General features: G+C 46.4%; 1 protein-coding gene across 2 annotated transcripts; it reads left to right on the top strand.

Moving 5' to 3' along the window:
* Window positions 1–88,673: 88,673 nt before the first annotated feature.
* On the top strand, window positions 88,674–140,526 carry NGF (nerve growth factor). Of its 2 annotated transcripts, XM_036015155.1 has the most exons (4): window positions 119,584–119,587; window positions 128,033–128,039; window positions 130,138–130,261; window positions 138,831–140,526. In XM_036015155.1, the coding sequence occupies exon 4, from the start codon at window positions 138,843–138,845 to the stop codon at window positions 139,566–139,568; it is 726 nt and encodes a 241-aa protein (XP_035871048.1). In that variant the 5' UTR covers window positions 119,584–119,587; window positions 128,033–128,039; window positions 130,138–130,261; window positions 138,831–138,842; the 3' UTR covers window positions 139,569–140,526. The 2 variants fall into 2 exon arrangements, with proteins under 2 accessions (XP_028358655.1, XP_035871048.1); XM_028502854.2 differs by lacking the exons at window positions 119,584–119,587; window positions 128,033–128,039 and adding an exon at window positions 88,674–88,980.
* Window positions 140,527–144,179: the final 3,653 nt, after the last annotated feature.

Below are 144,179 nucleotides of genomic sequence, written 5' to 3'. Positions count from 1 at the left end.
CAGGGAAGAATGAGGCGATTTCACCTGAGCCGGTCACGAGTGTTGGGCAGATCAGACATAACAGTTGTTCACAGGACTGTGCCCACCCTATGGGTGGGTCATGGGCAAGTCTCCTTTTATTTTTTAAGGGTTTTATTTATTTTTTTGAGAGAGGGAAGGGGAGGAGAAATAGAGGAAGAGAAATATCAGTGTTTGGTTGCCTCTCATGTGCCCCATACTGGGGGCCTGGTCTGCAACCCAGGAATGTACCCTGACTAGGAATCAAACCCACGACCCTTTGGCTCACAGCTCAGCGCTCTGTCCCCTGAGCCACACCAGCCAGTGCAGCAAATCTCCTTTTAAAACACCCCAGAGATAATGCACAGGTGCCCCAAAGCTTGAGAATCACTGGCAAGGGAGGGGTATCATTAGCTCTTCGGGCAGGGGGGGACGTGGGCACAACACTGAACAACTCTCCGCAGAATCTCCGTCTTCGGAGACCCGCAGCCCACTGGTCACTGGCAGAGTGGGACTGTATTAAGCATGGTTCCGCCCTCCAGCCTTCCAGTGCAGGAGAGAAAGAATATTCTTCTAGCTACAAGGACATGTGCAAGATCTTGAGAGAGACTTGACCTTTCTTCCAGATGACTATTTTGGTCTCCAAGACACTTGCTTCACCAAGGTCAGTCCAAGGCCCCTGGCAAGTGAGCCCAGACCAAGAAGAGAAGGTGCGGCGGCCGACCCAGAAGAGGCGCTGTTCCTCCTGCGTGGGGAGTTGCCGCCCTGCCTGTGGCCTGTCGGATCACAAGGAGAAGACCTGTGAGTCCTTCCCCCTGGAAGAGACAGTCTACCCCCTGGTCTCAGGGCCAGCCTCCTTCACGGGCGATGGGGCCTCTGCAGGACGACTTGTGGGAGGAAGCGACACTTTCTGACTTCCTGTCGTGCTGGGGAGGGGGAGGGAGCAGCAGGCCTGGAAGTCCGCCCTGGGATCTGGAATCATGGGAACGTGCCCGACCAGCTCTGGGAGGCTTCCCAGTCCTGCTGGACGTGAGCTTCAGGGTCTTTGAAAGACCGAACGTGGCTCTAGACGCTTTGCTCCAGGCCCATTAATCCTGATGACAAGTTCCAAAACTGCAAAGGGATTGCCCTTTGCCAGATCGCATGTATCTATAGCCTGACAGTAACAGACTGAGTTTGGCTTTTCTTTGTATAATTGGCCCCTAAATATAGCTAATGCAAGAAAAAGAGAAGAGAAAAAGAAAGCAAAGTTTTGGCTTCCTTACCAGCTTAAAATTTATACCATGACATCGATTGCTTCCATTATCCAAAAAATGTCTGTTTGGAGAAGCCTTTCCTCTCTCTTTGCAGCCACCCCACCCCCTCCACGGTCTCCCCACACTGATCTGAGCAACAGTGAGCTCTGGAGGTCTGACTGCCCCTTCTGTCCCCACCAGGAGAGACCCTGGACAGGACCAAACCCAGGAGAAGCATGTCTATGGGCACTTCCAGACTCTGTTTATAGGGCCCATGAAAGTTCAGAAAGTGTAGATTACTATTTTCAGGGATATTAACTTTATCCTTAGCTTTCATTCTCCAAAGGAAGGGTTGATCCCTCACTTTCTGTCTTTAGGTTCCCTGTCTGATCTCCATTTCATTGAAGAAAGTAAGTTTTACTTGCATCTTTTAATGTGAACTAATAATTGATTGGTTTTTCTTTTCTTTCTGTATTGCTTGCCCATGTTTTTCTTCCTCAGAATGAAGGAGAACAATGCTTAAAGCAAAGGAAGAAACCTTCAGGTGTGGAGCTGCGGGCAGCACCACTGGGGTGAGGAATTACTGTGGTTGGGAGGAATACGAGAATGCTGGTGGATTACTGTAACTAAGGCCAAGATGGCAGTGACCTAGTCAAGGCAGAGATTTATTTCTTCCTCACAGAAGGTTCGAGCATGGGCAGCTAGGCCTGAGCTGGTCGTTCTCATTTCGGGGACTAAGGATCTTTTCATCTTACTGCTCTGCCCTCCTCAAAAGGGGCCTCCACCTTGTGGTCCAGAAAGCCTGTCCCAGCTCTGGCCACCACACCCACAGTCTGGCCACCACTTCCAGCAGGACCAGGGGACAGGAAGGAGCAGGCTGACCCGTGCTTTTCAGTGGCCCCAACTGGACGTTGAACAAGTTGTCTTCTCTCACCTTCTGTTCCGGACCCCTGTCAAAGGGTCACACCTAGCTACAAGGGAGTCTGGGAAATGGAGTCTTTAGTGGAGTAGCCATTTGTCCAAGCAATGCTCTGTTACCACAGGGGACACGAAGGACAGCTATTGGGGTGACAACTTGGAGATCTTCTAGCTGCCTTTCCATTCACACTCATGGAGTGACTGTTAACCCTGACCAAAGCCAGTTTTATATCTTTATAAAGAGTTTATCACCTTGGCTGGTGTAGCTTAGCTGGTTGGAGCTTCATCCATAAACTGAAAGGTCCAAGGTTCAATTCCCAGTCAGGACACGTGCCTAAATTGTGGATTTGTTCCCCGTTGGTGCTTGTACGAGAGGCAACCAATTGATGTTTCTCGCTCATATTGATGTCTCTCTCTCTCTCCCCCCCTTCCTGTCTCTCTAAAATCAATACACACATTAAACAAAAAGGAGTCTACCATCTGACCTTCAACCACGTCCATCTGCTCCATGGGCGGTCTGCACGGCCACTCCCACCACCCACGCCGCTGCCCAGTGGGGAGACCCGGGAGGTACGGTCGGTGCTTTGTCGCTCCCATTTCCCCCGGGTCCTGTTGCTTCTATTTCAAAATTACCTTCCTGTCTGGCCTCCCTCTCCCTCGGCACCACCCGTCTCAGGGCAGGGTTCCGACACTTCATCTCCTTCCCCCCGCTATTCATGTCTCCAGTAAGAACTTACTGAGCGCCTGTTTTATACAAGTCATCATGCAGCTGCCGGGGATGAAAAGGTAACCCTTGCCCCTCAGCGGCTCACAGGGCCACAGGGCACACAAAACCACACCACACCACGCATGCGTGGAACCAGATGGCGAGGCAGCAACCACTGAAACCTGTGCCGTCCTCGCCAGCCCGCCAGCCCACCTACTTTTAGTGCATTCTCCTCACTGCTCCAGAATCACAGGACTGAAAAGGGAGCCTGATTATGTCACTGTGTCAGCTCCCTCCAGCTCCCTACCCCCTTTTATAATTCATATAAAGGAGGCGGGGCTGAGACTCAAGGTTTTAACCGAGGAGATGGCGTGAGCACCTACCGACAGTAAGGCTGTGCCAGGGTGAGTGTGGGCCAGGGAACCAGCGCTGCAGAAGGCTCCTCCTCCTTTGAGCCCAAGCCCACGGCCCCTCTAAACCCCCGCTGCTCCGGCTGCTCTGAGTGCCTTCTGCCCTCCTAACATGCCGTGCTCTTTCTTGACCCTGTATTTTGCCCATGTTGGTCCCTGTGATGAGAAAGTTCTTACTCCTCTTGCGGTGAATTTTTTCTTTTTCTTCTTTCTGTTCCTCCTCTTCCTGATAGCTGACATTTATGAATAATTTCTACATTTCAGGCACTATTCCAAACACTCTATGTCATGTAAAAGCTTATGAGTCTCACAACGATACGGTAATAGTACTGTTATTATGTTCATCTCAGAAATGAGGAATGAAAGCCCAGAGAGGTTAAATAAATTGTTCCCGGTCACTCAGCTCAAATGTCACTTTCTTTGTGGAACCTTCCACACACCGAGGCGGAGTCAGTTCTTCTCCTCCGTGTTCCCCTACCACTCTGCACCCAGCTCTCTCCTCTGCCACACCGTGCAGTGAACCCTTTATTTGTGTGCCTCCCTCGCTCAGCACCGGTGACTCAGTCTCCAGGGCCCGGCACACACAGGGCACGAGGCAGGCTCGGAAACGCGCTGAAGGAGGGAGTAAACTGAGCAATGGCCCTCCTCCTCCGTGGCCCCCACTGCTCCTCGGCATCGGTGACTTCAATAACTCACCAGTCCTTTTTTATTTTTCAGTCTTCCTCTCGCCAGGGTAGCCTCGCCTGAAATGAGAGGAGGTGACCACCACTGTAATGTGAATCCAGGAGCTCCGAGAAGACATTCCTTAAAACTAAATTCCTACCTCCTGGCAGCCTAGAGGCTCACTGGCTAGAACAACAACGCTGCGATTTCAGGCTTTCACTGCCATGGGGATGCACATCTGTCTTACGTGCCCAGCACGGACGTTGCTACAGCGTGCATGTGTACACTTTTGGGTGGGTATTGATTGGCGTGGGCGCTTTGCCACGGGATTGGGGGAACTGGATGGGAGGGCACTGCAGGCCCCCTCGGAAAAAAAGTGCCAAAATGAGGAGAAGGGTGGAGGTGGGGTGGAGCGGGGCCAAGTGTCACCAGTCTGGAGCCAGGTGACGGGGAAGAGTGAGCTCATCGGATTGTCTTCCTCCCGCCTCCCATTCTCCCAGGGTCTGAGCCTCTCTCTGCCCAGCGCTGTCTTCATTATGGTCTTCAGAGCATCAGAAAGGGAGCTGGCCGCTGGCCGCTTTCACAGGGCCTAGAATTTCACCATGGCTCTTCCTGACCATGGCAGTCTCTCTCCCTTGGTTTTTAAAATATTTAACATGAGTAGCCAACAAGAATACTGTACTTACACAAAATAACATGCACGAGAGGCGATCTGGAGTTCTCATGAGTGCTCAGAAGTTCCTTCAAAGTAATGGTGAATGCTAGGCTTAATAGGATCTCTGCCCCTCAGTGTCCGACACAGTGCCTGGCCTGTGATGGCCTCGGCCTTGATTCCTTTGGACAAGCCAGCCTCATGGCCTGTCAATAAGAAAATAAGAAATGATGTAGAGCTGATCCATTTTTGAAGCTGGTACTACACATTCAGACAGACAGGCAGAGGCACACACGCCGCTGTGTGACTGGAGTCACTCTGAAACCACCGTCTTGCATCCTCATACTTAACACAATGAAGTGTCATAATCAAATTAAGTGTTTTCAGTGTTATAATCTCCATAGTGATCATTGTAAATGTAAATGCTCTTATCCAGAAGGTACAACATAACTGAATTAGATATTCCCTGATAATTGAACATTTAAGCTGTTTACATTTTTAAATAATTATAACTTTATAATAACATTATAATTATTGACTTTTGACTTTATATTATAAAAGATTTCAAACACATAAAAATAGAATACAGTAATGAACCCCTAAAAATTCATCACCTAGATTTAGCAATACATTTGCAATATTTGTACTTGTTTTTTCTAAGATGTTTAAAAATAAATTACAGACATTATGACATTTTATTCCTAAATACTTCAATTTATATCCCTAAAGAATAAAGACTTTTTTAAAATGTCAGTATCAGAATCACTTCTAACAAAACTGACATTTATTTCTTAAAATCATCTAATACACAGTCAATATTTAAAGTTTCCTATAGTCCCTAAAATGTCTTTTTACCCTTTTCTCAAACCTAAAGCCAAACAAGCACCAGGCACCACATTTTGTGGTTAGGGCTCTTGAGTTCCTTTTCAGCCAGAGTCTTCCCTCCATCCCCAACCTTTCTCTGTGCTACCAATTCGTTGAGAAAACTGGGTCAATTTTCAGTTAGAATTCTCTACCTTCTGGTTTCCTTCCTGGAACTGCCATTAAACACATTCTCCTTGTCCTTACCTCTAAATTAAAAGCTGGATCTAAATCGTATTTTTGGTAAAAAAAATTCTTCATAGGGAATCATATTTCAAATTACATCAGAATGTACATATGCAAACTGTTCCACTAAAGTGCTGATGAGATTAATTGGTCACTGAGTGTAAGTGGTGACAGCCTCATCTGCCTGTTTTAAAGCTGTATCCCCTGCTTTGCACCACAAATTGTTGGCGGGGTGATGTTCTAGCAGCCCGCAGACAGCCTGTCCCCCTTCCGTTCCCCCTGGTGATTTTAGCTCCATCACTGAGCGTCACCTAACTCAAATATATCACTCGGAGTTGCAAAATGTCAATTTCTGTTTCTGTGACTTCCTCTGTGTTTATGTTCTGGAATGCTATTGAGATGCTCTTCCTTCCCAATTTATTAATGGGTCTTCTGTAAAGAAGAACTTCCCCTTATTCACCAGGGCTATTCAGTGACCCAGGATTTCAGTAGATATCAGTGTGTAGCAAACCACCCCAGATAGTGGCGTGAAACGAGCATTTTGTGTTTGTGGATTCTGCGGGTGAGGCGTTCAGACAGGCACAGCGGGGATGACATCTTTCTGTTCTGGGATATCTGGACCTTCACTGGAAAGACGTGAAGGCTGGAAAGACTCAGCAACTAGATGCTTGGAAGGTCTGGGAGCTCCTTCAATCACAAGTTTCTCTTAACCCAGGAAGACCTGAACGCTGAGCTCAGCTGGGACTGTTAACCGGAGTTCCTGCATACAGACTAGCCACGCGGCTTGGGCTTCCTCACAGCATGGCGGCCTCAGGGGGACTGAACTCTTATTTAGATGGTCAGGGCTCCAGAATGTATGTCCGAGAAGACTTGGCTGAAGCCGAATTGCCTTTTATGACTTACCCTTACTGCAAAGCATCACTCTCATTCTAGTCTATTAGCCAAAGCAATCACTGGCCTGGCCCCACGAAAATACCCTTGCCTCCGAGTGCTGATGTTCTAATGGTGAGAGAGATTCAAGGGGAGGGATGTCGGTCTCACCTCTTGATCAAGGAGAGCACGAACATGTGTGACAGAAGACGCTGTGGCTACTTTGGGGCAATACAATCTCCCACAACCCAAGATACAGTTCGTACAGGAAAAGACAATAAATGTCTTTTATTTTAATGAAATGTCTTTCCATACATTTCATTATTAACACTCAGAGTAAGAAACCAGTGTAACAGACATCTTAAATGGTGACGAGTGTTTTCTGAGAGGTGAGTGTGAGGTGCTCTCATTTTTTACTAACATTCTTAATACACTGGATGTTTTAAAGAAAACAGCCCATGTGGTTTATTCTATTCTTTCTGATATACAAAGAGCCCCTGTGTGCCGTGGGAACCCCCCAGGCTGGCTTCAGTGTCCTTTTGCTAGCCCGCCCTTCACCTTGGATAGCTCCACTGCGTTCTGCCGTAACAGGATGGGCCAGGCTCACGCTGCACATTCCTGCCTGCCTCACTCCTGGGGCTGGCCATTCCTCCTAGAGACTCCAGTTCCTTTTCATGAAGAATGATATTGGGAAACCAAATCTGGACACTAAAGCTGGTCATGAATACAGGACTGGTGTTGCCTCCTGTGCTTTCTAGTGGGCAAAGCGACGGAGCTTAAATTCTTTTAAAAAACAAAAGAATGCAGTATGTATATGTGTATCCTTAAAAGTCTGTTGTGCTAATATATATAACTCAAATTTAAATATAGGATTTTAAATATTATAGAATTTTAAATATAGGATTTAAATATTGTAGGATTCTTAATATCTTTCATTTTATATTTTGTCTTTTCTCTTATGCTATCTTGCAATATAGATCTTACACTTAGAAAAAAAAAGGTCCAAAATGATGCTAATATCACTTCTTACAATAGGGCACAATTAAAAATAAAGTGTAAGATTTCTTTGAAGTTTCTGTTGTTGATATGCTCACTTTATTTATTTTTAAATTGTGTCCTTAGAATAAACCACATTAAGCTTATATAAATGGGCATGTATAGCAAATGTACAGCTTTCGTGGCACTTACAATCATGGAGGTGAGGGAAACTCAATCTAAATAAGCAAATCATATAGTTAAACAAAGAGGAGGGTAGGGAGGGTGTGTAGGCGCAGGGGGAGGCCGGCAGGGGTCAGGTGTTGGGAGGATGCACATCGGAGAGAAGACGGCCGGGAAAGGCCTCACTGGGAACGTGCACTGTGTAAAGACATGCGGGAGGTTCGGGCAGCCCTCCTTCCTACTGGAAAACAGGGTCACACATTCAACAAGCATGGACCACTAGGTCAGGTGCTCTGGATACAAACGTGGGCAAGATCTTATGTTCTCTGCCTCCGGAAAACTCACCATTCTGATGGGGAGAAAAAATATCAAACAATCACAAAAATAAATGTAAAAGTATAACTGTAACATGTGCTAAAATGGAATACATGGTTTTATGACAGCACGTAAGAGACGGATTCTGACCCAGAGTCAGGGAAGACTTCGTTGAGCTGAGATAGGACGAACAGTCAGTGAGCACAGGGGACGGACGGAAGGCCACCTCTCTAGACAGGCTTGACCACAGCGGCCATCGCTGGGAGGGAGCAGACAGAGAAAGGCTGGTGGGCAGGAGTCAGGGTAAATGTGGGGGTTCGAGAAACAGATGAGCACACTGTCGATGTGCAAGGCTTGTTTTTGCTTTTGTCTTTAGTGTGGGATTTTTAAATTTGTCTCTTTTCTACCCATGGGTAGGCTTCTCCAGTGAGGAGTCAGACTTCGGAAAGTCACGAGAGGGGCTTTATTATCTCTGACATAAGAGCTTATTGTGGCAGAATTATGGAGGCCGAAGCCACCCAGGACACCAGGACTTAACTTTCCAGGTGGGGCGTGGTGAGGAGGAGCGAGGGCTGATGGAAGGTGGTTGATTGTAAATTTGTAAGATAGGGAGAGGGTGGTTATGTACCCGGGGTGTTAGCCTTGTTGCAAACCTGCTTTTCATTTGTTTATAAGAGTGGGAGTTCAATGAAGAGTAGAGGAGCTTTGCCATGTGGGTGACAGGGGCCCGGCCCCGGGCTTAGTGTCCTCTGAGTTTCCTGGGGGACAGGGGTGATTTGCCAGCCAGCTCCTGTGTGCCTCACGTTATTTAATATCAATACAAATATTATACTGTAACATACAACCTCATTAACTGAAGCAAAAAGAACCGTATTTTATGAGTAGTAACTGTTTGCCCAATTCTTTAGTTATTTTTACATATGTTTCACTGTTTTCTAACTTCTATTTTAATGCTTTATTCACGTGAAGTTGCAGATCTCAAGTGTGTAAAATCGATGAAAGTGGGACTGTGGGGGTGGGGTGGGTTGAGGAGGGTGGTTCCTGATCCCCATCCCTTTGCCCATCTCCTTGCCCTAGTCATGACCTCTGGGCGCCCACACGAGACCTATGGCCCTGCCAAACACAATCGGAAAACTCCAGATCGAAGGGATCCTTTCTATCACCTTACAAAGCTGCCGGGTGACCTGCTGTACAAAATTCATTCACCTTACCTACAGCCACACTGAAACTCAACTCCCTTCTAAAGTGACTTCTACCAAGATCTCCCGTATTTTCCAGAACGGCTCTCTGTCCATTTAACTGGGGACTCACTGAGGTTCCTTGCCAGCTCCCACGGGGGCAGACTTGCTCATCAGCCAGCCGATCCCCCAAACTGGCTTATAACCATGATCCCATGGTCCTCGCCTCCCATCTGCTGCTGGGGGCGGGGGGCGGGGCAGCCAACCAGGCCCGGCAGGAAGAGTCTATGAAAGACTCAGATGAGCCGAAGTGACGACAGCCTGTCCTCTGCAGAGCACTCTCCCCATCTTTCATGGGGCTGAGCTTCTTTTAAAGTTCTGTAAACTGTGAAATACCGACAGGAATGAAAATACTTCTTGGCCATAGAAATGCAAATTATGTCTCCCGGAGATGCCCTTGATTGATTCATTTGTAAATTCACTTCAGACTCTTCATGGTCTGCATATGTGTGCACTTTTTGAATTTGCTTTTAATTCTGTTGTTGCCTCCTATTGGTTCCTTATTTAATGACTTAAAAAATCGTTGACATGTATTTAATTTATGTATGAGAATTTTTATTTTTAGCCTAGAAATGTATCTTTTAGCGGGCAGTAACTATTAACTATAGTAACTGTCCAATGGCCCACTATTAGAGTAGCGGAGGGCTGCAGAAGCCTGCTCCTTTGTGGCCCGGAACGAGGAGAGAGCAACGGAACTCTTTGTCGCTGGGAGGAATCACTTGGTTTTCTCCCTCTACCCTCAACCCTCTCTTCACTTGGTAGAAAGTCACTTCCAGTCCCTGTTGAGTCCTCTAGGGGCCTCTCTATCTCACGGTCTAGGCCCTGCCTGCTACATCCCTGCCTCCCAACCTTACTGCCGTTCATGCATGTGCACACAGGCGAGGTCAGACAAGCCTGGGCATGGTCAGCGACTGTGCAACTGACCATCGGAAGTCCATTTCCAGGGACCCTGAAAGTCCCTCGGGACCATCCAAACCAAGGGTAGAAATAAAAAGGCATAATGAACATCACCTAACCCCCCCAAAAAAGAGTGTTCATCTCGGCTGCAAGGGCATTTGAGAGGAGAATCCTGTCACTCAGACCCTTTTCCGAATCCAGCTTCCATCAGGTTAATGTCTGAGTCCAGGAAGAGCGGAGGAGCTGCACGTGGAGCCCCAATGAGCAGTCGAACCTGCAACCCTGGGGCTTGGGGGCAGAAGCGGCATCGCCCACAGAGAGCCACCGGGAAGGCACAAGGCACGGGTCTCCTCCTCACCTCTGACCCTGCCAGTGTGGTTCCTGGGGCCCCTCTGCTGCTGATGGGAGTGCCCGTGGAGCAGCAGCCCGGCCCAGAAGGGCACTGTTTGTTGCCCTGAGAATCGCCATGGTGACTCCAGGACTTGAACTCTGTATGTGGATGCACTAGGCCAGTGAAACTGAATTATTACTATAATTACGACCACAACCCACTGTCTGCTCAGACCTAGAAACATTTTTTTCATTCAATAACAGTTTGGGTTTTATTTGTTTTAAAGTGCTTAATGACACATTAGTCACCAGATATAGACTGATACTGAACCAAATATGCTTCCACGTGGCTTATTTATACCTGGTGATCCTAGCTCTGCCCTGCTCACCATGGCTCCCTTCAATGTTTTTGGTAAAAAAAAATCCCTATACTCATTCATTCCATTTATTGCAAAGGGACAGAGACCTAGTTCACAGGTACTTAAGCAAAAGTAACTTAAATAGCTGGTCAGGGAGCAGAGGTGGGAGGGGACAGGCACTCTGGCTCACCTGGATCAAATGATGTCATCAGCTCCACCTCTCCCTACGCACCACTCAGTTAAGGTTTTCTCCGTACAGACTTTACTCTTGGGAAAGATCTGCCTTCACGGTGATCAAAGAGGCTCTTGGCAGCTCAGGGCTTTAAAGGGCTCCTCACACCACTGATCTCAGAAGAGAGATCTTACCTCCTAGAATACAAGCATCTTTCCAAATCCTGATTGGTCCTGCTTGATTACATGCCCACCCATGACCAGTCAGTGAATCCCTTAGGTAAGGTACTCTGATTGGCCAGCTGGGTCATGTGCCCTCCCACACTTCTATAGAAAAGGAAGGGCCATGTGATTGACAGCCCCTTTGGAACTTTGCAAACACTTTTTCCTGGGTCCACAGCCTGAATGCCCCAGTCCCTCAGGACTCTGTCCCTGGGGAGCATGGATTCTGTAGCCAAACTGCTTTGCCTTAAATTTTAGCTCCACACTTACTAGCTGTGTGACCTTTGGGCAAATTACTCTTGAGATTCGATTTTCTCATCTGCAAAACTAGGATAATAATAGTACCTACTTCATAGGATGATTGAGAGGATTAACTGAGGTTATATGTGTAAAACAGGGTCTGGCACGCAGTAAGAGTAAGTCTTACGTGTTAACCACTGTTACTATTACCACACCTCGAGGACCAGCAAAGCTTGACCGAGAACCTGACGTCCATGTATTTGAAAGAAGACTCACAAGAAAAAAAGCAGCATAGTTCATACCATGGTACAAACCTGTGAATGCATGTTTCTCAGAAAGAACATCTCGTAGCCACTTTTACCAGGAGATCCACAAGGCATGTCCCACTGCCGCACAGTTAAGGGTCATTAAATACACTGTGTTCTGGTCAGAAAGTTGGGGTGTCGGACCTCAAAGAGGATCTATTCTCATTAACTGAAGATTAATGGCATTTTCCACATTCACAGAAGTACAGCTCAGCATTCTAAAAGGGCTTCCATGCATCCATCCCTCATCCCGATTAGTCACGGCGCTTAAAAGTCCAAGCCAGACAAGCATCCTTTGTGGACTTCTACGTGATAGCGCTTCCTGTTAGAGTTTGGTACGACTGTGTCGGCTTTGAGATACATAAACCCAATTAAAGCGTGTCTGGCTTTTTGGAAAGCAGAGGGGAGATAAGGCCCCTGAGAGCAGCTTTCTCATTTCACGCTCTTTACCAGACCGCTTGACTTGCGGCCACTTCATTCCTAGTGGTCAGACCCTGGGTCATGGGGTGGGTGACCTGCGTGAGGTTACACAGCCCCGCTGGAGATGGGAAGCGAGCTAATTTGAAAACCCAAACTACACAGACATGGGCATGTGCCTCTACCCAGGGCCCATTTCTTCGGGGATATGTTTGGGGAGTAAGAAGTCCTTAAGAGGGCATTCGAGGGGACCAGCTCAGTGTGCCCGTCCATTTCCATTTTCTGCAGTGAAACCGTGAGAAGCATCCATATTCAGAAATAGAAAACGAATGAGCTATTTTGGTAACATCCCCTACAACCAAATGCCACTCAGACCTTCAAATATCTGACCACACCACAAGTCTCCTTGACTTTTCATGAAAATGTAGTAAGAACTTCACAGAGTTTCTTCTTTAGGGAGGTGTGTAAAAATCAAGAATGTCTCACTTCCCGAGCATCTACTATGTGAGCAGCCAATCTGAGATGCTCCGTATCTTGTCCCACAATCAGTACTTGACCCCATGAGACAGAGAGACAGAGGACCCGGCTGTCCCGGCCTCTCGGTGCTTGAGTCTTCCCGGGCTGGGTCCCAGACGTGTGGCCGAGTGACCAAGCCCCCGGAACTTCTAGCTCCTACACTTTGAACCACAACAGCCACGTGGAGCAGAGCAGAGCAGAGCTGCCCCTCCTGATGGCAGATGGCAGATCTGTGAACAAAGTGAATTTTATTGTCGTTTTAATCTACTTGATTTGGGGTAGTCTGTTGCATAGCCATAGATAATAAGAAAAGGACCATAAAAAATATTTGCTTTACTTATAAGGTCGTTGTGAACAGTGAGAGAATGTACATGAAAATACTCGGTGAACTTGAAAGTGCTGTGCACACACACACAGTTATTGCAGGAAGACTCAGGTAACGCCCACGCATATCTGTCTCCATATGATAGTGTCAAGCTCTATCCCTGTATGAGCTGAGTTTCTGGATCTGCACTTGACTAGGGCTTCTAGAGGCTCCTCGTAGAGAGAAAAGTGAGGACAGGCCAAAACAGATTCATAGACAGTACAGTATACTCTAAACATTTTATAATGAAGGAATCAATAGTTTTATTAAAAATGTGACTGGGATATCCACAGTACGATCAAAGGAATTATGAGAAGGGAATTCCCAGAGCACCACAGGTGACAGCACCTCATGCTGACCCACGTTTACGTGGGGTCGGTGACTGTGTCTCCGAGACTGTACAAGCTCATTTGGAAATACCATCGGAAATCCACAGCGGAAGCCATTGTGAACGTGAGTTCTGGACAACGGGGCCACGCCTGGGGCAGGCCCGGAACTGGACCCTGGGCCTAGCACAGCCAGGCCCAATGCTCTGCTCTGCTGGCCCTCAGTGGCTGTGTGGCCGCTCGGGAATTGTGTGTCCCTGGAACAGCACCTGCTTCCTCAGACTCGCCAATGACCCAGAGAGCTGTCCTCCTTTGCTGCCCAGAGTCTAGGGAGCTGAAAAAGGCCTTTTTCCTTTCTTGTCTTTCTCTCTTTCTCCTTCCGGGCCTCAAAGGTTCCTCTCAGGGCCATTTAGTCTCTCCTACTATAAACAACAGCAGCAACCAGAACAATGAACATCTTCCCAGTGAATTACAGTTTGCAGAGCGTTTTCAGGGACATTGTCTCATCTGAGCCTTACAGCAAATGAATCATTATTATTCCAACGTAGTTACTGGTATGATTTCAAGTTCACATGGGAGGAACAACGCTCTTAATGGTGAACGATTTGTCCGAGACTGAAAACCAGTGAGTGGCAGAGCCAGACAAAGACGCAGGTGCTCTGAGTCGGACTTCCATCTCCTGTCCACTCTGTCAGGCTGGGCCCCTGCGGGTGGACAGAGCGGCACCTCCTCGTACACAAGCAATTATCGCGATGATTGTTGTCATCGTTCCCTCCATGTGCCTTCATATTCTCTTCCATGGAATAATTTTGTATTTATGGATTAGGGTTATGTAATGGGAACTTGCTGGGAATTAGTGTATGTTTCAAACCTCAGTTTACCCATTCATTCTAGCTCTTCTATGTTTAAAATGTAGTAATTACACATTAATAACTAGAATTGCGGTAATAATAAACAACGCAACTGGATAGTATTGGGCATTTAACAGTTTATAAGGTTCTCTACCATAGGTTAATTCATCTGAATTTCACAATGGCCCAGTAAAGTTAAGTAAAGTACATAGTGTCCTATTTTATAGAACAAGTTCCTGAACCTCACAGAGGTTAAATGCCTGGTCTGAGTAGCTCAGAGATGCTACTGCCACATAATTTGTTGTATATGTTGTCCAGACAACGGACGTGGCGTATGTGGAGTGGGAGAGCCCACTGCTGATTCTGTGTCCCCGGGTAGTGCTTCTGCACCCAGATCATGCCCGAGAACCACCTGGGGAGCTTGTGCAAACCCAGGTTCCTAGGTGCGGCCATCCTGATTCAGCAGGCCTGAGATGGGGCCCACGCATTTGCATTTCTAACAAGCTTCCGGCTCATGTTGCTACTTCCTGTCTGTGGACAATCCTTTGAGTAGGGCTGAGAAGGTGACTCAACCCTCAAATTTTACTTCCACCATCTCTAAAGGGGGTCAACAGTATGACCTTCCTCGGGGTAATAATGAAGCAATGTGCGTAAAAGCCTTATTTAAACTACTGATGGCTATTAATGTTGTTCTTATTATCCACATCTTATAATGTATAGTACAAAATACACTTGAAAGCTGAAAAAAATTATATCAAAAACCTTCTTCCACAGCACTCAGGGGTGCTATTTACATAATATTCTATGGACCTGGTGTCCTTGGACTTGTGCAACATGGCCGTGTTGGCTGAACTAGAACCTGCTCCACGAATTTCCATCTGGGGCTGCATTCTGAATTCAATCCCAGCTAGGGACCCTGGCCTCACCAGTGCTACAGGGCATATCAGCACAGCTGGTTTCCACGTTTCCCCACACGGGAGCACTGACGAGGGGTGGGCAGGAAGAGGGCAGAGAGAGGAACCAGGAACCCCTGTCCTCGCCCGCTGCCATCATGGGCTTCTCTTTTCTCACCAGTGTTGGTCAAACAGCCAGACCGACGGGCAGATTTTTCTTCCCTTGCTTCCTCCAGTACTGGAGTCACTGGAGACTCGGCCGTGCCAACAGCCGTCAGCGAGCAGGAGAGGGAGCCAGGGCAAAGGGCCCTTCAAACCACATGTTGGTTCATCAGCCTCTGAGTGAGAGGAAATCTGCCCCATGGGGTTCATTTATTCCTCAGCTTTGGAGCCAGCGTCGGGTCTAAATCCGGCTCTGTCACGGGTTCGAAACAGGGATTTTTGTGAGTTGCTCCTTGAGATGCAGTGTCTTTGCTCTTAAAGAAGATTAATGAACACCCCATCGTGCCGAGTACTCTGTAAGTGGCAGCGATGATTATTATTAATATTAATAGTCCTCCAACAAAGATTTATTGTACATGTCCTATGTGCCAGACACGATGTTAGGCACTGACAGTACAGAGATAAATATGACATCACAGCTGTCCTGGAGACCCCCCCAGGGCAGGAGGCGGCCGTCAACACAGCACGCGGCACGGGGCTGTCGTCAGCACACGGGCAGGGTGGAGGCGGGTTCCCCTCCGCAGCCAGCAGCCTCCTGATCCCTCAGCCCTCCCCTTCCCTGGGCCTTCCCAGTCCTGAGAAAGCCAGTGCAGGTGGCCGTCCTTTGAAGGATGGCCCTGAATGGTGTCCCAGGTCAAGACTCTCAGCGTCCCCGATCCGCTGCCTGACCGAGCTGCCGCCAGCCCAAATGGACATCCACAGGGGGGAATTTACACTATGCGCTCGGCATGCTGTGTCCACACAAGGCATTTCATTCAGGTTTGGAAAGTTACAGGCTGACGCAGTTCTGGAGGTTTGTTTGACTTTTTTTTCAACTGTTTGATTTCTTTCCTTTTAGGATCTGTGCCCTAGTTGTTCTGGGAAACTTGTGACCTCTCTGTGTTTTTAATTAGAAGATGTCATTTTTCCATGGCAACCTATCTTGATGTCCTAAATAGAGAATCTGTAAAATCAGTTTCCCTGCGAAGGGCCAAGCAATTGGAACAGGAGGCCGCCGAGGAACGCCGGTGCCTGGGGCTGGTGGCTGCACCAGTGTGGAAGGTGCCCTGGGCTGAGGATCACCACCGGGACTCCCGCTGCAGTAGACCAGCACCGCAGCGGGCCCCACCAGGATCTCTGTTGGTTTGGGCTCACAAAGCCAAGTTCTTGGCAGTTGGGGGCTGGGGGAGTTTGCCCTCTCTGACGGCATGGGAACAGAACCATGTTAGCCGTGGATTATGGTCTCTCCAGGGCCAATAGCCCACAGGTAGTAACAGAAGCCAGGAAAATATTGATGGGAAACAGTTGAAACCAACCCAAGCTCCATGGTGGCCGAATCCAAAATGACCTTCTCACTCCAGCATCTCACCTCCTAATGAGCATCTTCAGGAAATGATGAGGGAAGCAGAGAAATTATGCACCACACTTTGCATGTCAGCACCGAGAAAACAGTAGTTAAATTCTTTGGCAAAGAAGTGATCGGTTGCAAAAACGATGCCCTGAATTTTGTAATTCTGTAATTTTGTCATTCTTTTTTCGATAAAAGCATCGTTGTCATTCAGCAAGGCAGGCATGTTGATAAACAAAAGTCACCGTGACCATGGCGACTATACTGATGCATTTGTGAATGAAATGCTAGAATGAACTGCCGAATCCTTCCTCCACACTTGATCTGGAGAGGAGGGCACCGTGAGAAACCCTGAAGGACCCATTCATTCAGCGTACACATTACCGAAACCCACTTTACTGGTGTGGAGGCCCCAGTAAAAACAGTTAACACCCACTGACTGCTTTTTAAAAAATCCTTACCTGAGGATATATTTATTGATTTTAGAGAGGAAGGGAGGAGGGAGAGAAAGAGAGACAGACAGACATCAATGTGAGAGAGAAACATCGATCAGTTGCCCCCTGCATGCGGTCTGATCCAGGATCGAACCCACAACCTTTTGGTGTATGGGACGATGCTCCAACCAACTGAGCCACCCATCCAGGGCTATTGACTGCTTATTATTTTCAGGAACTGTTCAAGGGCTGTATATGCGCTAATTAAGGACTCATAATTATAATATCAATAACTTTCTTACTGACTGCTTATTATGTGCTAAGGACTGTAACAGGAGTCTTCAAGTCTAACTAAATTTATATGCACTTTTGTTTTCCCCGCTGTGTAAATAAAAATACCCGAGGCACAGAGCGGTTGGGTGCCTTTCCCAAGGTCAGAGTCTGGATGTGAAACCAGGCGGTCTTGGCTCCAGTGTGTCTGTACTTGTAACGGCTATAAATATTACTTCTTCCTGCTCCATGTAAGAAAGCTTCTGGAGTCAGGAAAGCATATTTGACCGACTGAGCTCACTCCTGCCTCAGGGTCTTGCATTGACTGTTCCCTCTGCCTGGACTGCCCTTCCCTACATCTTCGCTCCACCGGCTGCTTCTCACCTTTCAGGACTCAGCTCAAATGCTTGCAAATGCTTTCCCCGTCCCCCATCCCAAACCTAGGTCATGTCATCTCATTTTCTTGTTTTTGTTCTTTGACAGTGCTTTTCCCTGCTGGGAATTGCCTTGTTTCTTTACCTGTTGATTCTCCCCTTGACCGGAATGTACGCCCCCCTGTGGGGAAGAGAGACCTCCTCTCAGTCACCGCTGCACCCCTTACAGGCAGGGCATTTCCTGGCACACAGTCGGGCACTCAATAACCAGTTGCTGAATACACGAGTGAAGCACAGTGATATTGGATTTTGTCTTGAGCACCAGTTATACTGACAGCAGCATCAGCTATAACAGCTTCAGCAACGTCAGGAATTCTAACAGGTACCGACGACGTAGTGTTTATTATGAGGCACATGCTGTGCAATAAGTATTTGTCATCGATCCCCTTGCAGTAGATACTATTATGTCTCCATTTGACAGAAGAGGAAACCGAGACCTAGGGAGGGTGTGTGATGCTTGTGTCTGCACAAGGCTGAGAAACCCTCAGGGCTACACTTACACACCTACAACGAAAAACGTGAAGTCAGTACTAGTGGAGCAAAGGGGGCAGCCTGTCAGCGCACACCATGGTGAGTCCCTAAGCCTCCTGGGGCCTCCTTCCCTTCTCGGTTCACACGGGAAAGTTGAAGTTTCATAGTTAAGGTGTCACAGGGTCCAGACCCGCAGCATGATACAGTGGACAGGACCCAGGCACAGGCTTTAGAACACCGGGGTTTAAACTCTGACACTGGCCTCGGCAGGCTGTGTGACCCGGGGCAGCCTCTCGAGCTCTTTAAGCCTCAGTTTCCCCACCCGTGGAACAGAGTAAGGGGCCCAAGCTGCCTGCTCTGCGCCGTGACTGGTGTATAGTCAGCACTCAACGGGTATGCCTCTGCCTCCTCCAGCCCTTCGCTCCAGCTCATTCAGGATTTATCCCCCCAAAAGATCCTGCCATTTCTGGATGTCGGAATTCCGTGTCCCTAAATTAAGCCAAAACTCTATAGGTCACCTGTGGCCAGGTGGCTGTCTTTGACCTTGTTAGAGAAAGGATGCTCAGGAAGTAAGGGGCTGGGGGAAGACCAGGACAAAGGTTTCAAGGAAGAAAATAGAAACGTTTTGATGGGGAGAATGTGTGGGAGGAGAGAATATTGCAGGGGCCACATAACAAGAGCCCCGCTGAGGGGAAAAACGGTGTCAGCCACCGAGGACATGGTGTTTCCTTTGCTGCATTCGGAGAAGGCACCCCTGGCAGTGAGTCACATTGTCCAGCTCACCTAGAACCTGCAGGCTTCTCGTCCTCTTCCCAAGCCTGTGAGCAGATGGACACCTCAGAGCCCACGTGGGCCCTAGGGTCCAGTGCGGGGGCAGGCCAGCCTCACCTGGAAAGTGCCCCTGACCTGAGGCACAGGTGGGGCAGGCAAGAGGATCCAGCCCAGCACCACCCCCACTGCTACACACCACCACGATCGGCTGCTTTTCAGCTTCTGAAACACCTTTCAACCCTCTTTAGTTCAGGAGGCTTTCCTGGGTGGTGGAAGTGTGAAGTCCAAAGGTAATATAAGAGGATCCCAGAATACTGGGAGCCATTCAGGGTGCACTGAGGCCTGAGGGCTTATGGCAGCTCTGGGGAGGAGCCAGGGAAGGGTGACTTTGAAGACGGAGCAGAGTTTTCAGGTCGGACTGTGGGCAACAGAGTAGGAGGGTAGACAGAGATAGCTGGAGCAAAGAACGAGAATGAAAACAGAGAGCAAGGGCAGAACCGAGGGATATTTAGAAGAGAAACCAGTAGGCACTGGTGGTTGTTGGGTACAGAAGTAAAAGGAAGAAGAGAGCCAAAGATGGTTCACAGTGTGCCAAACACATGGAAACGATCAGCAGAGAGCTGGGTACATGTGTGTGGCAGAGACTGACCTTTGCTTACATAACAGCCATCCCTACAGCCCACCTTCCTCCTGCTAGCACCCCAACTTATTCAGCCATAGGGGGCAATTCCTTCATATTAGAAGGGTGTGGGCCTAAGCTCTATGAATGAATGATAAATTGGCCTAAATAAGTCACACTGACCTTGGCCACTTAAGTCAAATCACGGGCAAGTGACTCATTCATTTTGACTCATGACACATAATGAGGTAAAAAAAAAAAAAAAGAAAAGAAACATAATGAGGGGCTTCCCTTGATGAAGCAAAAAATGAGTTGACTGGGGAAATAGCCCTTTGCCCATTTCTTCTTCTTCCTGCCTGGAGGTGGGCACAGACCCCATGTCCCACACGTCCCCTTGCAGAAGCCACCACATGGCCATGAGATAAGAGCATGACAGCAAGGCCTGTGCACTGAGGATGGGGGAGCAGAGAGTGACAGCCTAGTCCCCGATGGCATCTGTGAGCATTTGAATAAATAATAGCATCTACTATCTCTGAACTTCTTGCTAAGGAAGAGAGAATGTTCTGTTAGTTTAAGGGATTTTGCTCTCTTTAGGATAAGATATATTAGGGTAATAAGTTGTCTCCAAAAGTGATGGGGGAGACCTGATAGGTATTTACTTCTTGTTCCTGAGAGGTCCAGGCTGGATGTGGCAGGCTGACAGCAGTGGAAAGCCAAGGACAGGAGCTAATGGCAGCTCTGCTCTTTTCAGTATGTCACTGCTAAGGTTGCTCCGGGCACACCATCCCCATCAGCCAGGAGGGAAGAGGACAAAGATGCCCTTTTGGGAGGTTTTGTAGGACAGCCCTGCAAATGGCACAGGTCACTTCCACTCACATTCCATGGGACAGAACTGAGTCATATGGCTACATCTAAATGCCAGGGAACCTGAGAAATGCAGGGTAACTGGGAAACCATGTTCTGGCTCCTATATATGGAAGGCTGTAAGTTGAACTTCATTGATGTTTTTACTTGCAACTAAAAGAATTTCTAACAAATCAAAAGGGTCTGGAGCTTAGGGAACAGCTTTTGGTAGGTTAAACAGTTTTTCCTTGACTGTATTACTTATATTTCCTTGACTGTATTCCTTACTATGCATGTCGGTAGATGCATGTAAGTAATACATATCAGTGAAACCGATGGAGTGGATGGCATCACCGAGGAAGACTGTAGAGAGTGAGAAGAGAGAGGCACAGAGATCGAGCCCTTTAACTTGTTCACCGGACCCAGCTAATCGAGAGGAAGTCCTCTTTACTGTCTGTGAAGGAGTGACTGAACCCCTCAGGGGCCTGGAGGGACGTGCTTTAGGTTGAGGAGACCATGGCTCAGAAGTAAGAATGAGCCTATGGATCAAAGTTGCGAGTCTATGGGTCAAGGTTGCCCATGTAGTTTTGTTTTGTGGGGCTTCTGGATATCAAATCAAGCAGGGCTGCCTCTGTCTCTGTCTTCTTTCTCCAAGGCACTGACTTCCACAGACAGCTGGAAAAAAGCCTTGAGCAAGATGCACTAACCGTCCTCTTCTCTACTGAGGCTACTTTATGTGGACGCCTAGCAACCTAGATCCTGAGATAACTTGATGTGGGGATGCTGCCAGTGCAATCGTGTTTCTTCCCCCCTTCCTTCCCAGACTAGGAGGCTGCGGAGGGGGAAACTCTGGCTTCCCCGGGTTTAACGCTACAAAGCCATTAGAAAGGCAATCGAGGCACGCACTGGAACTCCCCGCCGCCAGGAGTCTACCTTTGCATTTGAATTTTCCTGGGAGGGTGTCCCTGTTAGGCGGTGGTCTTTCCTGATACCTTTAGTGACTCCATAGAGAAGGTGCTGTTGATCCCTGGAACCTGAGTGGACACAGCCTGTGAGACTCAAGGGTCTTTGAATATATAGTCAGGGTAGACAATCAGGTGTCCCCCATCCAACCAGCTAACTGTGTCTTCCAACATCCTCTCCTCAAAGCTCCCAATCACAGTGCCTGAGCAAAAGAGAACACTCAACAGAGGCTTGGTCTGGAAACTTGGGGATGTAGGCACCAATTGGCTCGAGTCCTATCTATTACTATCCAAATAAACTGACAAGGGTGGCAACCGTGTTGTATGCATCTCACTGCACCCCCACTCTGCCGTACTCTGCGAGACAAGGAGAATCATCACTAGCATGCATGCCATTCTTACTTGGTGCCAAGCATCATGTCCGCATTTCACCAGTGGTGTCCTGTTTAATTTTCATCAGAACTTTATCAGGTAACTTGTAGTATTGTCACCTTCTTACAGAAGAGGAAACTGAAGCTAAAAGACGGTGCCCAAGTCACAGTTCACAAATGCAGGAGGTAGGATTCAAGCCCAGAGGTCTGAGTAACCCTACACCATCCAGTGATAACCCTTGTATGGATTTAAAAAGCCAGGTAGAGCACCTGAGCACCTCGCCGGCATCCAGTAAATGCTCAATAAATGGCTGTTTTCATCGTGTCATCGTTCCTTCTTCACAGGTGCACACAGTGTAATCGTCTTATCAGACTGCACAGTGGGCCTCACACTGCGGGCTGCCTTGTGCCTTGTGTGACTGCGAAGAAGCTCTCCAAGATGGTGCCTTTGTTAGGAAATGTGGGGGTTTCGTGACACGACAACTGAGGTCTCGGTGACAGGCAAGGTCTGGGAGACCTGGCCCAGAGAATGGAAAGGTCCCAGCAGTCCACCTCTTGGTGTTCTAATTTATAAGACTTCGCTTACCAGTAGTATTTTTCAGTCACCTAGAGAGCAATGTAGAATTGAATAGATCCATTGTTATTCTGCTAATTTTTCCTTAATAAGACTTATTTTTCCAATGTAAAAGTATTATAAAGCTTGGAAAACGCAATGAAGTAAGAAGAGGAAAACATCAACGTAATTCAGTAGATGCTCCCATTAACATCCTGTGTTCTAATGGACATTTTATTCATATTTTTATTTGTTTGCTTTGTTGATAACATGAGAGACCCTTGAATTCCCATGTACTGGAGTCACTGAGTTTTTCAAGTCTGGTCCCTTTGGCTTGGACACAGAAGGCCTTGCTACTGGCCGATTCGGAGGCCCCGGGTCTCCAGGGTGCAGTTAGACAGGTCCTGACCGGGCAGTGGTCAGCGGGGCCCCTCTGGGCACAGTGACAGAGGCCCTGCTATCTCAGGGAACAGTGCTCAGCTCAGAGCCAATACTCTATGCAAGGGTCGACCCGGTCCAGGAGGAAGTTTGCCTGGGCCCGGTTCCCACCCTGTGGTCACATCACGGTGACGCAGCAGGAAGCCGGCCTCCCCAGAGCCCAGGTCTCCCACAGGAAAGGGCTGTGGGAGGTTCTGCCCAGGCGGCAGCGCCGTGCGCACTGGGCTTGCAGCCGCCTTCCCACCCCGCGGGGCTTGTTCACTGGCGGGCCAGCCGGCCTCCCTGCTGCGCTGCGGCCGTTCCTCCACCCAATTCTGGTGCTTGCAGTGATGCCTGCGGTGGTGCCTGGCCCCAAGGGACTTCCACGGGGATCACGGTCCAAGCAGGCACAGTGAGATACCTCCTTTTGGCTGTCACATACTAAGCAATGATTGAGCAGAGGACATTTATTTTCCTGTGGGGGGAAAAATCCTTTAAAGCCTTGGACCTGTTCTGCTTGAGTGGCTTCTGGTGGCCACTGAGAAGAGGGGAGGTCCCCACATTCCTCTTCTCTCCACATGGAATTCTCTTTTTTGTAGAGATGAAGAACTCTGCCGTGCTATCCTGCTGGTGTCTCTTCTCTTTTCCTCAGTTGATGTCTACACCAATGCTGAGCTCCCCTCCAAGGCTCTCTCCCTCAGGACCCCTCTGCTAGAGGGAACTGAGCAAAGCAGCGGGAGTCCAAACACCTGCCAGCAGCTGCAGGTTGGCCACACCCCTGCTCGGCAGCCCACAAAGCGCCCTACCTCCCAGAGCCCCGCACTTCCTGCAAAGTTTATTCTCTTCATTGGACAATTTTTTAATTGACATCCCTTGCAGCTGTCAGCCCAAGAGCAAGCAACGCTCATTCTAGCGATCCTTGGGTATGGCAAGATCCTAAGACATTTTCTGAGGCCCCTGTCATTGCGGGGGCACATGCAGTTTATTTACTCAAATTCCTGGAAGACTGGTAATCAGTGTGTGTACCTTTAGAGACCAGAATGGTGGACAACCAGAACCAGACATGGAGCGCTCACCCAGATCTTTGTGCTTTGTTTTGAGGTTGAGGTTGTGGACTGCATCAGGAGAACGCCAGCAGGGCTGAAGTGACACACCCCAGGCCTGTCCCGGGCACCCCAGGAAGACCTGCCATCCGCACAGGGCAATGGCTGTGCGCGAGGAAGCCCACTGCTCTACTAAGCACCATCGTTTTGCCCCACAGACTCACCGGCCTTCTGTTACTCAGAACCTTTTCTTGAGTCCCGATGGCGCTGGCCAGTTCGTCTCTTGCTGCTGCCACGCCCAGCTGCCTGGTGGCACGTTGTTTCCTTCGAGGCCCAGCCGGCCCTGTCTAATGGTGTTTAGCCTGTGCTAAATGTACCTCACCACGGGGCACAGTGGTGGTAGGACAGTGAGGTCACATCTTGGCCACTGGGTCAGCTCAAAACTCAAGCTGTCCGTGAAAATGAAAGTGGTTTGGGGGCTAAGCCTGGGAAACCGCTGTCCCATAGCCCCAGGGCATGGTTTAAAGTGTGGGGTTTCATTCTGGTGAGGCCCTGGGCAGGCCAGCCCCAAAGGGTCCACTGTGGCATATCAAGTATTTGGAATTAAAGTTACTTAAGAAGCTGCCAGGGCAAGAAGAATACTCTGACCTCACTGTCTCTCTGTCCTCCTAAAAGCAGGAGATAAATGTCCTGTGTGAAAGGTATCCTCAATGTACCTGGGCGCTAATGAAACAGATATCCTATCACCCGAGTTAGGGCATTCAGGGCAAGAAGCATTAACATTCTGCTTCTGGGAAGATAGAATAGATGCTTTTTTCTCTAGTCCTCTTGCTGGGTCCAACTAAAACCTGGATATTACGTGTAAAACAAGCAAGAGTCTGAAAGGTGGAGAGAAGGGGCAGACTGGCACGGACCTCCAGATCCAAAGAGTGACCCCAAGGTGAGTTCCCAGGTTTTCTTTGTGCCCTACATGTCCTGGGCTAGGTGCTAGCGTGGCCAGCACCACAGAAATGCCAGTGAGTCGGACATAAAAATTCCCGACAGGAGCCTGTTCTCTCTAGCCAGAGCGCCAGGAGAGGAGCAGCCTCACAAGATGAAAAGCTTTTAGACAAAAGTCCTTCTACTCCAGTCAGACTCCAGCACCAGCCAAGATGGAGTGGGGAGCCCCACAAGGCTGTCACGAGGTGCCCCACCGTACCCCACCTGCTGTCCAGGCGGCAGCAGAGGAGGCCGAGTAGGGAGCTGGGACTTTCATCCCCGCTGGTCACATTGCGAGAGAGGAATTAATTGAAAATAAGTAACCTTAGTCCCCACACCACTAATCTACAAAAGAGAAGAAAAAAGTAAACCCCAAAAAAGTGAAGGAAGGAAAGAGTAAATATAGGACAGAAATCAAAGAAGTTGGAAACAGACAAACAGAGAGAAGGAATGAAATGAAGCTAGTCGAGTGCTTTTCCGCAAAGCTAGTTCTTTGAAAAGATGAGTAAAATCGGCAAACCTCTAGCAGGACTGACACGGATTGTCAATATCAGGAATAGAACATGGGCTGTCACTGCAGACCCTGCACACATCCAGAGGGCAATAAAGGAACATTACAAACAATCCTACATATGCAAATTTAATAACGTAGGTGAAATGGACCAATTCCTCAAAGAATGTAAACTAACAAAGGTCACCCAATGTGAATGGCATAGCTAACCGAAATAAAATTCATTATTTAAAAATCTCCCCCAAAGAGAAATCTCCTCATCCAGATGGTTTCACGAGAGAATTCTATCAATTGTGTAAAAAAGAATGAACACCAACTCTACAGAATATCTTACAGAAAACAGAAGTAGAAGGCAGACTTCTCATTCATTTCATGAGGTCGGCATTATCATGACACTAAAACCAGACACTGACAGTACAAAAAGGAAAACTACAGACCAAACGGACCTCATGAATTCAGAGGCAAAAGATCAGCAAGTAGACTTTAACAATATGTATAAAGAATTATAGTCTAAGACTAAGTGGGGTTTGTTCCAGAGATGAAAGGCTAGCTCCTAATTTGAAAATCAATCAACATCAGCTACCTCATTAACAGGCTAAAGAAAAATCACACGATCATCCTAACTGGTGGTGAAAAAGCACTCGACAATATTCGACACCCATTCATGAACAAACCCGTGAGAAAGCTAGGGAGACAGGGGGACCTCCTCATCTCGATAATGAGCATTCACAAAAATAAATCTACAGCTAACATAGTTCTTAATGTTGAAAGACCAGATGCTCTCCCTGTAAGATCAGGAACAAGGCAAGGTTATCTTCTATCACCACTTTTATACAATATATTTCTGGAAGTTTTAGCTAGTGCAGTAGGCAATGCAGGGAATAAATGGCATAAAGATCAGAAGGAGGGAGGGAGGGAGGGAGGAAGGAAGGAAGGAAGGAAAGAAAAAAAGAGAATATTGTCCTTCTTTGCAGATTACATGATTGTCTGTGAAGAAAATTTTAAGGAACCAACAAAAAAAAACCTCCTAGGGAACAAATACATAGGTCCAGCAAAGTTACAGGCTACAAATAAGCACACAAAAATTAACTGTATTTCTGCATATTAAGAATGAACACATAAATACTAAAATTAAAAACTCCATACTATTTATAACCACTCAATAAAAATGAAGTACTTAGGTGTAACTAACAAACATGTACATGACTTGTGTGCTGAAAACTACAAGATGCTGATCAGAGAAAATAAAAATAAATAGAGAGACACAGTGTGTTCACAAATTGGAAGACCCAACTTAGTAAAGAGGTCAGTCTCTCCAAACTGATACACCAATTTAATGCAATTCATATTCAATTCCCTGCCAGACTTCTTGTAGATCTGTACAAGATTATTCTAAAAGTCATTTGGGGATGCAAAGGAACTGGGATAGCTAAAACAATTTTTAAAAAGAAGGGTGAAATGTGAGGACCCATCAGCCCAAATTCATGACGCATTATTCAGGTGGAACAGTCCATGTCGTGTGGCGGCGGTGGAGGGGCAGGCACATAGGTCGATGGAAAACATAAAGAACCAAGAGTCCTGGCCGGTGAGGCTCAGCTGGTTGGAGCGTCGTCCTGTAACCCAAAGGTTGCAGGTTCTATTCCTGGTCAGGGCACACACGTCTGTTGAGGGTTTGGTCTTCCATCTGGGCACTCCCTGGCCTGGGCACACACAGGAATAAGTACTTTCTATTTAAATCTTTCATAGAGATTTGATTTGTTTACTGGTTTTTCCCCAGTGACAAATTTTACTCTACAGAGTTTTAGCCTCAGACCTAGTAGGGACTTAACAAATGCTCACTGTTACTATTTGGCATTCTTTGTAAAAAAAAAAAAAGTGAGACTATTTGGTCGCCACAAAGACAGAGTATAAACTGTAGGCTGAAAGTACCCAGCTTGAGCAGTGAGAGATGGGTGAGGTGCGGGAGGCCTTTGACACACGTCATGCTGTACCTCACGGTGGTGACCTGGCCTCCAGGGTGTGAGGCTGGCCCTCTCCCACGGTAATCTCCCCGGACTCCCGTATTTCTGTGAACTTTCCCGTTCCGAGAACACCTGCATTTGGGGTCACTAATTATATGCAACAGGAATGTTTCCCCCAATACTTCCAGACCTGCCGACCTGCAAAAGACCGCTGGTGCCAGAAGTCCTCATTTAATCAGCAAATAGCGCTGTGGGACCGGCAGCCTCTCGCTCACAGGAGGATGGCTGGGAACAAGTCCACAGCGGGCACTCTCTTGAGTCTGAGTTGTGGAAAAAAATCCTGAGAAATCCCTTTGGAAAGAATGGGAAAGAATTCACATAAAAAGTTTTATTGCTTATGACAGACTTCTACTGCTGACATAAATTTCCTTACAAACTAGACTAATGTTATAACTATGCCATGTAAATACACACACACACACACGCCCTGACATACGAGTTGACTCGGCTGCATTTATAGTGTCCTCCCCAGAAGAAAATATTGATTTCTGTCTAGACATCTTTAAATGCAAATGGAAAAACAATTTCAGGAGTTAAGTTTTTAAAGACTGTCCTGTTCTGAGGTGGACTCTCAGTCCCTCCCTATTTCATTCTGGATAATTCTTCTACTCTCATAAACTAGAGCACATATTTATATTTTATTTTATCCACAGATGTGCAACTCTTTAATCTACAAGAATGTTAATTGCTACCCCTCCTTCAAAGACATCCCTCACAAGATGCTCAAGCTATCTTATATTGATTACATCATTTGTTTTTCCAATATTCCTGGGAGCAGATTTTTTTAAAGGGCCAACAAAGTAAGAAAAAGGCTTACCCTCCCCATATTACAGCTGAGGAAACTGCCAGATACAGGGAAGGAAATGGACTCCCAGCCACCCATCAATGTACTGATTCATCAATTATTTGACAGTCCCTGCCCTCTAGAGGCTACAGTCGCAGCAACTGTCTGGGTTCCTCTTCCTTGGAGTTCCTTGTCTTATGGGGAAGTCAGGTTGTTACTTTCCAAATGCAAATCCAATCATGCCACATTTTTGCTTAAATTTCTTCTGGCATTTTTAGCACATCTCAGGATAAAGACTAAAATCTGTACCTTGTCGACATGCTCACGTGGCCTTAGCCCAGACCCACGGATAGTGACCTTATGTAATTTCCATCCACACTCCCACCAGAGCCTCAGGTCTCTCACCCAAGAGGCTTTTATTCATTTTTTAAGGGTATTTTATTTCATTTCAGTTTTTATTTTTATTGACGTTTTAAAGGCGTACAGTTCAAAGTTTTAAAGGCACACAGTTGAAACAGTTGATATTTCTAATAATCTTGTTACAAAGAGTAACAGCCCTCTTTTCTCAACCACTTTTAAGACCTCGGTGGAACCTTTTTTTCCTGACCTCCTCACCTCTCCGACTGCATTCTGGATGGCGTGTCTCCGTTTGTCAGCGGGAAGCACTGTCTGCGACATCACACAGAGGAGCGTGAGGATGTAGTTTCATTCACAGCGCCCCGCCGCCATTCCAGACTGTATGACTTCTCATTCTAAATCCAGATTTCATAATCAAAAGCAGATTATATGTGCTACAAATTGTATCATAAAGTTATACTTACTTGTTCTTGATTCAGAAAAATCTGAGTAGAAAGCTTAGCTCAGGGGTCGAAAAGAAAAGACATTAACTGGATTTTTTCACTAGAAGGAATTTCAGGGATCAGTTCTTCCACTCTTTTAACTTCAGACATTTAGATACGTAGGTTCAAGGTCAAATGGAGAACAGCCAGGGGACTAGCAGGCAGTTCTCAGTCCACTCCCAGGGCTCTCTAGCGTATGTCAGGCTGCAAACAAGCTCTCAGCTAAGTTGAATCTAGGGCTGATGACTGAGTGTCAGGAAGTTTAAACTGTTTGCCCGAAGGTACCCTACCGGGCAATCCTGGGCAGGAGCAGCTGGAATGGAACGTGAGCCCGGCTCTGGCTCTGAGCTCAATACTCTCCCTTTCAATTCACATCACACTGCTTCTGGGTTTGTCAGACCACAACGGTTACTGATTCTCGGAGCCTAAAACTATGTGCCCTGCTGTCAGCCTCATAGACCCGTTGTAAGAATTACGTAAATATAGATGTGAGCGCTGTGCCTGGAAAGAATGCCTGACATGTGGCAGGCACCCTGTAAACGTCAGCTGCCATCAGAGTCACCCCTGCTCTCAGTCCCTTCCCCACCGCTGACAGCCCTCCCTTTTTTCTTGGTCCTGACCAGTAGTCTTCTTTGCTTTGCTTGCCCCCATGAAAGTGGGCAAGGTTTCCTCGTGAAAGGTTTCCACCAGAGAGCTTCCTTGCCTTTGTCCACTCAGAGTTCAACGTTTATCCTCTCGTCTAATCTTCTTCATTTTTTTCACACCTGCCTTCCATTTGGAATTGGCCACAAGTGGCCCTAGAATTGTCCCATTTGGGTTCCACTGCCTGGGGTGTTCCTCATCACATCTCCCCACACCCACTGTTCCGTTCCCACCTCAAGCCAGTCCCGCCCAAGAAGCCCTACCCATACCAGGCGAACGCTCTTCCCATCCACAGGAAGAAAAGAATCTGAGCGCCACTGCCCCCGGCAGGTTCACCCGCCCTTCACCACCCTCTCGGGGTCTACAGCTCCCCAGTCTCAGCTTCCTCATCTGTGAAGTGAGGGCACTGGACAGCCTAGAGCTCAAATTCTTGGATTTAATTAGCACTTTTGTTTCGTTTCAGATATCTGATCCTTTTCAGCTGAGAACCTGGGGTTGCTGCACGCCCCCACAGGAACGGCCAAAGGCTGCCGAGCCCTTATTGGTAGAAGACACTGTGTATACAGCCATATGACACCATGGGGAAGACCACAGCAAATTAAGACCGTTCTTTCTTCATCATTCTGAGACTATCCATTTTTGGCGGGAAGAGTAACTAAACACCTGCACACCTTTACACCCACCCCCTGTGATGAAATCAGCAAAGCAAAACTGTTGGCAAGAAGTGGATCTTTAGAGCTGATTTCTCTTCTTTTCCCCACCTCTCCCTTCTCGCCCTCCTCTAGGTAGAGTGACAGCTTCTCAGTACTTGAAATTCTGCTATATCCTGCCTCCTTAAATGAAATTTTCTACTCTTGTTATTATTTCAAATACTCTCTTGCCCAATAAAGGGCAAAAAAAAAAAAGAAGAAGGAATTAAAGAAAACATGAAGGAAGAGGAAAGAGAAATGAAATATTAGATTAGCATCCAAACTATGTTAGTCCCTTCACTAGTCACTCAATACATGCTATTCAATTTCATAATGATGACAGTGCTGCAAGGTCACTGCTATTATCACTGTTCATATCTGAGAAAATGGAGGCTCACGGGGATTAGATTGTCCATTGTTATTGTCCATTGTCATATTGGTCCAGTTAGGCTTTCGTCAGATTCTGCTTGACTCCACAGCCTGTCCTTCATTTCCCCTTTGTGCTATTGGTTCTCCATGGCTGCTAAACAAATCACCACCAAAACTCAGTTGCTGAGAACAGCAAATCTTTTTTGTCTCACAAGTTCTATGAGCCAAGACTGTGGGTGCAGCTTGGCTGGGTGCCTCTGACTCAGAGCTCCTCAGGTGTCAGCTAGGGACTGTCAGCATTTCCAGGGTCGCTCAGGTGGCTGCTGGAGGGCCTTGGCTTCTTGCTGACGACTGGCTGGAGACTTAAGTTTCTTGCCAAGAGGCCTCTCCCTAGGGCAGCGGCTTCCCTCAGGGTGAGTAATGAAGAGAGTGAGTGAGGACACCCAGGATGGAAGCCACAGTCTTTTTATAACCTAATCTTGAAAACGACACCCCATCACTTCTGCTGTATTCTGTTTCTTAGAAGGGACTCAATAATCCAGCCTGCACTCCAGGGGGGGATGACACAGGACTGTGCATACCGGGAGGCAGTGCCCTCCTGGAGACTTTGTAGAAATCCTCTTTGTGAGCTCATTCTTATGTCCTAAAGTGTTCTTTGCTTCACAAAACTATTTATATTTAAACCACCCCTCAGGTAAAACTAGCACTCTACCTGTTTTTAGCAACTTTCATGAACTTTTTTACGCTCTAAATTTTCAGGAAGGAATTTCAGAGACATTTTTACACATATAAATGCTAAAATGCTGTCTTCATACTGGCTAGAATGTGTAAAATATAATAATAAGATAAAACCAAATGACAGGAATAAACAGCATTGTTACATTTATATAAGCCCTATTTTGCAAAGATTTCTATAGTGTTACAATCTGGTTAAGAAGTATCTTAGTGACCACCTGCCCATGTGTGTCCCCTCATAAGTGATATTTCATTAATTTTCTGAACGAGCCAGGATCACTTACTAACTATACACTAGGAGTAGAGTCCTTTACTCTGGTGCACACGCAGTGAGTAAAGCTTTGTGTACCCCCACCCCAAGTTTTAGAATCCAGTGCACTAGGCTGGAATGCCAGAATCGCATAGGGCCTATCAGGGAAAGGCATACACCTGCCTCTTGAAGCCACTTAGACAGGCCCTGCGGTCCCAGAGGCCAAGCTTCAGCAGTCTGCTCTCCTAGGAGTCCTTGCGCCGGTGCTCTTGTCTGAAAATAGGTATAACAGTGCCCACCCGCCCAACAGGACAACTACAAGGAAAGGCAGCATAGCTGAGTGGTTTAGGCACACGATTGCAAAGCCAGGCTGCTTGAGTTCAGTTCTTGGCTCTACCACTTGCTGAGGAAAGCCCTTAATGTCTTTGCTTCAGTTTTCCCATCTGAAAAGTGCACAGAATGATGGCACCTACTTCCCAGGGCTGCTGGAAAGAGTGAGCGGGTTACTATGTACAAAAACACTTAGAACAGTAGTTGGTACTCGGTGTTAAACGCATGGGGATAAATGAAGACATTTGTGTTAAGCCCTTTGCGTAGCACCTGGCATAAAGCAAGGAAAAAACTAAATTATTCTCCATTTTTAAACCTTTTATTTCTTTATCTGTCAAGTAGAGAACTAAAGCTTGTCTTAGAGAGTTCTTAAGATAATAACACAAAGTAAAATAAAGCACCGAACGGTGTGTCATACCAGGATAAACATGAGATTGAGGTTTATATCACCCTGCTGCTGTGTCCAATAAGGACTTGCTGAGGGATAGCTACTGTGATTGTGAATGCTCACCAGCCATTTTCGAGTACCAATACATGAGGTTGGGAATGCCAGACAGCTCCGTGCAAAGCCTCTCTCAAGCCAAGAAGCCATTCTCTCAGCCCCACGTGAGCGCTGTGCTCTGGGACTCCTACAAGACGCTCCTTTCAGCCTGGGTAGCATGTGCTGTAGCTCCTCGGGGGCTGTCTGTGCCCAGGGACTTCTGAGTCTGAGAAGGGTTTCTTCTGGTTTCTGCTTGGTATTTTAATTGGCACATTAAGTTTCTTATCTACTTGTCTTTTGTGTTTTTAATAATACCCCTTTGTGGTTGTAGGCGGAGCGCAGAAAGCATGTTTCAGAACGAGCGAGTGGGGAGAAATGCCACAGACACGCTGAGAGCCTGTCGCTCGGGGTTCATCCGGTTCCAGGCTCAGGGAGCTGGCTGTCCACCCTGGGAGCAGTTTCCAGAAGGCCAGGCGCACAGGCGGATGAGGAGGGGAGGCTCAGGGCACCCAAAGGACGCACCAAAATTCTCTTGTTCTGCTTTCTCAAGGACCACCACTGGGCCTCATCCTCTCCTGAGAGCTCTGCTCAAGAACGTTTAATGTCTTGGACCTCTCCTTCAAGGCCAACAGGGATAGTTCATAGGTAGTACCAGCTCGGGTAGAAAAGAATGCATTTCTCAAAAACATAACCCTGTCTGTGACCCTGCTAATGATAGCCACAAACCAAGGGGAAAGAAAAGCATCCAAAAGCCAGTTCTGGGAAGTAGATCGGCCCCTGACCTCCTCCCCAGAGCCAGGGACTGGACTATCAGACTAAAGGCAAACAGCAAAACAGGACAGTGGGGAGACGCCATCTCATGACTAATTGGCCTCAGGAACACAGAATAAAAGAAAATAGACAAACAACACTCTGAGCTTTGAAAATAAATACTACTAGGACCATGCATTACTCACAGGATTTTATTTTTATTAGAAATACCAACCGCAGTGACTGTCACCAGCCCGCCCTAATGTCCAGCTCGTTAGCGATGCATTGTCTCTGACGATCTTCGACTGCAGTTGAAATTCTACCCATTCTGGGTCTCTTTTTCATGTTTGTACCTGGAGGCTTTGGAAAAGTCTTGTCAGAGTTCCCTTGGCAATACTTTTATGTATCTTAAATCAAGTACATTTCACGGAAGTCCTAACTTTCATCACCTTTGAAATAGTATTAGCTTGGCTTCAGATTCCTTAGTTGGAGAATCTCAGTGGTAAAGGGTAAGTTCCTGGTATCTGTTATCAGCTCCCTGTTCAGGGATTAGTCGTGTTTTTTCATGTGGGATAGAAACATATCCGGAAAATTCTCCTGAGCTTGACTTGTTGAAATTTGACATTTGTCCTATCACTCAGTTATGGCTGAGCTCCCAGAAAGCTTTCCTGGCACCTCTCTGATGGCTGTCTGCCCCTCCACCTCCAATTCACACACTCAGCCCCAGCCCCAGTCTTTCCTTTACCTAAGGAAGCAAAGCTCATAACAAAATACAGATTAGAGATGAACATTCTGTCTCTAAAGACTATCTCAAATTTGTGTGGCTGGAGGCTGTTAGCCCCAGAGAGGTCAAAAGGTCAGATATTTGTGTGTTTTTTTTCCTATCCTGGCTGGGTAGGGTTTACAACTGCCTCCCTCATCCTACCTCCTGGCTACCCCCCACAGCCCAGAGACTCAGCTTCCCTCAGTGTCAGCTTGTCCTACTGGCTTCTGGGAGTATCTTTCTAGGGAGCACGTGCTGTCCCCAGTGTTGCTGAAACAGGAACATTGCCCTCTTACTGAAAAGCTCCACAGCCACATATAGGAATTTCAGGCTAGAATCACTAGAAAAGTCTTGCACGTGTGAGTCCTTGTGTGAGATATTTGCAACTTGCAATAATCCTAGCCAATAGTCAATTTCAGTTCATGTTGGCATCCTTGCTCTACTACCATTGGGTGTGTGTTCTTCCTTTGTGAATAACCAACTGGGTTGTGTCTGGTAGTGTGCTGGTAAAGGTACAAGAACTAGCTCTTCAAGGATTGAAAAAAGTGCTTCTTTGTAGCATTGGCCGATGTCCTTGGTATAAAGATTCCCAGCATGGTTGATTTCAAGATACCAAAGTCACCGAATAAGGACTTGGAAAGAAAGGCATACCAGCAAAGGGGGATGGGGAAGACCAGGAGAGGTTTAGAGAGTAAGCAGTTTTGGAGCTTCAGTCTAGAAAGATGAGTGGATATTTTCTGGATGGGTTCAGACATAGGGAAGAAGGCAAGAAGCAAGTATTTCTGGCCAAGGGCAAACAGCTTCGGCCGCCATCTGTGTAAATGCACCCTGTGTGCGCGTGCACGGTGAGTGTGGTGTGTGTGGCGTGGATGCACTGGGGAAAAGATGCTCTCACACAGGTCGTCCGAGGCTCTAGCAGTGAGCCTTCATCACCCAGCTGACTCCCTGGACTTAACATAACGTCTATAGTCTCCCCCCAAGGCTATTAGTTCCAAACTGGGAAGAAGGACTCCTTGCAAAAGAGAGAGCTGTTTCAAAGAATTCTTTGGGTATAACAGTCGGTATCATAGTGAAATAGGCATGACTCTAGGAGCCAACATCAATACATTATTATTACAGGCAATGGCCACACAACAGTGCAAAGCCAAGCCAAGGAAAAGGGGATTTCAGGCCGAGAGGCTGTTAAAGGTCATGCTGCGATTTGGTCTACATAGGAAGTGGAGAAAGTTTAAAGGGGAAGAGTGATGCATTGATTTGCGTCAAAATAAGAGCTCTGTATAACAAGGACTATTTCAGAGCAGTCTAATTACCAACTGTCTCCATCACATTAGCTGCATTTCCTTCGTTGCAACCAAAGGCAATTCAAAGTATTGCTTCAAGGCAAGAAGTTCATTATTCTGGACCTGGGCACCGGCAGGTCTCATCTCTCTCAAAGAAACTGTCAGATATCGATCGAGTGGCATCTCGGTCCATGCATGATAGCATGTTGCTCTGAGATTGCTGGCACAGAACCCCAGGGCTCGACATGCCTTCCTCTCACTTGCTGTCGCTGGCTTCTCCAGGAAGAAAAGAACAAAGGATGTAATCTGTAGAGACTTCTTATCAGCTCCTCTCCCACCTGTTTCTTGATCTGTAGGGTTTGCAGATTCCCGGAGACTCCATTTCTCTGGCTTTCTCTTTCATGAGGACTTTATCTTCTAGCTTCTGTAATTCACTTAACTACAGTTTGTATGATTTAACTATGTTTAAACAGAATTTAACATAACTAGATACAAAAGTACTATAAATATAACTAATTTCACTATATTTTATAATATGGGCATGTTCTACAGGCCTTCGGGTAATGGGGACTTTAAAAATGAACCTGAGAAAAGTCACCACAAATCAGGAGCACAAATTGAATTTCTTCTTTATGTTCCCTCTCTCTCTTTTTTTAAAACGAACTTGCTATGTTTTTTTAAACTATGGGAAAAAATGCTAATTTTCTTGCACGGGAAACTTTAACGTTCCAATTACAGTGAACAGTAAAAATAGTTTCCTAGTGGGAATACATTAAGGATATTGAACTAAGAGCCCACTGGTAATACCAACTATCAACTGAAAGTATATGGATAATGATTAAGACAGAAAAGTTCTAATAAGAGGAAGAAGTAAGAATTTGGAAGTCATTTATTACCTGTCATCATTTTGTTGCCTGCTCCTAGTGGCCAGCGTGGGTCTTTCCATGTTATTTAAATAACATTATACCAAAATAAACGTGAGATTAAGGCTTATGTCATCCTGCTGTTGCTTTCAACAGACAGCTTTTAAAGGCAATTTCCCCTTTAGTTACTAAGTAGATGCTCAGAAAATATCTGGTAGCCAAGTATGCCCATTATGAGACATCACTTCCCTAGCACAGTGAAGAGTATTTTGTTGTAAAGAAAAAATACATTATTACAATTTATATTAGGTGAATACACGTTTAAATGCCAAAAACATTGGTTCAAAAGGAGTGTCTGGATAAATGGAAGGCAGCCCCTACTAAAACCCCAGTCTCTGAGAACTGGTCTTTTTATGGGATCATCCTTGTCATCTAGTTTTGATCGCTTTAAGCCAAGACCCATCCCAAAAGCAGGAGAAGGAAGACGGGGCTGAAGCCGTTCTCTAGAGCTCTGAGCTCCGGGGCTAAGCCTTCTCCCATTGCCATGGTGGCCCAGGGCTCATCTCTCCACATGTCAACTGACCTGGGGGAACGGTAGGACCATGTCATAAGAGAGTCTTTGGGACACAGTGCTCACACAGAGAGGACCATGTGGTGCAGCGGGACGGACACAGAACGTCACAGAGGGCAGCCTCCTACCAGCCGAGTGAGCTGGCAGGCCATTTAACCTCTCTGAACCTGTTTCCTCGTCTGTAAATAGAGCTAACGGCTGCTTCAAGAATTGAACTGAAGAGGGATCTACCGTGTCTGGCACAGAGTGGACCCCAGTCAATGGTGGCTCTCATCATGCCTCAAACTACTGAAAACCTTCCCCACCATGGAGTTTCTCGTTATCCCCTCCCAGCAATTTTTAACCCTCCACCCAAAGGATAGAGAAGTGGCTGGCATTGCCTCTCCTGGCATCGCCTCTCCTGGCATCACCACAAGCAATCCAACTGCAGATTATTTTGGGTAGGGCTGGTAGAGAGCAGCCTCCCAAATGGGACCTGGAGCAACTGTGAGGGAGCTCTGAAGGAGCTGGCCTCTCTGAGGTCAAAGGTTACATGCTGACGCCAGAATAGCTTTCAGTGGACATGTGCTCAGCAACATCAAAAAGGTCCAGGTCCACTCGGGGTGGTGAACACACAGTACAATGTACAGGTGGTGTGTTGGGGAATTGTGCGCCTAAAACCTATATAATTCTGTTAACCTGTGTCACCCCAATACATTCAATAAAAAGGGGGATGAAAGGTCCAGGTCCCATGCTCTGAGAGGACAGGCAGCCCCGCCTCTGCCAACAAAAGGCAAAAACATCCTGTAACTTCCCACCCCTGGGCTGGGATGCAGAATGCCCGAGCTGTCCAAAACCACCTCTGCTACACCCCATGTGTCTGTCCGTCTGTCCGCCTGCCGTGTTTGTTTTCAGTGTCTCAGCAGATTGAATCTGGGTTCATGCTGCGTATTGTGCTTGGCAAGAGGAAGTGTTTTAATAGCCTTTCTTGACTGGAGCTATCTCTATGCTGGTGAGTTCAGTTACTTTGAATAACATAAGTGTTGCCCCAGGTTTTTGCATAATCGTCACAGAAGACTTCAACTTTAAATCTGGGTTTTCTCCCTTAGGAAACACTCATGAAAATAACCACATCTGAAGTGTTTCCTACAGGTTCCCAGGGCTCTGACCAACTCCTGGACAAACCATGCATGTCAAAACATACTTGATGACCTATCTGAGCTATGATCTGCGGAGCTGAACTTGATAGAGCATCCCTGCCCCTCCTGTTAACCTTCCTCTGCATGTGTTTGTGATTTACACTCAGTCCACAGAGCATGTGTTCACCCACTCAGATGGAGTGAGGCTAAATTTATTCACTCATTCACAAGTATTTTGTTGCATCCCGTTTGTTACAAACACTTTATAAGCACCGAGGATACAAACGTGAATGGTCCCAACTCTTTCTGAAGGAGTCACTGTTTATTAGAAGAGGCTGTATTCAGAACATGTCAAGGATCCAAATGAGAAGATAAGTCAAGTCTATGGGGACTGGAAATCAGGAAAGACTTCACGGAAGAAGGGACCCTTTTTCAGGGTCAAGACTCCAAAAAGTCTTTACTGATTTCCAATCCCTACAGAATGAACTACTCCCCTCGTGATTTTAAGATTTTCCTTAAATAATAATGAATCAATGATAATCAATCACACTGTAACAACTTTTCTAGCTTGAATTATCACATAGATTATTAGAATGACTTTAAATGCACCAGACTGAACAGTCAATGGTTTTATGAAATGTGTTCATCTCTTACGTCAGCAAAAGGAATTCTGCTTTGAAGTATGACAACCCCAACAGTTCTAGCTGAGTCTGTGAATGGCCCACGAGATCAAACCCTTGGAACAGAGGCATTTGGGAGCAAGCAATGCCTGAAATTATGCCCATTGTTTATAGCTCATCTCTTTTCCATAGTGAAAGTGAAAATGTTGACTTTTTAAAAGGTTGGAGCTTCACATGAGCTACCCGATAACAAAGGCGAGGAGGAAATGGAAGAACCTGAGTGAATACCAAGCTTTGGCAGTTAGTATGATCCCCAATAGTTCCCATACCTCCACCTCCCAGTGATGCTGTCTGACCCTCCCCTGGTAGATTCCCTTTTGTTCACCATGAGCTTTCATCCTATTTAAGGTATAACTATCCCCGTGGATGTCTTTTATATGTTGTGTGAATAAATTTATCAGAGTCTTCTCGAGTCTCGTAGCACCATGGGTGAGAAAGGGAATGCTGCTTCAGTGGAAATTGGGGAGGAAGAGTGAATGAGATAAAGGTTCAGGGCACCCCATGTTTTTTACTTGTAATTTGTTCAAGGCCAGCCGTGGTCACAGTTTAGAAAAAACAAAAATTTACAGGTGAGAATCTCAATATCTGAGATTCTAATGAGCTGTAAGACAGGCAAATTTAATAGTTTCGATAATCAGGACTAAGACACCTCACCCTTATTCCCTGCCTCAGCTTGTAGTCACATGAGACTTTCTGGTCCAGAACCAATCAGATTGCAGTAGGTGCCCAGTGACACAGCTGGATGTCAGCTGCCCCCATGGCACTCTGAAAAAAACTGCTGCCATCACAGTTCCTCAACAAGGACATTCAGAGTTATATTTTACTTTTAACTTTCCCCAGTTTTATTATAACACTATACTTCTTGTTCTTAGATCCCATTGTTGTGCAAAGCATCTCATGTCTCATTCCCCACCCACCAGCCAGTGTGGACTTGCCAGGAAGGAGATGAGTCAGTTTTTCAAAGGCCCAGTACAGTCACCAAAGACACCTTCCATTCCTACCTGGGCAGAACATTTGAGCCTGCACACATTCACTCAAAAGTGTGGCATACTGGACTTGCCCCATGACAGATAGCAGAACAGTGTCAGACATAATTCTGGTTTCACTGTATTTATAATTACACTGGAGAGGCAAGATACAAATGCATAAAAGGTCGGGTCACAGTTGTAGAAGACTAATTCTCCAAAGAGAACTACAGTAGGTCAGGAGCAGGAGCAATTCCTATAGCTGGAGTCCCATTGAGGGAAGGGACCACAGCTGGCTGTTTCATTGTTGTATCCCAAGAGTCTATCACACAGTGGGTGCTCAGTAAGTATTTGTTGAACAAATCAGTAGATAGATACATGGATGGATGGATGGATGGATGGATGGGTGGACAGACGGACAGGTGTATGGGTAGATGGATGATGGATAGATTGCTACTGTGAAATGCTCCATGAAAGAGGTAGTTTTTGAGGTTAGCTAGGTTTATACATAGGAGGGGAGGGAAAATCAGAAAAATTTCCTCTCCTAAAGCTCCCCAGAACATTCAGCAGGATTGGGATGCCACCAAAATAGAGTATGCATTCAAATATCCTCAGCCGTCCTGAGCCCTGAGCAATGCTATAACCTGTATCACCAACAGTGGTTAGTCAGAACAGGCTCGGGCTAGAATCCCAAAAGAGAAAGTGGAAAATAGACAGCAGAAAGAAAGCTCTTTCCCTAAACACCTCAGTTCTAGTAGGGGTGCCTCTTCCAGCAGCCATTCACCCATCTACAGGGAAGGCTCACAGAGGGCCAGACTACCATGACTGCCTGTGTTAATGGTAACACTAAAGGAATAGCACAGCAATCTTGAGAAAAAAAGAACAAAATCAGAGGAATCATGCTCCCTGGTAGCAAACTATACTACAAGGCCATAGTAATCAAAACAGCATGGTACTGGCATAAAAACAGATTCATAGATCAATGGAACAGAATAAAGAGCCTGGAAATAAACCCACAGATTTATAGTCAATTAATATTTGACAAAGGAGACAAGAACATACAATGGGGTAAATCTAGTTTATTCAATAAGTGGTGTTGGGAAAATGGGACAGATATGTGCAAAAAATGGAACTAGACCACCTTCTTACACCATACATAAGAATAAATTCAAAATGAATGAAAGACTTAAGTGTTAGACTCAAAACCATAACAATCCTAGAAGGCAGTAAAATCTCAGACATTTCTCATAGCCATATTTTTTTCTAATATGTCTCCTTGAGCAAAGGAAGCAAAAGAAAAAATAAACAAATGGGACTACATCAAACTAAAATGTTTTTGCAAAGCAAAGGACACCATCAACAAAATGAAAAGACAACACACTGAATAGAACATACTCACCAATGATACACCAGATAAGTGCTTAATATCCAAAATTTATAAAGAACTTATAAAACTCAACACCAAAAACACAATCTAATTTAAAAATGGACAAAGGACCTGAATAAACAACTCTCCAAAGAGGAAATAGAGGTAGCCAATGACATATGAAAAGATGCTCAAAATTATTAATCATCAGAGAAATGCAAATTAAAACCACAATGAGATATCATCTTATACCTGTCAGATGGCTATCATCCATAAATCAACAAACTGCAAGTGTTGACAAAGATGTGGAGAAAAGGGAAAACTTGTGCACACTGTTGGTAGGAATGCAGACTGGTGCAGCCATTATGGAAAACAGTATGGAGTTTCCTCAAAAAATTAAAAATGGAACTGTCTTATGACCCAGCAATTCCACTTCTGGAAATATATCTGAGGAAACTCAAAACACAAATTCAAAATAATATATGTACCCCAATGTTTATTGTAGCGTTATTTATAACCGTCAAGATTTGGAAGCAGCCCAGGTGTCTATCAGTAAATGTGTGGATAAAAAAACTGTGGTACATTTACACAGTGAAATACTACTTGGACATAAAAAGAAAATCTTACCTTTTGTGACAACATGGATGAACCTGGAGGGTATTGTGTTAGGTGAAATAAGGCAGTTAGAGTAACACAATAATAACCATATGATTTCACTTATATGTGGAATCTAATGAACAAAATAAACTAACAAACAAAATAGAAACAGACTCAAAGATACAGAGAACAGACTGACAGCTGTCAATGGGGAGGGGGTTGGGGGTCAAAGCAAAAAAGGTAAAGGGATTAAGGAAAAAAAATAAGCTCATAGATACAGACAACAGTGTTGTGATTAGCAGAGGGAAAGGGAGGCGGGAGAAGGTAGAAGTAGGTAAAGGAGGGATAAATGGTGAAGGAAGAAGACTTGACTTGGGGTGGTGAATACACAATACAATATACAGATGATGTGTTATATGTTATAGAACTGGACACCTAAGCCTATATAATTTTATTAACCAATGCCACCCCAATAAATTCAATAAAAATAAAACATTTTTAAAAAACTTAAAAACAATAAAGGAACCAGAGTCTACTTGTATCAATTATGGGTTGGGTCCAAAGGTCAGTGTGAAAATGAGGATGCAACAGGTTATGATTTCCCCATCCCTTTCTCCTGGATCCTACAAGATTTGGCTTCCAATCTGAACCCTGACTTTCCCCTAAGCTGCGCCACTTGATTCGTCTGCTGAGGTTCTCAATACCAAACTACTTAATACATCTAATCACTGACCACAGTACCAGGCTCATAGCAATATCCATCCTGCTATATGCTTTTATGGCCTATGGAGGCAGCAAGAGCTACTCAAACTGTAGGCAGCAACTCTGTCCTCCTTTGTAATCCCAGCAACTAGCCTGACACATAGTAAGTACTCAGCCTACGTTTGTTAAACGAAGGAGGAAGGCATCTCTGGTTTCACAGTGCAAGTCAGACCTCTGCTAGCCTTTCTCTGCCCTCAGCATTCGTGTAATTAACTGAACGGCTGCCATTACTCCAGTCTGGTCACCTACTACCGTGATGGAGGTCTTACTTTTCTCTTGTGTATCTCATCTATCTTAAATCCTGCCCTGGGACCCAAGTCTATTTTCTATTTATTTCCTGGATGGCAAGTATCTGAATTTCTTAAATATCGCCTTCTGAAGATTACCTTTGGCCTCCATCACGCATAAGTATTTGTTGAATGAATGAGTGGATGGATGATTGGATGGGTAGATAGATGGATGGATGAATGGATGAATGGATGTTTCACGCCTCATAGCTCCCAGGTCCATTATTCCCTCTGTCATGAATTCTCCTTGCTCATCTCAACAGTCACCTCCCTTTGGAAGCCTACCCAGGTCTGCCACTCTTGTATAATGTACATATTCCTCCCTCAGGTTCCCATGCCCCTTGGGCGCATCTCTACCTAGCACTACCTATTGAGTTGTACTGCAATCACAGACCCAGTCATCTGTTCTCCACACTCAGCTGGGAACAAATGGAGATCGGAGAATATGTGTTCTTCTCTGTATCTTCATCATCTATAATGGTATCTAACAGAGAGCATTCAATAAAAGTTTGTTTAAAAACATGAGTGAATAAATGAGTGAGTGAATGCCTTCTACCCGCTGGATGGCCTGAGTTGAAAGCTGTTTTTGCTTTCTGCCCTGGATGCCCAATGCTGCCTCTCACACTGACTATTTCCTTCTGTCAGTCCCTGTAGTTCAAGTTCCTCTCCCTTCCACCCTCCCACCATGAGTGTTTGCCTTGCCCTGCTATGAGTTTTTACTATCATGTCCCATCATGGGACACTTTGTTGAACATGGTGGAGTCACACAGATGCACATTTCACATTTATATATTCAACTACATGCTCTCAGCACTACTTGTGGTTTTAGAATTTAATGATACACATTTTTCATACAATTTGGCTCCTAACTATACGCCATTTCTTCATTTGGCACAAAGAAACACTCATATGTTCCAACACTAAAGGGAAAACTGTTAGGTTTATTTAAAGATGTCAGACTCTGTTCTGTACATTATGGACAATTTAAGGGATTTTTCCAAGGATAAATTTTGTCTATAAAAGATTGTTACCTTGTGCTCTGACTTTATTGTATTCTTTTAAAATTTTATCTGTACAGTTCCGTATGTATCTCCAAGACAAGGATTCATTTTTAAACATAATCATAATACTATCATTTGTTTGCTTTGGAGTATAGACAAAGAAATCTAATGGTAATTCTTGATATTATCAAATGTCATTGAATGTCCCATATTTTTTTTAATTTTTATATATATTTTTAAAACTTGAGGATTGAACTGGAATCTAAATGAAGTCCATACCTTGCGATTAGTTCACAGATCTCTTAAATGTCTTTTATTTTATAGGTAACTCCTTCATGGCTTTTTAAAAATTGCACTTTATTGTTGTTTTGTTGTTGTATAAGCCGCACTGTTGAACTTATCCAGACTGTTTCCTACAATCTGGATTTTGCCCACCACATCTTCTGGTCTTCTTTAACATGTTGCCCTGTTCCCTGTATATCCTTTAAATTGGTAGTTAAATAGAGGAACTTGGTTAGATTCAGATCTTAATTTTTCCCCCAAAACTACTTTGTAGGAGTTGTGTGTTTCTGTCAGGTGGTGCAACACGCCTGGTTGTCCCCTTTTAGGTTTTGCACTTTGGTGAAATTCCAATCCCATCATAACTTCTTCATGTGTTAACTGGGATACTTCCGGAAGGCAAACTTTTCCTCATTTAATATTTATTCATTTTAAGCCGCAGTTTGTTTAAAATAAGAAATAAATACTTGATTTTTATTTTGTTTTTATTTGCAATGGTTCTCTAACATTGAGAGGTGATTAAAAAGAATTCTAAATATCTTATGAACACACGAACTAACACACACTTGATGCATTTTATTCGGTCGTGGTTATTATCCTCCCTGACGCCCAAATCGTTCTCTCTTCACCCAAAGGGAGATTGCTTCATCGTCTCCCAAGCCTTGGACGTGACCCCAAGAGCGGCTGAGAGCTATATTTGATTTTGCTATGACAAGGCATTTCAGCATTGCGTTGGACATTTCCATAATATTGCCGTAATAGCTGACTGAAAATAGCTTAAGATCTTTCTTAGTTTTTTATTCATTTGCTTGTCTTGGGGTACACACTATTAAGGATGTATAGTTAAATCACTGTGTTTTGAAGTCACTTGTAAAGTTCCAACCAAAGATGCATCATTAGATTCATCTCTTTTATTTTGTTTTTGTTTTTAGAGACTGTTTTTAAATTTTTAATTTTGGTTTATAATTATGTAACATATTTACAAGGTCACTAGGTCAAATTTACACAAGAAAATAAAATTTTAAAAATCTAGCTTCTCTCCCTCTTCCCTAATTCCTCCCTTTCAATAAGCAAAATTTAAAAGTTTTATGACAATCTTCCAAATTTTAATTTAATCATATATGTATATGTACACATGTATGTGTGTGTTTGTGTATCCTCAAAGTGGGATAGTATATACACTTTTGTTCATGATGCCTTTTGATACTTAACAGTATGTCCTGGAGATCACGCCACTGTAGTATAGGAGTGTATGGAGAGGGGCTCCATTCCCTTACACAGATGCAGAGTGCTCCATTAATGGACACAGCATACTGTACTCATCCAGTGCCCTAGCAATGGATATTAGCTGGGGGCTGTTTCAGCTTTTTGATATTACTAATAGTGCTACAATGGATGGCTTTGTGCCATGTATCTTTTCATAGTTTAGCAGGTGTATCTTTGGGAAAATTTCCTAGAAGCAGATTGCCAGAATAAAGGCAAATGTATAAATAACTTCACTAGGTATTGCCAAATTCGCCTCCACAGGGGTCAACATTTTATATTTCCACCAGCAGTTGTTGAGCATGCCTGATTCCCCAGAGTTTTGTCAACAGATTTTGTTATCAAAATTGAATTTTTGCCAATCTGATAGATGAGACATGGTATCCCAATGTGCTTTAATTTTCATTTCCCTTATCATAAGTAGGGCTGAGCATTTTCATAAAAGCTACTTCTACCATTTTTGTTCAACAGTCTATATCTCTAGCCCATTTTTCTATAGGGTTGTTGGCTTCTTTTCTTCTCTATTCCTATAATTTTAAAATATACATGTATACAATATTATAAATATTAGCCATTAGTTTGTGATGAAGGTTGCAAATATTTCTCCTAGCTTGTCTCATGTCTTTTACTTCATTGGTAATGCATTTTTCCATGTGGAATTTAAAAACTATGCCATCACATTGGTCAGTGTTTTCCCTTAATCATATTTAGATTAGATTTACATGACACTCAGATTATAGAGGAGCTCAACCATTTCCTTTCGTACTGGTGTTTGTATGACCCATTTGGGATGTATCCTAGTGCACAGTGCAAGAGATGCATCTAATTGTATCACTTCCACACGATTATTCAATCATTCTAACACAACTTTTTAAAAAATTTTCTTTCTCCCTGATGATTTGAGATGTGTTGCCTTTATTAAATGGCTACATGCCATTGGACCTATTTTTTAATTTTTTCTATTGTTCTAACAGTCTGTCTACACATGTACTAACATAAATCTATTTTAAATACAAAGGCTGTATAGTATGTTTTAGTTCCCAGTGTGTCAAATGTAACTCAATACTCTTCATTTTCAGGGTTATCTGGTCTATTCATGCTTATTTGTTATGCCAATGGAAATTTATAATTTTATAACAAACTGGCAAGGTCTAGAAAATAACCTGATGACATCTTATTGGGATTGCATTGCATGTATAAATCAACTTAGAACTGATAGCTTTATAAAATCGAGTCTATCTGAGAACATGGTACAGCTTCTGTTTGTTCAGGTCTGTACTTAGGATTTTCCCTCCTAGTATCTAGAATTCCACACCCAGCAAAAATATCTTTCAGAAATGAAGATAAAATAAAGCTTAAAAACATCTCAGAATTTCATTACCAGTAGATATGTATTATTATAATAAAGTTTTTAAAAGTTCTCCAGATAAAAGGAAAATAATAACAACAGAAATGTAAATTTTGTCCAAGGAATAATTATCACAAGAATATAGAAATAGTTTTCTGGTTTTAAAATCTAAAAGGTAATAGAAGATTAAAGATAAATTAGCAGCCCTGGCTGGCATAGCTCAGTGGATTGAGCACGGGCTGCGAACCAAAGTGTCGCAGGTTCGATTCCCAGCTAGGGTACATTCCTGGGTTGCAGGACATAACCCCCAGCAAGCCCACATTGATGTTCCTCTCTCTCTCTCTATCTCCCTCCCTTCCCTCTCTAAAAATAAATAAATAAAATCTATTTAAAAAAAGATAAATTAGCAATGTGTTATAGTGTTCATAACATATGAAGAAATAAAATGTATCATAATAACATGAAGGAAAGGGGTGGAAGGAAAGTACACGATGGTGAGATCTTTATAATACACGTGAAGAGGTATACTGTTTGAAGGTCAGCTGTGACAAGTGAAAGATGTGTATTGTAAACCTTAGGGCAACCTCTAAAATAATGAGACTAAGAAATATAGCTAGTAAGTCTAAAGCTAAAGCTAAAAATACTTGCTTAGTTAAAAACAAACAGGAAAAGGATAAAGAGCTGGTAGAAAAATAGGGAACAAATAGCAAGATGGTAGTTTAAGCCCAACTACATTGGTAATTAGGTTAAATGTCATGGTCCAAGCACTTCAATTAAAATACAGAAATTATTAGATGTGACTAAAAAACAAAGCAAGATCCATCTATGTGTGATCTACAAATTACTCATTTACATATAGAGACTCTGATAAGTTAAAAGTAAGAGGATAGGAAAAAGCATACTATGCAAACATCAAATGAAAGAAAGCTGAAGTAGGTTTAATAATATACACGTTTGATTCAGAAAAAGGAATAATGCCAGGTATGAAGATGGAGATCTATATTGGTAAAGGGATCAGTTTATCAAGGGAACATACGGACTGCAGTAATCATTTCACTATGTATGTATACCAAATCACGTTGTACACCTTAAACATATACAATTTTCATTTTATAATACTATTACAGAAAAAAGGAGACATACAATTAAATATATGCATATCTCACAACAGAAAATACAAAAAACATGAAACAAAACCTGGTAAAACTGAAAGTAGAAATAGGCATCCCTGCTTAAAGTTGGAGACGTCCAAGTTCGTCTCTCAGTAATCGATAGAACAAGTAGACAGACCAACCTAACTGATGTTTATAGAACACACCACCCAACCAGAGCAGAACTTTTTCCAGTCACATAGAACATCGCCTTCAGGGGCGTCCAACTTTTGGCCTCTCTGGGCCACACTGGAAGAGTAAGAGATGTCTTGGGCCACACATTAAATACACAAATACTGACAAAAACTGATGAGCGAAAAAAGGTTTGAAGTCAATTTATGATTTTGTGTCAGGCCGCATTCACAGCCATCCTGGGCTGCATGTGGCCCACAGACTGCGGGTTGGACACCCCTGGCTCTGGGCCCAAAAATTAGTCTCAGTAAGTTCAAGAGGATTGAAATCACATGAAGCATAGTTTCTCACTACAGCAGAAGTAAACAAAAAATTAATAGCAGAGAGTTAGCTGGGAAATCCCCAAATATTGAGAAATTAAACCACACAGTTAAAAATACACCAGGGGTCAGAAAAGAAATCACAGGAGATTTAGAAAATATTTTGAACGGAAATGAAAATAAAATCATGACATATCAAAAATTATGTTATGCTACTAAACAATGCTTAGATGGAAATATGTAGCACTGAGCAGTTATATGAGTAAAAAGTTCTTAAGTCAATTCCCTAAACTTCCACCTTAGGAAGCAAGAGAAATAAAAGCAAATCAAACTTGAAGTAAGCTGAAGGAAACAAATAACAAAGAGTTAAAACTGATAAAATTAAAAATAGATGAATGATAGAGAAAAGGCTAAGAAACCAGTAGCTGCTTTTCCCATTCCCTCCTCCCTTTGTTATCAAGCTTCAGCTCCAACCTTCAAAACAGTCAACTTTTTAACTTTGGGGACGAGGGGACATTCTATATATGTGACTATGTACAAGTAGATCGTTCCACAAGGTGACTACAGCACTCAAGGTCCCTGTGACCAGAGGGGCAGAAGAAGTGGCAGTGGCAGCAGTAGCGATGGTGGCCCTGCACTGGGCTCTCACACTGTGCCAGGCACTGTGATAAGCCCTTTAGATGCATTATCCCATTTGATCTTCAAAATAACCATTTCGGATGAATACCATTCTTTCCTCCTTTTACACACAAGGGAACTGAGCCCCACAGAGTGTAAGTATAATAACATGTCCAACGTCACTCCACTGGTCCGCAGGTCTGGCCAACTCCCCCGTCTGTGCTCCTAACGATGGACTTATCTCACAATGTGCCTGGAATGCTGTTTACACACTTACCTCTGTCCGTGTCACACAATGATCTGAAACCAATATTTTCTACTCCAACCTGACCCTTGCAATAAAGCTTGGGAGGTTATGACACCATAGATCCAAACGGTTAGCGCATCTTAGCCTACATTGAAGTTCCCTGAATTAACCCTCCCCTGGCCGACTAGGAAAATACACATGAGGTCTCTCTGTGTGTTAGAGGTTGTGTGCTCTGAAAGCAGCTGCTGAGACAGAACTTAGGGTGGAAATGCTGTGGCAGCTGTGAAAGGAAGGGAGAGGAGGTGGGACTGGGCAGGGGGACCAGTCAAACCACAGTGTAGACCCAAGAAAGCCTTGGCCAGTCTGGGGTGGGAGGTGGCTCTGGGGCGATATTGCCCAGCAGAGTGGCCCACCTTTGGCAGAAATGGTCATGCCTCTATGTTCCCACCTCACTCAGTCACTGGATGAGGATTTCCCCACCCAGGAAAGGTGGGATGTTGAGCGAGACAGCTCTGCAGCAGATGCATCCTCCTGTGGTCAGCACCTTCAGGCTCCCTGCTGACTTCGTTCTGCGGCTGGGCAGCAAGTTCTCCCTTGAGGTGTACCTCTGGGCATGCACCCTGCCTGAGGCACTGCGCTGTCACTAAGTTGTCCCAAGTCCTCCCAAGAGTTCTTGTTTTTAAAAGCATGTAACATTATTTTGATGGACATATTGATACTTGAAAAGGTCATTAAAGTGCAGAAAATGTTGTCTTAAAAACCCTGACTTCATGATTTAAAACAAAAACCATTTAGACCCTGGCCGGGTAGCTCAGAGCATCATCCTGATAGCCAAGTTTGCGGGTTTGACCTTGGTCAGGGGGCATACACGAAATTACCAATGAATGCATCCATAAGTGGGAAAACAAATTGAAATCTCTCTCTCTCTTTCTCCCCTTGTCTGTCATTCTCTAAAATCCATACATTAAAAAAAAAAACATGTAGCACAATGTCGATGTTTCACTTGTAACGAAGTGCTGCTGAAGGATAGTAAACCCGGCTCCTTTACCAGCGTCATTCGCTTGTTCGTCTGAAGTGCACCAGTTACTCTCCTGACCAGTGATGACGGGGAAACAAGTACAACGTGGTCAAAAGAAATGAACAACGAGAAAGGAAAGCTTCTATCCTCCGGGAGCCTACATTTTATCTCGTGAGGACAAGGGAATCAAGTGGCAATGAGACAGTGTGCGCCTGCTCCAGGGAGAGTGGGAGGAGGAGAAAGGCTTGGTGACGCCTGAGCTGGGGCCTGAGGAGGAGGAATCCTGGGATTCATGTGGGAAAGGGTCGCAGGATGCCCCCACAGCAGAAGGGGAGGCGTAAGCAAAGTCGGAAGTGCGAGGAGGTGAGTGTGAGGACTGGAGGATGGGCCTGGCAGAGTGAGGGTTGAGGTGGGAGAAAGAAGTCGCAAAGCTCAGTTATTCAGGGTCGTGAGCAGCCCTGAACACCACACTGAGGAGGCAGGAGGAATCGCTGATGGCTCGGGACAGGCCAAGGCAGATCCATTCCTATGACTGGACAACTCAGTGCATCTGTCCTGGGCTGACAGTGTCCCATCAGGTCTTTGACTTGGGTGTTGTCTCCACATATGTTTCAGGACTCTTCAGTTGTTGTTTCCATGTCATTTCCGACTACAGCTTTTAAAAACACGCTCTCCCATCCCGGCGTTAAGCAAGATGGGAAGATCAGGCCATATCAGCAGCAGCAAGACCTTGAGCTGAATGAGCAGATGATGTCGGTCCTCCAGTGGAAACACCCTTATCCTGTGAGCGGCAGGTGAAGGAGCCCACACATTGGGCACATCCTCCCGTTTCGACCTCCGGTTTCGACCCAGGGCTGAAGAGGGACGGCAGCCTTATTGTTTCACGTTCTCTCCAGTCACCGTTTTCTCTCGCAGCTTCCACTCCATCTACCTGGCCGCTTTCAATGGGACTACCTACAAACACTTAATTTTGACATGACCCCTTAGAAATCGAAGAGAAATCACTTAACTCAATCAACTGCAAGAAAATCTGCCTCTGAATCAGACAGCTGATTTACATATGGTAAGGAAAACAGGAATTAGCAAATATTTTCTGAACTTGTAAAATGTTTTAAGACACTCTGATGAGTCAGTGTTTAATCCTTTCTCCCATAAATAGGATGAAAGATCTTTGCCATATTTTCTGTTAAGTAAATATATTTTAAGCCGGTTTCAATTTTCTTTCCAGCCGCCACAGTGAATGGACGCGGCAGCTGGAATGAAGGAGAGCACATCACACCTCGACTCCGAATTTCCTGCCTTTTGTCTCCGTGAATCATAGCCTTGATGTTGTTTAAATAGTGCTCTGTATATTTAATTTCCTCTTTCTCTTCACAAAGACCAAACAATTTTTTAGAATGACCCCATCTTTCACAGCGGGTTGTAAAAGTGTTCTTGATCTGCAATTGAACTGGTCTCTTATTTAAACATATAAATATATTTAGGCATTTTAATCCACTGTCATTTATTTTACTGGTTAATGGCTTGGGCAGAAACGTATTTGTGCACACTTTATCCATGTCATGTGCTTTGTATTCAAAGATAACACCGCTGAAGTGACTGCTAACATGTGTGCACAGATGGTCAGGCAGAGAACATGCATTGTCCGGGGTACACGTACTCAAAGCCTGCTCTTTGCTGTCTGCAGACTGTGTCATTTGTGACTCTCCTCGGCATCTCAGATCCTCCCCAAAGTCAAAGGTACATGAAGTTAGAAGGACATTTAGATATTATTTAACCCAACTACGCAGATGAAGCAGGCACCCAACGTTCTCTAGCCCCTGCTTGTAACTTTCAGTGACAATACAGTCACCTCTTCGAAAAGGTAGCCCCTTTCATTGTCCCTCATCCTAAGTATTAGAAAGTTCTTCCTTTCATGGAGTCAAAGTTTTCCCTCATCTAACTTCCACCCAGACCTACACAGGGTACATTCAGGGAAGTCTTCAGGAGCCAGTTCTTACACCTTCTCTTTTGTCTTCTCAAAGTGAAAGTTTCTTGTTTCCTTCTCTATCTCGGTAACTACCTGTCAACCAACAGCAGTTTGTCCATTTTCTCTTCAGTGTAGTTCTTAAAACTCCTCACGTGGCCTGACCAGTGCAGTGACACAGGGAAGGATCCCCTTCCTTCCTCTATGTGGTCTTACTAGTAACTTATCAGTGTTGGCAGCCAAGTTGTACTCTTAACTTGTAACTAACTTGTACTTCCAAGTTTTACATACTTTCATAAGCAGTTAAGTCATATCTATATCACCCAGTATTTGTCCATCTGACTATTGGAACCAAAATTTAAAACTTGGGCCCTGGCTGGGTGGCTGAGATGGTTGGAACATTGTCCCATACACCAAAAGGTTGCAGGTTGGATCCTGGTTGAGACGTGTATGAGAGGTAACCAATTATGTTTCTCTCTCAATTGATGTCTCTTACCCTCCCTCTTCCTCTCTCTCTCTAAAATCAACAAACATATGCTTGGGTGAGGATTTGGAAATAATAATAATAAAATGTATGACTTTGCTTTTTAAATCCCATCTTGTTTCCCCCTCCCTTTTACTGTTCTAGAGTTATTTTTGCCAATTTTGTCAAAAACTGTATTAGTTCTCTCTTCCAGCTTGGTTTCACCTGAGAAGTTGACAAACATACCCTTTACATCTTCATTTAAACCACGGCAAAACCATTGCGTGTAGGGCGGGGCTCCATGAGGAACTCCTCAACATGCCATTAAAGACCCCTCAAATTTGTGCCAATTCATTAGCCAACAATGCCCAGTTATCCCTGGCATAATTTCTGTCCTGTTCAAAAAGATAACTTGAGAAACTTCATCAAATGCCTTATGCAAATTACGCTATGCCTAAACAGCACCTTCTTCACCCACTATTTAATAATCCAGTCAAGAGTGGATTAGATGTACTTCCTACGGCTTCAGTGGCAAACTATACTTATACTTGTCATAGCAATTAATATGTTGCATTGAATCACTTATTTACATATATTTCTGTCCCAATTAGATGGTAGGTTCTTATGTGCCAGGGTCTAACGCTTTATTCCCTAACACTTACTGGTGTACCCTATCAGTAAGAGGTATTTAATAGATGCTGGTTAAATTAATAAATAAAGGAAGAGAGGTATGGTGCACTACAATAAAAGAAACAGTTTGGAGAATACATTGAGTTGAGGTGTCTGCAGGTGCATGGAGTCAATTTCCACATTAGTAGGCTTTACACACAGGTTTGCAATTCAGGAGAAAGAGTTGGCCTGACAACATAGATTTTAGAATAATCAGGGTAAAAAGGAAAATGAAGCAGAGTGAAGAACCACAGGCTGACCCGGGTGTTGGAAGAAGCGTCTGTATATGTTGCAGGAGAAGACACAATTGAGTGGCCAGAGGAAATGCTGGGAAGGAAGCAAATGGAAACAGTACGTATTGATGGTTCTCACAAAGGTGGACTGTGGAGGGAAGGAGAGAGACCAAAGCTAGACAGGGCAGGAACTCAAGAAACTTCTTTGCTTCTTTTACAGAATAGACTTGACTTGCACATGGTTATAGGCTGTGGGGGAAGGGAGCCAATTGAGAGGGGGAAAAGTCGGAATGTACAGAAGAGAAAGAGGATAACTAAGCAAGAATAGCACCCAAGAATAGACAGGAGGTGGGAGGGGGTTCAAAGAAAATAGAAGACCTCTGTTCCTCACCATCTCTTATCCTTAATGACAAAGATAGCAGGGCACCCACCGGTGTATGTACCCACCAGCTGGTTCATAACTGCTGAGACCATTTTCTAGGGTGGGAAGAAGAAAGAATAGTGTGAAAAGAGGTTGGTAGGTGTGGGGTAGCATGTTGATATGCTCCCTATTTCTGTGGCATAGACAATGAGGACATCTTCTGAGAGGGAATAGTGCAGGGTTGCGTAAGGAGCTTGTAAGGCACAGTTGAGGGTGAATCCAGAAAAACCAAGCCAGAATCAAAATAAAGACAACTGGTGGAAGCAAGACAGGAGCTTATTATTCAAAATTCAACATGTATTCTAGGTGCTGAAGGTACAGCAGAGAACAAAACCGACATTCTCCGTGCCTTCATGAAGCCTACATTTTAGTGGAAGAGACAATCATATAAACAAATATGGACAATTTCGATAGCTACGTGTTATAAAAGAAGTAGCAGGGGGTGTGACAGACATTGACCAGGACATGGAAGAGAATACTATTGGGATATAGAGTGGTCAGGAAAACTGTCACTGAAAATGTAACATCTGAGTTAAATCCAGGAGCTGGGGGAAGGGCCGTGATGTTCTGATTAATTGGTTCACACAAAAAAAGTGGGAGAAAAGACCTGATTTGTAGTTTTGCTCTGGTTTTCATAGCGTAAACACACCACAGCCAATTTTCAAATACCAACGTGGTGACATCACTGGATTAAGAGTGAGAGAGAAAGGTGCATGTTTGCCTGTGGTGAGCCTGTAGGAGCCTTTTCCAGCACAGCATTAGGAGAACGTTTCAGATGAAAGGAGAGCATGTGAAAAGGCACTGTGGCAGGAAAGAGCTCAGGGTGACTGGGGACAGGAACTGGGACAGGAGGAGGGTAGACAAGCAGAGAAGCTGGCAAAGGCCAGATTTTCCATGGTAGGAGTCAGCTCTTATTCTAAATGATATGGGACAAGATCTGATTTACATTGTTGACGCGTGCCCACCTGCCTGCAGTGAGCACGGAACATTGTGGATGGTTCATCAAAGCACAGGAAAAAACATACACAGGGACAACCAGGTCCTGTGGGAGAATCGGGACAGAATGGCCACTCCTCACGTAGGGGGCACCTTGGCCACCCTCTCCTGGAGGGCACCATGGCCACTCCCTCTCATGGGGAGTGCCTGGTCCCCCTGCACAAGCAGGGTTTTATTCTTGAATACCAATACAGTTTGCAAATTACAAGTAGCTAGCTTTTGAAAGGTGCTGGCAGATTTCCTACTGGGATCCTAAGCCAGAGATTTGGGGGTTTTATCATTTAAAAAGACTACAGGACTTAAAGCTTAGCTCTGTTTCCTGCTCATAACTTCATATTCTAATTAAAGAGCATCCTCCAGCAAGCAGATTTCACAGGGCCTTTCATACTCTGTGTCTTAGGCCTGATTACCCCAGGAGTCTGCCATTTCTGGTCTGGACTGTACCGCCCCTGCTACTTCCAATGAGCCTGAGTTGGGCAGAGGAGACAAAGGTAGCTGGGAGACTTGGATTTCTCAAGGACTCAGGCACTGGCAAAATTGGCGACTGATGTCAATCACCCTGTTATTTCCACAGCCTCTCAAGTCTTGTCCCTGTCATTCTTTTGTGAACGCATCTGTCTTAGGGTCATTCTCTATCCAAGAGAATTGTTACCTGTCATTGACTGCCATTCAAGCATGAAAAGGAATGAGGCATATGAACAGGCAGTGTTCATGCCAGGGAAATAAGTTTTGTCTCCTTCGTGGCTCCTGGTCCAGAGGTCTTTCACTCAGCTTAAGTCACAGGGGGCTACAGCTTCCTGAGACTAGGCAGGGCAGTCCTCAACACGTTGTAAGAAAGATTATTCTTATTGTTTTGTGAAGAATGAATTAAGAGCAAGAATAGAAGCAGATAGCCAGGTAAGGGTTACTGAAGTTGTCCCAGCAAGAATTAGGATTGGAGCAGTGGAAACAAAAGAAGTAGATAGATTAGTAGATATTTTGGAAGCAGGAGGTAGGACTTATTGATAGATTGGATGTGACAGTTCAGGGCAGGGAACACTCAGAGTGATTCCTAGGCTATTATCTTGACCAACTGCAGGTGCCTAATGACAATTATTGAGATGGCGAAGAGTGAAGGAAAACTAGATTTGAGTTTGGGAAATTAATTGGAGATGCTTAGTAGGCATCCAAATGAAAATGTTAAGTAAGCATGTGGCTATAAGAATCTGGAATTGAGAAAAAAGATTGGGAACAGAGATTTAAATCTGAGTATCATTCACATCAGATGACCATTGAATGAGTGATTGGTTGGGATTAAGTAGAGAATGTATTGATAGGGAAGAGATTAGCCCCTGAACAACTCACGCATTTAGTGGTCAGATGGAGAAGAAGAATTCAGCCAAGAGACCAGACAAAGTGACCAATGAAGTAAGAGAGAAATGGGCCATGGAGCTGTCCAGAGCCTGGAGGAGCAAATCCTTTAAGATGAAGGAAATAGCCAACTGTGTTGAATGGTTCTGAAAAGCCAAGTTACATGAAGGCAGAGAAGTGCCCACTGGCTGAAGTGGCATGGAGGTCATGGGTGGCCTTGACGAGAGACATTTCAGGCCCTGGTGACACAGAATAAACTAGCATGACACCAGCAACTCTGACAGGGCAAAGCAGAAGCTCACTTAGCCTGCTCCATCCCAGAGTTAGTTCCCGCCCTGGAGAAGTCGGTGCAATACCAGGGGAAGGAAGCAGGAGGCTAACTGTCTCTTAGCACCCAGGAAACAATGGTGTGTTCTAGTAAGCCAAGCAGCCTCTCTGGTCCTCATCAGTAAAGTTAGATGCTCTGCAATTCTATTTATTTATTTACTCATTCAGCAAATAAGTATCAAGCAGTCCTTCTACACCAGGCCTGAGTAAGAAAAAGACCCAGTCTCTGCTTTTGAAGAACTGTCTCTAATTCATTGTCTTAGGTCATCAGCTTATGTGTGATGTGGCTCACCTCCCCAGCAAGAACGTAGGACCTTTAAAGCTGTATCCTTCTCATCTGGGTGTCCCCAGGGCCTAGAACGATGCCTAACACATACTGGGCACTTAATAGTGAGGTCATGAATATGTTGTTGTACTATTAAAAACAATATTTACCACTTTCTGATTCACGTATAAATCTTGTCTCTACCATTCATTATTTGGGCAAGTTACTTAACGTCTCTGTGCCCCAGTTTCCTTAACTATAGTATCAATATCATAATGTATTATAAAAATTATAGGGGGTGCCTAACATATAATAAGCTATTATTATAACGTGCATATGGTAGAAAATTCAGAAAACTCAGAATTGCTGAAGAAGTGAACTAAATCGCTCGTGACAACAACTAGAAACAACCATTGTCAATATTTTGGTGAACATCCTTCTCAGGCTTCTCTTTGCATGATGCAAAGAGTTACCTTGTGAACACGAATGGGTCAACAAGCAGTTGTACGCAATGGTTCTTTGATTGGGAATATTGTGTAGAGTTCTTGATATTATGTCTTTTATTTTCCCTTCATGCAAAATAAAGTGAAATTATGTTTATGCTATTGTGTGTTAATAAAATGTCTATATTAAAAACTACCAGCATTAAAAAAAAGCCCTGGCTTGGTGGCTCGGTTGGCTGGAGCATCATCCCACACACCAAAGGCTGCAGGTTGGAACCCTGACTGGGACACGTACGGAAGGCAACTGATTGATATCTCTCTCACATTGATCTTTTTCTCTCTCTGTCTTCCTTCCTCTCTCTCTAAAATCAATGAACATATCCTCAGGTGAGGATTTTTTTTTAAAGCTACCAGTTATTTAAGTCTTTGAAGTTGACTCCTAAGAATTTTATATATGTTATCTTTACTGCCTTGTCACAATGACACTTAGTGGCAGGTATTACCCCCATTTTATTGATGAGGAAAATGAGGGGCAGAGGAGGTCCCTCATCTGGACCCAGATCTGTATGACCCAAAGCCCATGTTCAAGAGTTTGTCTAAGAAGTGTTAAGATACAGACTTTTGTGAGGCGTAATACAACAGCTCCTGCCATCCGCTTTCTTATTTCACCTCAAGTACGGTAATGATGGCATCGCCTTCCAAGTTGTGTGCATTTCTCCAGATCTGCACGTGTTGCAGGGAAAAATAAGCAAAGTAGAATAGCCTTAGCATTCATGGTGGGCTATGTGTTTTTGATGTCCTGTAAGAATAATATAAGGTCATGTTCAACTTGTGAAGTAAGGAGAGTTGGTAGCAAAGCTTGAAAAGGGGGAAGCATCTAAATTAAACAGTATTTCATAAAAAACAGAACTTTTACCCAGCAAGAACTTTCAGTATACAAACCCTTCAGAAGAACCTCTAGGAAGTTAACCCAAGACTTCTTGGGAAGCAAAGGTAATAAAATTGGTAAGTCAAGCAGCTAGGTTAAAGTTCTTAAGACAGAAATCGCTGAATACCCAGCCTGATTGACTGGCTCAAAGAGGGTGAAACAGGCAAAAGACAACAACACAGTTTTCAGACTGTGACTGTTTAAACAGCATAAAGCCCTATAGTATAAGAAGAACTACGACAGGAACTTCATAACTTGTTGGAAGAGTCCTACATCACCAGCATTTGATTGCTGGGCTATCTTTCTCAAAACTGAGCAGAAGCCATGTGATTAGCTTTTGTCAATTTCTTCCTTCAGGGTAGAAGATATATTCAGTTTGAGTATGGCTTCTAAATTATTTAAAGAAATTAAAGATAACACCTTCTTAGTGGCCCTAATCCACGAAGCACATTAGGCACTTTTTCAAGTCAGAGCTAAAAGAAAAAGAAAAAGGAATGTCTTTCTTGGGTCTGCGGATGAAGAAGGAAATAGCTCAGGCTGCCTGTTCTCCTGTCCTCTCAGATCTGATCTCAGCGCAGGCCAGGATCAGCTGCCGGCACTTTCCCCTTCAGGACGGATGTGATGGGCGACAAACGAGGTGCTAATGGCCTCCCTGGACTACAGTTTAGATGCACGTGGGTCTTTGCCAAGGCTCTTTTCCAGGGAGAACCGAAGCCACAGAACTGGGTCTTGGTGTATTGTCTGAATAGAGTGGGTGCAACACCAACTGCAGTAACACAGGCCACGAGCAGGCTCCAGCATCTTCTGGTGCCCTCACCGACTCTATCTGTCAGAAACGGGCCTGCTCCTCATGAGGCCTTTGCCACCATGGCTGTTACAGGAATTAGAGACTTGGTCAGCTCTGACTTGATTGCTTTAGCTGATAAAAGACATTGATATTCAAGAATTAAGCGATTTGTGTGGGCAAGTGGTGCAGAGCATTACAAAGCTGTCTGCATTTTTCTGGCATCCTGAACTAACATGAATTCAAATGCTAACCCTAAACATACTCTAACATTCACTCCACCTTTTCTCCATGGGCAATATCCAAAATATTGCGCAAGGAATTCTTCACAATGAAGATGTTCTCAGTGGAGTCTCCTTCTGTCGATACTGTAGGTAAAAATATTACACTCCCTCATTACCTCTTCGTGCAGGTGTAAAGAGAGCCCTATGCACCAGAGGGCCATGTGGAATTCCCCACCTTGGTAACCAAAAGCACAGCGTTGGTTTCTAGAGACACCAAGCGTGTTGCTAACTTGGCTTGGTGATGTTAAAACCCCCAGCTAAAATCAGACCTTGTCTCGGTCAACACTAGCACCAGGCCTCTCTGAAGCTATGGGATATCTTGCTTTTTCCTGGGAGGCGCTGGCATCTTAGAAGGTCTGGATGGTTTCCTTGCCTCCATCTCACTGAACGCAGTGGCTGTGTCAACTTCAGGGTGGTTGCAGGACGGCCGTTATAAAGTCAGGGCTCCATGCCTGCTGGGTCTAGTCCCTTTGAGGGGGAACTGACCATCAAAGTCTTTCATTTAACAGCAAGTTTTCCCAGAAACCTTCTCCTGGCAAGACTGTGGCCAGAACTGGGTCACATGGCCATATGAACTTGGGTTACAAGTGAGCCAGTCACTTGTAAGGGGAATGCAAACGTCCTTGGTGTTTGGGGGCCATTGGAATTTTCAGGGCATTTCTTTCCTTCATTACTCACACACTTACTTTATATTTTTAAAACCCTTAAAGTTGGAAAGACTTAATTATCCATGGCTCAGGCTGTGGTGGATAATTGATTATAAGAGAGAAGTACGGTAAAATGATAGCACAGAGTCTCCTGAGAGTGCAGGGAGGAATAGGAGACGAAGGACGGGTGGAGGAGGGGCTGGCCTCAGGCAGGGAGGAGGCCAGGAGGAGCAGACAGCGCCCAGTCTAGGGAGGTGACTAGCCACCATTGCACCCCTTGGTCACTGAGTGGGGGGCTGCCGACTGTACATTTTCAGCCACGTTTACTTCCACAGGCACAAGATTTTTTGCTTTCGAGGCTGCTGCCAAGTCTGCCAGAAGATACGGCTGAAAAACTACAGTCTTGCCCTGAGTGCCAGCCTTTCTAGTTGGGCTTTTCCTATCGAGGCTGGACCTCGTAAAACATGCTCTGCAAAGCATATTTAGTTTCCTCTTTGGATCGTGCCTTCTTCACCAGTCACAGCCACCTCGTGACAAGCTGTGGCTCTGCTTTGGACCAAGTGTCCCAGAGTTTAGGCACAGGCTTGTGGGGTAAGATAAACTAAAAAAGCTAGGAATGCACCCTCTATACTTATCAAGGTTCTACTAAGGAACAATCTCTCTTCCAAGGCATGTATTAATTACAAAAGGAAAAACAGTGACTTTGCAGCAGAAAAGCACTTTACCAATTAATCAAGGTTAACGTTACCAGTTACAGGACTTACTGACTTCATGTACTTCCCGATATGACAAACTCAGAAAGGCACATTACTTCTCTGGTGTCCATACCAAAAATGCTTACCACAATGTAAGCGTGAGAAAACATCAGACCAACTCAAATCGAAACATATTCAACAAAAACTGACCAGTAGTCTTTAATGTTTGAGGCTCTTCAAACATCCTTTGACAGGCAGACGCTCAAATGAACTGGGGTCCATCAAACCATGGAATACCCAGCAAGAAAAATGAATGAACAATGGATAAATGCCAGCAACTTGGATGGGTCTCAAGGGAATTATGCTCAGTGGAAAAAACCAGTCTCCAGAGGTTCTGTACTGTAAGATGCTACTTATATGGCATTCTTGAAAAGAGAAAACTATGGACATAGAAGACACATTCATGGTTGCCAGGGGTTAGGAAGTAGAGAGGAAGGGAGGCAGCTGTGGTTCCTACCTTGTGTACCATGAAGGGTCCCTGTGAGGGAACTGTTCTTTGGTGGTGGTTGTACGAATCCACATGTGATAAAGTTGCATAGAAACACATACACACACGCGCACATAAAGGAGTCCATATAAAATTGGTGAAATCTTTGAAGTTCATGGATTGTATCAATGTCAACTTCCTGCTCGTGCTTTTGTGCTCTAGTTATGCAAGATGTTGCCACCGAGGGAAACCACCTGCAGGGCACAGGGGCCTCTCTGTATTGTTTCTCACAGCTGCATGCGACTCTACAATGATCTCAAAGTAAGAAGTTTCTTAAAAATATGTTTAGGTTGCAAAAGTCAAGGAAAGATTTAGGAACACCCCAGGTTAGAAGAGACTTAGAATTTATATAACTAGATTCAATATGGGATCCTGGGCTGGATACTCAATCAGAGAAAAGGACGTTAGTGGACTAAAGCTTGTAGCTGTGTTCATACCAAAGTTCATTTCTTAGTGTTGACTGTTGTATTATTGCTAATAAGATAGCGACATTAGGGAGAGCTAGGTGAAAAGAACTCTCTGTACTTTGGGGGGCAACTTTTTAATATATTTAAAATAATTTTAAAAATTTAAAGTAATTTTAAAATTTCAAAGTAAAATTACTTTAAAAGTTCTATAAGGAAAAATTTCTTCTATCCTAACTAACCCAAAATCTGATAACTGCCTTTAAACATAAATTAGAAAGGCAGCAAATTAGAGTAAGCAAAATAGAAAACAAAGGGCATATGTAATCTCTTACTATTCTTACCCACGGGTTTCTTCCAGATTAGGACCACGTTTGGCAGCTATAATACAAACTCCCAGCGTTCAGATATCACAGCACTACTCCTTTTTGATCATACGAGCCTCTACAACTCACTTGGTTAAATTTGCCTGGCCCGACACTCGTTGCTTAGAGGCGCTCAGCCCATGGCTGACTGTCATGTGACCAAGCCATCTCTTGCCCCCTCACCTGCTGTTCATGGGGGAGACCAAAGCTGGGCTAGGGGCCGCTCTGACTGGTTCCGAGGAGCCCCTCTGGGCTGTCTCTAGTGTAGAGGAGTGACCCAGCCTAATCCAACATGTTTTGCAACCTGATTGGTTGAAATGGGATTGATTTCTCACCTACGGTCTCAGAGTTGCATGCTCAAGGGCAGAGGCCTGAGACAAGGCCACCAGGCTCCACCCAGCCCTGTGCACTACACAGCCACATTCTCCAGGCTCAGCTTCCACTCATCTTCTTCGGTCAAGGCAACTAAACGAGCCAGGTCTTGTTGTGTGGGGCCTTTTTTCCCTTCCTTTAAATAAGTATTTTTCCAAGGGTGGAATTCAGAGGAGAGGTCACTTTTTCTGCATGGGAATCTGTCTGCTTTCTTTTTATGGTCATGTCTATATCCAGAAGGCCCCAGGTCCAGCACACCATTCGCAGTCCAGTAGAGCTCCCCTGAGCGCGCGTCCCTGTGTTCCCTCTCGGTCTCATCACGTAAGACCTCATTCAGAGGCCACACCCTGCTTGTCCCCTTCAGTCCCTGGCTTCTCTGCTCCAGTGGAACAGGATAGGCCTTGAGTTTCTTCTGTGGGTTCTTATCTGTGCAGCTCTGGTCCCAGGCTGGACTAGTCTGTTTCTCATCCATCTAACTGCAGAGGTTATAGCGGGACGGACAGAAGTTTGGACATAGCGGTCTGGGAAAACTTCGCCCATAAACCTGATTTGATACATCTGTTCCACTGGCAGCAGGAGGACCACCAGGCATCCAGCTGGCTCCTTGCCTCTTCTAAGAGGCTCAGTCCAATGGGGCGCTCCCTAATATTCTTCACTCTGGTAGAAGCAAGTGTCCTGCTCAAGTGAGCTAGGCATGTTGTGAGTCCTGGGCCACCACGAGCAGTCTCCCAGCCCAGCAGGTGCACAGGGAGACCCAGACATCCAGCAAGGAAAGTAAGACCAGACAAGCAGGTCGTGCCCACCCTTACTTCTCTCAGAACAGCATTCACCTAGAAAGAGAAAACTAAGCCCCCACTTTCATCTGCCTGGTTCTGCCAGGTGAGCCAATAGAGCATAAAGCTAAGTTCCTCATGTCCAGACCCCTGAGTCAATATGTATGTTATTATACAGGAAATCAACCTGGAACTTCGGGTACTTCAAAGCTGTCTGGCACCCACGACATTAAAGCAAACCTGTCCCTCCATCTCCTCCTCACCGGTATGAACCCCTCACCTGCTAGAATGTTAAGGAAATGTACTGCACTGATATCTCAGGGTGAGTGGCTGCCCAGGACTCTGGCCACGAGGGAAACAGTCCAGGGCAGAGAAGGATATGGATGCTATTTTGGGCCTCATCAAGGGTCTCTGTCACTTTGGCATATGTTACTCAGCTGAGAGGGTTTCCAGGCTTGCTGCAGAGAGCTCGAGCGCTGAGCTCATCCCACTGGCAGGCGGCGGTGCTCGCTGCAGGCTGGCTAATGACTATCACATGGCTGGACTTAGATCCCCCACCCTGGGGCTCACCGCACACTCCCACCACAGCCTGAGGTGCAGAGTGGCAGCAGGAGGGGGCAGCCACCGAGTTCTCTCCCAGCTTCTCACTGTACTCGGTGCCTTGGGAAGGCCCTGGATGGAGAGGTTCTGGAGCTCCTGCTGCCACGGGCACTGTAGGTGGGGGAAATCATCCATGGAACTCGGTGACATTTTCTTTCTGTTTATTCTTTATATTTTAATGGAATTCTGTGGTCCAGACTTGGTTTCAGACTCTGTGCTCTCAGAGTCAGCTGAAGTACAAAGGGGGGGATAAAAAAGAGAAAGTAGTGGGAAAAATTAGATTCTTGATTTGTGTCCAGATGGTACTGGACAAAAATAGACTCAGAGATTCTCACTGCAAACTTGCCTCTGGTATGACGCTCCCCTCCCTTCACCAAAGGTCTTCTTGGTAGGAGAGGGAATGGGAATGGGAAACGACTGGGAATGTTCCTTTTCCCTTTTCCCAGCCACGTATTAGTAGGCGCGTGCAGGTTCCAGTGGAGAACGGCTGTGGACCACCAGGAGTCGCACCGCACTCAGGGGCCTGGGACAATGGTCACAGCCAACTTGGAAGAGACCCTCGGGAGGGGAGGCTGGCCTGGCCTGCAGGTGGGATGGAGCCCATGTGCTCTGCCTGCAGCAACAGCCTGTGACATACGTGGAGGTACCGCAGCAGCCAGCCTGGCCAAGAGGGGCCACGCAGTGCTCCCGTTATACTGGCATCAGCCACCTGTTCAGATGAAAGCAGAGAGAGCAGGTGCCGCCCCAGGCCCTGGGTCCACGGCCTGCAGGCAGCAGCAAGGTTTCAGACTTCAGGGAGAAGCTGACAGGGACGTGGTGCCTTTGGAAAGCCAGCTAGAAAGTGGAGGACACGCAGTCCTCTTGGAAGACAGCATGGAGAGCCTGGAGGGCGTCCACCAGTCAGAACAGAAGAGCTGACCGATTGAATGGTTCCCCTCAGGTACCACAGGGCACGGGGTCAACACCACCAGCAACAGAACTCAGGGCCCCACCCTGCCCAGAGAGAGGCCGTGCCCTGGAGTTCACACACCCCACTTTATTACCCATCATTGCTCTGATGGTCACCAGGAACATCATCAGAATCCGTAAGCTGCCACACAAAGCAGGCGTCCTCGGGTGCAGTGGCAGTCAGCCAGATGCCAGTAAAATGAGCAGTGGTCAGATGGAAGGTACTTTTTAAAAAAAATGTACCTTTCTCACCATTGGGTTTCTTTCCAAATGTTTCAGCTGCCTTGGAGGATAAGCAGAAGGCCAGCGAGTCTGCCCTTGGTTTGGGGTGCCAGGGCTGGGCAAGGGAGAAAACCACAGAGATCTCAGAGACAAGGACCAGGCAGATGCCAGGACTAAGGAGGGGCAGATGGTTTGAAGGAAGCGTCTGCCTGAAGGTCAGGTAGCCAGGCGAGAGTCGGAGCCCAGGCAGACACTACGGGAGAAGCATGCCCAGACCTTCTCCTCGGAACTGGAATTCCAGAGTGGAGACCTCTCTCAAGTTGGCCCAGGACTACATCTGGGTTCAGCTCTGACATCTTTCAGAGCTTAAGGGTTGGAATGAAGCTCTTAACTTTCCTAATCTTCACTTATATGTTGGGTATTTTCTTAACTTCAAGTCAGTATCGGGGAAACCTTATTGTATGGGAAGTATATTCAAACAGAGCATGTTAATATTTTACATTGCACTGTGCTTTGTACTTGACAAAGCACTTTGTATTTCTTTTTTAGAGGCACTCTTTTATTTATTGATTGATTGATTGATTCCCCCCCATTACTCTCCCCTGCCCTACCCATCCCCCACCTCCCACATTCAATCCTCCCCACCCCATTGTCTTTGTCCATGGGTTCTTTACACATGTTCCTGAACTTGACCCTTCCTCTCCCTTCATATTTCTCTCACGTGGGTCTCAGCATTGCCCTTTGAGGCAGAAAGGAAATGACTGGACTCCACAAACCATTAGACTCCTTGAAGACAGAGACTATTTTGTTCATCACAGTAACCCAAGCACTTCATATTCTGCCTGGTACAGAGTAGATGCTCAAGTAACTTTTTTTTTTTTCAGTAAAGGGGTGTATGGATGAGAGGGCGAGTGGATGGATGGAATTTGCCTCAGTTTTCAAGATGGACTCAATTCCAATTTCCACTTATTAGTGTGTGGCTTTGTCCAAGTCTCTAACCCTTATTTTCCTCATCCGTAAAACAGCAATAATAACATTGTTTTAGCTACCACAGTAGAAAAAATAAAAAGGCGTGTTCAGTGTCATGATGACTAGGAATAGAGCCAGGGCTTAAAGCAGGGTCTCCCGATTCCTAGTCTGCGGCTGTCTCATTGCATTATGGTGGGGCAAGAAAGAGAACTATTGTGTGTTTATCTGTTAGGCAGTTTCAGAAACTTTAAAATCCTCATAAAAGCTCTACAGCAGCAGTCCCCAACCTGTTTGGCACCAGGAACCACTTCCATGGAAGACAATTTTTCTGTGGAGGGGGAGGGGGATGGTTTGGGGACGATTCAAGCACATTGTATTCAAGCTCACCTCCTGGTGTGTGGCCTGGTCCCTAATAGGCCAGGGCTGGTACTGGTCCTTGGCCAGGACGTTGGGGACCCCTGCTCTACGGGGTAAGTACTATTATTATTCCCAATCCACAGAGAAGTCAAGTGACCTGTCAAAGTTTCCACAGTGGAGTTAAGATTGAAACCCAGGTCTATCTGACTTGGAAGTTCAACTTTCACCACTTGCCATAGTTTCTTTTCAGCTCACACCGAGCCCACGGTTGGAGGCTTCCCAGGTTCCCCATCTGCCTTGGAAACAAGGTGGGCAACGGCTTCCAGAGACTCCAGCACTGGACTGGAAGCAGCCACCTGAGCAATCGCCACAGCTTTAACCAATGAGCCGTATGTACAAACAACCCTACAAAGTTGGAATATTTTGGCCCAAAGCATGGCTGTTCGCTGCCACACCTACATCATCAAACTGCTCCCTGGTTGCCCAGATTTCTTGCTCCAGACCGTCTGGAAAACAGCAGGTAATGCTACCCTTTGTGAGACTGATTCTATGGAACCATTTATGGCCCAAAATAAACTCCAAGCATATGAAGATTTATTGTGGAAGTCACAGTGTAGGAAAGCCCAGAGGAAAATGAAAACAGAGCTTAATATAAATCTTTTTATATTTTTTCTATTAGAGTAATTGGTTGAATTAACTTCCAGCCAGGAAGCAGGTATCCAAAGCTAATTAGGATCCAAAACTCTGATTCAGAGAGTTCCAATATGGGGCACACCTGTCCTCAGGAGGGTGCGGGGAAGAGAGCTGGAGTAGAGGAGAAAGAAATACTTTTAATTATGGAACAAATGAAACAAATTCCAAGATGTCTTTCCCTATTTTTTTGAAAAAATATTTTATTGTTTATGCTATTACAACTACCCCAATTTTAGTTCCTTTGTTCCCCTCCATCCAACCTACCCTAGCCCACGGTCAATCTCCACACCATTGTCCATGTCCATGGGTCACACACATATGTTCTTTGACTAATTCCTTCACCTTCTTTCAACCGGTCCCCACCTCGCACCCCCCCCCCTGCAGCTGTCAGTCTGTTCCACGCTCCTATGTCTCTGATTCTATTTTGTTCATTAGTTTATTTTGTTCATTAGATTCCACATATAATTGAGATCATATGGTATTAGTCTTTCACTGACTGGCTTATTTCACTTAGCATAACAGTTTCCAGTTCCATCCATGCTGTTGCAAAAAGTAAGAATTCCTTCTTTTTTACTGCTGCATAGTACTCTATTGTCTAAATGTATCACAGCTTTTTTATCCACTCATCTCCTGATAGGCCGTTAGGCTGTTTTCAAATCTTGGCTATTGAAAATATCACTACTATTAACATAGGGGTTCATATATTCTTTTCAACTGGTGTTTCAGGCTTCTTAGAATTTATTCCCAGAAGTGGAATAGCTGGGTCATAAGGCAGTTCCATTTTTAGTTTTTTAAGGAAATTCCATACTGTTTTCCACAGTGGCTGCACCAGTCTGCATTCCCACGAACAGTGCATTAGGGTCCCCTTTTCACCACGTCCTCACCAGCACTTGTTGTCTGTGGATTTATTAATGATAGCCATTTTGGCAGGTGTGAGGTGCTATCTCATTGTGTTTTTAATTTGCATCTCTCTGACGGCTAGTGATGTTGAGCATGTTTTCATATGTCTATGGGCCATCTATATATCCTCCTTGGAGAAGTGTCTATTCAAGTCCTTTGCCTATTTTTTAATTGGATTGTTTGTCTTCCTGGTATTGAGTCATGTAAGTTCTTTATACATTTTGGAGATTAAACCCTTGCCTGATGAATCACTGGCGAATATATTCTCCCACAGAGTGGGTTCCCTTTTCATTTTCATGACAGATTCTTTAGCTGTTTTTAATTTGATGTAGTGCCATTTGTTTATTTTTTCCTTTGTTTCCCTTGCCCTAGGAGATATATTGGCAAAAATACTGCTACATGAGATATCTGAAACTTTACTGTCTATATTTTCTTCTAGAATTTTTATGGTATCATGACTTCTATTTAAGTCATATCTATTCTATTTTGAGTTTATTCTAGTGTATGATGTAAGTTGGTGGTCTAGTTTCATTTTTTTTTGCATGTCCCAGTCCAATTTTCCCCACACCATTTATTGAAGAGACTGTCTTTACTCCATTGTACGCTTTTGCCTCCTTTGTCAAATGTTATTGACCATAAAGGCATGGGTTTATTTCTGGGCTCTCTGTTCTGTTCTATGCCAGTACCAGACTCTTTTGATTACAGTGGCCTTATAGTATAGTTTGATATCAGGTATTGTGATCCCTCCAACTTTGTACTTTTTTCTCAAGACTGCTGAGGCTATTTGGGGTCTTTTTTGGTTCCATACACATTTTTGGAATATTTGTTCTAGATCTGTGAAATATGCCATTGGTATTTTAATAGGAATTGTGTTGTATCTATAGGTTGCTGTTGGTAGTACGGATATTTTAATGTTAATTCTTCCAATCCACCGGCACAGTATATGTTTCCACTTATTTGTATCTTCCTCAATTTCTTCCTTCAGTTTTCCAAGTACAGGCCTTTCATGTCCTTGGTGAAATTCACCGGTGAAGCCTTCTGGTGTTTATCTGCTCCCTTACTACGTGTGTCACTCTCTTCTTGTCCTAGGGACTTATATTTGACATCTAGCCCGGCCCCCACCCGTTTGGTACAGGGCTTTTATTGCTGGGAATTTTTGATTACTGCTTCAGTTTCATTAGTGGTTATCAGTCTGTTCAGATTTTCTGCTTCTTCCTGATTCAATTTTGAAAGGTTGCATGTTTCTAGAAATTTATCCATCTCACTCAGGTTGCCCAGTTTCTTGGCATACAATTGTTCACAGTATTTTCTTACAATCATTTGTATTTTTGTGGTATTAGTTGTTAATTCTCCTCTTTCATTTCTGACTTTATTTATCTGGGTCCTCTCTCTTTTTTTCTTGATGAGTCTGGTTAAAGATTCATCAATTTTATTTATCTTTTTAAAGAACCAGCTCCTGGATTCACTGATCTTTAGAATTGTCTTTTTGGATTGTTTTTGTTGTTGTTGTTTTCGTCTCTATGTCATCTATTTCTACTCTGATCTTATTTCCTTCCCTCTATTCACTCTGGACTCTGCTCGTTGTTGTTTTTATAGTTCTTGTAGGTGTAGGGTTAGATTGTTTATTTGAGAATTTTCTATCTTCTTGAGGCAGGCCTGTAATGCTATGAACTTCTCTCTTAGGACTGCTTTTGCTGTGTCTCATAGGTTTTGGGTTACTGTGTGTTCAATTTTCATTCATTTCCATATACTTTTTGATTTCTTCCTTGATCTCTTTGATAACCCATTCATTACTCAATAACGTGCTATTTAGCCTCCATGTATTTGAATTTTTTGAGTTTTTTTTATTGAAGTTCATTTCTAGTTTCATGACATTGTGATCCCTCCCCGATGCCTCCCACTCCAGACTCTCCGTAGGCGACTCCAGTCCGCACCACCCTCCCTTAGCTGGAGCCCAAGGTAGTGGCTGCGAATGAAAAACCCGTGCTTTGGCCTCTTAAATAAAATAGTGGCTTTGTCTCCAACAGGCTCCACCTTCCCTTGGCAGACAGAAACCACTCAGCCTTTCACCACTGGCTGCTACATGGGTAGCTGACCTCGGCTCTGGCACTCTGTGCTTGGGAGCCTCATCTGGGGTCCAGGCTCCACTCCTCTCAGGGGTGCTGTAACCTCGCCTGCTGCCCAGGAGTGGGGCCGGCCCCTTGGGTGTCCCCGCCCTTCCTACTGGTCTCAAGGTGGTTTCTGTCCATCCTTGGTTAAGTGTCTCTTCAGATGGTCTTCGGATGGTTACTTTGGGTGGCTGTTCTCCTCCTTAGTTTTTCTTTCCAGTTTGGTTCTGGGAGGAGGTGCAAGAAAGGTCCTCCTACTCTGTCACCACGTTGTGACCCTCCAGGTAGAGGATGTATTTCTGTATCAGTTATGGCTTAGCTATAAGTGGCAAAGAACCCAGCCCAAATTAGTCTAAAGCAATCTGATGGTTTATAAGTCCAAATAACTTACAAGTCTATAGGCAGATTTTTACCACTAAATGTCTGTGCCCTCCCCAAATTTTTATGTTGAAACACTAGTCCACATTGTGATAGTATTTGGAGGTGGTGTTTGGGGGGATAATTAGATTGAGATGAGGTCATGAGGGTGGGGTCTTCAGGACAGGATCAGTGACCATATAAAAGGAGACCAGAGAGGAGTCCTGCCCCCTCTCTCCCATTGGAGGATATGAAGGCAGAAATATGCAAGCCAGGAAGAAAGTTCTCACAAGAACCCAACCTTGCTGTGTTTAAGCTGCCCAGTCTATGGCATTTGTTACAGCAGTCCAAGCTGGTGAAGGAACAGGTCTCACTTTAGGCACGATGGCTGGCTACAGGAGTTCAGAGCTGTCCTGTTATCTTTTTTTCTCTCCCAGTGTCCCACTTCTCCTTGCTCTTGAATGACTCCCTTCTCAGAAAAGTTCATACCCCAGTGAATCAAAAATGGCCCCCAGGTTCAAGTTGGAGGAGGAGCCTAGGCAGAGGCACCTCATCTGTCCCAGAATTCCCAGCAAAATCCCATTACCTCTCACTGGCACTGACGAGGCTCTGTGCCCATTCCTGAACTGACCTCTGCGGTCCGAGAAGGTGACATGCTGACCATGTCCAGCCTTGGCCATGTGCTTTGCCCTGCATCCATGGCTATCGCCCCACTCAGATAACAGAAGATGGGGTGGGGGCTTGGATGCTGCAGATGCAAAGAACACCTCCCACCACAATGAGTTAGTGGGGCCTGGGTGGGGGGAGCCAGGCTAGATGTCAAATGCAAGTTCCTAGGACAAGAAAAGGGTGACATACATGGCAAGGGAGCAGATAAATACCAGCAAATGAAAAGCTGACTTGTCTCAATAACTTTGTACACTGAGTTTATTATTAAGCCATAGAATGTTTTATCCCAAATAATTAATTAAAAGGTACAGTTTGCTAAGGTGGAAACTCATACCTTATGTAACTTAAGCTGCAAAAGTCAGTGCGTGGGATTCTGTGAGAGGGCTGGTATATCCTGTAGAATTGTTCTGTATTTAAATAAGTACAGCTGTGCCTCACTTTCCACTCTGCATGCATGCCTGAAATAATGTGTGTAAACTGAATGTGAGACCAAGGGATTGTGTTTTCAAATGTGAGGCACCAAGGGGCACAGCAAAATACATCTATTATGTGAAAAATCTCCTTTACTTTCTCCATAAGTTTAGGTTGTGGCCTATTGGTTTATTGTAGAGTAAGGCCAAGGTCATATCCTTAACACACACACACTTCCAAAACCCACAAACAACATAGTAGTACCTGCAGAAGGAGATTAACATTTTTGTTCCCAACAATCTTTTCCCATGAGTCTATTCTTGTAGGACTACATCTCTTCAAATTCACTTCCTCAGACTGTGTTCCCCCTTGGACAACAGTGAAATTCATAAACAAATGGCCTTTCAGTGACTTGACAGCAGAAAGACTCCAGAAGCCAATACTTCCTGAGCCAACAAACAAAATCCTGTTTCAATAGCATTTTCATTGACTCTAAGGTCAGGCCCCTGTGTATCTCGATGGTTCCATTTAGACCCAGTCTGGCTGAGTTAAGTAGGTCTCACTGGCAGCACCCCCTCCCGACAGTGGTGGCCATAAGGATAGGCGTTCACTTAAGATGTTGTGTGTGAATTGTCCTGATTCGTTGGTTTGTAAACTTTGTTTGAACTGTTGGTAAAAGCTGGTATTTAATCAGTACTAGGACTAAAGTTGTGCTTATTAGGAATTTTCTCTTGCCTAGGCTGGACACTCAGTGGTCTCCTTCAGCCAGAGACATTCATGGCAATCTTTTAAGAACCATCTCTTCCACATACAAAGCTCTAGGATTTATGAACGTGATCATGACATAAATGCCAGAAAGGAGGGCAACAAGGGCAAAGAGGATGTATTTGCAGCATTTGCATGATGACTGTCTTTTGAGCATAAAGTATGTGGATGGGCAGGTTGTAAAGGACTTAACAAGTGTCTTCCTCCTAGTTCACCTTCCACTATCAGGAAAGAAGCAGAGAAGGAGCAGGTACCTCTCGACCTGGTGTGATTTCATGGGGCACTTGTGCCCCGCCCCCCAAGGAACTTCCTCCCAGGTGCTCACCAGATGCCAAAGCTCTTCCCACAGTAGTCATGCTGCTCGGTTCCTCAAGTTCAAAGGCAACTGTTCTGGCAAATGCTGGTTTAAATCACTGACATGTACCTTAGTGATGTCAGAGGCTTTCATGAGGTACGGCATTGAGGATATCAAACATCCATCTTGGGAACTACCTTCGTTTAATCCTCCAAGCACCTTTAAGAACAGGCAGATTAGTATTAATACCTTTTTACAGATGAGACAACTGGCGTTTTAAAACTTTAGGGAACTTGCCTGGGTCGTGTAGGGTTTTGAGAATTACAGGGGTTGAAGAGAGAAAAAACTATGAAGACAGGTAAGCGTTTCCTGTTTCACAACTGTTTCTATGACCAAGCCCCCTCAAAAAGTCACAGCACAACTCTCTCCTGCCTTCCCAGCAAGAGACCAAGCGTGAGGTGGGGTGAGGGCAAGGGTACCCAGAAAGTAAGGCACAAGCCGTGCACTCATCTGAACAAGCACATCCATCTTCATTTTCCAGTACCGGGTTCCAGGGTGGAAAAGAAAAGAACTGGGTGATTCTTCCTTCTTATCTCCTTGTCAGTGACGGCCTTGCACTCACCCACTGACTTTTTACAGGTTGAGAGCAGCAGCAAACAGTAAAAAGATTCCCCATAGTCCTTGCACAGAATCAGACGTGGACAAAAGGAAACAAGCCCAGAACTAAGAATTACGGCACCTGATACTCTCCCTGCGTCTCCCTCTCCGCCATACTCCTCAAAGAATGCCAGATGGAACAGATTTGAAAATATGCACCACCCTCAGTACCTACACTTTGCTTTGTAACCCTAAGCCAGCTCACCACAGCAAGTTCCGGTGCATCCTAGATGGGACAGATCAGGAAATGGCTGATTTCGCTCTGAGTTCCCTCAGGCAGCCACCCACCTGGGAAGGTCTGAGATGCTGGACTGGAAAGTGTACAATGTCCAGGAATCCAGGTGCTCCTTATTAAGACATTTTGAGTTTGTGCTGTTAAATTAATTTGTCCAATTAAGAGAAAAATTAGGCACTGATAGCTCTCTTGGCAGTTTCCCACATTTTAGGGATCAAAATTCTCTGCAACATACTGATGAGCATCTGAACAGTTTGACTTCTACTTAATGGGTTTCTTTCTTTCTTTCTTTCTTTCTTTCTTTCTTTCTTTCTTTCTTTCTTTTTTCTTTTCTTTTCTTTTCTTTCTTTTATTTTTTATAACATAATTGCCCACTTAGTGGGCTTCTGAATCTGTTGGCTCATTCCTTTAGGAAACCTATATTGAGCACCTACTATGTGCCTGGCCCAGTGTTGGCTGCTGGGCCTTTAGAGTTCCCCACTGGAGACAAATTATGACAATGGCAAGTGACCGATGTGCAAGAGGAACAGGCATGCCCACCACCACGGGAGCAGAGTGCAGGTCAAGGCCACAACCGAGGCTGACTAGCTGATGAAGTGTTTGCCATTACGGAGCAGACTCGGGTTTCATCTGCAATCTGGGATCCATTTTTATACTCAGATTCAAAGTGCAGCAGGACGCTTCCCAGTAAAATGAACCCACGCCACCCATCACACATCATTACTTTCAAGGAAGCGGCAAGTGTTTCAGGGACTTGAGCACATGCGGTCTGGCCTGGTTTCAGAGGCAGCTGGCCTCTCTGCCATCCTCCTCGTGCTGAGGCCCGGGGACTCTGGCAGTGATGTAGGGGCCAGAGTAGAGTGAGTGACTGGCGGCTGGACCAATGTGTGGTAGTTCAAGCAGTCACTCACTCGTTCATGTAACAAACCTTTGTGCTGTGCCTGTTGCCACCACATACAGTTCTGAGGCAGGGCTGAAATCAGACAGATTCACTGCCCGATACAGCTGACAGCCCATGCAAACCAGTCAGCAAACAAGAATGGCAAATGCCATTACTGTGTGCCCGGCCCTGTCCTAAGAGCTTTACATGTTTCACCTTCACCACCACCCAACAAGGTAGGTCCTACTATTAATCCCAATTTACAGACAAGGAAACTGAGGTACCAAGAGGTCAAGTAATCTCCCCAAGGTCACCAGCTAGGAAGTGGAGGAGTCATGGATCTGAACCTAAGTAATACAGTCTGTGCTTTCAGCCCTAATGCTCTCCACAAATAAATGTCATTATGTGTTATATTAGGAGGTGACAAGTTTTGGAGGAAAAAAAAACAGGAAGTAGGACACAGGGTGTTGGGGTATGTGTGTGGGAGGGGGTAGTTTATATTTCTAATTACCATGGTCAGGAAAATCCTCAATAGGAAGGGGCCCCTTGATCCAAGATCTAAAAGAAGTGAGGCAGTGGCCGAGGCAAACATCCGGGGGAAGAGCGTTACAAGGAGGAGAGAGCAAGTGCAAAGGCCCTGCAGTCGAACAAAGGTTCTGCCTCCAATGTCAACATTGGAGATGGGGGATATTTCCATGCCACCAAGTCATTCTCTGACACCAGCTGGATGTCCTAGAGATAGCGACAGAGTCCATAGGCTAAGGGTTCAATTATGCAAGTCTACCCCTCCCCCACCACCACTTCAGACACCAATAGCCAATCCAGTTTGCCACCTGTGCTTCTGACCAACCAGCTATAGATTGGAGATTCCAATGGCCCTCCTTCCTTGGGTTTGATTAATTTTCTAGAGGGGCTCACAGAACTTGGAGAAATATTTTCCCTACTAGGTTATTATAAAAGCACGAAACTCAGGAACAGTCAGATGGAAGAGATGCACAGGGCAGTAAGTGAGGAGAGAGCATGGAGCTTCTATACCTGCTCTGAGTGTTCCACTCTGCCCTGATCTCCATGAGTTCATCAACCCCGCAGCTCTGAGGCCTGTCCTTTTAGGCTTATAGTGAAGCTTCATCATGTAGGTGTGATTGATTAAATCATTGGCCACTGGGGATTGATTCAAATTCCTTTGAGATTAGTGGGTTGGGACTGAAAGTTCCAACAGTTTAATCACAAGGGCCTACCTAAGGCTGGCCCTTAGGTAAACTAGTCTGCTCCTTAGCTGTGGCCCAAAAGTCACCTCATTAACATAACAAAAGACACATCTACTAATCTCATTACAGGAAAACTCCAAGGGTTGGGGGTGGGGTGGGAGAAAGCAGGTTCACAGTTATGAGTGCACAAAACAGTTTATTCTTGTATTACTATTTATTTATTAATTATTGTCTTTTTCCAAACAATCATCTGGAAACCTACTTTTCCCTACCTCTGTATATATTGCTTATCATAAATCACAATATCACAGGGAGCCTGCGGACAGTATGAAGCAACTGGGGTGGGGGAGGGGGGAAATGGAATGAGGTGAGACCAAAGAGGTAATGGGTCTGGGAAGCCATTCCAGGCAGGGCTCTGGAGGGCACAATGAGGACCTGGGATATTTTCTGAGACACAGGAGCTGCCATAGGCATTATATTTCTGCCGAATATTCCCCCTCTGGCCACATGATAGAACAATAGAGTTGCCCTTCCTTGTTGCTTTGAAGCTATGTGTGGCCCTGTGACCTGCTCAGTCAACAAAATGAGAGCAGAGGTGATGTGGTCACTTTCAAGCAGAATCTTTAAATAAGAAATAAGCATTGCTGGGTTAAGCCACTGAAATGGTAGTGTCGTTTGTTACCTCAGCACAACCTAGCCCAAACTGACTGATACAGATTCCAAGAGAAGTTTTGGAAAAGAGGAGTTCTGGCAGGATCATTCTGGCAGCTGTGGGTGTTCGGAGTAGGCTGAAGCTGGAAGCTGAGAAAGCAGTTAAGAAAGTATTGCTATAATCTAGGTGAGTGACTAAAATGATGGTCTATTGATCACTGGCAATGTTAGGTAGGATAGATAGCAAACCAAGGCATGGAGGAGGAAGGAGATACGCATACCCACTGCCTCAGCAGTCCTGAGCCTGGTCCAATAATATTGCCAAGTGTCTCAACATCACAGGGAACACCAGGCTAACACGGGAGGAGGGCAGTCCTTGAAATTCTAGGTATCGTCTCCACCATCTGGGAAAGAAAGCCTTGACACTGTGCTTTCATCCCAAGGCCTGAAAGGTGGGAATGGGCCCACGGTGCCAAAGGAAGAAGCCCATAAACACCTTTAAACACCTTTGGGATTTCATGACACCCCAATCCCTCCTACCCCTGCCGAAAGTTGACTCCACCTTTACCTGTCAATCAATATGTAACTTCTTCATACCCATCCCACCACCTGTAAGTCCTCAGAATGGTCTTGCTACCTCTGACCTCGCCTTTCTCCCCTACCTCAGCAAGTCCCATTCTCTTCCATGAGAACATATCACCAATAAACCTGCTTGCGTTCTAACAGACTTGCTGATCTGTAATTCCTTACTGCATCAGCAAGAAGAAAGAACCAAGTTTCTCCCATAACAGTAATACTGGAGATAATGAAAAGTGATCAGGTTCTAGATACATTAAGTTGAACTACTAGGATTTGCTAATGAATTGCATATTGGGTGGAAAAGAAAGGAGTCAACAATGTCCCCAAGGTTTTTGATGCATGCAACTAGAAGTTATGAAAATTCAGCTGTCGGCCTTCGAAAACCCCCACCCCCATGCAATGCACCCTTACTTCTGAAAAAGAGCTAAGTTTTTTATACAGCAGGCAGAATGCCTGAAATCTCACCATGGAAGAGTCATTCCTCTTGGCGAGGCAATGCCCTTTTCAGACAGCTTATTTCAGAATGGAAATACCTGCTAGAGAGGTTGCTTCTTGTGGATTGATTTATTCTAGCAACTTGCAATTCAAAACGCCCTTAAAACCATCTAGGCCAAGCCTCTCGTTTCATTCAAAGAAACTGAGGTCCAGAGAAATAAGTGATCATGCCCAAGGTCATGTAGAAAATTAGAGCTGAGCTGATATCCAAAGAGGACTCCTGCCTCCCTGTGCACTGCTTTCTCCCCTGCCTCTTATCCAGCCTGGGCAGGGGGCTCCTGGCTGTGCACGGGCCTCAGAGGGGATGTAGGGAAGGGAGGGGAGCCATGTAAACGGCGCATTGTCTCCTTCATGATTTTGTATGGACCAGTCCTGAGTAAGATCCAGTGCTTCTCCCTTCAAGGTAGCAAATCTTTCTATCACATTAACCTTGGCTTTGCTTGCCTTGAGCCAAAGACCAAACCTGAGAAGGGAAATTATTTTAAAAAGTGAATAAAATACAGATCAACTCTGAGTGTGTGTGTGTGTGTGTGAGAGAGAGAGAGAAAGACAGAGATTGAGAGAGAGAGAGAGACAGAGAGAGAGAGAGATTGAGAGAGAGAGAGAGACAGAGAGGGAGAGAGACCCAGCAAGCACAGAGTACATTCACGTCCCTTGTTTCCTCTGTCTTCTTGGATGTTTTCCTGCCCCGCCAGCGTTGTGCCATCCTTCTTGCAAGGCATTCTTTGCGCTGCTCCCCATGGGTCGGGCACAGCTAAAAACAGACAGCGCCAGCATGCCTCTTCACAGCCTAGCACACTGTATCCTAGCACGCTGACTAGAATCGTTTGTATTATGCATTTTTATGTCGTGTTCAAATTTACAAAGTGCCTGACTATAATTTTTATTAGATTTTTATTATTAGTTGTACCTTTTAAAACAACTATTTGAAACATTCTACACTGAAACCCCCCTCTGACTTTTACAAATCTTAGACAATGCCCATTTTTAGTGACTTTTGTCTTAGACCTACTCTGGGGTCTAGGGAAGCCAAACTGCCTTTTTAGGTAGTTAGTGCCCAGAAATTTCCCGCGAGTGGCAGAGTGGTAAGAGGCAACAAGGAGGTTTAGAGCGGAATCTCCTCTTCTAAGAAGAATGTAAAGAATAACCCGAAGAGGGAAACATTGCAAAAGAGACACGTAGCCTCAAAGACCGAAGGAGCAGCTCGCAGAGCCACGGGCAGCTGAGGGCCAGTTTGTAGTGTTTACCGGGCCCCAGTGTTGAAAACTGTGCAGAATAAACTCAAATGGTGTTAGTTTTTCCTTCTGAAGCTGAAATGAATGTTTGCATTACATAAAAGTGCTGAAAAGTATATCAAAGCCTATAAAAATGTTCACTAAGACAGATGATTTTGCTTTCATTGGAAATGTCCCCATAAAAAGGAATAGTCTGTGCCTCATTCCTCTGTTGAAAGGTCTGTAAGTACTGTCCTTGAAGTCCTGGGTAAACCTCCCTTTCTTCCAGTGCACACCAACTTTGTCTGCCCTCATACACGTGCAAGGAGTTTGGAAAGACTGCTAAAGCCACACCTGGAACAACGTGACACTGCGCACTGCTTCTGGACACATGGCCTGTTTCGTGTATTAACTGCCTTCTAAATTCCATTAATGACAATGCCATATGTGCTGTCTTCATTTTTTACCCCCATTTATTCCTTTATTCCACTCTGACACACACCAGCTAGTGTGAAAGAACAGTGCTTAAGTCTCATTACAACAAAGATTTCTCTATACCAAATATTCCAGACAATGGCCATTTCTTAGAACAATTCTACCCAGGTCAATTTCATGACTACTACTGAAGACAAACTCTGTCAGGGACTGTAGGTACTCAGATCTGCTGGGTTAGAGCTGAAAAAAGCTACATAGCTGACCTCAGAGGGCTCAATATTTGACAGGACAGGATTCCAACACAACAGAAGAATTGTGGTTCTCCCTGGAACTTTCTTCTGATCGACCTAATCTAGAATTCCAGGAGGGGATGGCAGTTTTACCCCATGCAAATTTTAGGGGTGTTTTTTTCCATTTCTGCAGCTCTTTGGTCAGGGGCCCGATGGCTCCTGGGTTCTATCATGGGGGTAATCATCCTCCAGCAATTTCCATGTCTCTGTGACAACACAGACTCATGGCTGAGGGGCATTGAGGAGGCCTCCTTGTCACCTTCATCACACCAGTCAGGTCTGACAGTAGGAGACTGGCACAGATGCCACACGGCTGAACTGGGACTCGTTTGCACCAGGGCCACATCGGGTGCGGAGTTTAAGCCAGCTCTTCGCCCAGCCGAGGGCCTCAGTGGTAAAGCAGCTCTTCACTTCATCGCAGTCCAGTGGGGCGACATCAGACACAGGAGCTTTTCTTGGGGGGCCTCTTGTGCAGGCATTTTTTCCATCACCACAAAATGTTTTTCTTTTTTTAAAAAATGAACTTGTTGCTCCAACCAGCTTGGTATCTGGCTCTGGGTCCAGAGCTTGAGGGTAATGGTGAAGTTGAAATGTGTTTGGGGATTCTGTGGTTTCAAAGTGGTGACGCTTTCCAAACCAGGGTGGGCCCTGTACAAACTGTCAGGCTGACGAAGCCAGCCTCTCCCCCTCTCTTGTCACCCCTCGCTCGATCTGAGCCAGAGGAAGTGCATCTATGGAATCAAATCATGATCCCTGTATGGAGCACTCACTATGTGCCCAGAAACATTCCGAGTGCCTTACCTGCATTGTCCTAGTTTAACCTCCCCATGTTCCCGTGGGCACCCCTGACAGGGAACTGCCTCCTCTCAGGAATCTGTTGCCCAGAGAGGCTAAGTAACTTGCCAAGGTCACACAGGCAGTAAATGGCTGAGACAGGATACAGGAACCTAAGATAAAATAAATCTAAAGACCACAGACCCATCCTCCTCTGAGGAATCTGGTGCTCAGAGAGGGTAAGTGATTTGCCCAAGGTCACACAGGCAGCGAGTGGCTGAGACAGGACACAGAAACCTAGGATAAAGGAACTTTGAAGGCCACAGACCCGTCCTCTAAGCCCATACTGCCGCATTCTTTGTGCTACATAATGCAAAGGCATGCTGCTTTCTAAAAAAGGCAAAGAAGAAAATTTCTTGGAAAAATATATAATTTGGCTTCAACCAAGGTACTCTCAATCTTCCTATCCCATCACATAAGCCCAGGACTCACTTCCTCCTTTGCTTGCCATTGGGGCCGGCGGCGCGTACACCTGCTCTGTGGCCAGAGAAGCCTGTCTGTCAGAAAAATGCCTTCTCCGAATGTACTTCCTTCTTAATGAAGACAACATTTTGAAAGTAAAATTACACACTGTGTAGAATAAACAGTACGACAATAGCTGTGATTAATCTGTCAGAGACTGTATAATGTGATGCTAATAGGAAGAAATAAACTCCTGCTGAAGAGCAAAGTCATCTCTGCACATGGGCAACTTTTAAAATTAGCAAGCCACTAAGTGGATCTCCATCCTGGGAGCAAAGCTCTGCAGGCTGGCAGGGAGAAGGAGGAAAGACAGGCTGAGGACGCTCCGGCGCCCAGAGGGTCCGGAGGCCTGGAGGAGGCTGCTGGGCTGCAGCCCTGTCTCCCGCTGTCCCGAGTTTCTGGCAGTCCCTCTCTCTTTAGCCTTGTGACAGTCACTCCGGCCTCCCAAGCTCCACCCATGCCCTGCTACAATCACTCCAGCTCAGCCCTTGACAGGGCACACGGGGGGTGTGGGCACCAGGCATGTGTGCACAGGGTGCGGTGGGGGAGGGGCCCACCCAGGTCTGTGTTGAGCACCCACTAAATAGCCTCTCCCAAGTCTTACAGGCAGGCATCATTTTAACTGAGGGGTGCTGGCCTCAAAAAGCAAAGGAACTGGAATTAGGAGCCTAGATCTTTCTGATTCTAATTCTTGGGGTTTTGTTGCTTTTTGTTTTTGTTTTGTTTTGTTTTGTTTTGTTTTGTTTTTTTGCTTCTCTTGGAAAGAGATATAAGCTAAGAAGAACTACTGAGAGTGTGGGTGTTTTACTTACAGCCACAGAAAGGTGAATTTAATTAAAATTCTTTAATTAAACAGCATGTGGACCTGGACAGGAGTGTGGTGACTGCGGGAGAGGGAGGGAGTACAAGGGGGAATAAATGGTAATGGAAAAAATACAGTACACATAAATCAAAGAAAGAAATAAACAGCATGTGTATAAACACAAAGTTAAGCAACTTTTAAGAATGGGGCACTGATGTGCAGGTCCGGTGTTAGCTGCCGGTGGTGACAGGGCCCCCGCCACCCCAGAGGGCTTTTTCAGGAAGAGAGGCCAGACAGGCGGAAGGCCTTTGTACTCAAGTGCAGATGCCATGGAGGCTCCGCACTTCCAGATGGTTTTAGAAGACCCAACACTGGGTTCTTTAAGAATTTTCCCAAATATTAGTCAGTAAGGGGCAGCCATGAGGCCACAGCTTTGTAGGTCAACAAACCAGGTTAGTTCTGTGCTAGCTGTGTGACCTCATGCTGGTTCTTCAGACTCTCTGAGCTTCACTCAATGCATTCATTCATGTCATAGGCACTTACTGAGGGCCGACTGTACCCAGGTGTTGGTGAGTACTGGAATTTATAGTTCCCAGGATTTGTAATTTAGCGGGGATAGTAACTGTTGCCTATTGCATGGATGAAATGAGATATGGATACACAGATATCCCCTTCTGCATTTCCAGTCTTCTACCTCCCCGATCCTGCCAGAGGCATGCAGTTTTCCGAGGAGACCTTTGGGAATGTTGCAAAGAGAAACAAAGAGTCAATATTCAGGTTTTCATATCCAGAATTGGATTTTTGAGTCCAAAGCAAGAAAATGGTTTTGAAAACCAGCCATTCTCAGGAAATAAAAAAGGGGGGGCTTCCTGAATTCCTTAAGCTCCCATTCAAATAGCAAAAGCCAGGCTGGCAGGACTGGATCAGAGAGTTCGACCAGGAGCCCAGGGCACAGGGAGCTTCTGCTGTGGCCCGAGAGGGGCTGTGACCGAGGAAAGGAGGCGGGAAGCACGTCCCTCCATCTGGAGAGGAGAATGGTGGGGGGGGGAGGACAGGCTAGGCCCAGTGCTAACTGGTGGGGGTCCTTGCTTTCCCCCACTCTTGGGCCTGCACCTGAAGGGCGGGTGCGTAGGGTAGAGTGGCGGGTGGGGGGAGGTGGTGAGTGTGGCAGAAACAGGTAGCAGGGAGGGAACCAGAGAATTCTGGAGGGAGTTGCCTGTGTCCTGGGCTCAGGCCTCTGGGAGATGCCCCACAGCTGTTTTGGGGACAAAATGGTGAAGGAAAGAGGATGACAGTGACAGGGAGGTAAGTCCCCAGGGGAGACTTTGAGAAAATGCCACTGGTTCCCTTCAGCCTGTACATGGCGTGCAGAGACTGCTAACCTGACATCCTTGCCAACCTCCAGACCTGTGTCACACGACTGAGTGTCTACAGGCTTCAAGAGTCCTAAACGGAAGACCTCTGCTTCCTTGCCCAGGGTTCAGGTTCCGCCTTCAGACACCCAATTTCTGTTGTTGGCACCATCATTTACCTGGTCAGGCAAACCGAGAATCTGGGGGTCATCCAAGAGGCCCCTTCCTCTTCCTCCTCCCCATATCTGACCATTCCCAATGCCTTCACACATTTACATCCTGAATTTAGTTTGACTGCATCTCACCCTTCTGCTTGGCTCCCAGTGCCCCATCAGGCTGTCATCGCCATTGTTCACCTGCATCTGAACTTTGTTTCAGTCCAAGTAAAGCAGTAAAGCATACCAACCGCCTTCTCCACCTGCACCTGGGGGCCTTCCCACCTGGAGAAGTGTGTTCAGCGGGTTCAGGATGCAGACTACTCGTGGTGAGGGATTATTCTCCCCTCCCCCAAAACAGCCTTCAGCCAATTTTGAATGGGAGCTGGTGGATAAATACCCTAGCTCCCTCACTTCTTATGAGAGAGGTCTGAGAATGACCGTTCCGCCTAGAGAGGGGGAATGACTGCAGGCCCTCCCTGCACTTGGTCTTACCCACCATCCTTTATCCAGGCCCTCCTTGACCTTGCCCGTGACTGCCCCGGTTGTATCTCCTGCCACTTCCTGCCCCATTAATCCTGAACTGCCTGCAGCTTCTTGCATGCCCCACATTGTTTCACACACGCACACCTTAGTTCAAGCTGTTCCCTCTGTCTGAAATGATGCCCTTCCCAACACTCTTCCCTGGCTCTGACTCATGTTTCACTGCTTAGTTCAGGCAGTACCTTGTTTACAAATGTGTATCAAGCATTTGCTGTGTGTATCACAGAGTGCCACAGGAGCACCTAGCAAGGACACTCCATCTTGCCTTGGGGGATCAGGGAAAGGCCCCATCGGAAGTGTCATCTAAGTTCCAAAAGAAGAGTCTCAGAGGAAGAGAAACAGGCCAGATGGAGAGGAAGGTGGGGATGAGGGTGATCGTTTTTAAGGCACTATGAATAGTGGCACTACGAATAGTATACAGGGCCCAGAGATGGCAGCTCAACTTGCTAAATGAACTTAAATAAATAAATAACCAAGATTGGAACCAGAGCAAAGAAAAGGAAGCAGCAGGAGAGGAAGCTGAAAGGGCATGAGGGGCCAGATAACATGGGGCTTCCTAGGTCCCGGTAGGAACACGGAACTTTTGCTGGCACAATGGGACGACAGGGAATAGTCCCTGAAGCTCCACAACGGTCGAATGCTCACCCCTGAGCTTACCCATTTCCCTGGGATATGTCTCATCAGTTTGCGTGTGCTTCCCCATTGGACAGCAAGTTCCTATAGGGCAGGAAACATTTCTTCTCATCTGTTTCCTTGTACCTAACACAGATCCTGCCCTAGAACAGGACTGTAATAAATGCATGGAGTGGGACCACTGAGGTGACAGAGAGCTACCCAGGATGTAGCAGAACCCACCCAGCCCAGACCCCTCCAGAGGAGCTTACAAAGGAAGGCATGAGGCTCCTGCCTGCCTCGGCACCACAAAACCCTAACTGTGCACGTGGCACCACGTGACAGGAAAGAGCAGCTGCTAATCTCTGCAGGCAGATCTGATCACTGGGGGCCCCTGCTCCCAGGGCATCTCTGGGGTGACCCCAGGGGGAAACCCCCAAGGGGCTGGTGGGGGCTGCGGAGGAAGGAGCTGGCGGAAGGCTCTGGAACAGCAGCTGGACAGTACAGGTTCATAAGGAGCACTGAGTCTTAACCTCATGGGAGAGGAGCTGGAGAAGCTCAGAGGTGTCTGGAGACAAGACCAGGAAGACCTGAGCTGAGCCGTACGTATGGTGACCATCAGGCAGAGGCCTCTGTGGGGACAGAGTTGGACCCATCGGAAAACTCAGAGACTCACCAGTATCTGGGTTAAGGGAGCAGAGGGCGGACTCCAGTTACCGGCAGGCCTACTCAACTCTCCTTGTACCTAGGAGCTCACTGCCTGTGTCGCTGGTGCCCATTCTGCATGTCCCACCCTCCTTTCCAAACCAAGCTCACCAAAATCACAATTTTCTTTTTATGGGCCTTGCATACAGGGTCAGGCAAAAATAGAATTACAGTGGCGAGTGCACAAAACACAGTTTGTTCTTGTATTATTATTTATTAATTATTGTGTTGTTTTCCCTGCAAACATCTGTAACCCTACTTTGCCCCACCCTGTATAGTGGACACTACATAAATATTATTAAATGGGTGAAGGTCCTTGTTAGAACTGAAGTTGCACGTGGCTGGAGGCTGCTTGGTTCCCTAGTTGAACCCCTAGAACCTAGAATAGAACAGGCACATCACAGGTGCTCAAAACTACTTATTTAATACAGTGAATGATAAGCTGGCAGAGATTATAGTTACTATGATTCAAAGAAAGTGACAAAGCTACCAGTGACCAGAATCTTTTTCCCAAGGTCGCACCACCACAGAGGACAGACAGGGTAGATGAGCTAAGTCTTCCCCGTTCTGAGCTGGTCGCTTTCCTGGGCTGCGGTGCCCCCACTGGAAGAGAGTTGAACTGCCCTGCGTGCCAGCAGATCCCTGGCCAGTTCCAGTGATGAGAGGACCCACCGCCTGGGATGGGGGCACTGAGGGCCGAGAGGAGAACCCAGGTTGCACTCAGCTTGCATGGACACTCAACACGTTAGTGGCTGAAGGAGCACGAGTGGGAGGTCAGAGTGGAAGCTGGGGGAGGAATCAGAACCTTAGGAGGAATCGCCTAGAAGACAAAGTAGAGAAGAAAGCAGACTGAGCCTTGGAAACTCGAAAAGAAAGTGTTCTATGCAGGAGGTCCTTGGGGAGGAGGCTGAAGACTGGCAACGTCCACTGAACTGGGCTGAAAGAAGTCACAGTGTTTAGCAGCAAGAGCTCCACAGGCACGGTTCAGGTCTCCACCCGGCCATTTGAGTGACTCGCGCTGCTACACGAGTGACTTGCCTCCTAGGGTTTCAGTTTCCTTGTTTGCATACTGATGGATGCTACCTACTGACAGGGCCCGTAAAATGCGTTCCCAGAACCCATGACAAGGGAAGCACTCAAGAAATGCTGTGATTTTTATGTTGGTGGTGGTGCTATTATTGCAAGGAGTGACCTTGAAGAAGAAAACATTAGTTCAGTGGGGAAGGGAAGGGGAGGGGAGGGGAGGGGAGGGGAGGCGAAGGAGATGGGAATCAGACAGCAGGAAGGTGAGGGAGCCGAAGAATCAGTGGGTGTAGATCGCTTTGCCGGGGAACTCAGTAGGGCAAGAAGCCGACAAACCCAGAGGCTGGACAGTGGGAAGGGCAAGCAGTTTCCTTAAGAGAGAAAAGGAATGTGAATGTGCACAGGCAAGAGGGCGGGGACCTGCAGAGACGAGCAACGGAAGCTGTCACAGAGAGGTAAAAGCTGGGGGCAGGTCCCAGGAGTAGGCAGAGATGGGCCTCACCCCCCAGGAGAAGGGTTGCCCCAGGGTTCCGGGCACCCCAGCCTGCCTTTGTTCCTTCATCAGCCTCCCCCGTAGGCCAGGGTTGGAAGGTCTTTCCTTCAACCTCTTTCAGAGAGTGCGGTAGAAAGCAGACTTGCCTACAAGTCAAAAGGCCCAAGTTCTGGTTTGACCCTGGCTATTTGTACTTGGCTGAGCCCCAGTCCTTCTTGAGGTCTTGTGTCCTCCTCTTTGTCCCCAGAGTGGTCATCTCAGTGACTCTGTAGCCACGTCATCGCACTAAGCATCATAAAATATTTCCTCTTCTAAAGTGTTTCTCCACTCTGATTAGAAGGAAGGAAAAAAAGAAATCTTTGAGGGGAAGCTATTACTTGGTCCAGCAATTGGGACAGTGTATCTGTTTCAGACATATTGCCAGCAGACCTGGCAGCACCCAATACCATCCACAATGGCAGATCGAGGCTGAGCCTCCTGGCGTTTTAAATAGCTTGTGCACTTTGTCTTGGCTTCCTGGAACCAAGCGGGAGCTTTGTGCGAGGCTGAGTGTTGCTGTTGACAAGGCACTCGTGGCTGCAGCCTTCTGAATCCTCAGAAATAACAACAATTACTGTGCACACCACACTCCATCCTCCAAGGCGGCGAATGCATCAGCTGCTGGTTATTTTGATACCCTGGATAAAAAACTCTTTCAAGACAATCTAGTGCAGAAAAACATTCTTATCCTCCGCTTGTCTGTACCATTCCTTCTGCCCTCTCTGTTTTTCATTCCTATAATATAGCTGGTCCAAACCTTAAGGTCCTTTCAATGACCCAGGAAAAGGACTTTCTGCTTACACCATTTGAGAAGTGGAAGAGGCAAAGGAAGAGACATCTGGGTGTGGTCTCTGTATCAAGGTTGGCCTGATCTTGAACCAGCTGGAAACCAATCCAGTGTGGATGGGTTGTTTGGCAGCCACAAATGGCTCTGACCAGTTTTGGATTCAATAAGCATTTACTGAGCACCTACTGTGTGCCCCTCAGTACCTGGGGGACTCAAAGAAACATGGCCAGGGCCTAATAGTCAGCCCCCGGCTAGAGCACGAGCTCTCTGAGAACAAGCACCCCAGCTACCTCACAGTGCCTGGCACGGAGTAGACTCTCACAGCTAATCTCTGGAGTGCTTTTTTATTGCCTACATATTGTTTACTGTTTTTATTCAAGATCCTTAAAATTAAACCAACATGTGCCATCAGAACATGATCGAGAATTTGAGGGGGGGGGGCACCTAAGCTTATATTCCGCTTACATCATTTTTACATTTCCTTCTTACACACCACATGAAAAAAAGCCCACGAGTGCCCCAGATCCTTTTGTCCTTCTGCGTGATGCTGCAAGGACACAGACCAAAGCTCTGCATTCAACAACTAAATTCTCTGTTATTCTAAAATTCTCAACTTTGTCCCTAAATTCTCGGGCAGCTGTTACATAAGGCTTAGGGCTGGTGCTTTCAAACAAGTTTATGCAGGACATGATTGATGAATGAATCTGTCCTATTGTCCAGAAATTTCTTTGTTTATTTGACAATGATAAATTTCCTGATGGATCACCCTGACTCTGATGCCACTTGCACAGAAAGGGCCATTTATGGTGACCCTGGTGGCCAGCACTCAGCTCCAAGTGTGTCCCCCCACCAGTCTGCAGTGAACAGCTCAGATGGGGACAAGACTTGGCTGGGAAATAATGAGGCCACACCACTCCAGTTCCGGGGCCTTCTTCCTACCCCTGCCTCCTCAGAACATGCACAAATGGGGTGAACTCAGGTATGGGGCAAAGGTAAAACTAGAAAGAATAGGAGACCTGAGACCAATCTCTGTTAAGAGCCTCACCTTGCTCAAGTGCCTTCCACTGGGGGGTGAAGAGCCACCCTTGAACTTATGGCAGGAGCCCCTATACCTCAGTAAGTCCAAGCACCAACCAAGGGACCCAGTGCCTCTCCCGCTCTTGGTCTCTCTCCCCACATCCTTTTCTCCCCTGTGCATCTGGCGCAGGCGAGGGGGTCAGCATACGGGGAAGGAGTGCAGACATCTGACTGTGTTCCACGCCGAGAAAGTGGGGCATGAATTTTAAGACCTATGGATTCCCCAGAACATTATTACAATGAAGGATGCACATTTGGTGAAAAACTGGACTTAAGGGATATTTCTGACTTGCCAGTTGGGGCCGGGGTAGGAAAGGACAGGTGGTTGGTCAGGCAAGCTCCCCTGTCGGCTCTGAATCCGAGGTACCCAAGAAATGTTGGATGGCCAGCCAGCAGATCCCACCTCACTTAAAGTCCCCCTGTGGGGATAAGGAGGAATTTGGGGTGGGCCTGGGGTAGCACAAAAGGCTGGTTGTCTGGGTCAGTTTAGAGTCAGAGATCCCTTGCCAAGCTGATAAAAGTTGTAGACCCTCTACCCTGAAAAACTGCACGTCCTGCACACAAACGTACAAATTAGCTTACAGTTTCAGAGGGATCAGGGACCCCAGGAACTTGCAGAACTTAAGGCCCTGAGTCTGGATTCTGACACTGAAAGCCTCTGTTTCTGGTCCGCAGGCGGAGCTCGCCCCTGCCCAGGGGCCTTCTAGCTGGTTCTGGGTCCGTGGAGCACGGTCCTCCCCCGTCAGGGCAGAGCCAGCACCTGCATCTTAACGGCGCTCCTTTGGGCGCTGGCTTCCGGGTGCCGGTGACGGGAGGCATCCCAGGAGCAAAGCTCCCTTGGCATTTCTCCCTGGACGGTGAAGAGCAGCCAAGCCGAAGGTACGGAGGGTGAACAGGGTAATCCGCACAACCCCAGGCACTGGCGATGAGCAAAGCTCTGTGTGTGTGTTGGGGATGGGGGACGGGGAGCCCCGGACAACTCCGCCCACCCTCAGCCCATTGGCCCAGTGGCCACCAGAAGTCAGCACCCGGGCCTGGTGCCCCTAGAAAATACGCACCAGTGCTTGACTTGCACAGCCCCTTATACCCCTGTGCGTTTCCATTTGACCTCTGGGATTTTGACCTTTTCCTGGCTGTGTTGAGCCAGATTTACTGGGAGCGATTCATCGCTAGTCCCCAAGACCCCCTACGGCTGGGCACGGCAGCCCAGCCCAAACAGGTGCGGGGCTCGGGTTAGGGGGGGCCTGCAGTGCCGGATTCGGATTTGAAGTGAGGAGGAGTCTGGGAGGAGGGGCTAAGAAATTGCAGAAGCAGTGTAAAAGCCGCTCCAAGCTCCTGCACGGCAGAGAGCGCCGGGAGCCCGAGGGGAGCGCAGCTTTGGGTGAGTCTGGCGGCCCGGAACCGGGCCCCGAGAGGGGCGCAGCACCGGTGGGAGTGAGGGCCAGCGGGGCGGGGCTCCCCTGGAGACAGTGCATGGATCCCGGCTTAACACCTCTGGGAACCCCCAGGGACTGAAATGCAGCGGTGAGAGGAATGTGCCGAGTGGGTGCGGGAGCGCGGGAGCCTCGGCGGGAGGGCGGGCGGGCGGGCAAGTTGTGGGAGCAGCAGTCTTTCTGGTCTCAGAGTTCTCGGCCTCCCAATGGTCCGAAGTTCAGGAGGCCACCCAGGCTCCTGCAGGAGCTGCACCACTGTGCCAGGAACTATTAGCTCCTAGGCTAGAGGGGGACAGTGCACAAGTGAGGGAGAGCGAAGGAGCGTGAACAGAGATGCGCGGGCGGGAGCGCGCCTGGACTGGAGGAGTGGTGGTCTTCATCGCTGAGCCGAGCGCGCTGAGCGGGGACGAGCTCGATTGTGCGAGGAGTCTGGAAAGTGCTGCGCTGCCCCTACGTAAGGGGACTGGAGGGGCCGGGCGTGTTGGATCTGGTGCCAGAAATGGAGCAAGAGTCTTGGGGCTCTTCTGTACTAGCTGGAGGCCTGGGAGTCCTAAAGGAGGGCCCCCGGAGCTTGATGGCAAAAGCCTGCGCACCAAGGGACCTCCATGGAGCCACACTGGATCGAAGTCCCCAGGGCTCAGAAGGGCTTTTTGGGTCACATGCCTCACCTCCAGCTGTCTGCTGCCAGGTGTGGGAGAAGCTGGCATGGAGGGGTGGGGCGGGCAGCGCCTTGGGTCCAGGCAGCAAAGACTGAGGGGAGAGAGGATTCAGGGATCAGAGAGCGGCATCTCTGAGCCAACACAAACAAGAGGCTTAGCTCCGTTTGATTACAACTTTCCTTATCCTTTCAACAGCAACAACAAAAATCTCTGAAATTCTCACGGAAGGTGTTTTCTGCTTGAACTTTCTCTTCTCTTGCGACTTGAGAGGTTAAAAAAGAGCTTGCTTGCTAGGCTGGTTTTTCCAAGCTGTTCCAGGTTAGAAGTTGTAACAGTATGAAGGATAATTTATGGGTGTTTCATGCATTAAAGTGTATTACTGCAAAGCCTTTTGGGTGCTGTGGGTATTAAGGAAAACTCAGTGCACGTTCCCAGCTGGAAACCGAAATAGTGCTCTCCTGGGTGTCTCTGTCCCATCTGTCATCCTGGAGAAAAGGCGCTTGATTAATTGTCCTGGCTCCATCCTCTGGGTGCACCCACTGCCCGTGCCAACCCCTCCTCCCCCACGTGCACAGCCAGCTGCATTCTGCAAATCCAGAAACGTGCAGGAGGGCCCACCAGTAACTTATCTCCAGGGTCTTCAAGCTCTTGAAGCTGTCATTTAAGCCTGCTGGAGGGGAATATTTCTTGTGCAGTGTTTACAGTTTCCTACCGAATGTCTGAAACTTTCTCCCTCGGCAGAGCCGCAGAAAAGAATCTAGAGAGTCTGCTTTAGGTGTCAGCCTAAGTAGCCCCGTTGTCAGTCCGTGAGGGGCAGTGTCCCTAGAGGTTCAAGAGGGGACAGGGACCTGGGGGTGGGGGACTGTGAGAGTGGTCTGTGGCCGACACTGTTGGCATGGACACACAGAAGAAATGAATGCTCCTCAGACTTGGGTCCTTGGAGGGGGTGTGGCTAATATCACATGCTACCAAACCCCTGCCCCATGCTTGTCCCAATATTTTTATGCAGGTGAAAAAAAGGGCAGCCTTGAAGGGGAAAATGTTAGGAGTCACCCCCAAGGTCTCCAGGGCATGGGGCCATATGTCTGAATGAACTGTGGGAGTACCTGAGAGGGCTTCATAACCAGCTGCTGGGACCATACCTTCCCTGGGCAGCAGTCTTACCCCTAAAGCAGCCCACCCCACTAGAGAACTAGAACGTTGGGTCCACTCAGGGTGCCCATCCTCATATTGGTGACTCTCTCTGCACCCTTAGGCTTTCTCAAGGAGTGAGGTTCTCACTTCTCCTATTGCCCACCTACACCTCCCACCCAGACAACCAGAGTAAGGAGGGGAGGAAACTCCATACTTCTCTCTCTCCCTCCCTCCCTCTCAGAAATCTGTGCCTTGGCCAGGAAGGGGGCCCCAGCTGCCGACATCAGCAGGGAGGGCAGGGCAGGGCAGGGCAGGGCTGCAGCCCGAGGGAAGTTTCTCATCATTACTGAGATTAAGCTGATGAGCAAACCGCACAACTTCACTTATAAATGCGAGTGGCACTACTGCCACACACTCGTGGAGCGCCCCATTGCCACACGGCTACATGGGAGCCACAGAGAAACTGCAAAGGAAACACAGCTACTGCTCTTCCCGAATGGGCACCAGGCAGGGGCCAAGCAGACGTCGGTGCCACACCAGGGACCAGAGGCCCGGCCATGCATCTTCTCCGAGAAGACCTTGTAGGACTCCAGGGCCCAGAGTAGGTAGGTCTTGGAGACCTTTGCTGGCAGCAAACATTCTGCTCTCAGGAGGCAGTGGGAAGCTTGTTGAGGATTCACTTAAAATCTCTGGACACCTCTGAGCAAACACCCTCTGTTCCCAGAGGGTTTCTCTTTCTTTGACTGGCAACTCTGATCTTACAAACCATCAGCTACACTGTCAGCTCACAGGCTTAGCTGGTACGAGACATCGACTCTGTGATGGACCACCTTTACAGACCAGCATAGGGTGGTGGCATCAGGCAAATAAATGGAGATGGAAGGCCCTTCCCCAACCCATTCCCAGGGACCTTGCCTCCTGACGGAGGAGAAACGCTTAACATCCAAATTCTAAATAGCGGTAAAACCGAGATGGCCCTGAGGCAGAAATGCAGCTGGAGAAACTGAGGCTTCGGGGTCACCAGCCTTCCAGTTGGGTGAGCATAAGAATTGTCACTGTGTAAGCCAAGGAAGATAGCCCTTCAGCCACAAAGTCTGGCCAAGACCAGAATAGTGAAAGCATATAATAAGTAAGAGTTTCTCATGCCTTGTGATGTTTTTATCATCCTCCTGTGGGCTACTTTACATGTTTCTGGGGAGTTTCTATAGACACTGGCCCCAGATTACGACACAGTAGGAATCAGACTGTAGCATTGAGGTGATCTCTTGATATTTTTCTCCTGCGTTTTGGGTAGCTTTCCTATGGTAGTGTCCTGAGTTCTGAGACAGGAGGGAAAGTAGCTTTGTGACCTTGAGCAAGTCACTAAATTTCTCGGGCTCCAATTTCCCAATCTGTAGGGCAAGTGCATTGAATTATTAGTGTTTCTGAATGGGACTGTTGGCAATTGGAGACAATCTTGGGTAAGTATGACCTGTTTACATAATGCAGGAAGTTTAGTATCCCTGTTTTATCTACTAAATGCCAGAAGTCCTGGTGACTACCAAAGATTCCCACCCCCCACCCGCCATGCCATATATGGCTAAATGCTTACTAAAGGAATACGATTGCTCCCAGTTGAGAATTCCCTTGGAAGTTACCCACGGGACCTTTCTTCCAGGCCCTGACGTTGAGCATCTATTTTGTCACTGAGTCGGGACTTCAGAAGCCCAGCCCTGAGCCTGACCCTCCAACAACCAGCATTTCGGGCTCCAAGAAGCCACTGACAGGAACGTCAGTGCTGTCATCCCACCTGGCATCATCCTTTGCCTTTTGTCAATGGAGCGTAACTACAAGTGACCCACATGAAAACAAAACCAGAAAGAACAGGGGGAAGGGACAGGCGGTACCAGAGCACCGCGGCCTCCGCCTGTGCCGTACACTATTGAAAACACAGGCAGACTGCTCGCCCCGGGTGTCCACTGCACTGGGGGGAGGCCGTGCCCTCCTGCACTAGATGGCTCGCACTGTGGTACCAGGAGGTCCCTTCCCTGAAGGAGAGAACGGGGAAGCAGAGCCCTCCCCAGCACTGACAGCACTCCATACCCTGTGGGTACACGTTGGTATCAAATTACACGGGGCCCAAGCTGTGAGAATAAATGGGCATCAATGCTGTGACATTTGATTTTAAGAAGCAGGCTAGCAAGGCTGCCCCGGAGGGGTGGTGCTGGCAGCTTGGGGCTGATTCTCAAAGAGAACGGCTCCCGTTCTCCTTACCTCTGGCCCAGTCTCTCACTGGAGGACAGAACATTAGAGCCATTTGGTTATTCACAGGCAAAGGGCTAAAATGAGTGCCTTTGGAGGACATTACAGAAAAACCTACTCACCCATAAGCAGTAGGAGAGAGGAAACTATTGAAGCAGCAGGGTTGGTAGAGTCTGGAGCTGCTTTCTTACGAGGCAAAAATAAATAAAGCAAGGACTGGGAGACATAAGGGGATACCCAGTGAGGCTGAGATGGGTCTGAGACTACAGTCTGTCAGGTGGGACTAGAAAATGTTTTTTGAATTGCCCAAGAGTTTGGCCAAACTCTTTCACTTGTGGAAAATCTTTTCATTAGCAGTAGTATTACTCAGAGCCAGACAGTCAGGGTTTCCCTGAAAACTTGCCACTGGGCTAAGCAGATGGAGAGGTTTTGGCACTGCCTTTGGCGACTTCTGCAGGTGGAGAGGAGCTGGCTCCGAAGTCAGTGGCAATGAACAGCCCAAGCCTCACACAGAAGCCATGTCATGTGGAGGGCAGTTACCATCCACTGTGGTTGGAACACTTTCCCGGGAACCACTGAGTATTTGCTGTTTGGTGCGGATGGGCTGATTTTTCATTTTCCTGTGGCTCTTTGGGCAGTAGCCAGGGTCTGCTTGCTACATGCTGCTCCAGAGTGAGCCCAGGGAGGACCACCTGGAGGAAGCCATGAGTGCTCAGCCCAGGTTGGGGGTGCAGGGAGGTCCTGTCGCAGCCCCCCATCACTGTGGATCTGAGGTGTGGTTATGGTGACTTGCAAGCCTTACTGGCCCAGTCTGGTGAAACGCCATCCCATCCTAGGCCCCGAGCAGACCTGGCTCCGGGGTTAACACCCTGGGGTGCCACTGGTGTGGGAGATCCCAGGAGAGCCAGCCTGCCACCCCTGCACCCTCCTCACCTTAGAGTGGGATTTTGAAGGGAGGAGCAGCCATGCTGGGCTCTGACTGCACAAGGGATGCCGGACTAGGTAAGCAGAGAGGAGGGACAGGAGCAGCAGGGGGGCAGGTGGAGGAGAGTACCTCTTATACCCAGTTCCTCTTCTGGAAAGGAGAGACACCAGCGGAACCTCCTCCGTCAGCCAGGATGCTGTGCACAGTAGGCCAGATAATGTAGCTGGAACACAGCACGGGCTTGGCACACAGTAGGCACTTTCCGTCATGTTTCCCCTCAGCAGGACTGATCTTGAAGGGGTCCTCTCTTGATGCCTTTCACTTCAAGTCAGACAATATCATCTTTGCCTTTTTTGTCTCTGTATTTTGACCTTCTGTGATTAACCTTCTCATTTTGATAGAATTTTAACCAAACACTTCATCTTCTGCATTTTCTTTGGCTCATAATATCCGGGTAAAAGGAGACTTGTAGATATTCTCCTGTAATTTTCTTTCAGAGGCAAACTTCTGCACAGACTTTTATTTCAGAGATGTTATGCAACGCTCTCTAAATAAGGCATTTCTTGAGGATGGCCATTTGTACTGGCAACTTTCAGAGTGTTTTGGTTCCTTACCCCACATAACAACTCCTCCTCCAACAACTGGTGTCTTTAGGACCTTTTTGTATCTTATCAAACGTACAAGAGAAGGAAGGAGGAGGCTGCGAGTTTTTCTGTGGTAGCGGGGCATTTGTGATCTCCCACAACAAGGTTCAAGGGCTTACCAGCTGTTGCTGCATTTCATACAACCAGCGGTTAAAGTGGGGGACAGTCCCCACACCACCAGGAGGGAGGTCCACCAGCTATGAGACTGCTGGGTTGATTTTCATTCTCCCAGTTAGCATCTTCACTAATATGCTAACCAGGGGACTGGGCACTGTAGGGGCATCATGGTCAATATAAATCATGATCCTACCCAAGAGGCTGGCTCAGGAGCCAAAATTAAAATAGCGAAGGGGCTTGTCAGGTCATGGGAATGAGGGAAGGCCGTAGGCTGGTGGGGTCTATGGTAAACTGCAAAGAGTATGCCCATCAAAAGGGGACAGGCCATGTGTCCCCTTTGCTTTGCCGGGTTATAGGGCCAGTGTGGCCAGATCTTCAAACTTTTCCAGAAAACTCAAAGCTTTGAGTTTGAATGGATGATTTTTTCACTTTCAAAACATCAGTACAGAGCAAACAAAATCAGTCAGCAGGCTTTTTTACCTTCTCATCTAGACCTGGAGCAATTGAGAGCAGTATCAAAGGGGAGCAAGCTGAAGCGCGGCTAACTGTGTGGCTCAGAGAAGGGAGAGGTCTGAATGATGAGGTGCCCTCCGGGAAGACTTCCTGGAGGAGGGAGCAGGGAGGGAGATTTACTAGAAGATTTTATTGGTTCTGTGACCACATTCCTTAATCCCTCTAAGCCTCAGTTTCTTCATCTGCGAAAGGGAATTAAAAGGTCAGTCTCGGAGGGCAGTTGTAAGGCCGAGTGAAGAGAATGCAGCAAAGTCCTTACTTAGCCCAGAGTCTGGAATGTAGCAAGTGCCTGGTGAGCCTGAGGTCAAACGCTTTTTTCTGCCCCAGCAGAAGGACAGAAGATGCAGGTTTCCTCCTCTCCTGCCCTCTTCCTGTTCCTACCCAAGGCCTGTGTCCCTGTGCCCACTTGTCAGAATCCCACCCTTTTAAAAACCTGACCTGGGCCACCGCAGAAAAACACAACTCTCCTCAGTAAGAAGGACAAGTACTCCGGGACACTGTATAGACACGCACGGCAAATATTCAAGGAATTCTTAGGAATTAAAAAAAAAATCTGTAAATCTGGATTTTTGCATGAGGCCATCACAGGAACATGTTTTCTCAATTAGTGTGCACATTGCTGGGAGTGAAGTCACCGAATCCGCGGCTCATCGGGGTGAGTCGCGCTGAGCCACCTGATCTGGACTCCACTTTCCGTGACCTAAACCTGATTCAGCCAACCCTGTCCCTGCCCCTAGCTGTCGAGACGCAATCACCCCCCAAATCCGAAACCACAGTGGAGACGCACACACGCCCCTGAAAAGCAATCTGATTTCAGATCCTAGGGATGCTCACCACAAACTAAGAAAGACAGCCCTACTCTTGATGGTAGATTGATAGATTCCCTACAGCCCTGCGTGCTTTCCTTTTCCTTTGGCATTTATTGTCAGAGGGTGACTGTGCATTGCCCCTCGGAACAGATGAGACCTTTAGGTTCTGAAAACAGAGAAAATAGTTGCTTTTAGGAAAGCATGCATCAACTGCTTAAAATATTACCAGTCGGTGCCTGAGATCAGCGATTATGTTTTCTGGATGGTTTCCTGGACTGACTCTTTTCCAAGTATACGGCTTTGTCAGATACTTGCAATTTCTGAAATATTTGATTAATGATAGCCCCTTACCAGGGGGATGGTCCGGAGTGCGCAATGAGCAGCATGCCTCAGAAGCAGAGATGCTGCCCAGTGTCCAACGAGGTCAAGCAGGGAGTTGCAAACATTTGAAATCAACTGCCACAGACTAGGGGAAAGGAAAATGTTTTTCAAAGTACACACTAAGACCCATTGCGAAGACGTGAATTAATTTGCTATTCTCTCTCTCTCTCTCTCTCAATGAAAGAGTAAATTTTTTAAAAATTAATGTGCATTGCATGTAATAAGGGAAAGTATTCATGAAATTTCTGTTTTAGTTGTATATATATTATACATATACATGCGCAAGCTGGATTGCGATGAAAAATGTATTGTTTCACTGTGAGTCATGGTTAAAAATGCTTAAAAGCTACTGGCATAGATGACAGCATAATTTAGAAAAAAGGCATAGCTCTGAAGTCAGGCACGCCTGGGGTTCAACACCAGCTCTGTGGTTCCTAGTTGTATGATCTTGGGTAACCTGGGATCTCTAAGCATCGGTGTCCTCTTCTGTAGGATCAGACTGATCACCCCCTCAGAGGGCCTGTGCGTACATTGACCAAGGCCTGGTGCTGTGCCTGCCACCAAGGAGGCCCTCAGGGAGAGCTGCTGCATCGTCTGTCCTCCCCTTCTCCTCCTCCTCTTTCTTCGTCTTAGGGATGACCCAATCTCATCAGAACCACCACTTCCCTGAATGCTTTTATCCCTGAGGTGTGCTGTTTCTCTGGCAAACACAGCAAAACAATAATCGTATCTTGTCTTTGTTGCATCTTCCATTTCATCTTTCTCCGACTTCATGCTTGCAAAGCCATCTATCTATGATTCTGGTCCCTAGATGTGACCATGACAGCCATTGTCCAAGGGGTACAGACATCCCCCTCCATCACTGGGAATGACAGAAGGGTGTCACTGCCTTTCATGGCCTGTGACTGGGATGAGTGCCTTGGTCCTTGGGTGGGTGCAGTCACTCTGGAGGGAGCTTCTGTTCCCACAAATCACATCCTTTCCCTGAAGTATATTTTTATAAGGACAACAGGGCTAAGATACCATTAAAGTGTTGACATTGTCAGATTCTTAAGAAGTCCCTGCCCGGGGCACCGAGCCTACCATTTTCTCGTGAGGGAGGCTCCAGGCTGCCCCAGCTCGGAGGGCTTACGTTTCTCCCCTCCTGTGAACAGTGTAAAGTCTCCTAGAGTGGACCCTGGAGCTGACACCCTGTTAACTGCAGACCTCAACCCAGCCACATCCCATCACTGACCCCAGACCTTCCCTTCCCTTCCCTTCCCTTCCCCAGGGGGCGGTGGGGTGGGGCATGTGGGGTGTGTGAAAGAATGACCCACACCAGGAGGGGGCCACAGAGGTGACTTGTCCCAATTTTCTTGAGAGCCTGGCTCATGCAACCCCTGAAGACAGATCAGCAATGACAAACTGCCTGCCTCTTTTTTAATAAGGAAGCGTCACCTTTTCCCCTCTTCTGTATTTCCCATGCTCCCCTGGGGTTCATTCCAACTCTCTGCTCGTAAAAACGCCCTCCCGTGGGGCCCCGTTTTCACCGCTGAGACTCAAAGAGGATTATTAGTGGCATCTCCTCAAATGCCGAATTCCAATCCAGACCAAAGATTTAACACTCCTTTCTAGGCAGTGAAGACATCTCTATTTGAGCCTGCCAGGCAGTGGGGCTGAAGGGGAGAGAATGGATTTGGTTCCAGTACAACTTTCATTTACTCTGAGTATCCTTTGTTCCCTTCCACCACCACTTATCCCACCACTCGCTGTAAAATTAATGTCACCATGGCAGTTGCACATTTTAAATAACATTTACAGCAGAAGACATTTGTCACCTCTTACCCAGCCCCCTCCCCTCTGAGCAGGTGGGCTATATTGAACTTGAGCAGACTGCAGGCCAAGCAGCCAAGAGGCTATTTGACTGCATCACTGTCGCACCTGGGTTTCTGGTTTTCCTGTTTGTTTTTAAGGAAAAAGCGAATGCCAACTTACTTTTTCTGTGCTCAGAAGGGTGGGAGCACATTTCTGCCCTTTCTGAAATTCACAGTGACAAATGGAATCAATTGTCCCCAGACATGACACACCACCAGGAATGTTTCCTAGGCACGAAGTGAATTACCTTTCTTTTCATCTGGGTTCAAGTGTTGTGTCTGCCCTTTGATGGGGAAAGTGTGAACACTTAGAAATGTTTTCGTTTTCCTTTTTTAAGGAGGTCATACATCAAAACCTGATTCCAGATTTCCTGGCCATGTGTCAGCATCTCGGTATCTTAGAAATGAAAGAAAATATTTGGGGGGTGGGGCCTTTAAGCATTGTTGTTCTGCATTTTTCTAAAAAAGAACAGGACATGTCAGAAAGTAGAGGGCTCAATAAAGCAACAAATATGTTTCAAAGGTTCTTTTTAAAGCACCTTTATGATTAAGCAAAAAAAAAGTAATTCTAAATGTTTACTTCTGGTCATTGTAACTCTTAAACGATTGTGGACAGAGTTTGGACTGGTGACACTTGTACTTGGGAGAATTCTACAAGCCCGTCTGAGTCTTATTTCTCCTATGGATTGGGGAAGTTTTTGTGTAAGAATAACAGTTAAGTCAGGTGTGGATTATTTATTTCAACTGCAACTCAGGAAACCAGGGTTGATTCCAGGCTCAGCCTTCTCCTAGTGGGTAATGGGGGCAAATCACAGAACCTCTCTGAGCCTCTGTTTCTTCATCGGTAAGAGGAGAATAATAGTACCACCCCTGCACACTGGATAGCCTGTTGAATTGAATATGGCTGCCAACTGGGAAACACCTTGGCTGTAGGTAAGACGTACGATGTGACAGCCCCAGACCAGGAGTAGCAGACTCCAGGTGCCAGTGCTGGCTCTGCTCTTAGTGGCTGAGGGAACCTGATGGTCACTTACCCTACATGAGTGGTCCACGGTCCTGCCAGCCCATCCCGTGCAGGAGGCCTGTGCTCAGCGCTGAGTGGGCCCCTGTAGGCTGAAGCCAAGGGCACTGTGGAAAAAATATGAACATGGAGTCAGGCTCTCCAGATGCCAGGTCCAGGTGGGGCTGAACCACATGATTAAGGGCAAGGTGCTATAGCTCTCTGATAGCCAGTTTCCTCTGCTATAAAATGGGACTAATAGCACTTCTTAGCGTCAGGACTAAACAAGGCAACTTCTGCAGAGTCTTTTGGTTGTTTAGGACCTGGTTTCAGAGTGGTTGTTGGTGTTGAACATGAAGGGATGCCTGAGGAGCTCCCCAATTATGTGGCGGTGAGCTGGCTGAGGACAAGCTAAGGCAGATGGAATTCCAGGACCAGGGCACCTTGGGGACACAAAGCTCTCTTAATGCCCCTTCTTTCTCACTGGCCTTCTCCTCTGCCCCTTTGCCAGCTTCTTCTTCTCCTGACCTCAAAATATTGGAGAGGTCAGGAGTCCAGTCCAGAATCCTTTCTTTGCTGTATTGCTCTTTTCCTAGGTGACCTCATGCTCCCCAGGCATTAAATCTGATCGATGACTTCTAAATATCCATCTATGTACCTGTGGCCACTTGGGTATTTAGTGGACATCTTGCATGTAGAATTTTTGACCCCTAAACTACAGGGTCCAGCACAAATAACTCCCCTTTTTAATGACAAAATCTCTTATTATAAAATCATAAGCAGGAAATTCTGTAACATAACAATATCACACTCAAGCACACCCTAGGACACTAAGTGAAATATTCAAATTGAAACTAAATTATTACACCCATATTATTACCCTACCAACCACACTCAAGCAGTCCTTCCTTCTGCTAGACCTGCTATCCTTCAAGTCTATGTCAGTCTTCATGACATCAGTATTCCCACAGCAGTTCAGACCCCAAATCTGGAAACCACCCTTGATTCTGCCTTCCTCATCCCCTTTCCTAGCCAGCTCACAAGCAAGTTCTATTGGCTTCAAAGTAAATTCTGAATCCAGTCACTTCTCACCATTCCACTACTGCTTCTTAGTCCAAACTCCTGTCCCCTCTCACCAGGGTGACTCTAAGAACACCCCCCATGGGTCTCTCTGCCTCCATTCTTGTTCCCTCACAGCCTTTTAACCCAACAGCAGTCAGAGTGCCCTCTTAAAGTGTAAATCACGTCACATTATCTCCCAGTTCTCAGCCCTCCGATGGCTTCCCATCACACACAGTATAAAATCCATATTGCTGTCATGGCCTTATTTCAGTGGTTCTTACCTGGGAGTGAATTTCCCCCCCAGGAGACATTTGGCAACACCTGGAGACATTTTTAATTGTCACAAGTGTATGTGTGTGTGGGCGGGGGAGGGTGGGTGAAACTGGCATCTAGTTGAGTGGGGTCCAGGGATGCAGGTCTGCATTCTACAATGCACAGGACAGCCCCCCACACCCCAACAACAAAGAATTATCTGGCCCCAAATGCCGGCAGGGTTGAGGTAGAGAAGCTCTGCTTTTACATGATCTGGCCCTGGCTCCCTCTCCAACACCCTGTGGCATGCTGGCCTGCTCTCTACTGCAGCCACGCCGATCTTCTTGCTTGCTTCTATGTCTTCAACACACTCATTTTGTGACTATCTTGGGGCCTCTGCTCATGCTGTTTCCTCTGTTTGGGACACTCCTACCCATACACCTTCTTTACCTAGTTAGCTTTTGCTCACCATTTAGGTCTGTTCAGATAACACCCTAGTTTAAAATACCTGTCCCCACCCCCCCCATCAAACCCTGACACCAATAGACTTTATTCCCTGACTTGACTTTATTTAATGCATAGTAATTCACTCTGTTACTTGTTTTCTTGTGTTAAGAACAAGGGCGGGAACTTCTGCATTCGCCATGTGCTTCATCACACAGTGGGAGCTCCATGAGTGTTTGCTGAATGAATAACTAGTTGATAAGTGTGGTACAGATGTGGAGACTGCAGGAGGTTAGGAAAGGAGATTAGTGGGATGCAGCATTTTGGGAAAGGCTTCCTGGAGGAGGTGTGCCATGGGTTGCACTGCAAGTTTCTGGAGTCCCCACCCCACAGCTAAGCTGGCCCCGAAGTGGAGCAGAGCTTTGGAGGTATGGCTTCCTCTCAAGCACTTATGTACCTGGGGGGCTGTCTTGTAGATTAGAGCCAGCTGTGGACTTTAATATTCAGTAGGATAAAGAGCAAAGTTGGAAGTCTCAGAGGTCCAACATGTGTGATTGAATAGAGGAGTCAGGAAAGAGGTGAGTGGGGGCAATGCAGGAGCAGGACAGAGAAATCGAGGCTGGGGTTGATTCCAATCAGGAGCAGAGCCCAGTACAGAGAAAGGGAGGAGCCCGGAGAGAAGAGCAGCCATCTCTGGGGGAGAATCTCTGAGTCACTCACCCTGATGGGCTCACGGTAATTCCTGGGGAAGGAACTGGGGGTCTTCTGCCATTGGTTTTCCAGGAGTGAGTGAGGGGGACTGGGAAGTAGATCAGGGCCATTAGAAAGGCCAGGGAGGGGAAAACTGAATCTCTCACGCAGCCAGGCAGAGACTGTCCTGAATAGACATACATGACCTGTATAGAGTTGGTTCTATGTAAGATAATTACTGAAATCGTGTTCCAAAAGAGTCTTAATTCCAAATACTCTGATCCATTGTCAAATACTGGTACTTTGTTTCAGGTAAAAAAAAAAAAGTAATTCTTGTAATGCCACATAAGACCATGTATAATCCGTGTTTAGCACGTGCCAAGTGATGAGTGGGTATGCACCCCGTCCCAGGTCAGCCCCCAGTGCCACCTCACAATAAAGATGTTGATGCCCAGTGGGTGATGGACTGGTGGGGAGGGTGGCAGACCATGGGTCATTTTTCCAAGGCCTCAGATTTCCAGGGTATGCAGCTCATGGAGTCTCCCTTGGGAGGGGCATGCCTGGTCTCAGATGCAAAGGTCTGGTCATCCCTACATCTCCATCAAATGACACAGTATGGTCCTTTTAGGGTCTGTGCCCTCAGGGCCACCTCAGCACACTTACTCATAACCATGGTTCATTTTGCTGCCTGGATACTCCTGAGGATATGACTACAGGAGACAAGTTGGCCAATACCTCATTTTATTAGTCTGTAAATGTAGGTTTAAAGTAATACACCTCAGATGTAGACAGCTTACTCCAACCTACCAAAAATATCATTATGGACATTTACAAGGTCTGAAGAATGATATAATGTTAATGAAATTCAGATGTGGTGGATTACCCTAGTGTTTAATTTAGCCCTGACTCAGTCCCTAGAAATATGGGTTTTCCCGCAGACGTCTTCTCATAGCTGCCCTGTGTGCCTTGTAGGGCTGAGCTGATGAGGTTGTCGGTCACACAGCCTCGGAAGCCATAAAACAGCCCGTCGCTGGCCATGCCTCCTCTGCTTCCTCAGAGAGCTGCTGGCATGCCACCTCGACTTTCTGTTCACAAAGCCTGCCAGCCAACTTGTCGCGGGGGCCCACTTGATCATAGGTCCTCTCCTTGGTCTACAGAGGTTTGATGCTCCCAAACTTCCACTCCATCAAAGAGTGATCTCTGACCCTTCATTCATAATCAACACACAGCTGGTAAAGACTCAGGCTGCTGCTTCTCCCAGGGGCAGATGCTTTCAGCAGCCATCGAATTCGGTCAGAAGGCAGCAGACCCCTCACAGGCAAGAGAGCAAGCAAAAAGGCCCTGAGCCTTTCTTCTTACTGGTTGTATAGCTTCAAATACATTATATAAACTCCTTCCGATTCTCGGTGTCCTGAACTGTACAACTGGAGTAATAATAATAATACATCCTTACAAAGTAGTGGTCAAATGAGAGAATCTATGTAATGGCACAGTACTTGGCACATGAAAGTTGTTCAGCAAGTGACAGCTATTCTCACTGTATTAATAACACCTTAGAGTGAAATTTCAAGCAGCAGTCAATGACTCATGCAATATTTTGGAGCTTGAGGTCTTTGTAAAGTGAGAGACAAGGGGCATGGAGTGTAAGACAATAGGAGGAAATCGCTAGACAAGGAAAGCACAAGTTCAGTGTCATGGTATCACTGTGATTTAGAGCTCATTTGTGGGATAAGCCTCAGTTAAGCCCCCTACAAATTGGGAGTAATAATAAGATGGCTGTAATGATTAAATACAATGGTACTTATAAAATGGTTAACTTACCACCAGGCACATAAGCCCCCAAAAGTTTAGTGTTCTTGTCATTCTTGTTGTCATTGTCACAACCCATCTTCCTCAAGGGGGTTCCTCTATCAGCTCTTTACTCAGGTCAAGCTCCTGCACAGACAGGTCCACCCTGGGCTCCTCCCCACTGCTCCAGAATTGGGGCTGGGACAGCTGTCCCCCACCCCAAGGGTCTGTTCCCATCACAGGGCATCTACAGACAGCTAAAAAGTCACTCCCACAGATGTCTGGGATCCTCTCCTGGAGCCCTCCACGTGGCTTCGTCACATCTCAAGTCAATGTCATGCTGCGCACAGACAGGGAACTGTTCCTTTCCTTTCTTGCCAGGGGCCTGGGGGTGTGCTGCCTGGCTCTCACCTCTCATTCCTGGGATGGTCACAAAAGCAGGAAAGCTGTGGTCTCTGAAATGAGTAAATTCAGCAACCAGTGAAAGGGAAAGGGGTCCAGAATTTAGCATTTGCCATTGGCCTGGCTAGAAAGTGCTGGACTGGGACAGAAAAGAACTCCCAGAGACAAGAGCTCTCCAGCTTTCTTGGCCTCAGGGAGAAGTAAATTGCAGGGTTGGCTCATTTATGATCAAAGCTACCAAAACTTATAAAATGCTCTGAAGCTGTTTCTGCCCATATGTTCCTAAGGAAACATATAAAACTAGAGGAACTTTTGGTCCCACCAAAATTGTTAATTAGAACCAGTTCTCACTGCCAAGGTGAGGTCTGTCTTAAGGCTAACTATTCCGTCGTTTTTATTGTGTCCTCATTGCATTGCACTGTCCTGGGCATTAGCTGCATTGAGGACATTTAAGACTTGGACCTGCCCACGGGGGACCTATAAGCTGAATGGCACATTTTACTTCCATTTTAATTCCAAGGAAGCCTTTAGCCAAAAGGGAGAAAAATCACTGGGACGAATCTAATACCACAGGGTCTGATGGATTCTTCTGTGACCTGGTAGCCTTGGACATGAAAAGGAAATGAAAGCCTTTCATTATAAAATTTTCTTTCTCCTCTTCTGCGTGCTTCTTCTGTCTGCCCCTGTTCACCCTCTGCCACACACACACACACACACACACACACACATACACCCATGCACACACAAGCACATGCAACTACACACACAAAGTAGAGGCACAGCTGAGGCAGCTGCAGACATTCAGGATCCGCGCCAACCATTCTGACTCGGAGATCCATAGGATCCTAGCGTCAAACAAATCATGGGAAATCAGGCAGTCCTTTTTTAAATATATGATGGGGAAAAAAAGGAGGAGAGAAAACCGAAAAACTGGTAGATGAAGTGCCTTGTCCAAAACCAGAGTTAGCAGCAAGGCCCAGCTCAGGTCTCATCAGTCACTTATCAAGCGCTAACTTTGTGCCAGGAGCTGTGCTAAGCACTGGTGACACTGGGTGGACAAAAGCCATATACAGTTCCCTCCCTCACGAGGTTTACAGACTAGTCAGGGAGACAGTGCACCACGCAAAGTTAGGGGAAGTCTCCACTCTGATCAGTGCTGTATGCGAAAGACCCACATGTTGTTCCAGAGGGCGTATTAGGCAGGCAGGGAAGGCTCCCTGGAGGGAGGCATGGTTCATTTGAGATCCGAAAGGTACACAGGAGGAGAAGCAGAGGACTCCAAAAATAAAACGAATTCCTCCTTTCTCATCTCAGAAAATGTTTCAGACAGGGGCGCACTGGAGCCACAACTCATATGGGCTCACACTTGCTCCACTGTGAACTTCTCTTCCCAAATCCACACTCAGTGAGGTCACGCTGGTAGCTTGAAGTTGGCCATGGTGGGAGTACTTACGCCTCAGAAAGCAGTATATGCTACAAATCAGGCCCACCCTCCCCCGCCTTTGGAAAGTCTTTTACCAGCACCACACATGCTGCATACATTTCACCTGCTGCCTAGCTGTGGGCAGCACAGACCCTGTCCTTTAAGCCGAATGCCTAGTTCACTGCTGAAACTCAATCAAGAACCTGTTCTCAGAAAGGCACTGTCAACAAGGACCAAGGCCCTGGGGCTGTTTATTTCGGGCCCTGGGCCATCTGGCTTCTCCCAGAATCCAGGACATCCCAGCCAGTTAGTAGCAAGCAACTAAGAAAGAGCCCTTTCTTGCCATCTCCGTCACCCCTTGGCGTCTAATGATATTTATCAACCGCCCACGCCTGCCCAGCACTGGAGGAGACACTCAGCAGGCGGGTCTCCAACCAGGCTTTGACCCCTCAGGAATTCAGGGCCTGGCTGAGGCCACCAGGCTGACATTGTGCTTCCTTAATATAACTCGGGCTGCTTGGGGCACAGTAACCAGGGCTGACAGCCCAGCCAAGGGCACAAGATTAGGAGGTGATGTCCCTGCTGGTTTCCGAAGTTGGTTTCTAGGCTCAGGAAACACCAGGTGAGTGGAGGTCAGAGCTCATAATATACACAATTTGATCCAGTTTAAAACAATGGGTTCTATGGACCTTGCCCTCCCACTGAACCCTGGTTCTCTGAAGAGATTTGCCAAATAAGAAGTAAGTTTTGAGCTCTTACAAAGACTGGCAGGAAGCAAGAATGGGTGGGCATCCTGGAGTTAGGGTTTTGCAATGAAGCACCTTTGTTTCAGGGGCGTGTGTGCACCTGTGTGTGTGTGGAGTATCTTCTGTGCACACAGCATATGGGGGAGCAAAGAGTGACAGTGGACAGTGGTGCAGGGTACCCACAAAGCAGTCAGGCAGGGCAGGTAGATGGAGAATCTTGAAAGAACAGACCAATCATGGGGTCTGGTTGGGAAAAGAAGCTGAGCTCTCCAAGTCAACAGAATTATTCCTTTCCCCGTGATCATCTCTCAGCTCCTGGGCAGGAGCCAGGGACTCCCACTGATCAAGACTAGCTGTCCTGGATGGGGAAGGCACCCCCATCCACCACCACCTCCCCTCCCCTGGCCTCTGCAAGCTCAACCCCTTACTAGCTTGACCTTTATTCAGATTTGAAAGCTTAGCGTCACCTGTAATTCTCCACACCAGGATTCTCAGTGAACATGCAGGGAATGTTCACTGACTGTTCTGTGGGGGTCCCATGAAGTTCCCCAACATTCTCTGCCATTAGCACCTCTCTGGGCACCGCCACCTGGCTGATAGTGACTCTCAGGGAGCCTTCCCTTAAAAGCAAACCCAAGAGTGGTCAGGGTGGCATTACCAGCTTCTGACAGATTTGAATTCACTCTCAGATTATCAAGCTGCACTCTCGGTTGGGAGTGACATCATGGCTCAGGGAGAAAGGCTCCCCAAAGGGGGTGTGTTCTGGAGCACAGGGGCCAGCAGGTAGGCTGCCAGGGCGCTGGGAGGTGGTGACGATGGAGTGGTTGCTGTTTGCAGGTGCTGTGTATTTAGAGTGCAGAGGAGACAAAGGAGAGAGGGCAGCTGGAGATCACAGGTGTGAGGAAAGAGGTTGGCATAGGGCAAGCCACCCCCGTAATTCAGACAAAAGTCAGGTAGCTGTGATAACACACCCCCAGCTGCCCTGCAGAGAAGCTACATCCCCTCCCTGTTCCTTTCCTGAGACTGACTGGGGACCCAAGGGTGTCTGTTGACCCTCTGGCCCTATGCAATAATTGGGGGACCGGGGCCGGACACTGCTGTCTGTGAGGAAGTCTGCAGGCCAACTCTGTCCAGTCATTGGTCGGGGGCGGCTGTGGGTCTCCCCACTGTGGCTGTGCAGGTTGCGTCCTGCATAGGGCACCCAGCCGAGGGGTTGAGTCAGGGCTCTGTCCCTCAGACGGTGCCCTGGCACAGAACTGAATCTGCCTGAGAAAAGGCACCTGCTGCTAATCCGCACAGGGGCTCCGTGCAGCCCCACTGTGCCCGACCCTGAGAAGCCCCCGAGAGCCCTGGGAGAGAGGCCCCAAGTGAGGATGGGAAGCCCAGAGAATGGGGAAGGCATGCACCTTGGGGCCAGCAGAGAGGCGGCCTTTGGAGAAGGGCAAGGTGAAGTCCAGTGCTGCCCACTTAGCAAGGTTTCCTAGAGTCAGCCTAGGGTTATCCGAAACGCCACTGAAATAAATGCATGTGGTCTGGCGATGAAGGGATGTTTTCTTTATTAACATTGAAATAATTAACTTGTTTATGTTCATACATTCATTGTCTAAATATTATTAAATAAAACATCTTATTGCTGATAAGTATCCAAACATCGCAGTGAACATGGGACCCCTGCCAGCGGCAGGGATGTGTTTCCAGTTAGACAGTGAGCAACCACTTTGCTGCCACAGTCACTTGTCTGGGGTCTGGCTGCGACTCAGCCGGTGATAGCTCTTTATCAGTCTCAGGTGAACAGCACTTGGATAAAGTGCAAATTATGCTCTACGGTCAGATCCCCAAGCACGTGGTTAACAAACACAGCGGCATTGTTTCCTTGAGTGGGCCTTGTTTTCCATATGTGGGCGGAATTCCAGACTTGAGAATTCTGCATCCAGACTTCATAGATTTCTTTTTTCTAATTGAGACAACATAACCAATCATAAAGGACAATACAAGCCTGGCCTCTTGGTGCTCCAGAAGGCTCTGGGTCAAACCCTGACCTCTGCAGGGGTTGGACAGGATCCAATAGCAACCACTGTCTTCTGTTGTCAAGCTGGACCACAGCTCCACGAGACCAACTTTCCACTGGCTTCAGGGGTGTGGACACAGAGCAGATGTGCCTGCTTACTGATATGCTGTAGGAGGGAACTGCTCTCTGGGTTTATTGAAATCAGATGCCCAGCACTGAGAGCAGCCCTGCAAACCGCCAGAGGCTCCAGGAAAGTGCCCTCCCATTGGACAGTTACAAGAGCCATGACTCCACCTCCTCACTGCTGGGCCAAGCTCCATTTTTACCCACCCGGCCAGGGAAAGGCCTTCCCTTCTCCATCACACACTCTGAGGGGCCAGGCCTGTGTCTAGATAAGTAAAGTAATATAAAAGTTTGAATACCATGGACAATTCTAGAAGGATATGCCCTGAATGTTAACATTAGTTATCTCTGAATAAATGGGATGGGAATAAAAAACAGGATGACATATCTGGAATTTTGCATACTTGTTTGAGAAAGTTACACTCAATCCCCAAATCATATTCCTCTTGCCACAAACAAATCCAGGGGTTATGGAGAAATCTTTTTTATATGCAATATCCTTCTAGAAAACTTTACCTTGAAATACTAGCTAGTTAATAAACTATTTCAATTGCTCTAAGATTAAAAAGTGTCATCTCAGTTGCATGGACATTCTTTGAGATGTTCTGGGTTAAAGGAATGTAATCTGGGTAAAACAGTGTTAGAGTGAATTCATTGGTTGGTGGGTTGGTTTTTGAAATTCACCCAGGCAAATATATATATGGCCTCAGTTTCCTCCTCTGTGCAAGAAAACAACTTTTTAAAACAGATTTTATTTATTTTTAGACAGAGGGGAAAGGAGGGAGCAAGAGAGGGAGAGAAACACCAATGTGTGGTTGCCTCTTATACACCTCCAACTGGGGACCTGGCCTGCAACCCAGGCATGTGCCCTGACTGGGAATCGAACTGGCAGTGCTTTGGTTTGTAGGCTGGTGCTCAATCCACTGAGCCACACCAGCCAGGGCAACAACTCTTCTTATAGAGCTATAATTATGAGCATTGAGATAATCCATGTAAAGTATTTGCTGCAATACCTGGCACCTACAAAATATTTGATTCTGCCCTTAAAATCTGCTTTTTTCCCAGTGTTCTCCATCTCAATAAATCACACCTCCATCCAACTGGATGCTGAAACCTTGGAGTCATCCTTAATTCTCCCCTTCCTCACTCCTCTCCATTGTGAGGGAATCCTGTTCGCACTATTCCTTCCATACAGCCCACTTACCATGTCTTTTCACTGTCCCTACATCCAAGCCCAGACCGTCACCTCCCCTCACCCAGATTATTACAAGAGCCATCCAACCTATCTTCCTGCTTCCACTCTAGCTCCCCATTGTGTAGGCTCAGCCAGAGAGCTTCTTTAAAAACAGATCATGTCACCTCCCTGCTCGCCACCTTCTCATGGCACCCTTTCTCCTTCGGAATAAAGTCCAAAGCCCTCTCCAGGACGATAAAGTTCTACAAGAGCTGACTCTGGCTGCCTCTCAGATCTCATCATCTGCCCTGCTCCCCAGCGATCATCTGCCCCGGCATGCTCCTGCCTCAGGACCTTTCTGCTGGCCGTCCTCTGCACACGCGTTTCTGCATGGCTCTCTGCCACACTTCATTCAGGGCTCACTGTAAACATCACTGCATCAGAAAGACCGTCCCTCACCAAACTAGCACTTCCCCAACTGACCTTCCCCAACCCTCACCATGCTTTGTTTTTTCCAGCACTTCCCACCAGCTGACTTCTGTTGCTTATTTATTCTTCTCTGTCCACCTGCTCTAGAATTTGAGTTCCCTGAGAGCAGAGAACTTTCCCATTATGTTCACTACTGTATCCCCACATGTGGAACAGTGCAGTTAGCACATAGTAGGTGCTCAATATACATTTGCTAAACAAATGAGCCAACAGTATATTTTCATCCTGTGCTTCAGGTTAGTTGTTTGTGTCCTTCTCATATTACCCCACCCAGACCAGGCTCTTCCCCCTCTAACTCCTGTCCTTCCTGGCACCGAGCACCCACACAGACAGGCACTTGTTACATGTTTGTTGAATTCAGTTGAACAATTGTCGAGCACTAGCGAATGATGTGACACTAAGTCATGATGATGTGACTTAAGCCTAGTTCATGTCATTTACAAGAGGCATGTGCCAAAGGGTTTGTTCATTTTTCTGTGAGATGGTCCCCGTGTTTCTTCAGCACTCTGGGCAGAAGGAGCAGCCCTCATGGGGCTTTGCGTGGTGGACCAGACTAGAAGGTACAGTCCCAGCTGAGCAGAGTGCAGCGACCTCCCGTTAAGCCTGAGCAGTCAGAGCCACGCTCTGGGGATAGCAGCAGAAGTAAATGTGACCCAAGTGCTGACCAGACCTGAGACATTAACTAGGGTCACAGGGTCTGTCTTAGAAGGGGAAGGTGTACTGTATGCCCACCACAGCACCATGCAGACACCCAGAGTTTTGCTCCTGTCTTATTCTGCCACACTTCTACAGAACCTGAAAACTCTATTCCTCAACTTTGGAATCACATCCATTGATTTGCAGTGATGCACTGGGTGGGGGTCTTTCTGCAATGCCATCCTCAAGACTCGTGTCCCCAGGTCCCAGGTACAGGTGAGGCTATGCTCCTTTGCAAGGGGTCCAGGTGCAAAATTCATTATTATAGGTTGGGATAGAACATGACACAATCTGCTAGGATTCATTTGGCAAATTTATCTTAAAGACAAAGCTACTTGCAAAAATGGATTTAGCCCTGCCTTCAACTGTATCCTCAGGCTCAAACATTTAAATAGAAATAATTCACAAAATGTGTCACCGTCTGCTTGTATTTGCTCCTCATGGTAATAGAATGTTATTCAACTCCCCAGTTCACCATCAATTATTTTTAAACTGTTTTTTAAAAAATAAAAACCCTTTGGGATCTGGAAGACTTGTTTCATTTTGAGCAGAAAAAATAACTGTACATTTGAAAGATATATTAAAGTAAAAATAAGGGAAAGAGTTTTTAATAAAGAAACTTAACATGGTAGGTGTTTTTGTTTTTACCTTTTTAGTGGGTTGGTGTCCTTAAGGGGTCCTCATTATGGGAAGCTATGGAAGGAGACCCACCAAAATCAGAGTGAGTGCAGATTTGCAGAAAAACAAGCAGCCGCTGCCCCAGGTCACTCAGGGCTTTGCGGCCAGCAGTCTGCTGAGAAGTTATCAAGAGTTGAGCAGTTCAGGGCAAAACACATTTTAAAAATAAAAGTACATGCCCAGTGGGAATAGTAAGAAAAGACTCATCCAAATTTTTTAAAAATGTGCATCCAAGGCTGCAGCCATGTCAACGAGCCAAAGCAGGGCTCTCTAAACCAGAGCTGCGAGGAGGCCACTTGGGAAAGCTACTGAAGGGCAGCATAAAGAGTACCCTGGTCTCTCCCTCACACAGGCCTGGCTTGGAAGGATAGGCTTCCTTTTAACTCTCTCTAGAAAATCCCCAATCCTAACTGTATGAGCTCTGGTATACTGGTTTTCAAAGCATCAGTCAATTCAAGAAGCTATTTTCTTTGGATAGCTAGACTAATTATTATCAACATGAATTTCTTGGTATCTTAAGTCAAATTTATGTTACCAAATCTTTGGTGAACATATGTTTCCATGATCAAATAAATTTGACCTCAAATCAGTGAGTCCTTCTAGGGATTCCCAGTGCATATTAGAATATGGAAAGAAAGCTCTGATTAAAGAGAGCTGTTTCTAACCCAGCAATTCCCAAATGCATTTGGCCACAGAACCTTCCCTCTACCAAACCTCTTTTGACATCCCAGGAACGGGAAACACTGGTTGAGACATTCCTGTGGTTCAAGGCCAAGATCAAGGGCCACTTCCCATTGAGATCATCCATTCACTTATTAAATGGACAGTTATGAGGTGCCTTCCACAGGTCAGGCTCTGCCTAGGCTCCAAGATGGATACAAAGTAGAAAAGTGTATAGGCCCCTGCACTCCAGTAGCTGTCAGTGCAACGGGACAGGTAAGAATATGAACAGATATCAACAATTCTATGTGATATACCTTCTCTGAACCCCATTATGGCTGACCATCTGTATAACCCAAATTAGAACCCAAGTTACTCCCTAAGTATTTCCTGTGCATTTGTCTTATCTCCTCCCTGTATTGTTTATTACTTGAAGGCAGGGCTCATGCTTTATACTCCACGGTACTGAGCATAGAATTGGACACATTATGGGTCATCCAATGACTACTACTTGATTGATTAAAGACTAAATTAGATGATACCTGAGTCCTTTTCAGTTTTGCAGAGTTTCTAAGTCTTTCTCAAATACTAATACAATCCTATGCCTCAAAATTATGATGAACCACAAAAATGTTGACTAATTCAACATTTGAATTAGTTGACTAGTTTTCCAGGGGCTATCTTAATGTCATAGACATAACAAAATTAATGTGTACTCTCCTCCAACTAGGCAAGCCACAGCAAACTAAAGCAATTAATTTACTCTCTGCTTATAGACACAGCTGAAGTGTTAAAACTTCATGACTTGACCTTGTCATCGGAGAACAGCCAAGTTTCTGATTTTACATATGGGAACCCTGAGACTCAAGTGAATGTTTAGCTATTCATTGTAGAATTTAATACAGATTAGGGTTAGCCACAAATTGGTAACACTTGGGGAGTTGTTAATTTCTTGCTGGCAATTTCACTATAAGCTCCCTTTATGAATTTCGGATTTAAACTTGGCATTTTCATCTAGAGTTTAGGCACATTTATTTGATTTTCATATGCAGAGTGATTCCTAATTGTATGACCAGTAAATAGCACCTCAGATGCTTTGTATCTCTGAGAATGGTGCAGAACTATGGAAACTTAGTTTCATAAGTGAACAGGAAGTGAATTTAATGGTGTAAATTACACTGGGCTCTCTTATGATATGGCAAGCTTTCTCAACATCAACTTGATTAACATTTTGGCCCAGACGACTCTTCATTGTGGTAGGTGGTCCTGTGCACTATACAATGTTCAGCAGTAGCCTCAGCATCTACCTGTGAGATGCCATAACAACCCCCACCTCGCTATGGCACCAAAAATGTCTGTAGATATTGCCAAATGCCCCCTAGGGTGGCACTGGGGGTCAAAAGCACTCCCAATTGAGAACCACTGTTGATAAAAGAACCCCTGGTGATTTTAGACTAATGGTAAGTGATGTGTGGCATTTTGTGGATTTTCTGTTAGTAGGTACTTATTATGCTTTAGGACCAGATCATTCTTTTTCCTAGCCTGTGTGGCCTGCAACAAGTTACCTAACATCTCAGTATCTCAGTTCCCTTGTCTGTCTGATGAGTGTAGGTGAGCAACACACTGAAAAGGCCTGAATATAATGCCTGGCAAGTGGCAGGCACATATTAAATGTTAATATGTATAAATATTATACTATACATATTATAAGTTACATATGTTAATACAGTGGTTCCCCTGCTCCTATCGCCCCTCCTACTCCTCCTTCCCCCAAAACGGGTGTGAACACAGCCAAACAATAGGCACTACAAAAAGCCTAGTGGTTTGTTTCCAGTTTTTTCCTTCCATGTAACAGATAATCAGAAGCTGACATTATATCCAAACCTTATGCGAGCTTTGGAGTATGCCGCCACCTAAGTCAGCAACAGATAAAGGAGAATCTGAGTCCTCAACCCTTCGCCTTCATGGCCAAGAGCTGCCAAATACAAGGAGTGTGTTCACAGACACCCAGGCCATTCAGCAGTTTCTTATTCTCTGTTCAATGTGATAAAACTGAAACTTGAAAAAATAGAGGCTGCTCATGGGCTGAGCATGTCCCCCATCCATGCCCACCCAAAGCCACCGAGTAAACCTGGTGGCTCACACTGACTGAGCCCCTGCAGGATGAAGTAGCTTGGACTAGGCACCATGGGGTGAACACTAACATGGGCTCATACCTGGTATCGCCTGAAACCTGAAGGGTTTACAGAAAGAACATATGGAAAGGTTTATGGACTTTACTTTCATTATAAAGACATTACAACAACATTATGAACCACTTGGAAAATGAAGGAGAGGAGGAGAGCTCCCAAAGGTCTAACACTCAATACAACTGTTTTCATTTTGGGTACTTACTTCCAGGCCTGGTTCCTATTCACGTGTGACTTCCCAGACTGCAGGGATTTCATACATAGTCTTCTCTAACCTGTTTCCCCCGTTTCACACTACGTCACAAGCATTTCTCCTTGTTCTTATTGTCTTCACAGTTTTCATATTTAATGACTACAGAGAAGTTCGTGAAAAAGAGTTTCTACAAAGTAACTAACTAGCTATCTTGTTATTGAGGAATACTTGGCTTCTGACTTTGTAATTATAAATCATTTAACAAAAAACAAACAAAAAAACTCATGAGTATGCCTTTTTCTCTTTTAGGATTATTTTATTATGATAAAGTCATCCCAAAAGTGGAATTAATAGGTAAAATCTATGGACATTTCAATAGTTTAAAATATTTTTAAATACATTATTCTGATTACAAAAGTTATTTCTGGCTCATTGCAATAATTTAGAAAATATAGAAAAGTATAAACAAATCACCCATAATCCTCTAACTCAACTACTGTTAGCATTTGCTGTATTTCCTTCCAGGCTTTTCCCTCTGTGTCTGTCTTTAACATATGCATCTATTTAAAATTAGTTTTGTTATAATATGATCAAGACTAGGCTTTCCAAATAAGCAGTTATGTATGGTAGTAGCTTCAATGAAGACATGGGTAATATGAGTCGGCTTACTAATGGGGTCTTGTTAGAGCGTCAAGGATGATTTGGGGGCCACCATGATTGCTTCAATGCACCCACAGCCTCCTCCATATCAGCCACCTGTTAGTGACCATCTGCCTACCCTTACTGCCAATAGGACTCTTCTCTACATTCCTCTCAGAGCGACCCTGGCTGAGCTCACACAGGGGCTGTGTTCTAAAGTCAGTGTATAAGAGATCTGGGAAGTGTAGCCAAATTCACCCTCAAACCTCTTTAGGAAGGCCCCACCTTGGAGAATAGCATTACGCCTCTCACTAAGTCCAACCAGCTAGTTTTCCTCCAGTATGGGGACAGACAGCTCTTTCTTCAGTACCAGATGAGGTAGTTGGCTTGCAAAGGCTCCATATTGTTTAAAACATACAAATCTGTAACACTAAATTCACACACAGGCTCGCAGAATGAGAGGTCGATGGGAACTGACACCAAGGGGAGTGTGGTATATGCTGGTCTCCACCTCACGTGCTCACTTTGTGGGACGACATGGAGAATCGCCCTCACTGTTTGCACTGTTCTCCATTTTCTCTCTTTCCTTCCTTCCTCCCTCCCTCCTTCCCTCCCTCCCTCTCCCTCCATTTCTTCATCTGAATTGCTTATAATTGAATACACACAAGTTTAATACTCTTTTATGAGAGGCCATTGTAGTTATTCATCCTGAGTTGAACATGGCTCATGCCGGAATTCCACCTCAGGAGGTAGCCTGTTCCTTCTGCTGGAAATCCTCCGCAGCTTCCTGTTGACAGGAGACCTGTGCTTCTCCCAGTTCTGCTCATTTGTCCCAGTTCTGTCTCCTGGAACGACGCAGAGCCACTTTTGTCCCTCTCACTGTGAAAGCTTTCCTGCATTTGTAACATCCCCTATTCATCCCTTTCATTATGAGGTGGTTTCCAGGTGCCCTGCCTTCCTGGTTTGCCTTCAATGCTTGTGGCACTGGAAGAGAAGGTTGTGGGTCTCTGGCAGAGCCCGCGGTCCCCTCAGCCCGTTCACCAACTGAGTGAGCAGCAGTAACAGGGCAAGGGCAGTGGCGTGGGCAGAATGGCAGAAGCACATCCTGAGACAGCCCCTCTGCGGCTCCCGCGGCCTGCACCCTAGATTTATGCATGGCACCTGGTGAAGCAGTGATGCAAGCCCAGTATGAAATCCAAATACATCGTCATTTATCTGTGTTTGGATTTGGTTTGGGGTTTTATTCATGACAGGGGATTTGATTAAACAAAGTTTACATTATAACAAACTCCAGCTGGATGGAAGCATCAGTGGGAAGCCCCAATTCCCCCGGTGTTGTCTTTTGGTCCTTTTCACTTACCACTTCTTTCCAAGGCATTTTCTCCGAATCTGATAATGGTGAGGTCACTCAACCTCATTTATTTTAAGCCCTATTATGGCACGCCCAGCATGGCAGCTCTGTGATGAAGGGTTTTGTGTTGAACATGTGCACCCTGGGATATGGCCTTGTTCTAACCTATGGAATGAAATCACTGAGTCACTCTGCCAAGGCAATGTTATCACTGGGTTTGGGCTCAAATGGAATTTTTCCAGCAAAAAATTGTATTCTAATAGACTGTTAATTGAAGTATTCTAATAGACTGTTAATTGAAGCAGGATTATCCAGTAAGGTTACCAGAAGCCAGTTCAGTGAAATCTGGGTTCTCTGGGGGAACTGCTAGTGGCTGATTACCTATTGCTTGGGCTCTTTCTCTAGGGAAATCTGGGAATCACATCTCAGCAGCACAGGCAAACAAGGGGTCTGTGATCTGGGCAAGGATTTCTTCCACGTCACTGAAGCTGAGTCCAAGGCCATCTTTAAAGTCTGTTCCCAATCTCTGTCTTTTCCTCCATTTCCTTCTCTCTGGTTCTTCTCTCAGGCTGCTGCCCCTGCTCCACTTCCTTGCCCTTACTCCTTTGCCCTTTAGGTCTCCCTCTTGACCCTCCTTTTTTGGCCTGCTCCCTTCTGTCATTTTCTTGCCCTCTCTCACCTCTCATTTACTGTTCTTGTTCTTTCTCCCACCTCCCCTCCTCTCTTGGTTGCCTTGGCCTCTAGGTCCATTTTTCATTCCACATCTTTGATTCCACATCTTCACTTTCCCTCGATGATGACAACAGGTTTCCTAAGGGTAGGGAGAACCCCAACTCACTTAACTTGTCCCAGGGCCGGTGGGTGTTGGGATGGTCTGATTGCATCTGTTTAGGATACATCCATTCATGCCACAAACATGCATCAAGCTCCAAGTTGATAGGAAAGGAAGTAGGTGTTTCTTCCTCTCTCCCTGACCTGGGCTCAGCCCCAGGCTGGCCTCTAATTGGAAGCAGCAGATCCAGCCCCAGAGCCAGGGCCAAACTCAGCGCCAGTATTACTCAGCTCCCTCATGGTGCCCAGTGGGGACAGGGCCAAGCCACATAATTCATGGCCAGTATGTGCCCTTGTGATGTGCCTGCCAAAATGTGACTGTTGTCCCATAGGTGACAGCCAGTGCTCTCTGGTGAAGAGCCTTCTGATTTGCCCCTTTCTCTTCACACTATTCCTAAGAAGTTAAAAGAAGGTAGTGACCCTGTCTCTTTTAAAGAGTTTCTGGTGGCAGTAGGCTGGCAGGCTGAAGAGACTGACAGATTTTCACCCCAGATCTTACAGTGAAAACCATGCATCTGCTGCACACATAGCAGCATGATTCCTAATATTAAGCCATTAACATGGCAAATCAGAATGAGCAGCTTCTCTTCTGCCTAGGTGTCCTGTCTGTTTTCATAACCTGAGATTCATTCTTCTAGAAAAAGAGCATTTTACCCACTAACAATGAACACAATTACGTCTGCCTGAAAAATACATTAATGGTAACGTAACTCAACCTCCTCTTCTTTGCCTTTGACTCACTTCTGTTCTATGAAGTACTCACTGCTGAGAGCATGAAGCTGGGACAATGGAACCCTGACTGAGTAATTCACAGAGTCCTGGGAAATAGATTCACCAAGGGAACTCACTTCTGGATGCTGGTCCAGCAAGGACCCTTGACATTTGATCCCTTTGCATGTCTGCTCAGTGTTTATTACTTTCCTCCCATCCCTCAAACCAAAGGCACTGCTGGGTAATTTCTTGTTTTAGAAAGTGACAAACAGAGCAGGCAGAGAAAACACTGTATATTTTGGACTAAAAATGAAATCATTAGGGTAAGTTTCTATTCTTGGAGACTGGAATTTTACTCTGGTTCTGATTAAGCTCAACAAAGATATTATATTCGATGTTTTCCTGTAAATGTATGAGATGGTGTTCTAGTGCATGCCCATGAATGGAAATACTAGCAGACCCCACTTGGCTCCATCAGCCTCAGCTTGGTCTTCATACCCAAAAAGCCAACTGACAGAGAATCCCACCCTAGCCCAGAGTGAGTAGATCCTGTCTTGCCTGTGGTCCCCTTCCCTGCCCCTCACCCAGTCTCACAATTAAGAGTAAATCTTATCCAGAAAATGTATGTGAGTAAATGAAATAGCAACATTTCAACATGTATAGATCGCCCAGTAAGAAACAACTGCATGTTTTAAGCATCTATCTTCTGTGCCTACATTTTTGTCAGAATAGTGAGTCTTTCAAGAATCTGTTCCTTGCTGGTTAGAGTGTCTGTGAGAAGAGAATATGATCTGTGGTCTCCCTCAAGGTAATAAATAAGGAAACTCTTGGGACAGACAAGCGGAGAAGTCAAGCTATGATAGTTATAATTAGAAAATCAGTACTAGATTCTAAAGAGAAATTAGTAAATTCAAGAACAGAAAATACTGTATGCAGAATCCTACCCATACATTATCCATATCACAGAAGCAGGAATGGACCTCAACACAAACCCAGAGGACACAGCCATTGCTTCTTTGCATGGTTAGGTTTTGAAGAGGAGTGAAGAGGAGTGGACTGTGGAGTGAGAGACCTGGGCTCTTTTCCATCCTCCCATCCCCTAAGCAGGGTGACCTTTCACTTCCCCACTGCAAGCTGAGCTGAAGTTTCCTCACCTGTAAAATAGGAATAATACTGACCTCAGAAGATTTTTAGTAAGTATTTTAAAAGAGAATGCATAGACAGCCTTCAGTCTAGTGTCTGGCACATAAAACACAATAAATGTTATTATTAGTGGTAGTAATTGTATTCCCTTCTAACCCACATTTATACTAGGGAAGTACTTAACATATTTTAATACATCATATTACATTCCATTTAACTTTACACCTAAAATGTAGGTAATGCTACTCTAATTACTACCTCTCAGACAGCCTAATGGAGCAGGCTAAGGGGACTCTTTGGGGGATTTCTATCCCACCAAGCTCAAGCTCAAACTTGAGTGTTGATATAACTGCCCTTCATGGCCCTAGAAGGAAGAAGCTCCCCACTCAGTCCAAACAAGTGGCTGAGAAACAAGCATGCCTCCTGGGGCAACTATGTGGTGAGCTCCTTCCCCACTGGGACACAAGAGCCAGGAGAGAGCCTGGCCTGGAACTCCCAGGGAATTCCCCTCTTACAAGCCGGAGCCAATCACTACCATGAATCAGTGTAGTCAGGAGAGTACCTCCTCCTGGAGGCTGGGGGGCGCAGTCCAGGAGAACTTCCCCTCCCCGCAGTCATTGGCACAAAGTCCACTTGTCTTCAGGACTGAAGACATAGAAAAACTCCAAGATGGCAAAAACTGTGCACATGTCCTTAACACACTATGTCAGGCAAGTGGAAGAATTTGCCGTGTTTTGGAGGGCCAAGGTACCTAATTAATTCCTTATTTACTTTCTGAAGTGTGTGTGTGTATGTGTGTGTGTGTGATGTTCTTGTGACAGTCATAGGTATTCCTCTTTGGAGATAATTTTATCAAGGTCTAAACTGAATAATGTTGATGTCTACATTATTGGAAATACAAAATTAACAAAAAAAATCAGGAGAAAGAAAATAAAGAACAGCTTCCAGAGTGAGTGCTGGAAAATAGAATAGAATATACAGGAAAGCAATAGCACTGCTTTCCTGTATAGAGTGGTGAACAGACCCAGCTCAGCTGGGAGTTACATGGAACTAAACAATTCATCTACCTACTCTGGAAGGGACTAAATGACCCCCAGGCTTGGCTCTCTCATGGCTCGGCTGATTCTATTGACAGCCTACGAGGAGGTCTTGGGGAACAGTGGTCAGACTTCTCTGCCTCCAGAAAGTTCTTTAATCCTTTGGTGGTGGTGGTGGTGGTGGTGGTGGTGGTGGTGGTGGTGGTAATGTGGTATCGAAGGTGGGAGTGGTAATGGTAATGTAAAATGGTGCAAGAAGTATTGCTGCTGGTGGTGACAGGTGGTGATAGGATGGTGATGGGGAGGAAGTATTGGAGGTGATGGTGGTGGTGATGGGGGTGGAGGTGACAGTCATGGTGATGGAGGAGGTGGCTGTTGGAGATAACACTGTCATGCTCTGTGGATCTGAATAAGATTTGAACTATATAAATGCTGCATCAGACTTGAGAAGTGGGCACAGAAAGGTGAGGCGCCTATGTACTAGCACTTACTGAGCACAATGCACAGAGCACTTGGTGGGACCAGACTTGCCCGTAACTACAGCATGTGCCCTTCAAGGTGATTCCTCTCTTGGGGACAGTGCCAGTCAGATATTCTTAGGAAAACACATGTATATACTGTTCTACTGGTTGTGGGTTTGGGGTGGGGGGATTGTTTTTTTTTTTTTATTTATTTTTGTTTTTATCCTAAGGAAAAGTTTGAATCTATATTTTAGGAATATGGAAACTAGGTCTGTGGAATAAAATGAAAAGTAGAAATAGCTAAAGAGAAAGCTGGGGCCGCAAGTCCTGGACACAGTTGGGGGACAGAGAGCAGACAAAGAGGAGAGCCCATCTTACACAGTACGCCCCAGGCTAGTCGAGGCCAAGCTTGCAAAGAGCCGAGGGTCCTCGCACAATCACACAGGGTGGATCTGGGCCTGGGTTGAGACAGAAGGTGACAGCTGCAGACGGCCTCGTGGCCATGGCCCAGAGGGAGCTGAGGTAGTCAGCCATGCCCCCTTCCTGGGGACAAAGGGTGACACTCTAGGCCAGACTTGGTGGAGAGAGCCCCTGGAAGGCCTTGGGGGAGCAGCCCCCTTCATAAACAGAGGCCTGGTGCCAGCCACTCGGCTGATTCATGAAGGAAGGAGTGAAATCCTACCAAATGGTTCTCATTATCATTACACAGCCTCCACCCTCAGCTGTGTGTGTGCGCTCTGCTTTCTTTCTTCCTTTTTTTCATCTTTTCATGGGTTGTAACTAAACAATGAGGTGATTGCCATCCCAGTGGATTGCACAATATTACCAGCAGAGCTTTCTCCAAAGAAATTCTGGACAAGAAAAATAAGCAAGCTGGAAACAAGGAGGCGTTGGTTTTGCACAGCACCTGTGTGTGCTTTTCAGCGCTTATGATGAAGGCGGAAGGAAGGCGGGCTGAGAGCTAGGAGACTTAGTTCCTAGCAGTGCACCTGTCGCCCCCCCATGGGGGCTCATCCAGGTATCCAGGAATATAAAATAGGACTGCTTGTTATTTCCCAAAATAATATAAAATAATCATTTACTGTGAATAAACTGGTGCAGCTGCATGAAAAGTTTTCAATTTTGTTCAGTAAACATTTATTAAATGCCAAGTCCAGAACAGTGCCACAGATTTAGAAAAACAAAACAAAACTAAGACCTTAAGAAGCTAACCATCCAGCAGGTGTCTAAATGTGTCCCGAATCCCTGGATCATGGAGCATAAATTTAACCATGAGGACACCTTCCTGTTGTATTCCCCTTAGAAGGCAGCAATGACCCCACACCAAGATGGCATTAACTCTCTGGGTCCTGACAAGTGTTTGTGACCCCTAAAGGACACTGTGCTCCCCAAACTAGAGTTAGAGCAAGAGTAGCTTCCTCTGCCTGACTGCGACATGGCTGAAGAAAATGGATCATTTCAAAAACAAGTGTTTCAGTTCCTTACTCAGCATCTCACTAGGCAAATGATTGCAGATAATCGTCCCGCAGCTGCAGACTGAACCTTCTACATTTGCACAGTTGGGGCCACTGAGCACGTGCACAGCCAGCCTTTGCAGCCACGGTTGGGACGCAAAGCAGGATTTCTTCCTGCCAGAGACAGCCAGACGGGGACATGGGATGAGCACAGGGCTTCTCTTTCGGTCTGTACCCAGCCTGCCACTAACTTGTTGCCAGAGTATAGCTGAATGTCTTTAATGATATGAAGAAGAATAGCTAATATTTATGTAGCACCAACAAGGTGCCAGTCACTGGGCTGAATGCACATTCTGTTTAATCTTCTCAGTGACCCCACGGGGAAGGTATAATTATTCTGCTTCTGGAGTGGAGACACTGAGGCACAGAAAAGTTAGGTCACTCACTAAAGGTCACCCAGCTAAACACTGCCAAAAGAAGCCCATGGACTGCAGAGCCATCAGTGGCCCTTGCTGTACAGCTCTAAGTCTATCATTATGTAAAATAACAACTGAGATTCTGAAGTTAGTTTCTATTTCTCTGAGTCTTAAAAACCCAAACTTACCCCTTTAGAAGCAGCAGGATGAGCGGCTGATCTGTGTGTGTGCATGACCGAGTGGGGAAAACTGTCTGCCCTCACGGGTGAATGTCTGATTACCCACAGTGTTAGGAGTCTCTGGAGACAGAGGCACTCTGTGGGCCTCTTGTTAGCAAGGGAGTGAATGTTCCCAGTGCAGTTTTCCTTCTGTTCATGTTACAGTCAAGTGAAACCTAAAAGGAGAAACACTAGAAGGCTGGGAATATTCTGAAGTATAATTCTATGAGACTCAAGTGACTTTAGAAGGGGCAGCAGGTCTTCATCTCTTCTGGCCTTTCCTCCTGAGATTATCAAAGAGTTAGAGGAAACTCCTTGAAAGAAGCTTAAAGATGCCCGCCCAAGAGTCCTCCATAACAGTTAACCACCCTGATGACGTTCATACATTCCCCATCAGGCGTGTGTGTCACTGTGTGGTAGGAGCCCACTTGGGACTGGAATCATTTTAAAGCCATACATGGAAAGTAGCTGAACCAGCACAAAGCACCCCAACAAACACAGAGAAGTGAAGTCTTATTTGCAGCTCTTATGTTAGCCTTGGGTTACCTAGGCTTTGCCTGTGCTGCATGCTTGGACAAAGCTGGGCTGAATTCTCTCTTTCATGCCTTGAGTCAAATTTTCTGGGTGTGAAGTCAGCAGACAAGACAGGAAATAGCACAGAAGAACAAGGGAGCTGGAGACACGGTGGCAGCTGTCACTCCAGCATGGTATGGGGTTAGAAGGCATCTGACGTGTCCTTGGGACTCAGTTTCCCCCAGAGGGTTCAGATGCAGGCTGACTGAGGTGCACCGGTTTTTGCAGTGACACTGAGGTCCAGCTGCTTAAACAGAAATGGCCTCACCTCACAGACACTTTAACCAGTAAGGGTGGCATTTTGCTGGGATCCTTACACTCGAGTCCCATAGCTTGTCCCTCATCCCTCTTGAATTGAAGGATGAACTGACTGCTTGCCTTTATAAAAGCCCCAGAACTCTGTGTGTCTGTTAAGCCAGGATTTTTCCTGGTCTTTTTCAAGGCTATGAATCTTGAGCTTGTCTGGCTTTCCTAAATGACATCCGAATTGCATTATAGACTTATATGTTGTAACACTGCTTGACCCATTGCTTGGAAAACATACCACACACTGAGAGAAAAAGGTTAGCTCAAGAAGAGCTGAGGACATTTAATCCTATAAAACAAATTGAATAAAGAGCTTGGATCCGAGTTTGCATTCACTGGCAACGTTTTGTTTTCATTCATGTACATATGCCCTCCCAGGTGGAAACCTCAATAGGTGCTAGTATTATTGGTTGTAAACTTGACTCCAGCCAACCCTAGAGCCCATTTTTCCCCCCAATCCTTCTGTCTGCTCTTAGTCCCAAATATGGGAACGACAGGCAGGGAGAAGCCAAAAGCAGAACTGAAATGGATCTTTTCCTTGTGGTTTTAGGATCAGCCAGTTGGAACCAAAGAGATGTTTTCTTAGGGTTGCAGAAAAGTTTGAAAAACTATTGGATTGTTTTTGACACTCAAATGTAGGTTTTAGACATATTACTAAAATTTACTAAGCTGATGGACTGTACTATGGCTGTTATTTAGCAGTATGTTCTTGCAGAAATCTCCTGCTCTCAGCTCCATAATGGAAGGCTGCTCTGTGTTTGATGTCTTATCTCCAGTCATGCTGATGGTGTAACTACCCACACTATGACAACTTCTCTGTGGTGCTGGCATTGCACAGCTCATGAATCCAGTCAGGTAAGCACCATGCAGACTGGGGCCCATTACACACAGCAGAACGTCATGCACCATCCTAGCAAATGCTCTTTGATTCTGAGGCTCAAGGTCAACCAGCCACAATGCTTCTTCCTTGAGCTGCCTGACTCTCCAGGGAGATGCTAGGGAGGATTTTATAATTTATCCCAGAATCTCCAAGGGAGCCATAGGACCATTTCTTTTTTAGGGAAATGTGGCAAGGCCCTTTGGAATTGTCAGTATTGAAACTCCCAGTGAGAAAGAATAGTGGTTTTACTGAACCTGAATGTCTTTCTAAGTCCTTGGTGCCAGATGCACTATTTTCCTATTGGATGTGCCAAAACCACTAAATAGTTAAAACACATCAAATCATCTCAAAATGGCCAAAATCGAATTTTTTTCCCAAAAAAAGAGTTCCTACTCAGCAAACTTCACAATCATAATCTATAATAGAAAACTTCTGATTGGACTAAAAATTAGGAAAACAGACTTGCAAGGCGAGATTCTAAATGTTCTCTTTCTGTAAGGCGCAGAGTAAGATTCAATGGAAAAAGGAGAGAATGGAAGGGGCAATGAAAATTACAGCAATGGCACCAACAATTATTATTATGTCCCCAACAACAGGCTCTTAAGCTCAACATCTTTAGTAAGTTTTTCCAATTCCCAGGCCTCTAGCAGGTAGAAGTGAGGAGTAAGGAGAGTGAAGTTCATGTCAGCTGTTCTAGCACCTTTGATGTGCTGTAAACCAGGGGTCCCCAAACTCCAGCCACAGATCAGTAGCAGACCAGCACTGGTCAGGGCCTGTTAGGAACCGGGCCACACAGCAGGAGGTGAGCTTGAATGCAAAGCCTTGAGTCATCCTGAAACCATCCCCCTGCACCCTGGTCCACGCAAAAATTGTCTTCCACGAAACTGGTCCCTGGTGCCAAAAAGGTTGGGGACCAGTAGTGTAAGCTGCTCTTGGAACTGGCCTGTGCTTCCAAGCACATGTGAAGAGTCATCCAAAAGATCTTTTTGGTTAATCACCCCAAAATCTTTGGTATTAAAAATGTTAGCCAATAACCGTCAGGCTTAAAAATAAGCTAACCATAGGTCTAACATCAAACAACATTTTCAGTGACATGCAAGGAGTAAAAAGAAAACCTTCCAATTCACAAGTATCAATTACACCTAGACAGTTGGGGGATAAGGTGGGCAGGGGAGATAGGGAGAGCCTGCAAGCTATATTCTCACACCTCATTGCCTACAGTGCTACCACACCTGCACTTCACATTTGCTGAGCTATGTTAATTTCTCAATAATTTCTCTTAATTACTAGCTCATCAAAGCCAATGTCAAACATCCTGTTCATCCTGTACAGCAGTGATTCTCAGCCCTGGCTTGTCTTTGGATCCTTACAAAATACTGAGAGCCAGGCAGCCCTCCAGATTAGTTCAATCAGAATCTCTGTAGATGGGTCAGGTGTAAGGAGCTCATAAAGCTCCCCAGGTGATTCCAGTGCATGGCCAGGGCTGAGGGGCCACCACTACAGAGATTTGGGGGCAGAGGAGGGCAGCAGAAAGTGGGAGCAAGGGTGTAGGTAGAATCTTCCACGGAGTTCAAGCCTGGAGGAATTTGGAGGGTGCTGATTGAAGTTTGGAGGCTGCCACAGCTGCCGCTGATGCCCTTGTCTCCTGAAAAACTACCAGCAGAGGCTCAGTTGCCTTAAACTCTATATTGATTGGATTTTGAATAATTTGCCATTAATCTAAGCTTCTTGGCCAAAATCAACCAAAGTATCACAGGGGCCTTGAGAAAGTGAAGGGGATGCTGAGGCAAACATCATACCAGTGATGAAGGCCATACTAACAGGCTTAACCTTGGGTGGGTAGGGGGGTGGTCTTCAAAAGAACCCCTAGCTCAAGCTGACTCAAGGCTGGTTGGTCAGGGGTTCTGGGGTCGTGGGTTCTGGGAGCATGGTGAAGACACAATGTTGACAGTAATGTAGAAGGCTATGGGCTGGCAGGCAGCCCACTGCAGCAGACTGATGCTGGGCTGGCACCCTCTCTCGGCCCTGGATCCCTCACCCCGTGGGGAAGTTGCACTTGGAGGGGGACCAGAATGGGAGCCTCTAAAGGAGTGGTTCCAAGCTTAGGTGTGTATCAGAATCATCTGCAGGGGTTAAAACACAGATTGCTAGGTCTATGGGGGAGCCTAAGGATTTTTCATTTCTAACAAGTTCCAAGATATTGCTAATACCCCTATGTACCACACTCAGAGAATCACTGCTTTAAAGCACAAAACCCAGGACAGGACAGGATTGTCTGGGTCGAGAAGAGGCACTCCAGATGTCAATAATATTCCTTCATGCCCTTAGAAGGAATAGAACATGATCCCAAGATGAGCTGGGATTGATTTTCATGCACGTATGCAAGTGTGAGAGCCTCTGATTAAGTGATTACCTCATGAGAACAGACAGGGTTTTAAAAATAGATATGCATTTGGGTTGTTTGTTCCTAATATTTTTGCATTAGAAACTGGTAATATTTAAATCAGATTTAATTTTAGAGTTCCAAACCTTTACTAGCATGAGACTGAAAACGATGACAGTAATATCTGTGAAAATCACTTAATGTGTCAGTATTCTGGACAGTGAATTGCTCTCTCTAGTAGCAAACCACCTCTATCTACACTGAATAAGAGAAGGCCGTGGGCATGGGAGATGCCAGACAGGGTCTTAAATATAGCAATCAGGCATCTCGATGTGGTTGGCAGGGGACCCTGGCATGCACCAAAGCAGTGTGGCCCAGAGGTTGCAGACATAGGGGCAGGAAACCTTTTGTGGTGGGTTTATAGCTGGTCACCAAGAAGGCAGGTCTGCCTGGAGGTTGTAGTGATTTTTTATTGAGATCAAACTTCTCTCTACTTCTAATCATCTAGATTGGAGGCCATCCTGGCTTATAGCAGAATGTCCAGAATATTTCTAGGGAGAGTCACTCTTACTTCCCTGGTTATTCCCTAGATTAAAAATAGAGGCTTTTTTGTGTCACAGAGGAAGTTACAGTCAGTGGGTGGGCCACGGCAGCGAGCTGCATAAGCTCTCAGGCACCTGCTGCTGTATAAGGCCCCTCACATACTCCTCTCACCTCCCCCAAACCTCTTTCTAAGTCATGTTGGACTTCTTGGCAGTTCTTGAATTCTTGGGCTCTCTGATGCCTTTCCTCCACTTCTTTCTCGATGAACTCCTATTCATCCTTAAGAACCCTGCTCAGATGTTGCTTCCTTTATGAACATGTCTCTGGCTAGTCTGGCCAGACAAAACTAAGTCCTCCTTCCATATCGTGTCTGCTACACATCATACTTATCACATTGTGCTATAAGTGCTTGTTCCTGCACTTGCCTTTCCTTGCCTCTGGATTGTTTGCTCTTGGAAGTTAAGTGCTATGTCTTATTCTTCATGTCCCTAGCTCCTACCACAGTAGCTGGCACAGTTTAGTGTTTAATTAATGATATAAATGAATTCCAGTGTTTGCATGGGGAAAAGCACTCTTCAGTACCCAGTAGGAATGTGGGCTGGAAAGCATTAACACCCAAAGAGTCACAGACGATCAGAGCTGGAGGGGACCTTAGCTATCACCTGTGGCAGTTTCTCACCCTATGAAGGAGGAAGCTCAGAGATGCTTAAAGATACAGAGTGACCTACCCAAGAAGGACAGCGAACTGGATCAGAATGCAGCCTTTGGGTTCCTGCCTAGAGCTCAGCCAGGCTCGGCAGAACACCCACATGGAGAGTTCGTGGACTAGATCAGCTCTTTCTGCCCACGTGTGATAGACCCAGACCCCATGAGGCCCACATCTCACTCTGAAGTATGTGACACCTTCCCTTTCCAGCGCTAGATCCAACCCAGAGAGAGTGAAAATGTTCTTTGCCACAGAATCCAACCATTTTTAACAGTGTCTGAGTAAGTGTTCATCTCTAGGCCTGAACCCCAATGGAGTAGGAAGGTTTTTCCTGGTACTTTTGAAGTGAAAAAGGATGTTTTAAGCAAAGTGGGTAAGAAAGAGGAATGGAAACACCCCAGTTCTTTTTTTTATTTTTTTAAAGATTTTATTTATTTATTTTTAGAGAGGGAAGGGAGGGAGAGAGAGAGAGAGAGAGACAGAGAGAGAGAGAGACAGACAGACAGACAGACAGACAGACATCAGTGTGAGGTTGCTGGGGGTTCTAGCCTGCAACCCAGGAATGTACCCTGGCTGGGAATCGAACCTGGGACACTTTGGTTCCCAGCCCGCGCTCAATCCACTGAGCTATGCCAGCCAGGGCAACACCCCAGTTCTTAATCATGATTTCTAGCAGCAGGAGAACAATTTTGGGGGCCTCTTCTATCTCCCCATCCTCTGGGTCCTCCATGTGAGGGACTTGGAACCATAGTGTCTTTATTGACATTTGCTTCTGTAGCACAAAATAAGAGGGTCAAAGGAAGGCAGGAGTCCACACTGGGAAAAGACATGATGGGGAAAGGGGCTAGGGGGATTGGAAAGAGAATATGGACAGGAAGGATAACAATATCATTCTAGATTTTTTTCTTTTGTGGGGGGCTACCCTACCCTACAAGTTCTGCCATAGACACAATAGTTTACTCATTCATTCATTCATTTTTTTAAAATGTCATGTAACTCTTCTGCTTAAATCCTTCCACTCCCTTTCCATTTTCCTTAGGATAAAACCACAGTTACCAGACTTGGCTCTTTCTGTCTAACTCATTTCCCAGGACTGTTCTCTACATGCTCAGCAACTTTGACTTGTTTCTACCTTGAGGCCTTTGCACTTCCTATTCCTTTTGCCTGAAATGTCCTCTCCCTCATTCCTTCTCATCCTTCACATTTGAACTTAAAGGCCATTTCTTCAGAGAACCCTTGATTGAGTATCCTGTCTACAGCAGCCCCTCGGTACACTCTGTACTTGCCCTCTGTAATCGCACCCCACTCATATCCTTCATGGTACATGAAGAATCTGAAGATAATCTTGCTTATTTACACAAGACTGTAAGCTCCATGAGAGTGGAGACCTTGTCTGTCTTATTCACTGCTGTATCCCCAGCACCAAAAATAGTGCTTGGCACATAGTAGGTGCTCAGGAAATATTGAATAAATGAATGAAGCACAAACATATATAAGGTTTATACAAGTGAACAAATAGGAACCTTCCATTGCTTCTAGGAACTACAACCTAAAACCGAGTAGCATTTTTTTCTCATTGTGTGATCTCCATAGCTTCTGACTCCTAAATTTTGGCGTGGTTCTCGAGATTCCTGTCCAAGTCCCGTAAGAGCTCACTGTTATCTGTTGCATGGTCTGGTGTTCCATCAAAGTGCAAATTTATTCTGCACTGTCAGGGATTTTCCTTCTGTGTAAGGTACCTGAGGCTGGCCCAGAGGTGGGTGTACCACATCTGCGTGAGTGTCACGTACAGAATAATACCCATTCTGATGCCGGGTTAGAGGTCTGCTGGAGCAGGACTCTGCTGTGAGGCTGGAAGCACCTACAATGGGGCTTACGCCACAGACTGTGTCTAGGCAGAAACCAAGAGCGTTGGCACAAGAGTGAAAGGCAGGTGCCACTCTATGCTTGTGCAAGGTCAGGTCCCTGGCAGTTTGGGTAGCTGGGCTTGAGCTCCTTCCTGAGCCCTGCTGCTGATAAAATCCCAGAACTCAGGGAAATGGTGTTTGTCCTATTGGCAAACAGGACAAACATCCCTCCTTGCCTGCCTGGGGCACAGGTCTCTGTTTGCTTGAGAATGTGGTGAAGTGTACATCTAATGCCAGCTCTTTCCTCTCACAGAGTCCTGGCCCGTGGTCGTGCAGTCCAGGTGGCTGGATGGCATGCTGGACCCAAGCTCAGCTCAGCGTCCGGGCCCAATAACGGCTTTTCCAAGGAAGCAGCTTTCAGTCCCGGCCACACCGAGGTAAGTACCTGGGGTGTCTGTCTTACCAAGGGTCTTGACTCTGGAGCTGCCAGGACAGCTGAAAATGAGCCCCAGCCTGAGGAAGGGGCATTGGATCCAACTGCTGATCATGGGGCTCCAACACATGTGATACCCAGCCCATCTGAGAGATGTGCTCTCAGGCTGGCCCCATGGCTTCCAGGGACATGCTGGGAGTCTGAGTCACCCATGTCTAAAGTAACAGAACACAGGGCCTCAAATAGACCCAGAGTACTGGTCAGACCCCCCACATAGCTGCTGGCCTGTCGGAGCAGGCAGCCTTGTGAGATGGAAGGGCCTTGATCACTTTAATGCCCTTGGCCATGGAATGAAGCGTGGGGAGAGCTCCAGATCTGCAGACAGAGGCTCAACTCTAAGTTCCATTCCCTCCAGTTTTGTGCCCATGGTCAAATTACTCTTATACCCTGCCTGTTTCCTCCTCTATAAAGTGGGAATAATAAGGCCTACCTCCCAGGCTTGTTGTGATGGTTAATAAGACAATTATGCCCAGTAGGTGATCATTTCCTCTTAAGATGGGTCTCTAAGAGTGAGCATCAGTAGATTCTGTTTCCATTCTGTCCTGCAGCAGACCAATACATCCGCAGATGCTGCACCTGCTGGTGCTTTCTGGCTGCATATTTCCATCATGGGCATTTTAGAGCTTTTGAATTGAGTTTACCTGAGGCCCAGGAACCTGATAAACTAGATTTTAAAATAATTAAATATCCAAGTGTTCCCTGGTATCTGGACTTGTGGCCTAAGGGCAGTAAGACTTATAGTCCGTTGAAAGGAATTTTCACTTTGATGTTGGGGGCTGAGTAAACACACCCCAGGACCAATCAGTTACTATGTGTGTGGGCTTCAAGCCTCTGTCCCCTGGAAGGTGCTAAGCAACGTCAAGTGCCCGCATGTGGAGGCTGCCTCTCACTAGGTGCATTACCCCCGATCTCTTAGCCTCTCAAGGCCCATTTCTCTGCTCTGTAAAGTTCAGTGATTGTACTAGGTTAGTGGTTCTCAAAATGTGGTTCTCAGACCAGCAGCATCAGCATCACCTGGAACGTATGAGAAATGCAGATTCTTGGGCCCCACCCCAGGTCTACTGAATCAGAAACCAGGGGTGGGCCCAGTAGTCTGTGATTTAACAAACTCTCCGGGTGTTTTCCATGCACTGCTCCTCTGGACTTGAGAAGCTCTGATGTCCCCTCCATCCCATGCTGCCCCCTGGGAGATGCTAGCAGAGGCGCTGGCTTCTCTTCTGTCAATGCCTTTCTCTGCTGCAGCCTTGGGCTCCCTCCCTGGGGAGCTGAGGAGCCACAGAATGCCTCTCATGCACCAAACAGGCCCCGACAACTGAGAGGGTCTGAGTCTACAACTGAAGACAGCAGCCAGTTTACATTTACAGTGGAGGCCAAGTGTAAAACAAGACATGACACTTGACCCACTGTCATAATGTGGCAAGTGAAACGGAGGAGGAGGCTGGATTTCCTCAGCCACAAGAATTTCCTCTCTCACTAACACTCAGGTGACCCTGGTTCCCTGATCCAATCACTAAGAGCTCTTGGTATCACTCTGTCCAGGCAGGAATGATCTTACTCCCCTTGGCAATGTAGCTCCAAAGGCAGGTTGCCAAGCCCTCCTGTTTGGGCCAGTTGCTTACCTCTGTTTAGCAGCTTCATCACCTAGGCAGGTGAGACCAAAACTCTGTGTGAAGATCATTCACCTGGTGCAGGAAGTTTCTCTTATTATTGGAGTGTGTGAGCTACTGAAAATTAGCTCCGGAATATACCTCTGGCCCAGGAGAAGGCAGCAGAGTTGGGCAGCCTGTTAGTAACTGGATAAAAGGCACCACTGAGCCCCACTCCCCACCCACCGCCACGCTTAGTCATTGATCTTCCCTTCTGGGAGGAGCAGAACAATTACAGAACATTCACACATTACACGGAACATGTTCCTTCCTGTGAGCCCCTCATTGCATCTCCCCCAGATAATCATTCAGCTCACAGCGTTTCACTTAGTGGAGCCCTGGTGGGGGCCGTCATCATTTCAAAGGTTGTTTTTAAAAATAATTAAATGAAAGTTCTCCCCGGGGCTCACTTCAACCAAAGAAAAAATGGTTGTGTTTTGGGTTTTTTTGAAACTGTTGTGCTTTACATCACTAGATTAGAAAACACACTTGTTTGTTTGTTTTAATCTATGGATGATTTTTTTAAAGAAAGCCTTTTTAATTTAAGATTATAGGGGCACATTATTATAAGTCAAATAAGTGGTTTTTAAAGACCACCTTTTCATCTGAAACCCAAATGAGAGATATAGTTGCAACATTTTCAAACCTTAATGAAATTGTCCACAACGCAAACCTCTGCTGGGATGACATGCCACCAGTCACCACATGCTATGTCCTGACAGTGAGCCCAGAAGTCGCATTAGACTGTCAGAGCTTTGTGAAGGCAGCTCAGCAGAGTAGGAAACCTCACACAGGCAGACCTCATTTCATCATGTTTTGCTCTGTTGCACTTCGCAGATACTGCATTTTCACCCACAGTGAGGCCACACCCTCCACCAGCCAAATATCACAACTCACTGAAGGCTCCAATGATGGTTCTCATTTTATAGTGATGAAGTATTTTTTTAATTAGGTGTGTACATTGTTTTGCAGACATAATGTTATTGCACACCTCATGGACTACAGTGTAGTATAAATATAACTTCGATATGCACTGAGAAACCAAAAAACTTGTGTTCCTCACTTTATTGTGACATTCGCTTTATTGTGGTGGTCTGGGGCTAAACTGGCAGTATGTCCAAGGTAATTGCTTAAATTCAAAGAAGGTCAGAGCTGGAAGCTACCTTAAACATTACCAGTCCGATAAAGAAATTAAGGAGCACAGAAGGAAGGAGATTTGTCCACACATTCACTGATTCGTATCTGGGGAGTTACTTGTGGATGCTAGGTCACCTGGACACAAAAGACAAACAGGATGCTTTTTTTCTGCTTTCAGGGAGTTTGCCCTCTAGGAGGGAAGGTAAGAGAAGAACACCAGAGTAATAACAGAGACTGAGGGAAATGCTTTTAGAAATGGAAAAGGCAGAAAGTTTGTCTCTTTGGAAAGAAGAAAAGCTTCCCAGTGGAGGTGGCATTTTAGTCAAGTGTTAAAAGACAATAGGAAGGAGTCCAACCAGCAGAGGTGGCAGCAGAAAAGACAGGAGAGGCAGAGGGGACTGTGGCTGGTACAGAAGACTCAGAAGGGGACCAACAGTGGGGAAGCACAGCACAGGTGCCATTGGGAGGAGTTTACCTGGAATCTGACAGGAAAGAAGGCAGCCAGGGACTGTCAGGCCGAGCAGTCCCACTGGCTCAGCTGGGCAATCGACCCAGCACTGGGTCCTTTGAGCAGTCTGATGTGGTTACATGAGGCAGCCAGGGATAGCAGGCACTGGAATGAGAGAGATGAGAGTGAAGGGCATAAGTTGGGATACTGTGCCACGACCTGAACCAGGAGCACAGAGGTGAGAAATTACTTTCAAGAGGTGCTACTGACCAGAACCAAAAGGGCTGGCAGAGTGCAGAGGAAATAACAGAGTCCAGGGTTGGAGCTGGTAAGTGAAGGAATAGTGGTCCCAGTCACAGAGACAGGAAAATGTGGAGAAACCTGTTTGAAGGATAGGGAGAGGTGTTTGTAGGAGATTGTAGCTGTGACATGCTTTGTAAATCAGCAAGGGGCCCCAAATGGGCTGCTGTTGTTGAGGAAAGAGGAAGAAGGGGTGATGACCCCAAAGAGGACTCTTTCTGGCATCTTGCTTTTAAAATGTCAGTATCCATGGAGCATTGCCCATTGGGAAACTGGCTTTCAAAAGACAAGACCCAGACCAAGCATTGACTGTGCAGAAGTTTCAGTCGACTCCTTAAAAGAGGGTGAGCACACCCAAAGGGAGACTGGAGTGAGGGAGACCTTGGAAATGGAAAACAGGGAGCATTGTGCCCTTAGTACCAACGAAACCCTAAGTTTCAGTCAATTTTTTTTCATTTCAGTATCCAAGTTCTAAGTGTTACTACTAATTTGTATATAAAGGGATGAATATCGGTTTCATTTCTTTTCCCTTCATCTACCTGATAAGGGATATTGTGGACTGAGAAGCAGGAGGAAATGAAACACGAAAAGGAGCACAGGTAAAGGGCTTGGATTCACTGCCACCTGAATGGTGAGCCCTGTAACAGTGGGTGGGACATGGGCTGCACGGCCGCTGGTGGACAGAACCAGGGCGGTCAGAAGTGCAGATGTGCCCCCACCCCCTGCATGACCGGCTGGAGAACTGGAGCAAACACAAACATTTTCAAAGTAACCAAAGAGAAAAGAATGTGGTGGTTTTGTTCTTGGTATCTCACCAAAGAGCTGTCTATATCTAGCTGCAGAAAAGCACAGGACTAAGGAGAAGAATGCATCGCTTGAAAACATAAGGCATGCTGTATTTGGCCATCTGTATAAAATCCAGAGAAGCCATGCACCACGGTGGGAAGAAGGCAGATGGGGAGCTTCCCTGGCCACCCCTGTTTACTCTTTCACCCATACGCCTTATTGTTGTTGAGGACCCACTACAACGCCAGGCACTGCACATGGCCCCGGAAGTATTTAAAGGCAAATGGCTTCTGAAGTGCTATCGGGGAGACAGGCGTGTAAATAATCATCCGCAAACTTCCGGCCAAGAGGGAAGCGTAGGTGGACACACTGTGCCTCCTCGCACAACCCAAATTAAGGACAACAAAAATTTAGAAACAAAAAAAAACAACCAGAACAGACAGAAAATTGAACAGTACAGAAGTTCGACAACCATTCATCCAGACTGGTAAGAGGGGCAGAGTCCATTCATCCAGACTGGTAAGAGGGGCAAAGTCGGAGGCAGGAGGACAGAGGTCGCGGCAGGAAAGAGTGGTGGCTGGCAGACATGGCGCACAGGTGGTGGCTAGCAGACCACGGGCGTGGGGAGGCAATGGGCAGACCCAGTGAGGTGCACAAGGCAGCTAGCTGTCCACAGTTACACATTTGCACGCAGATAAACCAGGTGAAAATGGGCAGTGAGATAGACTGCGCAACCCAGGGCCTCAGCACCAGGATATAAAGCCTAAAAGCACCAATTGAAAAGACTTGTGGGGGTTGAGATACAGGGAGAGACTCCCAACTTCACAGGAGAGTGCGTTGGAGAGACCCACAAGGTCCTAGAATGTGCACAAGCCCACTCACCCAGGAACCAGCACCAGAAGGGCTCAATTTGCTTGTGGGAAGCAGAAGAGGCAACTGAAATCCAAGGGAGAGCAGAGCAAGTGCCACTGTTCCCTCTCTGACCCGTCACAACCCAGTGACTGGGTTGCCCCACCCTGGTGAACACCTAAGTTTCCACCCCTCATATGTAACAGGTGCGACCAGACCAAAGGAAAAAAAATATGGCTCAAACAGAACTGAAAGCCTCACAACCAATACTTTTAAGCGACCGAGAGATGACCAACCTATCAGATGCACAGTTCAAAGCACTGGTGATCAGGATGCTCACAGAATTGGTTGATTTGGGTGGCAAATTAGATGAAAAAATGAAAGCTACACTAAGTGAAATGAAGAAAAATACACAGGGAACCAATAGTGATGGAAAGAAAACTGGGTCTCACATCCATGGAGTGGACCAAAAGGAAGAAAAAAATATGCAATCAGGAAAGACTGAAGAAACAAGAATTCAAAAAATGAGGAGAGGCTTAGGAACCTCTAGGACATCTTTAAACATTCCAACATCCGAATTATAGGGGTACCAGAAGGGGAAGAGGAAGAGCAACAAGTGGAAAACATATTTGAACAAATAATAAAGGAGAACTTCCCCAATCTGGCAAAGGAAATAGACTTCCAGGAAGTCCAGAAAGCTTAGAGAGTCCCAAAGAAGTTGGACCCAAGGAGGAACATGCCAAGGCACATCATAATTACATTACCCAAGATTACAAATAAGGAGAGAATTCTAGAAGCAGCAAGAGCTAAGGGGACAGTCACCTACAAAGGAGTTTCCATCAGACTGTCAGCTGATTTCTCAAAAGAGACCTTACAGACAAGAAGGGGCTGGAAAGAAGTATTCCAAGTCATGAAAGGCAAGGACCTACATCCAAGATTGCTCTATCCAGCAAAGCTTTCATTTAGAATAGAAGGGCAGATAAAGTGCTTCTCAGATAAGGTCAAGTTAAAGGAGTTCATCATCACCAAGTCCTTATTATATGAAATGTTAAAGGGACTTATCTAAGAAAAAGAAGATAAAAAATATGAACAGTAAAAAGACAGCAAACTCACAGTTATTAACAACCACACCTAAAACAAAAGCAAACTACGCAAACAAATAGAACAGGAACAGAACCATAGAAACAGAGATCACATGGAGGGTTAGCAACAGGGTAGTGGGAGAAGGAGAGAGGGGGAAAAGGTACAGAGAATAAGTAGCATAGATGGTAGAGAGAAAATAGAGAGAGGGTACAAATAGTATGGGAAATGTAGAAGCTAAAGAACTTATGACACATGGACATGAACTAAAGGGGGGGAATGTGGGTGGGAGGGGGTGTGCAGGGTGGAGGGGAATAAAGGGGGAAATGGGACAACTGTAATAGCATAATCAATGAAATATATTTTTTAAAAAATAATCATCCGCAGCTAGGAGGTGTGAGAAGGTTATGCACAGAAGACAAGGGAGGTGCACACCCAGGGACGGAGCAACTAACTGCTGTGACACAGCTCTGCCCTCCACAATGTCACAGCCAATAAGGAGACAGGCTCCAATTATCACACTTTGAAAGAAGCCCAATAGAGGAAAAACAAGGTGCTATGAAAGGAAATTGGTGGAGTGAGCTCGGGGACTGGCCAAGCAGACATATAACTGAAGAAGACCAAGCTTTTGACCACAGGAAGTGAGAGTGACTCAGAGTTAACTCAGATTTTGTGAGTGCCTATTTAACCTACCAACAACCCTGTGAAATGGTGTTTATTATCCACTTTTATCAATAAGGAAACAAAGGCTCAGAGAGATTAGTGGCTTCCATTTGCTAACAAGTAGCCAAGATAGGAATCCAAACAAGGTTTTCAAACCCCAGATCCAATGCAGACTTTTTTCACTACATTGATTTAGCAGGAGAGAACATACACACACACACACTGTCTTCTGAAGTTGAGAATGGAAAGAGATCTCTTTTGATTGGGTTGATCTGAGAGAGCACCCTCAAGACAAAGGTGGTGTCTATGCCAGGCTGGACAAGTGGGAGGGTGTAGAATGACCAGGGGACGCGGGAGAAGGGGTAGAATTAGAAGCTTGAGCACTCTCTACCGGGGATGCTCTAACCTACCAAGAAGATCAGGGGTAGCTTCACAGAGGAGGTGACATTTGATAGGAACCTCCTGGTGTGGACAAAAGCTCACCAAAAGTCAGCTTAAGAACCCAGCAAGTTCCACAGGTTACGTGACCTGGGTTGTTGGGGTTGATCAGTGGCGACAACCATATGCAGCACGGTGTCCTGTCTGGCACATGCTAAAGAGGGGCTTGCACTGCCTTTGGGGACAGATATAATTATGCCATTTGGTCTATACAAACAACAAAAAGAAAAGACATGTTGAAGAATGAAAGAGAAAGTGAGGGAGGGAGGAAGGAAGACTAGAAGGGTGGACTGGCTCAGTAAAGGGTCAGATTTGGATTCTATTTCTGTTCCAGTGTTTGCTAGTGACTTTAAGCCTGCATTAATCTTCTGTGGATCACTTTCCTTGTGGATGAAAGAAAGAGGATGAATTCTAACCTAACTCGCAGCCTAATGAGAAATTAGAAGTGAACATATTTGAAAAGCTTCACAACACAAAGAGGAAACGTTATCAGTATCATGTTTATATGTGAGGGCTGCTGGCCAGATAGAAGGACCAGCTAAGATGGTGTCAGAACCACACAGTTTTTGCTCAGACATGATGCTTCAGGGACCCATCATAAGGGTCCAGAGTCACTGGTTCTCCGAACTGACACCGTGCTGCTTCTGTGAAGAGCATGTGGTCATGCTAAGGCTTCCAGACAAGTCCCAGCCCACCCTCCCCTCAGCCTTCCCAGCGGAGTCCAGAGGGGGAGGAACCTAACTCACCTCCGTGCCTCCAGTGCACAGTGTGCCGGCACTGCACCTGCACCGCCTGCTCAAGGCTGCCTCAGGCTGGTGGGCAGAGAGCTCCAGGGGTTCTGTGAGTGAAGCTCCCAAGCTCAGACCAGGCCACAGGGCAGAATGTCAGGTCCTCTATCCCTTCCTAGAGAAGTTCACTCCTTACAGGATGGCCATATATCCAGGTTGTCTCAACAGGTCCTGTTTATGCCTGTTGTCCTAATGTCACTGTGGCTAGCACCCCCTTTCACTTTCATAAGTATTCCAGTTTGAAGGGTGAATTCCAGGGTCACCTTGCCCACCGACTGACTCCCAAGTAATCCTCTTGGGAGGTCGATTCTGAGCAGCTGAGACACTGCCTTTGTACAGGCATCCTCGGTGAGTAACCTTATTTCTGCTCCATTTCAGGTGCAGAGCGTAATGTCCATGTTGTCCTACACTCTGATCACAGCTCTTCTGATCGGCGCCCAGGCAGACACGCAGGCAGAGAGCAATGTCCCCGCAGGGCACGCCGTCCCCCAAGCCCACTGGACGAGCCTCCAACACTCCTTGGACACAGCCCTCCGCAGAGCCCGCAGCGCCCCAGCCCGGGCAATAGCTGCCAGGGTGGCAGGGCAAATGCGCAACATCACAGTGGACCCCAAACTTTTTAAGAAGCGGCGACTGCGTTCACCTCGTGTGCTGTTCAGCACCCAGCCCCCACCCGTCGCTGCAGACGCCCAGCATCTGGACTTCGAAGCCGTTGGTGTGGCCTCCTTCAACAGGACTCACAGGAGCAAGCGATCCACGTCCCACCCCATCTTCCACAGAGGGGAGTTCTCCGTGTGCGACAGCATCAGTGTGTGGGTGGGGGATAAGACCACGGCCACGGACATCAAGGGCAAGGAGGTGATGGTGTTGGGAGAGGTGAACATCAATAACAGTGTGTTCAAACAGTACTTTTTTGAGACCAAGTGCCGGGACCCCAACCCTGTGGACAGCGGGTGCCGGGGCATTGATGCTAAGCACTGGAACTCGTATTGCACCACGACACACACTTTCGTCAAGGCGCTGACCATGGACGACAAGCAGGCTGCCTGGCGGTTTATCCGGATAGACACGGCCTGTGTGTGTGTGCTCAGCAGGAAGACTGGGAGGCGAGCCTGACCACACACCAGCCCCCACCCACCCCCACCTCCCCTCCACACTCTTCTGGGCCCCTCCCTACCTCAACCTGTAAATTATTTTAAGTTATAAGGACTGCATGGTAATTTATAGTTTATACGATTTTTTAAAAAATCATTATTTATTAAATTTTTGGAAGCATCCTGTGCGCTGGCACTCCAGTCATTTTCCCCAGGGTGACCATCTGCAAGTCTGGGGTCCACGCAGGGTGCACTGTCCACAGCAGTGCCCCTCAGGCCTGCCTGTCACCCTCAGCCCACCCCTTCCGGCACTACAACTTCAGGGAAGGCTCACTGGTTTGAGCTGTTAGCCTAAACTGGGTGTGATTAGGAAGGGAGGTCTGTGGGATTGCAACTTTGTTCTGCATTCCAGAGCGAAAGCTGCCTAATCCTTGGATTACCTGCCCCCCAGCCTGGATCCACGAGCCTTGATTGCTCCATTTGGGAAGTTAGTGGGGCCTCATCAGAAGGCTCGGTCCTGGAGCGACCGGCTCATTCTCTGTAGACAGGAGGAGACTAGCACCAAGGACCTGTGAGCTGATTTGCTTCTAACGGATGATCTTTTTGCTGAAAAGCTATCTGGCAGAGCTGTAACAAAATAATCACATGAGGCTTGTCACGGTAGATCTGATTTCATGTTAAGATTGCCCGAGTACTAATGGCTGGTTCTCTGGTTTATCCTCGGAGGCTCCCTACAGAAAGACTTCATTACCCAAGGAAATATTAGGGCCTCCAACACTCTTGCTACCCGCTAATGGGCTCACAGCAACTTCAAATGTCAGCCCAGATGCAGGTGAGCCAGAGACCTGCCCTGAAAAATAATTGAAAATCTCTTAATTCTAATTGGGTGATTTCCACAAGTGACCAAAGGTGGACAGGGTCATGGGACCCTCAGAGAGATGGTGGGGAGAGGAAAGACAAAGATAAATGGAGTGAAAGCCAACACAAATAAACCAGGTAAGATGAGGGTGGGGGTGGACCAAGCCCAAGGGAACAAGGCCTTTCTGCTGCTTCCCACAGGGGAACCAAACAGGAGAGAGAAGAGAGCAGAGAGGGTGAGAGGAGGGGAAAACAGAGCAGAAGAGGAGGAAGGGGTCATCTCAACTCTACCAGCCTCCCCCTGCCTCCGAGAAATCCAGCACCCTGGGCAGTCTTCCCTTTTGGTGGGGTGGAGGTGCTCCTCAACACTGATTACATCAAGAGCATGTTGTCTTAAGAGAGGGAGGGAGGTGACAGAGAGACTCCAGGATCCAGCCCGAAGCCTCAGATGTCACCTTCCCCTGTAACTTTTTTGTTTGTTTTTTTTGTATTTTCCCTGAAGGCACAATCCCCACCTCCTCCCCCCACACCCCTCAGCAAACACATACACACAGAGCACTTAAATTGAAATGGAAATTTTGCTTTCTCTACCCATCTTACCCCCAGGGTGAAATGCCTACCCTAGTTTTTATGAGAACAGGCCCAAATTGTCCCTCTGATATAAAAAGCAAATGATCATCCTTATTCCTCTGTAATTCTTACTGGCCCACCCCACCCCCAACCCAATCCAAATAAGGCAAATTAGAAACGTGGAGAGCTTTGGCACAAGAGGAATTTGATTAGGGTGAAAGCATGATGACATGTAGCTTGTTTTTCCTATTAAAGCTACTGCAATTGGAATGAAGATTTATGTTAAAGGAACACCAACCAGTACACTCTGTGCTAAGATACTTGGTCAGATAAAGGCTGCAGGGTGGGAGCCCTCCCACAGCCCTGTGTCTGTGGCCTACACTGGGATCCAGTGCCAGGGTCCTTGGCCTTCCTGTCCCTGCTTAGCCAACAGCTCCTAGGGCCCTTTCCCCTAGGGCTGGATGGACCATCTGGGCCCCAGATATCGTGAGAGAGTGCTTGTGAGGGAGGCGTTTCAGGCTTTTCTGGAGAGCTGCCCCACCCTACAAGACACTGGGATCCTCAAAACAAGCCTTAGACTCCCCTGGCCTGCCTGGAGGGAAGACGGCATCTGAGGAAGGATGGAGGCCAAGAGCCAGGTAACAGAGAAGCCCCGACCCTGCTGACCAAGTCTTCCCCAAAGGCAGTGCTGGCTCCAGGCTGAGCCTGTGGAGCGATGTTCTTACACATGGCGTGGGATTATCATTTTGACTGCATTGAGTCTGCATGGTCCAAAAACAACCCTGAGCCTTGTGGTTTCTGCAGCTTGGACTCTCCCACCGCATACAGAGGGGAGCTCTGGCTTCCAGACTCACCAGCCGTCCCCCAAGAGGCTGGCCTGGATCACCAAGCCTCAGACACTTGAACACATTAAAAAAACAGCTCAAAACCGGCCATTATATTCTGCTCAGGAGCAGCAGCAGCATGTCCTACAAACATTTCCGTCCTTGCCTCACTTCTCTGCTGGGCTCACCGAAAGCCCCAAGGGCAGAGCAGGTCCCTCCCCTTCTCCGGAAGGAAGGCGCCCCTGTCCCTCTGGCACACCAAAGAATATGGTGCAGACGCTGGTCAGTCCCAGCCTGACACAGCCCACCCAGCTCTCCTAGTGGAGCTTAAGGCAAAATCTGGATCTGGGAGACAGAGCAATACGGTCCCTGACTCTAGTTTGTGTTCCAACTCTATCCCTCTGACCACCTCCCTCACCAGGGCACCCGTCTGCCCTAGATCTGCTTTCTTCCTGGGCAGAAATCCCGAGGTGGGGATACGGATCTTCAGCAACCACCAAACAGCTATTTTCATTCCCGTGAAACCCCGGAATGCTCCTCCATCTCACCTCTTTCTCCTTAGCATCACCTGCATGATGGGAGGAGGGTCTGCCCCACACCTGGAGTACAGGGAGCAGAAGTTCTGTGCTCCTTGGAAAAAAGGGACCCTTAGGCAGCGGGAGCAGAACTATGGAAGTGTGAGCTCTCAAGAACACAGGACCCTGACCAACCTGTGACCTCAGAGTCTTTTTCCACAGGCCTGAGCAAAATGGCAGGACGCCCGGGCCCCTGGCGCTGAGGAAGCAGCCTGGTGCAAAGGCACAAACATGGGCTTGGTGTCTGCAGAGCTGGGATCTGGCCCAGCTCCCCATTCCTGTCTGTGTCAGCGAGCCACTGGTCCTCTTTGACCTCAGATCCTGCACTTGTGAAATGAAAATAAACATTTCTATATCCCAAAGCTGAGAGTATAGAGCAAAACCATGCATTTGAGAGTCAAGAGTCAGGTCCCATGCAAAGTGATTCGTTCTGAACTTCACAATCCCTGTGGTGACTGTAGGAGAGTAATAGCTCTGCTGTACTCACTAGCTATTTCTTCACTGGCAGATGTACAGGTTGGGTAAGGGAAACCCTCTGGTCAGTGGACATTAAGGAAGAGGGACAAGACATAGCCAGGCTCAGGAGGGCAAGAGTGACACTAGCAACTATTCAGATTCTGCTTAAATCTGGGCTCAGGGAGGCCACTGAGATTCTAGAGGTTCTAGAGCAGTGGTTAACAGCACAAGCTTTGGAGTCAGATAAGCAAGATACTTCTCCTTAGGCTGTGTGGCCTTAGGCAAGTTGCTTCACTTTTCTAAGTTTCAATTTCTTCACCTGGGTAACAAGGAAAGTAACAGCTCTTTTCTCAGATAGCTGAGAGACAATTAAATGATATAAATTACATAAAATAAATATAAGTAAGTACCTGGCATTTAAGAAGTATGTACTCCTGGCCAGGTGGCTCAGCTGGTTGGAACATCATTCCCATACACCAAAAGGTTGCAGGTTCGGTTCCCAGTCAGGCACATACCTACCTAGGTTGTGCATTTGTTCCCTGGTCATCATGGTACATATGGGAAGCAACCCATCAATGTTTTCTTCTCACTCTTTCTTTCTCTCTCTCTCTCCCTCTTCCTCTCTCTCAAACCAATAAACATATCCTTGGGTGCAGATTAAAGGAAAACAAGAAGTGTGCAATACATTTTAGTTTTGAAAAGTAGAGTTGGCTGAGAAACTCTGAAAGGATGTTGGAACAGGATGGAATATCTTTCAACGCGGCAAGGTTTGTGTTAGAGTTTTATAAATGTATCATAGGCTTATTCTGTGACAAGCAATACTAATATGACTGTTAGCATTTATTAAGAGCTTGCTATGTGCCAGCACGGTATGAAGCAGTTAATGTGGATTAGCCTGAGCAAGCCTCTGAGTCCTGACACTAGGACCGACCCCCTCACAGGGAGTGCCGGGAGGCTGTGCTTTTGTTTTTGTGCATCGCTGCCAGAGAAGCGCTCCACGGTTCCCTGGGATGTGTTTACTACCCTGGCCCTTGGCAAGTTTATAAACCATTGGCTCTGAGAGTTTCCACGTGTCGAGCACATGGGCTCTGTTTTGCTTCAATTAATTTGGGTGTGCAACAGAAAAGCTCTGACTTTCTTAAAGTTCACCTGGGTTTGTGGAAATGGCTCAGAGCCCTGAGGCCAAGATCAAGTTGGGCGGGCCTTTCCTTAGCAGCAGCCAGAGGAGAACCCTTCCAACCCAGGACAGCTCCTTCAAATCAAGGATGTGTCCCGTCTGTCTCCCTCCAGCACCTGGACCCAATCTTGCATGTGACAGTCACTCACCCAGTACCTTAGGGCAGACAAGAA

The sequence above is a fragment of the Phyllostomus discolor genome, chromosome 14 (genome assembly GCF_004126475.2).
Source record: "Phyllostomus discolor isolate MPI-MPIP mPhyDis1 chromosome 14, mPhyDis1.pri.v3, whole genome shotgun sequence".
In the NCBI taxonomy this organism is placed as follows: domain Eukaryota; kingdom Metazoa; phylum Chordata; class Mammalia; order Chiroptera; family Phyllostomidae; genus Phyllostomus; species Phyllostomus discolor.
This window is presented reverse-complemented; position numbering and strand designations above follow the sequence as displayed.

Coding starts and splice junctions, on each gene's coding strand:
- NGF (XM_028502854.2), top strand. CDS start 138,843: ATGTCCATGTTGTCCTACACTCTGATCACAGCTCTTCTGATCGGCGCC.